This window comes from Amblyomma americanum, chromosome 7, assembly GCF_052857255.1.
Source record: "Amblyomma americanum isolate KBUSLIRL-KWMA chromosome 7, ASM5285725v1, whole genome shotgun sequence".
Taxonomy (NCBI): Eukaryota; Metazoa; Arthropoda; class Arachnida; order Ixodida; family Ixodidae; genus Amblyomma; species Amblyomma americanum.
In genome coordinates this window covers 4,412,229-4,553,428 of record NC_135503.1, presented here as the reverse complement: position 1 = coordinate 4,553,428, position 141,200 = coordinate 4,412,229, and the positions used below count along the sequence as shown (strand labels likewise).

Below are 141,200 nucleotides of genomic sequence, written 5' to 3'. Positions count from 1 at the left end.
TTTTCCGCTTAGCATTTTGTCTTTTCGACGTTCTCGTCTTTTTTCGTGACAATGCCTACCTGTTGCGCCGTCAACTGCATAAGGAGAGCAGCAAAGTCCTCGGGAAACACGTTTCAAAAATAATGGTCCATTGCAATGCCTCCTAAAGAACATTCCTGAAGCGTCAGGGGTTTTTGTGCCCGCCGTTGAGCGCGCGTCCGCCGTGTGGCGGCGCTGTCAAATAACCCTCAAGCAGACGACACGCAGGCAGCACAGAATTTTCTTGTGACTGCCGTTGCAGCAAAAAGTATGCCTTCTGGTTCGCTATTTCTTATATTATTTGTGTGGTGGGTTTAGTGTTACCGTTTGACAAGTGACGCGTCGATGACTGCAGTTTCTGGAGGGAGTAGCGAGTGAAAATGCGTTGCTGTTGCGTTCCGTTCTGCACGTCCAGTCAGCGAAACAAAAATCCCGGCGTTTCGTTCCCTGAAATTCCTGCTGACTTAGAACTCCGGAACACCGGAAGACTTAGAACTCCATAGTCCTGAACCTGGACCATCGGGCGTGACCGCCGTAGAGGCCGTAGAGCTTTACCTGGCGGCTAGCGAATCAAGTGATGCAGCTGGCACAGTGTGTCCTGTTCCCGTCCGTCAGACCGCGTCCGTCTTACTCTCGTCCGGCACCCAAAAAGACAAACAAAAATCATCAGCGGCTATCCTTGACCGAAAAAAGTGCCGCGATAATGAACGTGCTTGGAAGTCACGAAATGAAAAGCTCAAATTCACTGTTGACGCGTACAAAAAAGAACTGGAACGCCTCAAGGAAAAATGCCACGTAAAAACCTTCCTTCGGATTATGACAGACTCCGAACACGACAAGAAAGCCAGGCTATTACTAGATCAGGTTGTTAAATATAAGGGGGAAAAAAACAGTGTAGAGTGAGACCACCGTCCGACACTGCATCATTCTACGCAACATTTCTCCCAGGTGCACTGAGCATCTCAGAGCCGGAAAACTCCTTGCCCTGCCTAGTAAAACCACACTTAACAAATGCATGGGGACCTGCTCAGGAGAAGTTGTGTTCAGTAGCCTGGTCAAGAGAATGTTGAGCACTGAGCTAGATTGCTTAGTCACCTCACAATCAAGGGTGTGTAGCCTAGTCATAGACGAGTGTACATCAAACAGAAGCTGGAATATCACAGGCAGATGGACGCTTTTCTGGGAGACATTGATATCAGCCCAGATCTTGACCATCTCCTGCCAGTGCAGGAAAGGGGTGACCTGGCCAATTCTTTGTTGTGTTTCCTGCTCTGCGGGCTGCACGCCAGGTTCAAAATTCCAGTGGGGTATTTCTTCACCAAGGTATGCACAGGCGAAGTGCTGGCAGAAGCTATCAGGCATGTGGTAAAGAAGACGGAAGAAATTGGATATAAAATTGTCAGACTCGTCTCAGACATCCCCAGAGTCAACGTGACTGCAATGGAGTTCTTATCACAAGGGCAGCCACAAATACGAGTGTCACATCCTGCCGACCCGTCTAGGCACCTCATGTTGGCTTTCGACCAAAATCACATAATCAAAAACATACGTTCGCAGTTCCTGTCGAAGGAAATGGGAGCAAAGAAAGAAATCTCTTCACTCTATGTCAGAGAACTGTACAACATGCAAAAGGGGTCCACCGTGAAACCAGTGCGATTTCTCACTAGGAAACACGTCTACCCATATCCACCATAGAGAAAATGGCAGTAAAACCAGCGATTGAGCTCTTTTCACCTCCTGTGACCGCTGCCTTAAGCTTTATGAAAGAACTGGCTGAACATACATGCGATGCTAAGTTCTTAAACGTAAGCCCGACAGTCGAGTTCATGTGCAAGATAAACAAGTGGTTTGTAACCATGGACGTCAGTAACCGTAGCCAGCACATTCATCAGAACTACCCAGACACAAAAGAATTTTCGGACATTGATAACCGAAGGCTGCACTGGCTGGAGCACGAATTCGTTGAGTACATGTAAGGCCTGAAAAATGCGAGCACCCAAGAGAACTTTTTAACTAAAGAGACCTACCACGCCTTCATGTTCACGACACTGTCAAATGTGCACTGCATCCGATTCTTGCTAAATGAGTGCAACTTCAAGTTCGTCTTGACGCGCAAATTTTCAAGTAACCCCATTGAGTCTCTCCTTGGCTCTCTGCGGCGTTCAGCAGGACGTAATGACATGCTAGATGTGAGAAGTGTTTTGAGCGGGTTGGAGAAAATGCTGCGTAAAGGCATTGTTGCAGCCTCAGAGAACAGCAACGTCAGAAGCTCCAGTTCTTTTGTCTCATCCCGTGCCATTGACAATTTAACTGAAGCTGGGACCGCCACTGCTGCTGAAAACGAAACTATAGAACTGGCTACAAGCGCACTCCAAGACATGTGTATGTCGTCGGAGCCTTTCCTGCCGACTCCGGAAATGGCAGCTATCAGCCTTATCGGGGGCTACATAGCTCGTGTGGTTTCCAAGAAGGTCGAATGTGACAGCTGTATGGCTTTAGTGCAAGAACCCAAAGGAAATGCTGCTGTAGACAGTTTGACTGCCCACCAAGACAGGGGTGGACTCTTATCCGACGTCAGCACTCCTAAGAGTGTTACAGGGCTTCAAGAAGTTCGTCGATATCATGCTCAAAGACCGAATGCATCTTAAAAGGCCACTGGACACATGCTTGCTCTATAGTATGAATAAAATCACGGGTTTGCTTGTCCTGACCTGCGGGAACATGGAAAGCGGCCACAGAGAAGCACTACTGCATATTATAAGCAAGAAGTTCATCAAACCATTGATAACAAACCATGCACTTGACATGACAGACAAAAACGCAGTTGCAAAGATGTACAAGAAACCTCTTTCCCGAAAATTCTTGAAACTGCAGTAAGAAACGATTTCCGCCACCTTCATCGCACCGACGCATGCCATTTTTCCTTGTAAGTGCGCACATGTCTGTGCCTTCAAGCGCAGTTTTTTTTTTTTTAATATTCAGAAGTCGCGCGCCATGTCTGATACTCCCCTTGTTCCAGTCGTCATTTCATCAACGCAATTGCTCGTCATTTGGAGAAATCCGGTCAGTCAGGCCTGCTGTGTGACTTCCAACGTCACTGTGCGCGTGTGCATCACACAGGAACCTAGTGAGCTGTGTTTCTTGCGGAAAGAATAGAGAAGAGGGGCATGGGTTTATTTGAAATTTTTCTACGTTATTCAGGGAGGTACCATTCGGCGAAAGCTCGTCGGAAAAATTACCAGAAACAGCGTAGGCTGGGCCCTCGGCCAAGATCTGCTTCATCCGATCGAAACATCTCTCGCAATGCTCCGCAGCAAGATTATAACAGACGCGTGCTTCGCAAAGTTCTAAGAACATTAGATAAGGGGGATGTGCCCCCTGCGGGCCAGCGACTCCCCATGCAGGTTACCGCGACGTCTCCGGCTTCCACCATTGAGCGCCATGCAGTCCTCCTTTCCCACGGGTCACATGGTTACAGTTGAGAGCTCAGGTAATTCTGGACTTCCTCCTGCCCTTATTCTATCTCTAGAATTATTTTTCCTTTTTGTTTGTCAGAAGTAGTTATTGATTTCTTGCCATTCGCAGCAGTACAATGTACAACCATGCATCATGCAGTGTAAATACTTATTTTGCGGCATTTCTCGCCACTTCAAGCACTTGTTGCAATATAGATTTTTCGAACATGTTCCTTTTGTTGCAAACCGTCCAAAAGTTACTGGTTATGCTGCAGAGAAAAGGTCCTAACGGCATGATAGAACGGGGTGCACAGCACGTTTCTAGATTTTGAAATCGAAACTGATGATCCTCTTTCAGGAAGTCAGCATAGACTTTTTAAACATTTGCTGCACTCTAACACATCCAAAAACATGTTTTTTGTCGTTAACGAACAAAGTTTTTGCTCAAAGCCCGAAAAAAGAATGAAATAGCATGATCGGGAGCCACGCATCACTGTCTCGATCCCTAGCCATTGAAACCGAAATCGATGGATGGATGGATGGATGGATGGATGGATGGATGGATGGATGGATGGATGGATGGATGGATGGATGGATGGATGAATGGATGGATGGATGGATGGATGGATGGATGGATGGATGGATGGATGGATGGATGGATGGACGGACGGACGGACGGACGGACGGACGGACGGACGGACGGACGGACGGACGGACGGACGGACGGACGGACGGATGGATGGATGGATGGATGGATGGATGGATGGATGGATGGATACGGCTGAACCCTTTAAATCGGGCGGTGGCTCAAGCCACCTAGCCATGACTTATGAAATTTTACTTTTCTCTTGATTTTAGCCACCAATCAGACAACCTTCGCTTGGTTATTTCTACCCGCTTAAAATCTAATTTCCCTTCACTGTCCTTAAACCCCAATGCCTTGGATAAATCAGCCCCGCTGCTTTCCACTGTAGGGTGAAGCCCTTTACAGAAAATTATCAAGTGTTCAGCCGTTTCCTCCTCCTCTCCGCACGCAATGCACAAAGTGTCTATCTCCTGGTACCTGACTCTATACTTCTTAGTCCGCAAAACTCCAGTCCTGGCCTCAAACAACAAAGAACTTCCCCTACAATTATCATAGATATTTTCTTTGACAATTTCCTGTTTAAAGGTCCGGTATGTTTCTAGTGCCGATTTCGTCAGCATCCCTGTTTTCCACAGAGCTCTCTCAGTTTCTTTAACCTTTTTCTTAACCGATAATTGCTGATTTGCCCCCCTACTGTTGTCCAGATATTTGCTTGCCAATTTTCTAGTTCGCTTTCTCCATTTCGGACCAATATTCCTTGTATACAGGTATCTGAAAACTTTCCTAGCCCACTACTTTCCCCCATTTTTCTCGATCGCTCCTCAAATGCTATCTTACTGCTAGCTTCTCTGCTCTCGAACGACGCCCATCCCATATCACCCTGTACCCCCTGAATTGGTGTATTACCATGTGCTCCCAAAGCTAGCCTCCCTACGCAACGTTGTTTGCTTTCTAACTTTGCTTGAACATCTGGTCTCATGCACAGGACCGCATTACCGAAAGTCAGGCCAGGAACCGTCACCCCTTTCCAGATCCCTCTTACCACTTCATACCTATTGTAATTCCACAGTGCCCTATTATTCATGACAGCTGCATTCCTACTAGCTTTATTCATTACATATTTTTCATGCTCTGTCAGATACTCAGCACCGTTATTTATCCACACCCCAAGATACTTGTACTCATCCACAACTTCTAGCGTGAGCTCCTGTATTCTATGCTCGCCGACCTCATCGTTGAATATCATGACTGCAGATTTTTCCTTAATAAACTTGAAACCTAATCTATCTCCCTCTGTACCACATATGTCTATCAACTTCTGTAAATCTTCCTTGTTGTCAACCATTAGCACTATATCATCGGCGTATATTAGTCCCGGTAATGGCTGTTTAATCAGTTCTCCTTGCTTGAAAAAAGAAAGGTTGAAGCCTAGTCCGCTCCTCTAGCTTAGTCTCCAGCCCTTGCAGGTACAACATGAACAACAAAGGGGACAGAGGACATCCTTGCCTAAGCCCCCGCTGTATCTCTACAGGCTCTGATACATTTTTTTCCCATTTTATGAGCACTCTGGTAACTTCATATATATCTTTTAAAAGATTAATCACTCCATCTTCCACATCCAATGTGCCCAATATGTCCCACAGGTACTCTTGAATAACTTTGTCGTAGACTCCCTTAATATCCAGAAATGCTAGCCATAGGGGCCTGTGTTCCTTTTCAGCAATCTCTATACACTGCGTTAATGAAAACAGATTGTCCTGCAACCTCCTTTGTTTCCGGAACCCATTTTGTAGCTCCCCTAGCACCCCAAGCCTGCAGTCTGTCCTTTATAATCTGCATCACCACCCTGTACACCACAGATGTCACTGTTATGGGACGGTAGTTACTTACGTCAGTTTTGTCCCCTTCCCCTTATATATCATGTTCATTCTACTTAATCGCCATTCATCGGGGACTTTCCCATCCACTATCATTTTATTCACTACCTGTATTAATGTTTGCTTCCATTTTGGTCATAGCTTCTTTATTAACATAATCGGAATACCATCTGGTCCTGTTGACGTGCCACTTGGAACCTTCTTCTCTGCCCTTTCCCACTCGCTTTGCTCAAGTGAAGCTATTGCAGTAACCGGTATATCCTCCTTCGATAAGTTATGTGCAACATTTCTTTCTTTAAATTTTTCTGTAATCCTTGTTCCTATGTGTTGTATCGCTTTATCCCCTTCTAGTCGAATACCCTGATCTGTAAAAATAAACCTTTGTTCTAGCCTACTCTTATTAATCATTGCATTTAGATGCTTCCAGAATTTTTGAGCTGCTTTTCTATCCTTTTTATTTACTTTTGACATCCATTGGGCGCCCTTTCTTCTAATTTTCTCATTAATCAAATAGGATGCTTCCCTTCTACACTTCATGAAGGTATCCCACTTTCTGTCTACTACATCTTCTGGTTCCTCCCTCTTCTTAGAATATCTGGGTTCCCTGGACGCTTCTCTATCTCCCTCTTGACCTCCTCATCCCACCAACTCTTGGGTTTGCGTCTTTTCCCTTTTAGCTTTACTCGCACCTTAGCTAGCTCTAGCTCCAGTAATCGAGTTAATTTGGTATAAGTCTATTCTGTTTCACTATCCTCAAAAATTACTTTCTCAATTTGTTTGGCTGCTGCTTCCAATTGCTTTTCTGAGTAAAAATTCCCCTCTGATTGTTCATCTCGCTTCCGTCCAACTTTGGTTTCTCTTCTGAAACTCAACGTGATACGCTGGTGGTCACTATCTAGACTTCTGCAACCATGTTCATCTATGTTCATTACCCCTAATCTATTATACATCCTCTGTGACATTAGTGCATAATCTATCGTCGAGTGCAGACTCCCTGCCTCCCATGTTATGAGCCCTTCACACTTCTCGGTACTGTTGCATAAAACTAAATCATGCCTGTCACACATGTCCTGCAGCATGCTTCCTGTCGAATCTGTGTACCCATCCAGGTCTTCTATATGTGCGTTCATGTCGCCTAATATAATTATGTCCTCCTAGCTCATCAATGTCGCTTGCAATAAATTCTAACATTTTTCTGTTTTCCTCTTAGGCATTAGCTCCTGTGCACAGGTATACAAATCCAAGGAGTGTTCGCTCCCCTGCCACTTTTCCTTTTAGCCATAAATGTTCCTTGCATCCCAGTTTAACCCTTTGGAAATTCTTACTTTTATGAATGAATGCCCCAATTCCACCCCCCCCCCTTTCTGCTGCCCTCTGTTCTATTGCAATATTCCCATGCGTAGTCTGGGTAAGAGGGTGGTTGCTCCATGTTTCTAAGATGCGTTTCCACTAAACCATATACCATTAATTCCTCCTGCATTAAATGTTCTTCTATCTCCTCCCATTTCAGCCTATTCCTGCCGCCTTGCATGTTAATGAAACATATATCTTAATTAACTTGGCCCTGGCGCTTGTGTCTATTTCTTCTCCTATGGTTCCATCGTCCCTTTGATCTTGGTTCTTCCTTCTCTACACTGGTTCCTTCAGAGCTCTTGGTCCCCCCAAAAAAGCTGTTGCCTGGCGACCTATCCTACTACCCACCCTCTTGCCAGTGGCACCACCGTAGCGAATGCCATCCTGTACAAAAGGGTGGGGCCTGGCCTCGTACACTTCCCTGTTAACTTCCATTACCCCGTATCTTAGTCTTCGACTCATTAACCTAATTACACGGTTAGCCTCATTGATCCTCCTTTCCGTTTCGCTAGCCTGCCTCTGGACCTCTGGGATTGTGCATATGGTCACATGCGCACTCTCAGTGGCCTTCTAAGCCTACGCATCCCCACTTCTAACTGCTTCTCGAGATTCTGGCTCCTCCTCTTCAGCACATCGTTGAGACCAGCATGGATAACGACAAGGTGTTCGCCATCCATGCTGCCCCCACCACTCCCTGGGCTTGGCCATTGCATCTACCATGCACTTCCCTGACTGGGCCTCCACCTGCACCCGCCTGCCCGCCTTCACTGTCGTCAAAACGCCTCCCTCAACCCTCACTACGTTCGAGTCACCGACTACCGGAACTCTCCTCCGCTCTAACCTTTCGCTTCCTGACTGCGACTGTTGCCCTCCGGATCGCACTACCTGTCTCTCCCGCCGCCGTACGCTACTGTCGCGAGTTTTTGCCTCTCTCTCTTCTCCACTCAAAGCCTGCTGCGCTACAGCACTGTAGGATCGACGAGCCTCGTCCCCCACCTGACACTGCTCCGAACCGGGGTGCCCTGCCGGCCGCGACCTGAGCGCTTCTACCTGCTCTTCTAGCTGGGCCCGCTTTTCCCGCTCCTCCTTCAGCCCGCCCACAATTCGCTCCAACTGGCCGGCATTAGCCTCCTCCATCTTAAGCGACTCGGCGACCTGAGTTTCAAACTCAATCCGTTTCCCTCGTTCCACCTTCAGGTCCCCTTTGAGTTCCTTAATCGTAGCTGCTCATTCCCCTTTCAACATCTGAACGGCCTCCTCAAAACGCTTACATATCTTGCACGCGAATCTAGCCCCATCTGCCTCGGCTAAGCTCCTGAACTTGGTCTCGTCTAAATAGCACCAACGGCCGCACTCCTGGCACTGCAATAACTCCCCGTCCCCGTCCATCTTGACTTTCCTAGCTTGCCGGCCCATCGTCCGGCCGACTACGCAGCGTAAGAGCCCGCTAAAATTCCTACACAAAAACATTCGGCACTACGCAACGTAAAAGCCCGCCAAAGTTCCTACCCAAAAAAACCTTAGGCACTACACAACGTAAAAGCCCGCCAAAATTCCTACAAAAAAAAAACCTACGACACTACGCAACGTAGAAGCCCGCCAAAATTCCTGCAGAGGATCACCTTTTAGCGCTGCCTCGCGGCCAGTCTGCGCAATGTCGTGGCGATATCGGCGCCCATTGAAATCGAGCTGACGCTTCAGGCATGTTCTTCAGGAGTCATTGTCCATTACATCGCTATGGGACGACACTAGCAGACGACAGAACGTCGCTGCACACAGTACGTACGGAGCCTCGTCTGCTCAGCTGTGTCGTCCTGTTGCGCTAGCGTCGCCAACTCTACTCTTTGTTGTGGTAGCACGTTGTCGCGCTCTAAGCCCAAGTTATACGATCAATGGGGGATAAATTTAAGAAGGAATAGGTGGAAACCTTCATTAGGCAGCCGACTTTGCAGCGACCATTTTACCGAATTATGTTTAGACCCAACCGGAGCGAGCGAAGGCGAGGCCACAATCTGGTGGTATGAGGTGCCATCGGTGTTCTGCTGGTTCACATTAGCGCGTCCAAAATGCATATGGTACTGCTTTTTAGACGGAGCGTATCAAGTACTCTTTCGTGCTGTCGCAAATTATGCCTGAATGGGCTTTTATTCGTGATGCTTGGTGCAGGTGACTTCTAACAGCGCTTGTCACATGCGCTGCTGCATTCGTCTTTCTCGTCAGTCGTTCTCTCGTGCTGTGCTATAGAGTTAGATTAAAAGCACGTATGGAAGGTAAATGACACACTAAAGCGATAAACATCACCTGTCATCGATGAGAAGAAACATCGTCCGCCACCAACCCGGAATTTAAACAGCGGCAGCTGCATAACGATCGAGTGGCTCTTCGAGTGTCAGGATTTCCGCGCCATTGCCTTTTCTTTGCTACACGAAAATTTGTTTTTAAGATGATCTAGGCTCATCGTCATTCCACTACTTGTCCTAATTATGCTCGGAAGACAAGAACCAGATCAGAAAATAGTGATTAATGCACGTACCCCTTTGCCGCGGCTTGGTGAGACATGCATGCCTGTTCACTTCTGTTCCTCTGAAATTACAGTATTCCCCGAACAATGCTGACATTTCTCGCGTTGAGCTTGCTTATTCCTTTGGTATTACAGCAGACGTTACACGAAAACAACGCGAGAAACTGAGGACAGAAGGATGAAAGACGCGACTTTCTGCATTGAAATACACAGCAGACACCGAACTTCCGGGACATGCCATCCAACTTGCGGTGGCTTCACTTGCGCCCACTTGAGAAAGCGGGAATGCGGCATCGAGCCACCTAGTGGAGATCAGTGATGCTTATGGATCCACCTTTTGGATCTGGTTTTGGATTAGGTAGCAGGCACAGGTGGTGGCGAAAAACATTTAGTTTTAATAAGGTTGACGAGGGGATTTGTCCTTGTGGGCAGGGCATCCAGCCAGGACTCCGATAGCTTTTGCTATGTTTCGGACCCTCGCGATAAGCAGCCTCATGGAGGCTAGGATTATGGAGATCATGGCTAGTATTAACGGTCTATTACTCAATGGTGTTAGGCACGCGCAGCTAGGCGAACACTTTTTTAATATTGATAAACTTTATGGTACTAGGGGCGGCTTTGGCTTCATGCAGGTTGCGTCATGAAAAAAAAGGGGGAGGGGGAAAGCTCTTCTTGCCACGTGACCTGGCAGGCAGCGCGCGTGATTTGAATGGGGTAATCTAGGATTATTATGATATCAACACTAGGAATGCGTTAGTGGCAGAGGAAGCTGCTATTGCCCTAGCGTACGTCAGTATCAAAGCCAAGGTCATCTTCTCTGACTGTAAGGTAGCTGTTCACAACTTTTGTAAGGGGGTGGTCTCCAGTCAAGCCGCCAAATTACTAAGATACCCCTCAAGCAGAGAGGTCCGTCAGGCGGAGACAGCTTACTACAAGACTCTCTCCGTGGTCTCCGGTGCTGAGAGCCGGCTGGGAGGCACCGCCTCCTAATTGCTAATCCCCGACCGTGAGGCCCCATGATGACGGAAATAAAGTTCATTCATTCGTTTACGTTATAATCAGTCTGCATCTCGAGCGAGGCGATCGGCAGACTCATTGCCTGGTAGACCATCATGAGCTGGAGCCCAGATGACTGAAACCTCCCGGTTTAGCGGGTGCTTCCTCAGTAGACTGGCCCGCTGCTTGCAAATTAGGCCTTTGCCGAAGTTCCTAACAGCCGCCATATTGTCTGAGAGAATAGTTTTAACTCTAGTACCTGTACATGCTATCGCTATCGCAGCCTCTTCAGCTATTAAAGCGTCACGCGTGGGAGTGGTTCCCAATCTACCACTGCTATGACCGCTGCCCCTTCTAGCCCGCAGGTAGCATCGCAAAAGGCTGAATCCTCAGGAGGGTCTTTCATTAGTTTACTTTGAATCAATTTTGATCGATGTCACCTTAGTTCCTTGTCGTGTATCTGGTGCATATTCTTAGGAATCGGTGAAATTTTGAACGGTTTCCGCGTCTCAAGCTCCAGGAGTTCAGCGACATAGGGTGGCTCCCCTGACGGAAGCCGTAGTTCTTGTAGTATTTTTTGGCCCGCTAAAGTGCAGTTAAGCGGCCAGATCTGCGCTCCCCTGACCGCTTTGGCAATCTCTTCCCATGTATTATGCATTCCCTTAGCTAGAAGCTTCTTTGTCGAGGAGTTAGGGGGGGGGGGGTGCCTAATGACGTTCTGATCATTATCTCGAAGTTCTCCGCTTCGCCAGGATTGAGATTGGGAAAGGGGGTGGCATAAGCTATCCTGCTGAGTATTAAGGCACGAACCAGCCTTATTAGGCAGCGTTCTCTGAGGCCTTTGTTCCTGAGAGAGATTCGCCTGAATATTCCCGTTACCTGGTCGATATACGTCCGAATATTTTTAAGGATGGTGGTGTTTTTCCTATTCTGCTGTAAAGCGGCCGTAGAGACCCCGCTACCCGGAGACAAAGACTACAAGAACATCTCTGAGACCACCAGACTAGGCCGAATGATCTATCCACCCCCAGAATACACCCTCAGAATGTAGGGCCAGGCGAAAAATTCAGGACAATCGCTTCTTCCCTTACGTTACTCTGCATAATGAGCTTACAGGCTACCCAGAGGCTTGCAATCTCTGCAACGTACCTCTGCGTCAAAATCATCTAATCTGGCAATGCCCCGAATCTCCGGGAGCTAAACAGACTGATCCCCTTGATCAAGTTGGCTGGGAGTCCTGCATCCGCAGCCCAAATGCGGATGTACAAAAGATCGTCCTACGCTTGGAGGAGGAGGCTTACTCAAGGACCTTCTGTGTGTTCACGGTGCAGGAGGGCCGGCAAGGGGGAGACCCTCCCTCTGGCTGAGCCCCTGCCCCGAGGTCCATGTCGGTGTAAATAAAGACTTCTCTCTCTCTCTCTCTCTCTCTCTCTCTCTCTCTTATAATCTGTCGTACAAATTAGGCGGAATGGTCGTAGAGCAGTGGCTGCTGGGTCTAATGTATGCTGACGATTTTGTACTACGAGCTGATGTCCAGGAAGATTTACAGGCTATGGTTAATGTTTGTGGAGACGAAGGATACGCTCTAGGCTTCACTTTTCAGGTCTGATGGTTTTTAACGATTCCACTGATTAGGTGCTTACAGTACAGGGCCATGAGATACCCAGACTGGCGTAATACATATACCTCGGGGTATGGATACACGAAGGACAGAAATATATTGAAACTCACAAACACACTGTTAGGGCGAAGAGATGCCGCGATAATGAAACATAGGGCATTATGGGGATACAACAAGTATGAAGTACTGAGAGGTATTTGGAAAGACATAATGGTGTCAGGGCTTGCTTTTGGGAATGCGGGAGAAGAAATGAATCACAGAGGTGTTGGAAGGTTAGCGCTAGGCGCCCACGGCAAAACCACAAGCGAGGAAGTAGAGAAGGGAATGGGCTGGGCATCGCTCGAAGCACGGGAAGCTCGGAGTAAAATATCATAGGAAGTACGCCCGACCAAATGAGTGGACGATAACTTGTGGGCGCTAAGGTATCTAAATACTTACACAAAAAGGGCGTTGACTCACAGTGGCGGAAAACGACTAGGAAACTAACCATGAAGTATACAGGACACAAGGACGGGGAAATAAAGAGCTTTAAAAGTCAGGCAAAAAAGCAGAAGGTAAAAACTGGATTGATTCAATGGGAAAGAATCAGAGCGTAGAACTATATCGAAAGTGGAACAGGCAGGTCAGGAGAGAAGCGTTCTATGATAGATAGATAGATAGATAGATAAAGAGGAGGAGGGAAAGGCAGGGATGTTAACCAGAAAGGGGTTCCGGTTGGCTACCCTGCACTGGGTAAGAGGGATTAGGGGGCTAAAAGGAGGAAGAGAGAAGGAAAAAAGGCATAACACACACACGCACAACGCTGTCACAATTTGTCACTCAATCCAGTCGCTCTCAAGTAGGCAAAGAGTGCCTTGTATGCCTTGAGGGCAGTCGACTGCTGTGGCCACGGACCGAGGATCTATGATAATTAAAGAGGCACTGCCCTGCTGTTTGAAGCTAGATCAAGATGTCTTAGAACACGATGCTACAAGAGAAATTTAACCAAGAAGATGGCTTGTGTGCTGTGTGTGGTAAATATGTTTAAACAATTGAACATCATATACTCGAACGTGGTGTTATCTACATGGATGTCGATGCTAGCACAGTCACTACCTGAGGCCATAGTGTTGAAGAAAACAATGGTCATGTGAATGAATCTGCGGTGAAAGTTAACAAAAAGCGATTGAAAGATCGGTGGCTCAAAAGCAGAGAGGTGACATAGGACTACAATGTGTAGGATTAAAAATGTATTCACAAAAAATGGCGGATTTATAGACCGTTAAATAAACCTACAGAAAAAAAAAAGCCGAGCATGGTGGTAACCGCCACCACCCCTCTTCGAAGGGGACGCTCCTATCATCCATTCATCCATCCTGCGCGCTCAGCTGCCGCATCGGGACCAATCAACGCGTGTGCACTGGCGATGCTTCCGGTACTCCGGTAAGGGTAACACGGAACACGGTGCTACTGATGTCTATTCCCTCTGCGAGCGGCCGGAGAATACAAAATAACAAACCGAAAACTCGCGAGACTGTAAGGTTTGTTATAATTTGGCTTGACTGTATTTGGACACATGTAGACAACGTGTAGTAAATTTTTATGGAGTAGAAATAACTATAAAATGAGACTATTGAGCAGACAAGGGTACGTTGTTGTGATTGGGGTCCGACCTTAAAGCCCCAGATGAATTTTCGCACGGGACTTCCTGTGAGCTGCCAACAGACACCCTTCAAAGAGGCGTCCGCGTGGAGCCAACATCCTGAGCGCCGACACGGCGGCGGAGTCAACAGTGGACGGGTTTACCTTTGTTCCTGGGGAAATTTAGAGTTCGCCGACAAGCCGAGGTGGACGCTGCGTTACGTGTCTACTCGGAGCTAATTGTGTCGTTGGGGGAGGAAGCCCCCCCCCCCCCCCCCCCCCCCCCCCCCCTGAATCGCCATTGCACAGGGCCACATACTAGAAAATATGTTCATCTGTTTCCACAGATTTACCGCACGACATTCGTTAGGTTGGGGCAACCTAAAAAGAATGAAAAATAATAAGCCCCTGCCTGCACCATGCACTAACGTACAACAGGCTTAAAACAATCTGAAGATAACTGAAAAGGCCCGAAGGCAATAATATAACTTTTCCACGCGCGCAGGTGACGAAAATGGAAGAAAATGGGGAGGGGGGGGGGGGGTAAAAAGCTACATAGCGGGCCCACAGGCGGGGGAGCGGGTCCGGGAAAAATCCCCTGATCTCCAGGCCTGCCTCCGCTCAGGCATCGGACCGCACTAGCGCGACTGGCCCTCACAGTCGCTTGGGAGTCGTTGCCTCTCCCATGGGGTTTTGCTTCCTCAGAAGACGGGCCCCGGCAACCCATCCCCACCGCTGGCGTTGCACCGGAACAAAGCCTAGTAGCCGAAACCACACCAGCCCGTATCCGCTGGCGGGGGCACGAGCCACACGAGCAGGTCGCACAGTCTGATTTCCACACGACTGCACATGCGGCATCATCCTGGTAAAAATTCTTTTCGGAGCTTCGCGTTCTATAAAACGCACTGATCTCACGTCAAACAGCAGGGCGCTGCCTCTTGAGTTACTGTAACTATAGCATTCTGATTTGCGTTTTCCATTTTCTATGCTGGTCCACAGTCAGCTTTCTTTTCATTTGAATAATCTACTTTCATCCTCTGCCTTTCTCACCTGGCGCTAAGAGCTCTGTATTTCTCCGTCCTTGTTTCCTGCATACTTACTGGTTAGTTTTCTAGCCCTTTTCCGCCACTTTGAGTCATTGCTCTCACTGTACAAGCGATTACATACTTTAACTGTCCACGTCTTTTCGTTCAGTTTCCTCAGACAATCTTGATACAATATTTTACCCGTTGTTTCCCGCATTTTAAACGACTCCCAGCCGACGTCCCTTTGTACTGCCTCGGGGTTTTACCATGAGCTCCTAATGCTAATTTGCCAACCGCTCGCTGATTTATTTCCAGCCCCGACTGAACCTCTGCCCTTAGGCACAACACTGTATTCCCAAATGTGAGCCTTGGTGAGTGAGTGAGTGAGTGAGTGAGTGAGTGAGTGAGTGAGTGAGTGAGTGAGTGAGTGAGTGAGTGAGTGAGTGAGTGAGTGAGTGAGTGAGTGAGTGAGTGAGTGAGTGAGTGAGTGAGTGAGTGAGTGAGTGAGTGAGTGAGTGAGTGAGTGAGTGAGTGAGTGAGTGAGTGAGTGAGTGAGTGAGTGAGTGAGTGAGTGAGTGAGTGAGTGAGTGAGTGAGTGTGCGGCAGGGTTTAGCGCGACCGAGCCTAGGTCCCTCACGTGGGGACGTCGAGATCTTCTCCCGTCGCCATCTCGAGGGCCTGCGGGACGGCCCAGAGTTTGTCGTTGAGGCTGGAGCTGCGCAGAGCGGCGGACCACCTCGACGAGAAGGTTTCGCGATTAACACCGGTTAGGTGTGCCTTACACTCCCAGAGTATGTGTTTAAGGGTGGCTACGTCTGCCTTGCAGACCTTTCACTTTTTGGTGTTAGTAATCCCTGGTACTATTATTCTTTTCAAAATACCTCTCAGTGCTTCATGCTTCAATGATGTCGCCAATAATGTCCTATGCTTCATATTGCGGCATCTCTTCGCCCTTTCACCCTATCTGACTGTGATTTTCCATGCACCCCTCTTCTTCATTTACCTATACTCCAGGATACTTTTATTCGGTCACTCTGGGTATGCGATAGCCTTTAAAGCATCTGATCAGTGGTAGCATTGAATGTCATCAATCCTGAATTACTTGCGGTAAAAACTGGAGCCTATGGCGTCCTCTTCGTCTCCGCAAATATTAACCAGAGTCAGTAAATCTCACCGACTATCAGCTAATAATGCAATGTCGTCCGCATACATTAAACCCGGAAGCCGCTACTCTATGAACATTCATGGAACGCAACCGTGATAAAGGACCACCCTGCCTTCCTCTGTGTACTTCAAGTGTTGCCGCACAACTCATCTACTGCTACGCAATTTGTACTCTATTATCTCTATTACCTTCGTTTGGTAATTCTATTACCTGATGAGCGATACCTTCATCTGCGAATATGCTCCACAGGAGCTCCCTATATTTACATTGTCGTACGCGCGACCGATGTATAGGAAGTCTAAATACAAGTGTGTCGTAATCTGTCTGAAGGATTTGATGTTTGTCCCATCCCCTTTGCCCGTGCATGTCAAATTCATTGCACTCTGTCGCAAGACGCCAAGAATTTTCGTATATATGGTGTGACTGTTTTAACAATGATTTTAACAGCGCTTCCTTACTGTTTGGACAAGGTAAGTAATTAGCTTGAATTGAATTTCTTCTATCCCTTCTGCAATCAGGAAAATTTTTTTCTCCATCCCCAGTCAAGATTGTTCCAATCTAATCTCCTTTCGGTCAGCTAGATATCATGAGATTTCTCTTCTGTTGTTCTTTCTTGGATGATCTTTTTTATATTTTATTGACTTCGTTTGAGTTTTTCTTGATCCTTATTTCTTTCATGGAATGCAATGACGTCACTCTGATGCTGTGCATTTTTCATTGTGTCCATCGACATAATTATGAAGAAGAAAGCGCTTGAGATGGTGGGCCAGTATAAAAATACAAAGGACGAACGCTATATTTTTACTCACAAATAACATTTTTCTTGAAGAACGTGGATTTCTATGCTACACATTAGAATAAAATTGTAAAAGCTGACAAAATCCCAAAATAATACAACGTTGAAGGCAAAGAAAATCGCGCAATCGACTGAATGAGAAACACGCGTGCTAGGAAGTAAGGTTGCACCCTCGAGAACTGCAGCTCTTGTCTGTCAACGTGGCGGCTGGCATGGCGACAATCTGACCTGCCTCTACTGCCTCGCTAACATTCGAGACTCTGTGACGAAACAAAATGTCTGAGAAGCACGGATTACAGCCTCAAGCCCGACAGTGAGCAGATTTCTGCGAATGGCGATCGCGAAAGCTTGTGTTTAAACTCCTTCCAGTTTGCCTTATAAATACAGCTCCGTAAGAAAAATGTATGCTATAGACGTTCGGCAGGGGACGTATACCTTTTCCTGTTACTAGTCCGTCGTCTCAAGCGCTACTTTCTCCATCAAGAATGCAAACCAACTGGACCAACTGATCCCACTCTATCGCTCATCTGTCTGGCCGAGTCCACTGCCTTGGAGTCTTTGCCTGTTGCAGTTCTTTGCGCTGCAGGACAAAGAAACAGAGGTGTCTGTCTCAGTAATACACAGTTACCAATGTTACATATCCTAGCAAAATTCCTGACCTTATTTCCCTAGAACTGAATTTCTTTGTGCTTCTCAAGAGTGGATTGCCAGGGAATATTAGAGGCTGTATAGAAAGCCACTTTTGATGGAAATTGCGGTCTGTGCAGAGCAGAACGAAATGTTTAAGCGTTATCTGAGAAACATCAATATAAAATGTTTGTCATCGAATTTTTTTGTACACATTCGCACACTTTGAATCGTGATGACATTCGATACAGATGTATAGCACGGAAGTCTCATAAAAGATGTTCCGCTGAGTATGGTAGCTCTTTAATGCCCCGAAAGTGCATGAAATATCGGAGAACTTGTCAACACACGGCGGGCTTTTTTCTGGTTTGATGCCGCCGCGGTGGCTGTGTTTATGACGCTCGGCTGCTGAAAGACGCGGGTTCGGTCCCGGCCGCGGCGGTCGAATTTCGATGGAGGCGAAATTCTTGGGGTACGTGTATACTGTGGGATGTCAGTGCACGTTGGGTGGTCGAAATTTACGGCGTCCCTCATAGCCCGAGTCGCTTTGGGACGTTAAACCCCCATAAACCAAGCCTTCTTCTGGTTTGCGAGCCGTGTGAAGAGGTAAATGTATGGTTTCATAAAAAAAAAGCTATTATTAGCCATTTATTTCGAGCGCTCTGGCTCGGTAGAGGGAGAGAGATAAAAAGGAAGCGGGAAGGCAGGGATGTTAACCAGAAGGGGATGCCATCGCCTTTGAGGCAACAACAACCAGAAGGGTATTCTGGTTGGCTACCCTGCATTGGGGAAGTGGAATGAGGGAATTGAAAAGGAAAAGAGAGAGGGGGCGAGGGCATAGTCACAACTGATCCCTCAAGCCGGTCGCTCTCAGTAAGCAAGACAGCGCCTTGTGGGCTTTGAGGGCAGTCACCTGCTGGGGCCACGGTCCCAGGATCTCATCATCTGTTTAAGGTCGTGGACCGAGGAGGTCCAGAGGAAGTTCAGCTTGTTTGATTTTATGATTTCATTCCTATCGCATTATGTTGCTTTCATCTTTGCAAAACGTGCCACCTTTGCAATGTATTCATGTGGGGTGCCACCTGTGCCGTGAAACATGTCGCCGACACCTGGCAATTGATTATTAAACAATTCGGGCTTCAACCAACAAACAAAACGACAAATCTTTATTGAAGTTTCAAGCAACTGTTCTTTTTCTTTCACACATATATCTGCTCTGAAGGTGCATGCCACGCGTATATTTTTCTTCCTTTATATATATGCTTTGGGAGGAATGGGTGGGGTGTCTACACGTGTTCTATCCTCCTTCGGGTGCTTTGCACCGGCCGGAACAGTCACAGAGCCCTTGGAATGACGTTGAAGTGAGATTAATGAAATGTTCGTGAATTATCTAAACAATGCAATTCAGCACGTTAGAACACACCCTAAATACACCATTCAGGCATTAATGATGGGAAATGGTTTCCTTACATTGTCTTCAAGTACAGCGCGCGTCCTTATCCTCGCGCATAATGGACAGATAACCTCGAATACTCTCTTGTGCGTGCGTAAGTAGGCCATGCTTCTGCGGAACCGAGTTGCGCCCGGAGAGAAGCGTTGTATGCCTCTTACATGCATGAAATCTGTTAGGTTTCTTTTTTTTTCACGGGTGACGCATTTTCTACTCAACTTTGCTAGCATTTGGTCGTGCAGCGCGCCTTGCATCCGTTTCCTAGCCTTGGAAAGTCGCCTACGTCCTCAACATGCAGTCCCGACTTGCACGTTTCCTTTTTTCTCTACGTTTTCTTTCCCGGGAATGGAAGTGAATATATAATGACAATGACAAGAGCTACAGCTAGAAAGACCGGGGCCGGCCGGAATCTGATCGGCTGTCGACGTCGCGGCGGTCTGCGTCTATCTGGCTGTCCCGCGTTTTGGGCCTCGGGGTGGTGGTGTACATCTCCGCGTTGAGGTGGAAGTACTTAGATGACGAGTCGCAGTCCACGTTGTACCACCAGTCGCACGTGAACAGCTCCTGCTTGAATATGGTTCCGTTGGGGCAGAGGAAGCTCTTCTGCCGATTGCTGTTGTCACACGAGTGGAACACCTGGAGGTTATAAGGAAAAGGACGAACACGGTCAGCTGGACAACTCGGGGAAAGATGTGGCAGAATAATAGTTTTCACTGATATCTCGCCCGTATACGTGCGCATCATTTGGAACTGCGCCACGTGAAATGTGCAAAGATAGAGAAGAACAGAAGTTTACGGCAGAGCAACATTTTTAATACCCTGCGCCGACGCGACTTCACCCAGAGCACACGGCACGTATTCCTTTGTCCCCTCACACTGAGTTACGCAAGTACAAGCGACGTATGAATTTCTCTCTCTCTCTCTCTCTCTCTTTGTGCAGAGAAAGCTAGACTCCACACTTGGGAACCGCAAACTCGGTGCTTATATAAGAGACAGGCAAAAAACAATGCGCGGGAACTCTGTCCGCATGAGGTTTCCTGTCCTGTATGCTGTTGAGAGCGCCATGGATAATAAAACGTTGCCGCAAAAGTGATTACTGACGGCGTCTTTCGAGAGGGGCGGCTAGACGTGCTCTGTCGCACAATGGACAGCTATATCAGAAAGCTCTGGCCTCACCCACCTGGCAGCCAGCTTCGACGTCAGCGAACATGCCGGAGGTGCTTTGCTCCGAGCACTTGAAGTTGGTGAAAGGAACCTCACTGTAGGTCGGATAGTCGGAGCCCGCCAATCCCGGAAGCTTAGAGCGGTAGGGGTCTGGTCTCCGTGTGGGTGTCACGCCGAAATTCCCTGGAATGAAGACGACCCGGTTGGTCTTCCTCCTGGTCGCCGCGTTGCCGGACTGCGAAAAGCTCTGGCGGGTCGTCGTCCTTCCACCGCCGTCATTACCATCCACGGGAGAAGCCGTCGTTGCTGAAAATGCTCTCTGTCGAAGCGCGATCTGGAAGTCGTTGCGGAATGGTTCGAGAGTGTCTTGCGGGTTTGAGTTGTCGCTGCTTTGCGGGGGGGTCCTCACTGCCGGTGGAGAGGGCACCGGCGACTGCGGACGCGGCAGAGGAACGTTCTGGAAGCTGTTCTGTGGTCTTCCGCGAGGGGGGTCCTGGGGGCGCTGGCTCACCTGGCTCCCATCACGCGAAGACTGGTCCGGCCCCGCGAAGCTGTTCTGGGGCCTAGGCTGATTTGTGGAAAACGTGTTCTGATTGCCTTGGAACAAGCCTGACGGCCTCTGGTTCACTGCAAACCCGTTTTGGGAGCGAGGTGCGGACTGTGTGTTAGGCTGGTTGCCTGGAAAAGGAGCTGGTGGCCTTTCGTTTGACTGGAAGTTGTTCTGGCTCCTCCCGAAGCTTTGGAATCGGTTATCCTGAACCCTCGAGCTGCCCTGGTCATTGTTCTGCCCTCTGGAATTGCTGTCGAAACTGTCTTGCTGTCTCGTGTTGGATGATAAATCACTGTTAGGCCTCTGGTTCGACTGGAAGCTGTTCAATGGTCTAGACGTTTGGAAATTGTTTCTCGGTGGCTGGCTAGTTTGGAAATTTCCTCTCGGCAGGTTGTTCGCTGGCGGGAACGTATTCTGGCTTCTCGGGCTTGGCGAAAAGTTTTCCTGCGACTTTGGACTGGAAGTGAACCCGCTCTGAGGCCTCTGGTTCGAAGCGAAAGAGTTTACCGGCGGGTCGACCGGAAATACATTCTGGCGGAACGGCTGAGTAGTTCTAGTATTTGGTGCAGGGAAATCGCGCGACCTGCTGTTATTATCATCCAGATTATTTCTCAAATTTGATCGCTGTGTTTGAGGTGCCTGCGGTCCTTGAAAAAACGATGTCGTCGTAGGTCGCTGGGGTGGTGGCCGTGGTGGTCTTGTCTGGAAGTTGTTGCGAAAGCTCAGCCTGGGCTCTTCTTGCTGCCTGCTTGTCCCATCTGTCAATGGCGCTGACTTCTGAGCCTGCTTTGTATCCTGATTGGTGAAGTAAGTGACGAAAGAGTTTGTCACGGGAGTCTGAACAGGCCTCGGCGGTGAGTTCGTCCTTGCTTGACTGGAATCCCGGAAGTTGAAGCGCAGTGTTTGACCAGCGGACGAAGGCGCGTTTGCGGAATCTGCGTCAACAGCTGCGGGCGCTTGCCTCTGGTTGGAAAATGTCTGGAACGGCCTGTCGGCTCCAACGGGTTGTCGTGGCACAGGCGGAGTGGCCGGAGCAGGTGGTTGTGAGGCTGACGGAAACTGACGCAGCGCCTGACTTGTTACCGGAGGTGTTGTCCTCTGCACGGCGCTGCTGAAGCCAGACCTGCTGTCACTGTCTCGCTGCGCGGACGAGTCTTGGTCGTGCGACGTTTCGAACTGGAAATCACCCCTGTTGAGGCTGTTGTTGCCGAAAATTGCGGGCACTGGTTGGAAGTTGAAATTGAAGCGCGTGGTTCCGAAAGTCGAGGCAGTTGGCGGAGAAGCGGTGGGTGTTGGCGGCGGCGGCGGCGGGGGTGGCGGCGGAGGCGGCAGTGCTGGCAGAGGAGGCCGCCTATTGTCTTGACCTCCACTGAACGTCGGGCGTTGATGGCTGAAGCGGTCGCCGCCACCAAATGGCGCGGGGTCGTCGTCGCGCGACGCCTCCCCACCGTCGCTCTCCGTCGCCGCGAACAAGTTGCTGCTTCTGGTGCCTCCGCTGGTCGTGGAGCTGCCCGGTCCAAAAGTGAAGTACCGCGAGTTCTGGTTGCGATCTGCCAGTTCCTGCTGTCTGGCCGCGCTCAGCTCCGCAGACCGGCCGCCAGGAGATTCCTGCAAGGCGGCTCTTCGGTTTGCGACCGCTGTGCCGTCGCCGCTTCTGCTCTGGTCGTGCTGAGAGCTGCCGCCGTCTCCGTTGCTCGGCTGCGTCGGATCGTGGACTGTCCTTGAGCGGAACTCGATCTTCGGACCGCTGAACGGCGGCAGAGGCGGCGGCGGGTGCTTGCTGACATCCAGTTCGCCGATAAGGTCTGACCTGTCGTTCTCGGCGTCGGCGCTCGCCTCGTTGCTCGTGGTCTCGGAAGCCAGGAGGGAAGCGCTGCTCAGCTTGTTCGCCTTGTCGCTGAGACCAACGGTCGCGACGCCAGCCTGGCCACTTTCCTGGGACGAAAGTGACGGAGGGTCGCTCCTTCTGCTGGCTATCGCCGTCGTCGGCTTGGCCGCGGCAGGCACGTAATACTCGGTCCTGCTGGCATCCGCCGTGCCGTACATGCTCGAGAACCACGGCCGGTTTCCCATGTACACAATGACGCGCCTGCCGGGCCGCGGAGTCACCAGAGTCCCTTCTTCCGTGGCATCTTGACTAGTTGTGGGGCGACCTTCGACCAGCGCACCCGTCTTCGGCTGGCAAGCAGAAATTGTCCACAAGATTAACAAGGCATCTTTCTCTAGAGAAGTCAGTGGTAGCATAAATTTTACTTTAAATTTCAACACAATTTTATTTTTCAGTTCATACAGGCTGTCTGGAATGAAAGTGAAATTTTGTTCTTAGTGACGACAGGCATTCTTAATTATTTGTCTTTGTAGCACTATGAGCAACATTTAACTCAAGTTGCGCAGAAAATATCGCGCATCGTGTTCTGCTGCGCTTGGTATTTTCTGAAAACAGGCCGCTGGCCAAAGACCACTTCGTTGTAAAGTAAAATAGCGTTACGTACTTCTCCTTGTGCACCGGAACACGTGGTCAGCACCAACAACAGGAGCACGAGCCCTGCACGAATAAAAACAAAGGAGCTGTTCAGCATACCTTCGGCCCAGCATGAATGATGCATGGCATCATTACGAGTCAGTTGCTGTCGCCACGAGCCCGGTTTCTGAGAGGAGAAGGTCTGTGCGTTTTTTCTCGCGTTTCTTCGAGACAACTTCACCATATCGCAATGTCACCAACGGGGTTTATTTTCAGGCGAAAAGTTCACTCATCCAGACTGATTGCTGCCCTTATTCGCAACACCCCAAAGGGAAGGAAGCCTATCCTGAACTTGAAGCGTAAGTGCGAACGCATGATTTTCTTGCGTCATATATTTGCATGCTCTCCAATATTTTACCTCTCAATCGTCTGTCAGTAGCGCGGCATTCTTTAATACAGCGGACTCAGTCAACTTTCCACTATACCGTATTTCTCGTGTAACCGCTCATTCATCACTGATAGCTCTTGTTGATCCTGTAACGTAGGCAGTTATTCTCAAAATGAGCTCATCAATGCCAACGTTCCGTAATCTCACCCTTCAAAGGATAGTCACTATGGCATACTTCCATAAAGCCGAATATAGACCACAAACGCGACTAATGTCCGCGTAAGAGAGCACAGCACAATACATGCCAGTGCAGCTTTCGCGGAGCCTTCAAACAGCGCAAAAGTACGCGTTGGATCCTGGAGCGGTGGCCGCCGTACTTCGCTATGCACTCGTGCTGAATGACAACAGCAGGCGGCCACGGTAGATGACATACATGGGACCTATTCGGTCGTTCCTGTCCCGATTCGCCCCGGCGCCGCTCTGCCATCAAGAGCCTCATCATTGCAACCGGTCTCGCGTGCCACGAAGAACTGCGTCGGTCTATACTGTACTTGCCTCCGCCCGCACACTGCATGGGACACGAGTCTATTTATGTATACGGGCGCTGGGAGAGGTCACGGAATAGCAGACCCGGTGGGTGCATCGGCAGTCGATCGAACTTTGTTTTCATGCGCCATCCGTGGCACAGTTGCTGGCTGTGCTCCCGACGACGTGCAACGCACGACGTATGTCATGGCCATTGCCCCTATGCATGGCGGTCCGTTTTCCTTCTCACTTTCTCCATCGCTCATACATGTTGAAGATGCGACACTGTCGGTCAGAAGTGATGTGCTCTTTGCTTGCTTGTTTTTTGTCACCTCCTCAGAGACTCCCAGATGAAATTCACAAGAATAGTGGTTTGCACAAGGTGATGAAACATTACGAGGGAAATAGACAGCGCGGGTAAAGCAGAAGGCTGCGCATCCCTCATTACCCGTAGATGGGCATTACTTGAAGGATGGGTCATTAACCAAAGCACCAGCTAAAATGGCGTAGTTAACTGGAAGTTTGCTTTGCTGGACAATGAGCCTATCACTTGTGAAAATTTTAGAAAATCTGAAACTTCTCTATTCGAGGACTCGTTGAGAAATATTCGAACGCAGCCTTCGAACACGTACTACGCTGGTTTTGACGTGATCGAAGTTGTTCTTCCGAGAAAATGAAAAGGAATACACGACGTTCGTCTGCCGCCATGGGAAGGACAGAAATGAAAGTAAAAATTGACGGACGATCGTACGAAGTGACCCAGCGACGTTCCAGCAACGGCAGGGAGTTTTAGCACTGGTCGCCTTCCCATTCCGTGTTTGAAATTGATTTCTTTTTTCATTACGCTGCGGCGAGCTTCTCGTGCATGGGTGAAGGCTTCTGGAAATGGGCTCCTCTTATTGGCTTCTGGTCAGGGCGGATGTTTGGGTCACTCTTGTAGGGAGGAAGGGGGGGGGGGTGTTAGCGGTTGCATTTGAACAAGCATCGTTTATTTCTCACTTTGGGGACGTGGCGTATGGAGGGTGGATGTCGCTGGATGCTTTCCGAAGGGAGTGGAGGCGAGTGCATCGGTGTATGGGCATATGGTGGGCACCTCTAATGGGAGGGTGGAGGTTTCACTCCTCAGCTCTCAACACCGACATTTCGCAGAATGGCCTTACTGCTGCTATCGCAGTAAAAAACAAACATACGCTCTTAATGACCGTTTTCTGCAGTTTTCAGTAAAGCCTTCAAAGCCCGCTTAAAGGAGGGTGGTAGACACACAGGCAATTTTTTCGCATGGGTCTGGATTTAGATTTAGAGCGCGCCCGTACTGAATAACGGAACCCACGTCTTCTTGTCTTGTTTGCTTCTTCCAGCTTGCATCTCTCTTTGTTTTTTTTTAATAGTTTTAACAATCCCCAGGCTTCATGCGTCTGTTTTGCGATTAATCCATTACATGGTGACGTTCAGTGCGCACGAAAGACTCTACTTTCTTTCATAAAGTCCATCTTCTCTTTCACTTCCTTTATCCCTTCACTGTTTTTCTTCTCACTGTGTCTGCATTTCTCTCTATGCTACTTGGCGCCGCATTTCCACGTCTTGCGTGCCTGTCATATCTTCCGACTTCTTTGCCCTTCCTTCTGTAACGATGCATGGCCTGGGCACACAACAAATTATTAAATACACATGTTATGTGCCAACAGTGGTTCACTGTCACTGCGCCGTGATTGTTTGTACATTCGAGCCGCGGACACCGAAAATGATTCGGCTTTCGAAACCCGTCTCGGCCGGCATCCTTGCCGCTGACCTTAATTAACGTTGCAACCAAGTTACGAGACAGGAGACCCGCAGCGCGCCTTGGATGAGCGCTCCGTAGATTCGTCAGCTGCGGGCGGAGCTGAGTCGCAATGACAAACGAGGCTGCGCGGCAGAACAGCCCCAAAACAGCAGCGTCCGCGATTGGCGCGCTGCTCTCGGCGGCGGCAGACGAGTCTGGTGAGCTGGTCGGGCTCGTTATAGGCACCCGAAGGCGTGCTATTGTTCTGCATTTTTCTCCCTCTCTCTCTATCCCGTTCTAGGCGCGCATTGTCCCAAGCCGCACGGCACCGCTGCCTCGATGCGGCACCGGTGAGCCCGCTGGCGAGCTTCTTCCCTCGGAGCCTCTGTCAAACCTGCTCGTAACGGGGCCGCCGCTTCTTCGACGGCTGACAACCTGTCATCGTTTTGGAGGCGGCCGACGACGTTTCGCGGTATTCGCGCGGAGCCCCGTGGTTTCGTGGACGCGAGGCGTGCCTTCCTGGTTGCTTCCCCCGCCGAGCACACAGCGCACGTGGCGCAGAGGCAGCAGCCTCGCTCGAAGCGCCATTCAAGATGTGTTACAGCTAGTACGCCAGAAACGCTCATGAGCGTCCTTGCTATAACGGTTTGTGCGGTTCGTGCATCGCGTAGACGGGTAAGCTGAATGACTGCCACCACCATCATCATCATCGTCATCATCACAGCAGCAGCAGCATCCCGACTGCGTCCTCTTCTGTACAGAGGACTATCCCATATCCTCACAGTTAACCCTGTCCTGTGCCCGCTACGGCCAGCTCTTCTCGCCGATATCTTTTACAAGCGCTTCGGCCGATGAAACGCAAATTGGCTCTACTGTACGATGAAATGTAAACGACAGAGCCCTTCCTCACACGCGACTGTCTTGATGACCTCGCACTGTGAAGGAACTGTACAGTGCCGAAGGCTACATCCAGTGGGTTTCCCGTTCTTTTTTTTTTTTTGTCAAACACTGCTTCGCCGGCAGATCACAACCCTTGTTCGTCGCCTGCGAAATACATGTTCTATAGTCGGATACAACTTAAGTCTGCAATGAAGCTCCGCCCACATTTAGGACCGGCGCACAGAATTCCTCCACGATAAAAAGTAGTCCGTTGTTAAACTTCTCTCGTCACCTAAACAAGCTAACCACGAGAAAATAGTTATAAGCTCTGGAATTTCGATACCTCGCTTGTTTAATAAAGTCAAACAGTAAACAGCTGAATTCGTTTACTTTTGTAACTGGCTAGCGGAGTAGTACAGCACGCCGCGGATCGTGGCCCAGTGTTAACAACTGCTGTTTTTTTTTTTAAGTTGTATCCTACTATAGCAGATTTGCTCGCATAAAATGTTGCTGAAAGTGCGCCCACGCACATCTGTTATGTATATGCACTTAACCATTGATTTCATAGCCTCTTAACAAAGAATTCGTTTCATGCACGTTATCACCCCAAAGAATTGTTGATTTCGAAAGATGGTTCCAATTAAATATCGTTGTGAGAGACGCACTGCTGCCAAAACAGCAAGGCTGCCTCGCTGTGCTTCACCGTCGCAGTGTTCAGCAGCCGCTTTGCTGCGGTCTCCCTCGCCGAATGGACAAAAGGACGCCGCCTCAATACAAACACTCGGAAGAAGAGCTAGGCGTCCTTTCACCGTATCAGCGCACGGATGCGCGCGCCTCATTCCCTGCACGCCTTCGCCCTTCCTCCAGAGGAGAGCCTTTCACAGCCGGCCCTGCGTTGGAGATCGTGCGAAAGCGTCTCGCCGCGGGCGGTTTCTCTTTGTTCCCGCCGTCCGAAGAAGCTCTAAGTGGAACGGAGCCACCACTTCCTCTGCTTGGCGGACGATCCAGGAAGCGGCCGCTTCCTTCCTGCGCAAGGTCGGCCTCCGGGAGAGGGCAGGGCCCCAGGGGCCCGTTCGAGGACTTTGCTCACCTGCGACCCCCGTGGCATGGCCCATGGCGTGCGCCTGGACCGACGATCTCCTGGCGGTGTCCAAAGGAGGCTGGCTCCCGCTGGCCCGATTGCAGCACCTGCGTCACGAGGCCAGTGGCGTTGTGTCATCAGGAGAGAGAGGGGGGACGACATGTAACGACCTCCCCTGACCTTTTTGGTCTCGCTTTGGCCGCGAAGCAGGCGGCAACGGACCTACCGCACGCGCCGTCGCAATAGCGCGCAGCATGCGGACCATGATGCGGACTGCGCGTTCCCGCTGCGCTATCTCTCACCGGTTGGGTAACGTCTTGCCTTTGCGACGCGCTTTCGGTACAGAGAGTCGGCTGGGATGACAGAATGCGACAGTGCCTCAGCACCGGTGCGGACCAGAGCATGGCAGCTGTATCTTGTGCGTGCACTGAGAACAGAGGTTGCACATTGTCGAAAAAAACTGCAATGCGTGAACAGGCGCGGAAAACAAGAGACGGAATGGACAGGACTCAGCCTTGTTCTTCGCGCCTGTTAGAGTGCAGCGCAGTTTTTCTGACAATGCATCTGCACCAACTTGCTTAGCTTGCCGCTCTGCTGCAGAGACTATACATTACTCGAAGGAAGGTTTTTCAGTACTGGAAATGAGGGGGCTCATAGTAACTCCACAGCAAACACGGAGATGTGTGTATTCACACACATCTAACGCGCTTCGTGCAAAGAGTGGTGTGTTTTCTTCAGCATAAACGTGACACGAGATTGGATCACCTGCCACGATGTTTCTATCGCAGCACTGAATGCAGCTGTTCGCTCGTGAGACTGAACATAAATTACTCTTATACAGGATAATATAACACTCCATCCATGACGCACCCGCATCTCTGACGTTCAAAAGGACGGGCCGTGTCCGTCCGGTGTGTGATGCGAGCAAGAAGCCGTGGGAAAATTAATCTCGAAGCATGGACCGCGGCCCCTCGCCGACACAGAAACCCGGAAACGTCCGTTCTTTCGGGACGGAATACACTCGGCGGACAACTGGAGCGATAAGACCCGCTGGGAAAGCTCATCCCAAGCGGACAAGTCCCGCCAGCCTCCAGAACGCTCCCACCTGCACACGCTCCGAAACCATCACGACGAGAACGACGTGCTGTCGTGTGTCACGGCTGATCTGCTTTCACTCAGTTCTTCTCTCCTGCAGCAACAACAATGAAAATAGAAAAAAAAACGAGTCTCTGTAGCCTCGGCGGCACTGCCGCTCGACGGCGAAGAGGCGGTGCCACGGACGCGATGAGCGTGTGTGTTACTACAGCGTTGACGTGCAGTTACCGAGCGCTGTTGCGCGACGTCTTGATGGGGTCGCGGCATAGGCGGCGGCACTCAAAAGCCGTGCGTGCGTACCACGTGGGCGTCTGGCGCGCGCTCCGATCCGTGGGTCAAACGAGGACGGAACCGCCAGAGACAGGACGCGTCGTCCGCCTCGCTCACACCGGCCGCCACTCCTTACGGAGCGAGAGGAGGCGACGCAGTGCAGTCAGGAGACTCTCGCTTTACTGTGCTGTGTGTTCTCGTCATTCCCCTTTTGAACTGCGTATTTCCCCTCTTCTCTCCGCTTGTCTGCCACGGCGGGCGCGTGCCAGCACTATACTGCTTCCGAGCGCAGATGAGACGCTCCGTTTTTCCACAAAGCGAGGTCCAAGTGGAGGAATTCGCCGCAGTGATTTCGAAACGGCCCGGTGATGTCGCCTTTGAGTGAAACGCTGCAGCACCGAGCTTCCACTCCGTCCTTCCTTTCTTTCCTTGCGCGTCTTCCTCGCCCACTGGCTTAGTAATTTCTCCGAGTTATTTTTGGTCTACAAAGAATAAAAACGTTCGGTTTTATGCATCCGGGTATGCGTTGCATTCAGGGCGCCACACTACGGGATCGACAGCATGGCGTTTTCTTGCGCTTCTTTCCCTTTCAGTTTCCCCCATGCAGATTGTCACTGGGGCTATATTTCGCTACGCTTACGCGACTTCAACACGACTATGCTCTTCACCGAAGCTCGTTTCGAGGTCTCCACTTATCTACCTTGTTTCGGGACTCATGGATCGTTCACAGAGAAGCCCTCGCTCTCTTGAAGTATGACGTGTCTTATCTGCCGTTCCGTACGTGCACGTCCGTCCCCACAGCCCTTACGGCATACTCTTTCAGCCCTCTCTGTAGCAAATGCCACGCCCACGGGGTTCACAGACAAGACGTTTCGGGCAACCCGGAGTGTTCTCCGTCTGGCACTCCAGCTTCTCTCCGGCGGCGCGCATAAAGGTCGCGCACCGAGGGCTGCCTCCGGCGCACGTCCTTGTTGCATATGGATGCGCGGCCGCGTGTGGGCACGCCAATGCGCGCACGCTGCCTCCTCGCGGTTTTGTTTTTGCCCAGTGCATGGAAAACCGTGGGACGCGCGCGGCGCGACGTTTCTCGCCATGTTGGAGCGATGTGCCGTAAGGTCAGAAGGAAACGCAAACACGGCCCCCGTGTTTTTCGTCTTCAGATTGCTGCTTTTTCGCCTGCAGTAGCTACGCACAGACAGCGACGCTATGCTGTCTCTGCCGCATCGTGGCTGGCCGCGATGCTTAATGCGGCGCGAAAGACAAGGATATACTCGCGCGACGAGATCTTCGAGTTCACGAGCGCTTCTTGCTGGGAGGTGTAAGAGAAAAGAAAACCCCGGGAACGGAGCACCGCAAAACGTTTGGAGAACACTTCGAGCTTTAACTTAACCACGACAAGCTGGAACAGACTGCTGGAATTTAGAGGACCTTCTAGTGCACTAATGACTGTTCTAATTTCCGGGAGACAAAGAAGCTTGTTTTGTCTCTGACTAACACCCCGAAAATATACTGCGCCAGAAACTTCTTTTCTCTCTCACATTATGACTGCGCTTAAACCAGACCAGACCTGTTATAGCAAGAATTCGGTTCAACGCCGTCCCGTTGCGAACATGTAGCAGTTGCCATATGAATAACTCTGTCAGAAGCGTCATTATTTCTGCGGAACGCTGGCTGGCTTCCATTTAAGATAGCAAGCTTTAAGGGGCACTTGCTGCGCTTAGTGTCTCGAAAAATCGCTGCTGACTACTATTTTGGGGTCTTCAACCATATGAACCCGACTGCAACGAAGTCGGACAACAATATATCAAGCCACTATTGCGCTACCACTGGTATAAACATCGCAGAAAAAAATGTTAAGTAGTATGCTTCTGTCAACAACTGTCTATTCCTTACATTTAGCACACCGATGAGTGCACTATACCTATATAGGGCCCTTCGTTTTCGGGTAAGACCCGATTTCTCCTTAAAAGTGAGCCGTTGTTGGTTTTCCATTTCACAAAGCTTAAGACACCGTAAGAAAAATTGTGGATATCTAGTGCTTACACCAGAGGGGTGTCTTCTGTAAATTAGTGGCCCTAAACCTCTTGTAACGCTCGTTTTCACGAGGCGGACGAATTTGAGGATAAATTCGGAAAGGGCGGTTTAGCTAGAAGCCAGAGGCCGTTAACACGTCTTATCGGAGCCACTGTAGAAGCGCTACCGACGCTGACGACACCCTCATCCAAGGACCTGTCACGTTTTAAATCGTCGCTATGATGTTATATGTTTCGCACTGCACGAATAAAGGCAGCTCACGGTACTGCTCAAACGCGGTAGTGCTTCATAAGTCACTGGTTGAATACGCGACGAAATATCTGTAACAGATTAGAAAAAAAATCTTAGTTGCTAAATAATTTTTAATAGCAATCCGCGATTTCCGTGTTGTTTACGAAAAAAAAACGAACTGTTATAGTAAACTGCCTTGTGCTGCAAAAAATTACTCGAAAAAATCCGAACTACGGAAAATTTTCCTGAATAACCCGGTTTTCACCCGAATTAGAGCTCGAAAAATATCGCCCGAATTTTAGCCCACCGAATTCCGAGAAAAAGAAAACCCGAAAACGTAGAGCCCTAACTATACTCCGTGGTGAGAAACGGTAGTTCGAACCGTTCACCGCAGCGTTCGTAGACTTAACCAAGTGGAATAAATGTGTTTTCAAACAATCAGTGGGATTGGGAAAGAAATGTATCCAGAATTGGTGGACTCACAATCGAGGTCGCACCCGAGAACGTTGCCGTGATGGGCTACAAGTTGACAAGTTGGTGACGATTTGATTTCAGTGACGCCAGGACAGTTTGGGCAACGAGGGAGGGATTGTATGCCCACTGGAAAAGTAGCCAGTGTGGCTGCAGTGGAGATCGAGCCTCCAGCATATACGAACGGATGCTCAAGCCACTAGGCCACCGCTGAGGTTGATAAACTACAATTTATATACATATACTGCATGATATTGTTGGCTAGGAAAATTTCTAAGCTACAAGCGCGGGCAGCAATGGCAATGATCAACGGCACATGTCACCGCGGCCACCGCGCCGGGCAGGAGTCCCCGTCTGTCTAAAAGCAGCCACGAGTATGCAAATGAGCGCAGCTTTTAGAGAAGCGTTCGAACGTCGTCGAAAGCCAATGAGTGCCCGTCAGGGGCCATCCCTGGCACCAGACACGCGATTTTGAGGTCGCCGCAGCGCGGTTATAAATGGAACCCTTTGTCTGCGCGAACTTTGGGTTTGCCGCGGAAAGTGCGACGGGCGTATATATAGCGGGGGCACCTTTAGTTGTCTCCAGCCGGGACAGTCTTTGTGAGGGACGCTCGCGCGCTGCTATGTATATGGTCTCTGTGTTGCGCGCAAGCGTCGTTGCTGTCGTAATAAAGTTGGACAATTAAGTGACGAGGCAGACAGGAACAACACTGTTAGGCGGGTGTGCCAACGGCGAATCAGGACTAATAGCAGACTAACGAATGACTGTCGGGCATTTAGGCGCAGACACATGTGATTGCCCCGTTAGGATCGACGTTCGCCTTTTGGAGGTTGATCCTTCTCCGCAGAGAGAGAAAACATTCTGGAACCACCGAATCCGATGCCTGCTGTAGCGTGCTGGATGAGAAGTGGCTGGTTTAACTACCGTATGCTCTATACATTGGGCTCCGCAAAAGTGGCGTCTACAAACTTGTGGACTGTTTTCATGTCTATGCAGTTTCATGTTTACGCTAAGGCCTCGACCACTCACGCCCCGACACTGTTATCCAGTCTTCTGGTTTCCACGATATGTAATACAAAAAGCCGATAAAAAGCTTGTAAAATGAGTAAGTACTGGGCTCACATGTGTCCCGTTCTTTTCTGTGCTGTGTTAGTTCCGCCGCTATTTCTCTAGCGTCATGCACCAACTCGTCCAACATCCGTTACTCTGAACTAGACAGAGTCGTGCAGTATAAAAAAGCAAAACCACGGTCAAAGCTACGCTCATCGATTATCACGTAATTTGAAGAATATGGCAAGAATGTATATGTGGACGTTGTTTTTTCGTCGCCCGCTTTTTAGTTGATTATATGCTGCGATACAGAATCAGGTTGAGGCTATAAAACGTGTTCCTTCTAATGTGCGACTATACACACAGGAATCGCTTTGTATCATGTGCCTGCACCATGATTTATCAGGTACCTTTTTTTCCTGCAAGAAAATGCATGCATACCGGCCAAACCACTGCTGTGTAGTCTGGTCACGTGGCGCGTGCTTCCCTTGCGGCCATCCGTCTTTTTCGACTGCTTCCTCCGTCAAACATGCACTAACTTGCTCAGCTCTCAACGCTTTTGCTGAGAAATGAGATTTCTAAACAACGCTTGGTGTTTCTTTGGTCGTGTTTCAGGTCAAGTAAACGCCGAAGGTTCCGACGTGACGCGCTGTAGTGCAGGCGATGTACTCGTTGCCTCGTGGACAGCGCTGGTACAGGGTTGGTCAAAAGTTCCCAGGCAACAGGGTCTGCTTTTCAGCGGCATATCCTGCCACTTACGATAGCAATAAAGCTATCAAGGTTCTCAGAGTTGAGAATGATACTTCTATTCTCTAGAGAGATTTAGGGCGTCATGGGTTGTCATAACTGCCCGACTACAGCGCTCGAAAGCAGACGCTGTGGCCTGGGAACTTTTGACCAACCCTGTACATACGATACCTTTGCAGTATCACGAGCAAGAGATGATGTGTAGGGTATGTGCGACTCCTAGCTGTGTACACGCACACATATATGCACGTATACGGCCCTCGTTGTGAAGCATAGCGCTGCGAGCCGGCGCTTGTACCGTGTATTTCTGGTTCTGGTATCTCGTCTTCCGCGCACTTTAACCTGAGATGCACCACTGAACGCGACGCAGTGTTCGACTGTGTCGATCGTCTACTGCGTGCCATTGTGTCGTTACATTGCTCTGCAAAGACTCTGAAGAAGACTACGAACCAAAAAGCCCGGCTTGAAGTTTTACTTCATTCTACAACTTTAAGCAGGCGAGCATAGAATTATTTTTGGACACGTTGTGAAAAAAACAAAACAATAAAAAGCATAGTACGTATTAACGATGCTTTCCTGGTTCCCACATTTTAGAGTGTATTAATTTTACCTCAACGCGTAACATCTTCTCGTCAGTTTCACTGATCGCAGATTTCATTAAAGGTATTGTTGTGATTAACGCCTCTGATGAGAAAGAAATGCATGCAGCTCTTTCTTTTTAGTGTGAGTACAGTGGCGCAGAGCTGGCTCCTGCGAAGAGCGCGTAGGATATGTGGCCGAATGTTTGGCATTTCGCTAATGAGAGCGAGAACAGTGCAGCAGAATACATGGAGGTACAAAACGAGAGAGAGAGAGAGCTCCTGTCACTGTGGCCGGCGGTGTCCTCTGTGCCTGGAGGCGCCTCGCAGAAATTTCTCAGACGCTATTTAAGACGTGTTTCGTCACGGCTGGAACGATGCTTGCGATTCTCTGTCAACGTTTCATCAAAACAGCTCTGGCGTCCGGGTCAAATAGACTGGCATCACCCTGTGCTCCCGTAGGGCATTTTTCTCCAGTCGACAATTGATTACATTCAGGGTGTCATTCCGCCGCAAGTAATGCGGATAGCCGCTTCAAAAGGAACACCCGGATGCAACTGAAAGTCCCATCGTTACCGCGCACTCCCAATACAAAAGCTGCTCATTAGTCCGAGCAGGGAAGCTATAATAGCACTCCCATAGACGCGCAGCCTGTCCGACCGCATGACGTCCTTCGAGTCCGCCCGCCGACTGATCGGCCGTCGGGTCCGCGTGCCCGCAGGCAGCGACGTAGCAGAGGCTATCCGGTCGACCCTCGAGGCGTCAAGGATGCGCTCCTGCGGCGGCAGCTGAGGTCGCATCGCCGCCGCTCGTGACGCCAGATCGCGGACTCCGGCCCCCCGGGACGGCGTGCCCTATACCGACCGCGTCTCGTGTCGGCACCGGGCACGCGTGGCTCGCTCTCGTTCGATGTGGGACAAGGTCTTCTCTCGCCTCTAATGGAAGCCGCCTTTGTCCAGTCATTTGTTAACTAGCCGTCCGCTGCCTTCCCCGCGAGCTCGCACAACTCGCGCCTCGTTAAGTGTATAACGACTATACGTGGCGTTGCCCTCCGGCGCCTAATTTCGCGCTAAGGGCCTTCTGTGCACAGCTTGAATAAAGATGCGTGCGATGCGAGTGGCGGCAGAGTTGGACTTCTTGCTCCTCTCGGGCCCGACGAGGACAGCGACAAATATACGACGCACCCGGACTTCTTTCGCGTCGTCTCGAAGCCGAGGCGCCATGAACCAGAAGCACGCAGTGAACCGTGAGGGCAGCTTTGTGCCTCGCTCAGACACAGCTAGGCGACGCGTATATGTGCCGCAGTTTGATGCCTGTATATATACCGGGAGTATATTATTAAAAACCAGGAAAGATACTTCAGTGCAGTCTCATCAGGTTGACTGTATGGTAGGGCGGACATTATTTACTTCGTAGAGTGCAACGAAAAGTAGATAATTAACGAGAATAACCTGATCAACTTTCTTATTTTCGGTTTTAGGGGCCAACATTAAATTGCGAAGTTGAAGGCCGTCAAAACCCAAGTCGAGCCCAGTTTTTAATATCTAAGAATCGGCATCATGGCTCCCGGTGATCATGAAATAAGCGCTTTTGAAAACTCTTCCAAGTGGCTTTTTCGCATTGCAAATTGATAAAACAGCGTCGCTTGAATCCAATACACACGCAGTTTACGCCTTCTATGACGTAAGTGATGTGACGTGATTCCCGTGACGATACCCCACAGAGGGACGCCATTTCAGCAGTCTGCAATGAGGCAAAGCGCGCCAACCTGGCGTGCTAAAAAAGCGGATTTTTCACATTTGATACTTCGAACCATGATATCGATTCTGAAATTTTATAAACGGGGCTAGCCTTCGATGTTGGAGGACTTAAATTTCGCATTACAATTTAGCACCGTAGAACAAAAATTAAAAGGTTAATTACTTAATTATTCGCCATTTGATTGCACTTTATTGCGCAAAAAATGTCAGCCTTCACGCATAACACACCTGCACAGACCGCACCGACGTATCTTTCACGGTTTCTCAAAGAAAATTCTGTATTGAACAATTTGAAACACGTACGCCGTATATAACTGCACGAGATCCCGCGCGCCCTCTATGTAAAGCGTTCGTTTCTCAGATGCGAGCGCGTATGTGTTGTTACAATACGCAGCAACACACGTATACGTATTAGCGTTTCCGCGTTTGTTAAATACACCACACTTCCGCAACTGTCATGATGAGCAGACGGCTGACACGTACGGCACGATAAACTTATAATCATGCATCTGTACACATTTGGTAACTGGGTCCTGAACATGGAACTAGAGCCTGAGAGGGGAAAATTTTTCGATTCTGTTAAACCCTGAGCAATTCAAGTCACCACGTATGCACGTCCACGGCGAACAGGATGTGTGAGCCTGTGATGCGATCAAAATGCGAACAACGCAACGCGTACCCCGCTCGAGGCTTGTGGCCCTCCGGGGAATTCACAGCTGGGTATTGCACAACAGTGACGGCACGCCTTGTGGCATGGACGAGGACAAAAAGTGTTATTCTCCCCACTGCCGGTGCTTGCAAGTCGCGCGCGTCGGCGCAAAGACAGCCCAGCCTCCGCTACACGGGCCTTTAATTAGCAAACACGTCCGAAGCACGCAGTACATCGTCTTGACGGAGGACAAACAAGCCGCTTTCGCTTTTTCCCGAAGCATTAACCCCGCGACACGAGTGTTGCGGCGCGACCGCTCGCGTGCCAGTCGAACTAACGAGCGGCAGTTGCCATAAATTCCTGCGCGTCCCTCCGTGAAATAAATTATGCGCGGCGCACCGCGGCGAGCAAGTCTCGCCGGCCGAGAAGCTTCAGAGTGGATGTGCGCACACAGGGAAAGGGCTAAACGATCACCGTGTTACTGCGGTATTGCTCGTCTGACCCACTTGTGTCGGTGCGAGCGCTTCTCTCGTTCAAAGCCCTGTGTTCCGGTTCTGCAGCATTCGTCTCCCTTCGCGCGGGCTGTCGCATTATCAGTAGGCCTGCTTGGAGTTGAACTCGTGTTTGTTGGATAATTTCACTATACATCGTTCACTTTATTACGGCGTTATTCAGAAATACGCACTGATTTGACAAGGAAGCTTAATGACCGTGATATGTGTCTTCGCTGATTGCAGGCGTTCTGTAGTGTTCTGCACAGTGAATGGGCAGAGTGCTATGAATACTAGAACACATTCACCAAGAAAGTAGTGCTGTACAGAGTTCGCCCTTTTGTATCCTCACAACGTGCCTTGGTCTCTTTTTTTTTTCTTTCCGAGAACGTATCAACAGGGAAGTAGCATTATAGACTGCCTCTGAGTATCGTCAGTTCACAGAGTAACGTCTGTACAGGACCGGCCGTGACTATATCGAAACAACCTCGCACCCAGATTTGGAGCTTCTAAGGGGATTAACTCGATATATGCAGAGCGGGTTTGTTAATTAGGGCGCCGTAGTGCACGCGAGCTGACTTCTCGTTCCAGAACACCACCAGCCTTCGGGCGATGCTTGCAACTATACCTTTGATGACAGAACGGCACTTCTGCAACAGCAAATCGTGATGCGGGCGTATACCTGGCACGAAGAGTGCTCTCAGCAAAAAAAAATTGTTTGCAGCTGTTCACACCGTCGCAGAGTCAGAGAGGATACTTCAGCCCATTCTGACCGGTTGCATTCCTCGCCAAACAAGAAGCCTCAGAGAAAGCCTCAGTACTGCTTGGCCTTCATCCAGCGTTGTTCGAACTGGCCCCTTTTGCTTTCAAGTTTCAAGATAGGACCCACTATTACGCTTTGTTGCCGACGACCTCAGGTAACCCCTGCTTGAGACCTGGTCGCGTGTTGCGCGCCCGATCTGATCTTACGCGGGTAACGTTCAACAGGTTAGACCCGAAAGTCTTGTGCGCTACGTACTGCATATGCGCTGTGTCGAATGCGACGTGTACGGTGCGCAGAAACTGCAAGCGACACGAGACTTGGAGCGAAGCGTGGTTCAAGCAGCAATGCGCAAACCGATCAAATGCCTTTACCATGCGGCAGAATAAACCGAAAAAAAAAAGGAAAACCGTGTGGCACCTGAGGAGACAAAATGTAAAGACATCCAGACAGAGACCTTAGTCGGAGATAAATTACGTCCGAGGCGAAAGGTTACCGCAAAGGAGCTCAGTATGCCGAAGTCCCATAAAGTCTTGCAAAACGTGCTGTCTCCGGTGGCGCTTACTTTAACGCTTTAAAGCACAGGGCGCACGATGCGAAACAATGCAAACTCACGACGCTTTGCTCCCTTACTCCTTACAAGCTGTGCTTGGTTAGCACGGCAAATTATTGCGGTTAGTTTGATGTCATGTAAGTATCAAATAGTCCCAAACCGTTGGTCTACAAACGGCCCATCTAAACTTTGCCTCCTGACGGAGAAATGCAGAGAAAAGCAACTATCGCGAAATCCATTGAGCCTGAAGTAATGCGCCAGTTTTTTTCCTTCATTGGTGACCCCAATATAGACTGTGTATCGTTACCCTCGAGTATACGGCTACTGAAGGCAAGTGTTCGCCTTAGCAGTTTTAACTTGGCAGCAGGGCCGCCATGAAATAAAAGGCGAGAAATTTTTACATCCGGCTGCTAACTAATATAGGGGCCAGCGTGCATGCTGCCAGTGCTTTCCTCGATTGAGCAGCAACAAAAGCGTTCCGGCATGTGCTTGCAGAGAAGAGCAAGTGATAGAAATGCGTCTTCGTCTGCTTCCTCTAGGCACCAGAACCGACGAAGAGTGCGAACCACGCCGCAGGAGTCCACTATTCCACTTTGTCCAGGCGATTCTGCGTTCGGGACAGCTTCCTATCACTCACCTACGGTACATCGTCGCAGAACTGCACCCGGACGGCGCCATAGGCGGCACTTTCAAGCTCCGAACCACCTCGACCTCAGTTTTGAAGGGATGCTGAGAACAGCTCCACCTAATTATTCTTATCAATAAAAATTGATTCTCGAGCTGGCTCTTTCTGGCTGTGCTGACGTTTGTCCGGCAGCAATAGACGCATTTGTCGCCGAGAAAACAGGATTTAGATATCATCCCGTCAGTCTACTTAGACTCTTGCCACGGTAGCTCAAGGGTTACGGTGCTGGGCTCCTGACACGAAATACGCGGGTTCGATCCTCGCCGCGGCGGTCACGTTTCGATGGGGGCAAAATGCTAGAGGCCCATACACTGTGCGATGTCAGAGCACGTTAAAGAGCCCCCTGGTGGTTGAAATTTCCGGAGCCCTCCACTAAGGCGTCCCACATAGCCTCAGTCGCTTTGGGACGGTAAACCCCCATAAACCTAAACCTGACGTCCTTAAGCGAGAAAGATGGGTTTCCGCTGTTCTGAAGTGAATAGCGGTGAAGCGCAGATCAGCAGTGAAAACGGTGTCGACGCTCGCATTTCACTTTCGAAATCGGCCGGCGATGGCGAATCCCGTATTTCGTTCTTTTTTTTTTCTTTGTCTTTTTTCCAGCTAATACAAACTCCGTTTTCGGTTAGAGTGGCCTCATTGAGATTATTACTGTGTTCCACACAGGCCAATTTCCATTTGTCCTCGGCGTCCGTTTAAAGTACGATAGCATCAATAATTATTTCCATGCAGCATAGTTGAGAGATGTCTCCAGGTTGTCCGTTCTGATTCATCTGTGTTAGTCTCCACCAGAGTATGTCGTATGTGTTCTGGTAGCCATTTTAAATGATTATTAAAGTCATTTATGGGCCAATTCCAGCAGAAGAGAGGAAGCTTTCGTTAAGTAAACATAATTAAGAAGTGCACATTCTTTGTAACCAAATGAAGGTATACAAGAAAACGACGAAATAATTGCAATCTCTCCCGCTCTCGCGCGCGCGCTTTCTTTTTATCCCATAGCACTTGAGAAATGTATAATCTAGACTGCAGATGAATGGGCAGAAGCCAGAGCAGAAGACAACACGCCATCGTTCCACCAGCGGAGAACGGATGCGGTGCCTGACCAATTAATCCAGCCACGACGATTGTCCCTCAAGCTTCCGAATGCATCTGTGTAGGAGAATGCATACTCCACAGTTGCATGCCACACCTACCACAAGGGTCCGGACGAAGTGCGTTTTATCAGACCGCAGGTGTCTCGAGGAATAAATTCGTTATAAACAATAGTGAAGTAAATAGATAAATAAAAGGGTCTGGTGAGAAGTCCTCACCAAAGATCGTGACTAAATAGTCTCGCAGAAATAGTCTCCGTACCCACATTTCGTAGCCTTACAATCCGTACTGTGACAAGAAGCCGGGAATTAAGAAAGGAAATTCGTCATGGTCCGCGTTTTACCAAGCAAGAAAAGCTCAAAACGATCAGAACTAGGACAACAGAAAGCCATCAAAGCGATGCTGCACAAGAGCCCTTCTCTCCGCGGCGCCTAAGTTCCAGAAACCGCGCAAATGTCTGCCTCCGAGCTGCGCAAGGCGTTTAATTTTAACACGGGCCCGATCTGTCCCGCGCGTAATCGCGCACGAGCAAGTCCAACGCGCCTACCGTATGCGTACGCGGCGGAAGTCGTTCGGAAATCCGATGCGATAGAAGAAAAAAAAGAAGAAAATATTACTTTAACGCGAACTTAAGTGCCCTTTTGTTTCGAAATCGCACTCCATAGAGAGCTAATAGGTAGGAGGGTACGGGGAGCGATGCTATATAGTGTCACTAACTGCTCACATTGGGGACGTTTTTGCCTTTTTTTCAGTTGTGGCTATAAAATGACGATGTTGAGGGCGAGGTCTCTTTGCATTGCAGAGTGGTCAATTTCCTGGCAGTATGCGGTAAAAGACGAGAACGTGGCGACGGCCGGTTTTCCAGCATCGCTTCTAGTGCTGTATCGCCCCCGGGTGTATCCGTTCGCGTATTCTGAAACAATAAACCTGCCGATGTGACGCCAGCAAACAGTCGTGATCCCATTAAGTTGCGCAGAATGGTCAGTAATTGGCAGTGAAACGGACAGTTTCATTAAGAGTGTGCTTTTTTTTTTTTGCGGCCGCAGTGGCTCAGTGGTTAAGGCGCTCGGCTGAAAGGCGCGGGTTCGATCCCGGCTGCGGCGGTCGAATTTCGATGGAGCCGAAATTCTAGAGGTCCGTGGGGTGTGCAATGTCAGTGCACGTTAAAGAGCCCCTGGTGGCCGAAATTTCCGGAGCCCTCCACTACGGCGTCCCTCATGGCCTCAGTCGTTTTGGGACGTTAAACCCTCATTAACCATACCAAACCTAAGAGTGCATTTGATAAGAAGTGGCCTCAAGGAGACGAGAAATTCCTTTCGGTTATTTTTAAACTTCCTTTTGACTGGAAGATTGCCTCAGGAATGTCCAATTCGTTGTTCCTCTTGTTTTAGACCTCAGCTCAAACGTGCAGTGTACAAGGTGAACATCCCGACTATTCGAGGGGACCTTCGTCTCCTCGACGCACTCGTTATTAGACATAGGCAGCTCCAGAGACGGAACCAAGTCGAGAACAAAGTGGCAAATTCCCCTCAAAGAAGGCCCACCCCCCAACGGCTTCGAAAGATTTTCATGACGCCGCGGTTAATTCCCTGTGAAGCTAGGTTAATCCGTGGCTAATCCACAGCCACGCTCGCGTGGGCGGGGATTAAACACGGATTAACCACGACGTCATGACAATTGGTAGACGCCATTGGCTCCAGCGCCTCATTTGAAAGCAATCTGCGGCTTCCTCCTTGAGCTCTATTAGACTAGATACATCCAGCATTTCGAAGCCCTCGGATGTCGCTCTACTAGGAAAGTTCTACTTTCTCACGCTTTTTCTGCAAACTACACTCTGTTCTTTTCTCTTGTGCACATTTAATGTGTTTTATTTATTTATTTTTTCATGGAAGCCTTCGGCAGATTGCTTTGGTTCAAACTCTAAGTAAGCGTACCATTCGGTAGCTCGCCAAGCTCCGAGATGAATGCCAACTGCATAGTCCGGCAACTATAGATTCAGAGCTTATCTCGTTTCCGTTGGCCCCGGACACAAAGTGGCGACAGGGAGTGTGTTAACGATGCACAGTCACAAGTGCGTTATAAGACGCCGAGGAATGTGGATGTTTCTCCTTTCACTCCAGCTGTATTCTAAAGAAGGCTTAAGGAAGAAAACAATGAGGAAAAACCAGTGTGCATCCCCGGCCAAAACACTACCACCGCCTTGGCACTGCAAGCACTTCCCGCCCGACTTAGTTCCGCATTCAGCGGCTTCCAGACGCACCTTCGGCTGCCTTGCGTAATGTTGACCCCAGAGGTTATCGCGTGCACGGAGCGATTAATCGGTTCCCGCTACGCGTTCTCCGCGTGGGAAACCAGATCGCTCGCGCCGCCTCGTCCCGCTGCGCGCGTATCGGAGGATGACCGTCGCAGCGATGCAAGGACGCCCGGGCGCTTGGCCGAGTCCAGCGGAGGTGTCCCGAGGGGGGTGCGTTGCAACCGGTAGCCGCGGCTGCCTGCTGCATGCCCGCGGGTTCTCTGCCGACAGTTAGAAGACTTTCCATAGTGCAGGGAACGTCGTTTTCACTGGACTGAAGCTGGAGCCGGAGCGCATCTAGACCTGCCTCTCAGAGACGGAGCTGAGAGCATCCCCCGGTGCTCTTCGAAGACTGGCTAGAGTGCCAGTAGCAACATTCGGTTCGTCCTGCACGGAACACGCCAGTGTACGAGAGATACAAAGGCCACCTCGCTGACTGCTTAGGGGGCAAATGCCTCGCATTAACAGCGTCTTCAATTGCCTGCGCGCTTGCATTCAGAGCCGAGGACAGGCTTTGTCAAAAGTAAAGAGGCCAAGGGATTTGCTTCTGAGCCATGCTGTGCCGGCCTCGTTATCCATCGGTATTGTTCCAAATCCCTCGACGGTGAGAGAAGGCTTGGTGCTCACCGGTCCGAATTTGGCACCTCCACGGACGGTACGCATTACACTGTTTGGAAGCAATCCATTGGGTTTTGATTGAAGGCCCTACCTGGGTTGGCACGACTCGGACCGCCCGGTGCTCTAACAGCGGCCTGCTCCGCTAGGGAGTACGCACTATGCGTGGTATCCATCGCTTTGTCGTCGCTCCTGGACCCGAGCACTCACCTGCTTGTCTCGGCTGCCGAAGCGCCTCCTCCGCTCGTCCTCACGAAGCAGCCGCGAGTAGGAAGAGACGATGATGAGAGAAGTGAGCACAGCCCCCGCTCCGCCGAAAGCTGGCTCGAGTCCGCCGACGCAACCGTCAGACTGGTTTCTTATAACGAGCAGGCCGGCGAAAGACGCGCTATGTAGGTCGGTGGGCCGGCCGCCGGGGGAGCCTTCTTCCCGCACTTTTCTCGCTGGTTGGGGGCGAGGAGCACCCTTCTCTTCTTCGCACGCGCGTCCACTTTCCCTCGCGTTGCTGCCTCCCACCACCGACGGTCATCCCGAGCTTCTTCAACCTTCCCACGAGACGCGCCTGCGCTGAACTCGCCGCCAGCACGTGGCTGCGGCCAGAGGGGTGCGTCCAGAGGACAGCGGCGATGCTGGCGAGAAAATTAATTAGGAGAGGGGAACGACTCTCTTGGCTGCCGTAGGGCACCTGGCACAGACAGTGCGCCGGGATGTACTGTCGGACCGTAACGTGTACGTACGAAATTGGTTGAACAATAGAATATTAGTATTAACACGGCTAGAGAAGAGGATGAAGCCTCTGTCCGAAAAGTTCGGCACGGACGGGGTTTAGCCGACCGACGACACTGCCTCGTTTTTCGGCAGTGCCGTCATGTTTTTCTGTTGTCACCAACGATGTGTTTGAGTCAGTCGTGTCTGTTGCGTACTACGTTCTAGGGACAAAGCTGCTATAACGCTGTAGGCATCAACGTTTTAAGGTTAGCCCGATTTTGTTGGTTTCTGCACAACACTTTTTTTATAAGCTTTGATCAGAAAGTGCAACTTACTTCATTACATATAATTGGACGGTAATACTAAGGCAAGTGCAAGACCTGGCGTTGTTTTCTGAGCGCTCGAAAGCTCAAGTCTACATCCAATTACAGCATTACAAACGCGGATCAGTTCATTACAACGCAGCTACATTTAGAAGATATGTATGAGGCACGTTCCAAAGAATCAGGTAGCCACATTAGAGTCCCGACATTGAGATACTGCATTTTGGTCGGCAGTGTCAGCTAAAATAGCGAAACGCTGACTGGACGCTACTCGTCCCATTCTTGGAGCATTACACGGAGTACAGGAGTAATAACGTTGACTGCGGCCCCTCAACCGGCACATCTTGACAGCGGTGAGCGGAAGACGGTTAGTATATTCGCAGTTCGCGACAAAAATTGCAGTCTCTGATTTTCCAGATTAAGCCTTTAGTGCCCAATGTGGTGAATTCCCTACATACCGTTCCCCCTCCCAGCATTCATTGCAACGTGGAGCTTGAATACAAAGTCTGATGTATGCATGTTGTCAGCAGCCAATGCCTTCCGCTTAAAATGTTTAATGTCTCTGTGAGCAAGCTGTGTGAAGAAAAAAGGGGCGCGAATGTGCAACTTCCAGGCAGCGTCCAAAAATTCTTCATATCTCGTTTTCTGACAAATGCTGAAGGGGAAATAGACATTTTCCGGATAAAGAAAACTACTGCTTCTGGTCCTCCGAGTTGATTCGATGCCTTCAATTTGGCATGTTTCAGAACTATAAAACTAGCTGCACAAATACTGAACATTGTTAATAGGCGACATATCGATTTCTGAAAATTTAGTGGCAGTAAAAAAATTTTATATTGGCTTTTGAACGTGCGATACATTGGCTAGCTTAATATGGAGGTAATAAATTATTTTTCTGATACATTTGACAGCAAGAGGACGGGTACTGGGTTGATAGCAAATTTGTTTATTAAGTCTGCAGCATGGTTCTAGGCTTGGTGCTGCTGAATTTACTGCCGCGCCTCGATCCGGCCGCGTTTCTCGGTCGCCCCCGTGGGATGGCGTCGTTCGTCTACGCAGGCGCGTCATCGGCGGCTCAGGTGATCCTCCCGCTGTAAATGCCGCTTCCTCGGAAGGTTGAGATTCCGAGTCCGCCGGGCCGCGGCGTGGCGCATATACGAGGCTGAGTGGTAGGAATAGGCAGCTGACACCTTCATGACTTGGGCTTGCGCACTTGTAACGCTCGGTGACAAACAAGAATACTTCGTGCTTCCCTTATAATCTCACTTTCGTATCGCTTCTTTCCTCACATTTTATCGCACGCATATATAAATCTGCGGCCTAGACCACGCTCTCATCAACGACCGTTTATGAAAGGTCACGAGGCTTGTCTCGCCCTTGTACGATATGCGTACGGGAGGGGGGCTTTCCAGCGGGGAAAACAGCGTGCAGGTAACCGCGCCGTAATATGTCGTAGTCGCGAACCCGCATGCTCACAGCTGGCGAATGAAAATGCGTGGGCGACCGCTGAAGCGAGTTCTCTGTGGTCACGTGATCACAGTCGGGCCTTGCAGGTGACCCTTTCGTGGGAGCACGATGCAGTTACTTCTCCTCCTCTCTGGCGGTGCAGGACAAGTGTCTTGTGACCCCCTCTACGTTAGCCAGCGGCGCAGAAGAAGTTTGCTAGACACTCGGGGAGTTTCATTGTGCCATCTTCGACCAAGCCGTGGTGCCGTTGCCACGGCCACGTATTTTCGTGCAGCGCGCGGTAGGCGCATGCAGAGTCCGTTGTGAAGTGGCGAGGTGTGCTCCAGGAAGGGTTCCGCGGCGGCAGGACGGGCACGCCGTGTCGTGTGCGGGGCAGCTCACTCACTCCACGGTGCACGGCGTGTCGGAGCGGGGCCTGCCTGCACGGTGCGTGTCCGGACGACACTTCCGAGACAGCTCGTCCTCCTCCTGCCTCCGGGGTTACGTTTCGCTGTTCGGGGTTGCTTGCGCTCCTTTGTTTTGCTCTCGCTTTGCAGTCACATCCTGCACTCCGTCGACCCGCTCCATTAGGAAAGGATTCTCTCTTCCTGCTAACACCACGTGTTTGTTTCTCTCAATGCGGTTTCATGCAGGCCATATTTGCAGAGCCTGCTACAGAGTGGAGGGAAATGGAAGCGCTCTCCCGCTTATTCTCTGCGCCGCTCGATGCCCGGAAAGTTCCGCACATTGGCTGCAGCTATAAAGGCATCGAACTCATTTTCGCAACACTGCACCCACCTCAGGTTTCAGCTCGTGCTTCAGGCTCTCAAACCGGGGTTTGGATACCATTCTTTTAGTGCTCGCACGCGTTATATGTTTCAAGAAAGCCTAGTCCTTCGATTTTTCCTAACTGAAAACCATGATGATAGACGGAATGTTCGCTAACTCAAGTTTGTCAAGTAAACTGACTCTCCCAGGAATCTCTTGCAGGGATATCAGAAGTAGGTTTGCGTTCTTTCGTTCCATCTTTTTCACTCCTCTTCCGCATGTGGTTTCAAAAGCAGCCGCTCGAAACCCGAGGGAGCCCTTTAGCGGCGGAGCGAACGCATGCACCGGCGAAATGAAATCCGGAAGCACTCTCAGTCGCTTGTCTGGCGCGTGTGTACGGGGCGAATATACTTCGCGGTCACGATCAACTGCATCCCCTGGATTGCTGTTCTGTGTATACTCTCAGGGCAAGCCCATTCAGTGTTCACCATTGGGTTAGGCTGCTTAGGTGCTGCGGCACATAGCCACCTGTCGTCATAGTGGCTGACACCACAGTCGGGAACGAGGAAACTCGCATAAATTCAACTGGCTAGAAAAGGGGACATTCAGGCCAACATCTCTGGTGTTATTCAGAAGGAGGAAAAGATGGCTGGTTATACTTAGCTATGTTTTGTTAGCGGCGTACGGACATAAAGTTGCCACAGACGACGTAAAGAGTGCGCTACTTCGCCCCCGTCACTTTACCGTCAAGGCTTATATCAAGAGCAGAGAGCTAGGTCTTATCCACTCAGTCGTTACTCAACTAACAGCGCTGCGTATGCGCCAAAGCACAGTAGCTGCATTCTCATTGCATGCACTTGGAATCGTAAAGTTAGACGGCACAGTTTAGCTCTGCGCGGCTGTTTCAAAACTGCGGAGTGGCGTCAATGGCAATGACTTCAAACTCGTTACCCCCTCGGCACTGCGCTTTTTGGTCGCACAACGCGAGCAGTTCGCACTATTTCTGAGAGAAGGGATCGCGCGGCATAGCAGTAGGGCAGCCGATCGAGCTGCGTGTACGAGCGCCCAGCGCTCGGCTTATCGAGCGAATCGCGCCCGCAGTCCGCCATGCGCAGAGCAGTTATACAGTGTTTCACTGCGCTGCCGTGCTGTACATGCAGGGCGTTTCTACTGCCGCCAGCGTCGTCGGAGCGCAGTCGTGAGTCACGGCCGCCCGCCGGACGCCAACGCCCTTCGAAATCGTCCGACGCGGCGAGGAAGCCAAGATCGAACTCACGACCTTCTGTGGGCCACGTCAAAACCACTCGCCCGTTCGCAGGCGCACCGAGCGTGCGTTTATACGAGTGGACGCTCGGTGCGACGGCCGGCACGCATGAGAACGCGGGCGGCGGCGACCGTCGAAATTGACGCTTGCACAAGCGCGTGCGCAGCGGTGGCCTATTGACCGAAGTGCACGCGAGACGAATGGCGTCGATCGGACGCTCTTCATTAGGGGGCCGGCACGCCAGCGCATCGGTGCCGTGGCATTGCGCCGCTGGACAGTGTGTGCGCGAGGCCGCAGTATGTGTTGCCGCGACAGTGTGCGCGGTCCTTGCCGACCCCCGTACCAGGCAGCCATGTCTCCATTACCTTGATTGTGTCCGCACATGCATTCCAATACAGACTAAAGCCTCCGACTTGAAACAAGCCAGTGAGCAGCGAGTATACCCTTTCCCGGCTGCAGAGATCGGGGGGTCTCGATTGCCCGCTATAGACTGGACGTCGTGGTTAGCTACAGCTTGGACTGCCGCTGATGTGCAACGCGGCTCACTCGATCGCACCAAACCGGGACTGGAAGAAGCGGTTACCGCCGACGCCGCGTTGCAGGTTATGTTGGGCGCGACTGTACAGTGGGCAGCAGCGGCGCCGAGCTCTGCAGTGTGCACTGCAGGTTAAGAACTCCTACCTCAACAATTTCTCGTAGCTGCAACGGTATAGCACGTATTTTCGTCAGTAGCGCAGGTAAAAAAAAGAACTGTCGATTCCACGACACACACGAGTATTCCTGCCACGTATTGTATAATACGCGGTGAAAGCTGCTTTTCCCGCCTGAGTCTGAATCAAGCTCGCGGCTTGCCAGACGTCGCGCAATCCCGAAGGGAAACGTGAATGCTCAGGATAGATCAACGCGCTCCGAGTGAATGCACGTATGTGCGTGCACCTTGGCATGCCCACCCACGGCTGCGCCCTTCGGCCAAACAAAGCGACGTAATTGCACTCTCACGGGGCACATCCGAATTCCCCCCGCGGTGTCCTTGACTCGGGTGCTGCCCAGATTAGATCCCGGACGAAGCCCGCGCGGAGCGAACGCGCACTCATTATGCCACCTTGCATCACCGCGTGTATGCAGAAGCCCCAGCGAAACCCGTGGGCCAGGGATAGCGGCATCGGAAAGGAAGGGACGCGGAATGCAGCCGCAAACGACCGAGGCGGCCTCGGCGGCGAAGATGTATCGCGCCCGCAGGTCTCGATCCTTTCTTCGAGTGTGTTTATACGTCGGCGCCCGCTAGCGTAGACGGGTCTGCGCGCCGGGGATTAGCCTCGATGAGTCTTGGATTAGGCTCACGTCAGCGCCGCAAGACTCGCACTTTATTTCTTTAATCTTTGCTTTGACAGAGCCACAGGTGCCAGCTGGACGGAGGGTGCCAGAACGACTGGTTGGGACGTGACTTGAGGAAAATTATATATATATATATATATATATATATATATATATATATATATATATATATATATATATATATATATATATATATATATATATATATATATAGTGCAAAGACTGGACGGGAAAAAAACGACCGCGCTGACTTTTATTATGATAAAGAGCAGCATACGGTCCTACTGGTTAAATCTTTTGGATCCCTCAAAGCTGAGATGTGTAACCACCACAAGAAGCGATGTGTGTCTAAGCACAATGCCCGCTGGTGCGTGCGAACTCCCTTGCTTGTCGTCGCAGAAAATTCTGCGTGCAGTGCTGAAATGTCCATAGGGAACGTGTTTTCATTCTTGTGGCGGACTAGCAATTAATTCCGCTTCTGCAGATGCACTCACGGGCTACGCCTACGGAGGAACGACTTGCGCAAAAGCCGTCGCATCCACCTTCACTAGCAACGCTTGGCACGCGCCAAGCTGCAGGACCCAGCGGCATGGCCTCCTCTAGGTTCGAGTTCGTTCGCATGTGCGTCAGCTATAAGAGGTGACAGCAGACGATCAAAACAAAGCGACGGTCAAACAACTGATGGGTCCTCTGCGGCTGGTTGTTGCCGAAGTGCATCTATGCTGTGCTAATCTTGGATGTCTCGTGCTTGCTACTCTTGAACAGCGGGCAACAATCATGCTCTTATACTGTCACCGTCACTATACAGGAGATCGGCGCCACGAGTGCAGCTTACTACATCACCTCTCATTTTCACTTTTTCCCTATTTCTGTCTCTTCTCCTTCCCCTTTAACCCAGTGTGGAGTAGCAAGCAAGAGGCTGTTATTCCACTCTTCCGCGCAGTAAAGACGCCCCCTCCCATTTTTCCCCTCTCTCTCTCTCTCTCTCTCTCTCTCTCTCTCTCTCTCTCTCTCTCCAGAGCTTTCGGATCCAGGCCAATCCGAAACTTGTTGTAATACTGCAACTTTAAGTTGAAGGAGCACGAAGAATTAGAACTGACCAGTGCTTGAAACTTCCGTGCACCAGAGCGCATTTCTCCTCCCCATCCCCATTATGATTTTCCCGTGGCAAGTGCACGTCGTGCACCTCCACTCAAATGTAACATTGCCTCGCGCCGATTTTCTCTTCTTTTAGTCTCTACACGCCTTGCGTACTCTAGTTCGTTTCAGTGGTTTCAGCACGATCGAAGTGCGCACGCAGTTCAGAGCGCGCCAGTTCTCACTGTAGCTATGCAGCCGTTTTTTTGCAGGAGCGGGCAAGTGTCGTTCATCTGATGATGAAGTAAGCACAACTTGTCTTGCAGATAAGAGAACTTGTGGTCTGGGTTCAAGCGCGGTGAAATGTTTTCGTGATATATGAAGAGAATTAACGCTGAGCACTCGCTGGACCGCGAGTACTTCTTTTTATTTTTCTCGAGCGATTTTTAGTGCCTCACGGCATAAAGTTTATGAAATGAGAGATGGGTAAGATGCTTAAATAAATGAAAAAGGTGGGCTGATTTAATGAAATCAAGTAGTGGACGATGATATGGACCCTGTATCCAGGCAATATGTTTTCTACAAGCGTGCTATGAAATCTATGGAGTATACAACAAAAAGGAGTTTGCAGACTCAGATGTTTCCTTTCTTTCAATAACGACTTCCCGCTTCCATTATCATCTGCGTTCGTAGCGTTCATGTAGCATTGTAGATTCGCCGAGACCCTTATTGCACTCACACTGCAAAGACAATCTTCCAGCGTCAAAGGTGTCAATCTGGCATGTTGTACAAGTAATATCGAAAGCGAACCTAGACGGGCCTTGAGATCAATAATTAGGAGGACGCTTAATCATCGCTTTCAGAGTAGACACGATAGCGCCGCATTCTCCTTTTTTTTCCTTTTTTTATTCCTTTTCTTTCTTATTTCTCACCGATTACCAATCCACACACCCCGATTACCAATCGTCAATCACATAATCGATTACCAATCATCAATCGCTACCTAGGTTACACTGCAAGACATGTTATGTCACTACATATAAACTCATACACATACACACGCCATTTGTTTCAGTACAATGAAGCCCCATAACGCCGCTTTTTCATTCCGCGCAATTTCTGCCGCCTAATTAGAATATTTATATTTGTCTTTTTAATTACTATAAGACGAGCACACGTTACTAAGTCATACACACCACAACGCTTTCACTAGGTGCCCTCTAACACACTTGAACCAACGACCCTTCGTGGCCTATGCTCTGCGTGCCCGCCTGGCATGCACAGGCCGAGGGCTCACACCCAAATGCCGACTGTTTCGTTTTTCAATCTGATTTAAGGCGTTCTGGGATTTTTTTCGCCCGACGACAGGCGTCGCCGCCTTTTCAGCAGAACGAGCTCCTTACGCTATCGCGCAAAATTACCTCACGCGGGGCCACGTGCGGTTAGCAGGCGTACTGTGCGCATGCGTGGAGATCATTTCAGTGCGCACAAGCAGACTGCGCCTCAGTGTTTCCTGTACGCCAGTGAAGCTAGATGGTACCACTGTTTAGCGCTGAATGCAGCCGCACAGCATGTCTCATGCAGTGTAAGCTGTAGCATTTGGTAGGGCAATGCCAAGTTGTGCTTTGAGGTCTACCTTTTACTGACACTGTACGGCATCGCCGGAATGCCAAGTCGCCTGCTTCAAGTGGAAAGAGATAGAATACCGTTAAGAGACGCTGCCGTTAATTACGTGATAATAAGATTACCAGCAATCGATTCTAAAGGAGTTTATGAAATGTGGTTAGGGTAGCTGCTAATACGAGTACCTCAGCTTAGCTGCCTCCAGCGGAAAAATGCGTCTGGAACAGGCAGTTTTCAAGCGAAAATCAGGTCTGACAGAATCTAAGATTGGAGGCATTTGTAAACACGTACACGACGGCAGAAATACAAGGACGACGCAAACGCTGTGTTTTCACGGCTGCATGCGGTCCAGTTTCACACCGCAACCGAAAAACCCAACTTCATTCCCTCAGTGCGTCGACCTGATTGCTTAAAAAAATCTCTCGTGTTGCAGAAATCGGGCAAATCGTGCTTTGCGCCCGAGAATGAATGAAGGGGCCTAGCCTAACAATATGCAGCACAGCACACAAGGTATAACGATGCATGCTGAGGACAGGTATACGAAGCAGCGCCTCATAATGCCCCCCCCTCCCCCCTCCGTTGGTGATAGCCTCGCTGTGATCGATGAATCGCAGTCGCATGAGCCGGCCGTTTCCCGCGCCGGGCGGCGCTGCGTTTTTTGACTCGTGTTTCGTCTTCCCCGCTTTTGGCGGCGTCTGGAGCACATAGCTTGACGACACTCGCTCGCATTCTCCGACTGCTCGAGCGCGCTCCCACGTTTCTAGCTGACGAACTGTCGTCGACTGAATCTCGATGAATATACGATGTACTTAATTATTGTCAGAAATAAAAAAGTAAACCAGCCCACGTAATGCATGTTTTGAGGAACGCGGCTGTGGCGTCCACCTACAAAAAAAGAATGATTTCGCGCAATATTTCGCGATGCTAAACCACCACCATCTTTTTTTCTTTTTTGCTTCAGTGGCGTCGTGGCACGTAAGCGAGCTGCACAGCAAGTTGCTGTTACGTTATGGTTGCCGCCATTTGCTTCTGCTGAGTGCGGGAGTGCAAAGACCTATAGAGCTGCGCTGTCTTGCTCAATCAGGTGAGGCAGTCTACGGCCGTCGTGCTTGCCTTTGAGGAAGATAATTAAGGGGAATTTGTATACCTCGCGCACGGAGCGGAAAAGGAAAGCCCCTCCCTCAGGTCCCTCTGGCATTGCTATCACCCTGCCATTTTGTCTTGGTTAGCTCGGGCTCACTGCAGTCGGCTGTCTGCTGCAGGCACAGTTCCGGCTTGGCATCCTCGAACAGCACAAATTATTCTTCAGTTGCGATGGTTTAAGAAATTCGAGTAACCGTATGAGTGCTCAGGAGGGCGTGTTTCTAGTTGTTTATTTCTTGGAGACCGACTCCACTTTACGACTTTTTCTAGCGCAGATTCCATTGACAAAAAGGAAATTGGGGCATGGCAAAAACTAGAACAGTCTCCCAGTCCGTACCACGGGGTGTAACGGGCTTACACTCCACTGACAACGCGAATTCAGCAGTGCACAGTCCTCAGCTTAGTTTCACACAATTATTGCGCCAGCAGAAACAATTCTGGGGGTTTCCGCTCGCGTTTACACGATTTTCCTCTGCTCCCCGTTGAAATAAAAAGTACCTATAAAGTCTCGGACTTTCTTCTTTTAAATCACGATAGCCCTACTCCAATGCCAACTATACCGAGAGAGAGAGAGTTAATTGACTCCACTGGTACGTGATTATGCCAAAAAAAATTGAGTGCAAAGAACACAGCTGGCACTGACACCAAGAAGGGCGTAGCATGCCACGCTGAACCTTGAATGTAGCGTGCTTTCCACAATGTCTGTAGAGTAACTGTACAGCCAGAGCTGTATCTCGGACGTTCTCCGATGCCGGCGTGGTCCGCTCACGATCACGTGAGCACTCCCTTTACGTGCCTCGCGCTAAATTCGTCGCCTTCGGGTGGTGCGCGCGCTCACCCGGCGGTGATCACACGCAACTCTCTTGTACGCTATCTCGTGACCCCCCCGTGCTTCGCGCCTCGTGTGGCCTTCTTGGGCGTGTTATGAACGGGATGCACACCTGCCGAAGAGGATTAAAGCGAATATTTCACCGCCGCGGTGGCTCAGTGGTTAGGGCGCTCGACTACTGAGCCGGCGTTCCCGGGTTCGAACCCGACCGCGGCGGCTGCGTTTTTATGGAGAAAAAACGCTAAGGCGCCCGTGTGCTGTGCGATGTCAGTGCACGTTAAAGATCCCCAGGTGGTCGAAATTAATCCGGAGCCCTCCACTACGGCCCCTATTTCTTCCTTTCTTCTTTCACTCCCTCCCTTATCCCTTCCCATACGGCGCGGTTCAGGTGTCCAACGATATATGAGACAGATACTGCGCCATTTCCTTTCCCCCAAAAAACCAATTATTATTAAACCAATTATCGACCGGGATGGCCACGCGACAGCGCGGCAGTTTCGACGGGTCGTTTGAGCCCTCGTTGACCCCACGAAAAAAAGGATGTCTCTGGGAACCTACCTGCGGAATCTTTCCCACGTTCTTCACGAGGGGGGGAGATGACCTTCCCTTTGTCTGGTTCGCCGCGAGACGCGACCGACGATGGACAAGGAGACGGAAGGAAGAGGAGAACGGAGCCTTCCTTCAATTAGCCGTGTCTGGCCAGAGCCGTCCCGACCGGAGAGAGCCCGCCGAGGTTGTAGCCACGGCGCCGCACCTGTGTTTGGATGGACACGTGCAGCTTGGGGCGAAGTAGCAGCGGACCTCCGAATCCTCCTCGCCCATTCCCGCGGTGCCCCGCGTGCTATGTGGTGGTGGTTATTCTTTATTAAAATAGTAGTAAAAAGTAAGGAAAAGATTTTTGCTAGCCCCGGCATCTGCCATCGATACTGATTGTAAAGGAAGGAAAGTCCCTTCCCTTACGGCGCGGTTCAGGTGTCCACCGAGATGCGCCATTTTTCGCTCACGGCCAACGCCGCCGACGTCGACACCGGCTTTTCTGCGACACGAGCTCCTTAACACTGTCGCGTTAAAATGGCAGGAGGGACCCTTTTCAGCTCTGAGGATTAAAGCGCGCGTGAATTGGGGATACGTGCCTCGCAGCGTCTCAGCCGACGTCATCAATTTTCTTTCTTTCCTCTTTCTTTCCATCGATGATGAAGGGAAGGGGTAATTTGCTTAGCACGCCTATAGAGGTATCCCAGCGAAGGTTCGAAGATATAAAAATGGGGGGGACACTTAAGGCTTCGCCTCTAAAGAACTCTAATATAGTTACCGGGCCCCGTTCTTACATTCACAGCGCAAAGACGAACACGGACACGAGGGGAGACACCACAAAGCGTGTCCGTGTTCGTCTTTGCGCTGTGGATGCAAACAATGAAATACCAACTCGCCCACCAACTGATTTTAAGCGGGTGCCGTTCGCACGCATACTCAATTACCTAATTCCTAAGTACCGTACTCATATTTACTCATATGCCCATCCCCACGTGTCTCTAAGGCACTTCGTAAGCCAAAGACCACTACGCATTCACTAGGCCCACCTTTATTCAGCACCATCCAATCAACCTTCGTGAAGATGGTCGGTCTGTCCGAGATTACTTCAAAGAAAGCGTATTTAAGCTGCGTGAAGTTTACAAGGAGCTATGTCTTGGAGATGGTTATCAGTTTGACGGGACAGTTGTGTTCCCTGAAACTGTTCTGTAGTTGTCTTGTGTGTGCAACGCATGTCCGCTCCTGATATTTGAGAGTGCAGTGCAGAACATAACGCGTTTGTGACCAATTGTGAACTGTCAAAGCAGGCAATAAAGACAAAAAAAAAAGAACACCGTCAAAGAGATTTACGCTGTACAACCCAACGATTCTTGTGTCGTCACAAGCGGATCCACCGCGGGCACTTGCATGGCGCCCCATGCGTGCAGGAAGAGCGCGGCTTCCGATTCGCAGTGCGGGCGCCCATGGAGCAGCGATTATTAACCTTCCGCCACCGCCGACGGCGGCGTGAGCGTGGAGCACGAAAACAAACGCCCGCTGCGCCGCGTCCAACGCGCAGGAGCGTCGGGCCAACCGCCGGGGTCGCCAGGGAAATGGGCAACTTCAGGAAGATGCTACTTTGGGAAATCGCACGACGCGTCGTCGCCTAGCTCACGCCTCCTCCCTCGTCCTCACGCTCCGTGCTGGAAGAGGCGCCCTGTGGGCGCTGCGTCTCTGCCTTCTTTCGTGATTCACTTTCGGCTCCACTGCCTGCCTCAGAACCTTTTTGTCCGCTTTCTCTCCTTTTCTATTCCGCCCGCCGTGCGCCTGCCGGGAGGAGGAGGAGGTGCGTGAGCGAGGCAGTTACGCGCTGATCCCGGAGGCGGCCAGAGCACGCCTGCTGCTCTGCGGGTTATTTCACGAGGAAGCACCCGGGGTGCGAAGACTGAACGGGTCAGCGGCGGGTGAAGCCTCGAGTGACGAGAAAGGGCGCATCCGTGTAGTGCACGCGGTGTGTCAGCCGTATCGGCTCCCGCTGTCGGCGCTCGCAGACGGCTGCTGTTCGCGCCGGGGTAGCAGAAAATAGAGCCCCCGGCGAAGCCACGACAGGGCTGAGGGACGGACGAGAGACGCTGAAGATCGTAATTTTTGCTGAGCAGCACGTAGTTCTCTCCAGCACCAACTATAGTAAGCAAAAATTGGATGGAACAGGCATAAGTACATAAAAAAAGGAAAAGAACGCTTCGTAACATCCATATCCAGGAGCAGCATCAACTCTTTCAGGCGCCGCTCGTAATTTCAACTGCAAACAAATATATCTCCTCCTCAACTGCATGTCGTCAAGGGATGCAATTCGCTAGTTTTCCAACGCAAAACACAAAAAACGGGATTTTTTGCAGGCCTGTGCAAAATTTCGTACAAAGTCAGAGAAAGGTTAGAAATTTTATCAATGAAATTCCAGGATTTCTCAGACAAACACCCTAGCTACGGATTATGTAATCATTATTTGTTTCGAAGATGCACATGAAGATTGCGCGTTCATCTGGCTGACCTCTCTGATAAGGCATGTTGCCAGCTATTTTAGTTGTTGCTTAATGCTTAATTAGAATGAGGCCCAACATAGACGACACAAGGAATCGAGACGTCGTCTCGTAATTCTTTGTGTCGTCTGTTGGTCCTCATTCTAATCAAACCTGCCAAAATCTTGCATCAGTAAACTTCCCCCCTCTCTCTCAATCAGGAGAGAGGAAAAATACTGTCAATCCGACATCTCTTATTGCGAAACCACAGTGGCAGCGACCACTGCGCCACCAAGCGGCCCGGCGCGCCACTCCGGGTTCGGAAACTCGTGCATCGGCGCTGCAGAACAGCGATCGGGTTTGGCGGCGCGTTTTCCGTCGTCTGTTTTATAGCTTTCACAACTGTAGATGCGAAGCCAGTAAGCTTGGCGCGCACGGAAATGCCTCCAGAGAAGGTACGGCGCCCTTGACACGTGCTCTTGGCATGCAATGGGTACAAAGCGTGCTTAGAGCCTGTATGTATATAATGCCATCCTTCACGTGCAGATTACAACGCTTCACCTGTATGCGGGCCCCGAGGAAGAAAGTCATGGATCCTAAATTCGTCGCCCAACCCTGCCGCTCATACCCCAACTCTCATTCTATATATATACCCTAATGCCCGGTTTGTTTTTGACGATCCGGTCCACGCGGCTATAGGAAGAAGTTACAGGAGAACAGAAACGCGGGTAACCCGCCTCGCCGTGTTTTTCCTGCGTCGAAACACCTCCGGAGACTGCGCCCGCTGAACGCTGTTTTATTTATTTTTTGTTTCCTTGCTCCCCCAGTCTCCGAACTGACGGTGCAGCGCTTTGTCTGTGCGTGACCGCGGCTGGGCCTCCTAACTTGACGCAGCGTCGGCCACAGGGAAAGCCGTCGTCTCTTTTGGGATGAGCATAGCGGGCAGCCGCCACTCGAGATTCCAGCCGCTCGCGTTTACTGCAGGAACTCCGAACGCTGTCCGAAGAGGCAGGGAGCAACTCTTCACACCAGTTGGCAGTGTTTACCCGCTGAAAGATCGGTTCACTTTGAATATGGCCTGCAACGCGCCAGCATGCATGGCCGGTGGCGCCATCGTTTAACTCTGCCGTCAGGAGCGAAGGCTCCCACCAGCCGTCCTCGTAGGCTTTTGTGACCAGAAGACACTAGAGAGGAAGATTCCATCCAATTTTCGCTCTTCGAAGCCTCTCTACAGCTGTGTTGTCCGGCAATATCAGGGATCCGAGCGAAAATACCTGCCTTGGCGCACTGCAGATTGGTTGCAAAAACGGCCGATGGTGGCGGCACCTATACTTCATTTTTCGATCACTCTCTGTATAACCTATCTGTCATTAGAATGCAGTGATGCTGGGCAACTTCAGACTGCCACAAGGGTCCATCCCGATCCGACGGAAGAGAACGAGCTTTGAAAACCACATTTTATTTGTCCAGGCGTATACACAAGCGCTTACTGAATTAGTTTCCTTTTATAGTTTCTTTTGAAGGCGGAATCAGGCGACTTACAAATAAGCACGAGGTGAAATAAACTGCCCACGCGGCTGTTCAAAGAGACGTCACGAGAGGACATATAGATTACGCTCATGTTATTGCAGGTTATATAGCGGCTATTGCAGTCCAGTCCACGTGAGTTGTTTAGTCAGACAGGTTCATGGCCTTCAAGCCTGGATAGATCTGGAAGCGCGTCGTTATATCAGTAAGTTAGATATATATGAAGTTCTGAGAAACTAAGCTTTGCAGTGCGTTCATTTCTTTCTGGGGTGCGCTGCAAGAGCAAAACTGTGCTCAGCTGCAGTTCAGCTCCGCTTCGCTGAAGCTAGGTTACATTAGCTGCAGAGCCTCCGCAAGCTCCTCGCGATTTTCGAGCACCGCACTACAGCAGCAGACCCGTTTCTCTACAGGGAGGGCACGACGCGGCATCGGGCTGCGGTTGGCAGCGCTTGGATTGCCTGCACTCACATTCCAGTTTGCACGAGCCGGAATGACAAGCACGATGGCTGCGAGAAGCGAAGCGCCAGAGAACGAGGACGAGCTCCGTTATTTTTTTCGTCGTCTCTTCTCGCCTCGTGCACTTTGTCGTGAAGGCCGGCGTGTGGGAAGTGCTCTCGTTGGGGCCATTCACGTTACGGGACCACCTGCAATGAAATGCGTGCCCCTCCTCCTCCCCTGAACACCACTTGTCTTGTTTTTAGCCGAACAACAAGCATTTTTGGGGTCGGCTCATTCTCCGAAGACTCTCGCTTTTTTATTTCTTGCGCCTATGTGTCTCTCTGCACGAGCGGTCGCACGCCTTCGCGTCTGCTCATTTGTTTTGTCGCTGAGGTCATCTCCATGCATAAGCGTGTGCCGCTTGAGGACAAAACGTCGCGCCTCGGGGCACTGAGGCCCCTTGCGACAAACCTCGATGCTTTCGCGATTTCCTTCAAACGTCTTCCCTTCCGCTTCCTTTCTTCTCTGCGTTTCGTTCTTTTCGGCTACCCTAATGAATAAAACCACGCGTCACTGGATTCTTGTTTACGCAAGCTATAAACCATTACTCCATCCTCCATTCAGGATGCGACTGCCGCCTGACGTCCGCATTTTTGCAGGTTTCGAGAAAAATGCTTCGGCTTTCTTTGCGCAGGCGTCAGTTTGGCAACAGTGTTCGCTGTATGACGTAAACGTCGCGTGGTGCAGGAACTGGCGCCTTCTGGGGAGCTCGCGTCGTTCGGTGACCACGACGTCGCCGTTTTATTTCCGACCACGCCGGCGGGATCTCTAAATGCGTATAAATGCACTCCAGCGCAATGAAATCTTGTTGCCACATCTGTTAGAAAAAGCCAAGCGCGGCCTTACTGCGGGACACACCGCTACCATCGTTCAGCTCAACAGTGCGTGTAGTCCTTGGGCGTGGTTGTAGTTATTCACGCCCACTTGTGTTTTATCCCCCTTTTCTTATTCTCCTTGTCTTCGTGGCTACAGCTCTAGTTATGGGTGCTTCAGTTGAACGGAAAGCCGGTCGTTGTCGTCCGAAGCTTCGACAGAACACGTAGCCGCGGGTTTCGATGGGGGCGAAACGAAAGAGGCGGCCGCGTGTTGTGCGATGTCAGTGAGCGTTGAAGAACCCCAGGAGGCAGATGTTACGGCCTCCCTCATGGGTCGTTCGATCCGGGACGTTAAACTCCACCTATTACAATTCAGAACACGTTACCTTCTACGCGAGAGGAAATGCTTTGCGAGCAGAGGCAATGACAGCTAGAGGGAGAGGTTACGATCATAAGGAAGGAATGGCAACCCACAGATCATAACTCACTGAGAGTTATCGCTCGCACGCACAGCAAACACACTAGGGCAAAAACTATGTCGAAACACGTAAGACTGGCTGTCGTCAATACACGCGCAGGCAAGTAGGGCTGAGAATACTCCATCTCACTGTTATCTATGTGCGCTCCCCTTCCGTAGATTTTATTTAGTGTGAAAGCAGGTCTAAGCAGATCACCGAGTTTGTGTGAACACTGATCTTGATGGTGACCTTGGCCAAACGATAAATAAATCAACAAATAAAACAAATATTGCCACGACGGGGATTTGAACCCGCGTCGGCGCGAACTGATCAGCTTCGCTGGCCACTGCACGAGAGCGATGCATCGCTTTTTTTCGTCTTTACTGCCTGACTTTCTTCTTTCACTCCCTCCCTTATCCCTTCCCTAACGGCGCGGTTCAGGTGTCCAACGATATATGAGACAGATACTGCGCCATTTCCTTTCCCCAAAAAACCAATTATTAATTATTTGGCGAAGCAATACTATGTGCACAAAACAGTCTATGCCATCGCTGCAGCCGATCACGCTTGGCGCTGGTCTCGCACTGTGCATCGTCGTCTTCATCAACTTCCCTCTGCATGCGGCACTAACCGATCAGACCAGCTTAACCTCGATCAGGGCTTAACGTACCTGAGCCTAATATCGTCGCCAGACGTGACGACAACACAGCAAAGCAATACCGTGAGCCAACCAGGATAAACACATGCTTTCGCACGTCTACTATATATGTTTTCAATTCAACTCAATTTCAGTTCAATTCATTTATTTCACCGCATATATGCATGGTTGGAGCTCTTGGGCAAAAAGCTGCTCGGGGCAGCTTGACGAGGCCCAAGAGACCATAACAAGGTAGAGCAGTGCAGATGCGTGATTGCAATATGACAACAAAACAATATTATATGCAATGTTATATACAAGGAAAACACGGCTAGTGTATGCAATACAAAAACTGACTCTGAACAGAACATATCACATGCTGAACATATTACATGTTCAAAAACGAACTATCGTAGGCGACGTAATCATGCAATGGATGTCAGCATTTGATAAAGAAACACAGTGTAATCAAAAGCTGCACAGACATTTAGGTTTTTACAAAGTACTTGGAAATTGTTCCCGCAAGTCGTTTCTTGTGCACTTAGCATTAAATTTAAACTTGTTTAACAGTGTCGTTAGCAGTTTTAACGACGCTAAAACCTTACCACTATTTTTTCCCTCCCTTGAGTAGTTAGCCTTCTCTCAACAACGCGACCGGCAGCACAGAGAGACGAGGCTGCTTGAAGTGGTGGAAGGTTGCGCAAACCACGAGCGCATTGGGTGACTTGGAGGAGGCTTCGTTGTTGGCTGCACCTTCCTATATATTCGCATTCTTCCGCCCCGTACGTCGTGCACTGCTTCATGGCGTATCTGCACAGCGTACTCGATCTCCTGTATACACGTGCGTGAGGGTGGAGGAGTGCGAGGGCCGTGTGCGCTACCCGACGCATGCAGAGATATTTTTGGTCCATTGGAAACGCTGTCAGTTAGCGGCAAAATAGAGAAAACTAATGAGGGAGGCTCATCATCATCAGCAGCAGCGGCCGCGAATCGCTTTCTCCCGGCACCTCTGGCACCTGCAGCTAAAACAGGCTCTCGGCACTTCTTCCCCACTAGTCGGCTTCTAAACGCGCGGAGCAAAAGGCACCCCCGCCGAAGACACTGCGAAGCTGCTCGCCGCGGGCGGCAAAGGCGACCTCCCCCTGCACTGTTTTTAGCTCGCTCTCTTAATGGATATCGGAGAAGCGAAGCCGTGAACTTGCTCCGCTTTGAGCGGCGCTTTTCGATCACTGCACGACCCAGAACTTTGCTCTGGGCAGAAGTGAAAGCTTGCATGCGCTCCGGTCTCGCACGCCTTCCTAATTAAGACGGAGCCAGAAGGAGCCGTAGGAAGCTGTTACTGCGCTCCGCCTTTGATTTGTGAACTCTTTATGGGTAGTTTTTTTGCTATCGCAACTCAGTTTTGACGCCAGGGAGGCATAACAATTAACTTGCAGGAATGCGCAAAATAAAAACAAATCGCAAGAACCGATCAGGCCGACGGTGTAGCCACGCGAAGAACCAAGAGAGCGTGACTTGAAAAGGCCAGTCGGCAAGAGCCGGCTACCCTGCGGTTCATTGAAAGGGAGAGTGAAACTGCGATCTTTAATTTCTTCCAAACCTGGCGAGCCACGGACATTAAAAAGAACAACTGCAAGCTTGCTCCCGTATGACCAATATCCAGGTTTCTAATATGCGCGTCTCAGCTATAGACGAGGCCAGAGAACGCTTGCGAAGGTCAGGAACGACCAAGAGATCAGTTGGATTAATTACAAGATCCTTAACGGGCGAGGCCAGGAGGGATATAGGGGTGTGCCGTTGTTTATGTGCCATTGGGGAGACATACCAAAATGGCCGAAGGCTTTAGTTTTGTGCAACGAAAAAATTAAATGTTCAAGCAATGTATAGCGACCAATACAGCGGCTCATAAGTTTTTCACATAACCCTGGTGTGCGCATGGGTGTCCAGAGTAAAAGCTCATCACCTGGGGATAGTGGTGGTTCTAAAACTTTATTGGATGCACTGAGGCGGGTTTTAGAGGAGAGTGGAGGGTTTCACCGCTCCCTTGCCTGGGTGGTAGTCCTCATTCCGGGACATCATTGGCGGTAGACGCTGCCCGCGCTCTTTGGACCAGAGCCCTCTGGGACTCCAGGCCCAAGCAGCCGGACAAGGTCGCCTCCCAGCCCTCTCTCGTCGGCTGATTTACTCTCTTTTTTGCGAATTTTTCTGGCAGGTCCATACCATATGATATGCGTCTGCCCACATCTCACAAAATTTACAGTACCCCGAAAAATTGGGTATATGTGTTTTAGAATCGCAGGGCTTAGAAACGACCCCGTTTACAGCCTTCTGAGGTGTCGTTCCTCAGTTCTATCCAGGCCCTTGGCGGGCTCTGGGAACGTCTGCCTGCTCAGGCGCAGATATGTTTTAATGTCCGCATATGTGGTAAGCGGATTCGGTACAGGAATCTCGACAGAGTCTGGGAACTCAGTGGAACTCCGGGGAAGAGACGCTCGGTCCGCTGTGTGGTTAGCCTCGTTCCTTTCTATCCCCTGGTGTCCGGGCACCCATACCAATTGTTTTGTTCCTCGCATTGAGCTATGCTGCGCGTTTGTTAAAACTCTGCTGGCAAGCGGTGCTATTCTTCCTCTTATATAATTTCGACAGGCGTGTTGAGAATCAGAAATTATGTGCGTGGCGTCGGAGTGAGTGGCTGCCAGCGCTATCGCCACTTCCTCGGCTAACGCAACTTTACTAGTTTTCACCGAGAGTCCATCCACCTGCTTTCGCTCGTGTATGACCGCGACGGTGCAGATGCCCTCTTGCGTAGGGCCCGCTGCGTCCACAAATACGTGCCATTTTTGCTGCCGTAATACTTCTCTAGCTCTGGCTTTTCTCCTACCTTGATTGTGCTCGGAATGCATGTTTTTTTTTTGGTATTGGTTTAACTAGTAGTTTATCTCTCCAGTCCTTAGTAATGTCCCCTCTATCTTCTGTTGTTGCTGGCAGCGCTATGTGCAGATCCTCGAGGACTCAGCTACCAACTTTGGTCGTTGATAACCGCATTATTTGCCTTGTTTGGTGAGCGTAGAGTAGTTCTTCCAGCGTGTCATGCATTCCTAGGCGGAGAAGGCGATCAGTGGACGTATTGTAGGGGTGTCCAAGCGCCTTCTTGATGGCCGCTCTGACTATTACGTCTAATTTCTTCTTGCCGCTCTGCCGCAGTTTGAGGTAGGGCACAGCATATGTTATTCGGCCAATGACGAAAGCCTGCACCAGGCGTAACGTCTCCTTTTCTATGAGTACACCGTGCATGCTTGCCTGATACTTTGCCAATCATCCTACTGATTTGCTCACACGTGGATTTTAGTTTGTTAATCGCTATGACATTATCACCTTTGTTGTTGATTTGTAGGCCTAACACGCGGATGTTTTCTACCTCCGAGACCCGAGTTCCATCTACGTATATTTGAATTTTGCTTGCCGATTTTTTATCCCCCTTGATTGAAGGAGCTCTGATTTCGTGGGTGCACACCTAAGGCCACACTCTTCGGCATACTTATGTACCGCTGACGCTGCCTCCTGCAAGGCGTCCTCTATCTGTCCAACACTGCCACCCGACGACCACAGAGTGATGTCGTCCGTGTAGATGGCGTGTCTCACGCCATCTATCGCGTTGAGCCGCCCGGGGAGGCCCATCATGGCTATGTTGAAGAGCAGAGGCGACATTACCGCCCCTTGTGGCGTGCCTCGTGCTCCCATCTCTATGGGTCCGAATTTACTGTAGTCTATCCTGATGTCGGCCTTCCTCGCCATGAGAAAGTCCTTTACGTACTGGCAAGTCCGCTTTCCGCAGTTAGTGGTGTTGAGATTTTCTAGTATCTTACTGTGTTTAACGTTGTCAAAGGCCCCCTTCAAATCCAAAGCTAAGATAGCTCTGTCCCGTTGACTGCCGTAAAGGGGGCCTATGACTTCCCTATTAAGTTGTAAGAGCACGTCTTGTGCTGACAAGCGTGCCCGGAAGCCGAGCATAGTTGTAGAGAAAAGCTCCCGGTCCTCTATGTACCCAGATAATCTTTTCCTCGCCATCGTTTCCGTAAGCTTGCTCGCACACGTCGTAAGGGAAATTGGTCTTAAATTGTCCGTGTTGATTTTCTTACCCGGTTTGGGTATGAAAGGCACTATTGATGTTTTCCACTCTTCCGGTATTTGTTCCTCTTCCCATATCTTATTGATGAATTCTGTGAGGCCCTCGACAGCTTTGTCGTTGAGGTTTTCCAGCAAACTTGCCGTTATGCGGTCATATCCCGGTGCAGTGCCTCTCTTCATACTGGCTAGCGCCGCTTTGACCTCCCATGTAGTGAATTTTGCATCCAGCTCCTCATTTTCTTCCCCGGTGTATATCAGTGCGTCCGCGTGTTGGTCTACCCTGGGGCATATGTACTTGTCTTCTAGTGCTCTAGCGAGTTGCTCATTTGTACCTTGAAATTCGTGTAATGCTTGTCTTAAGTTTCTACTGTTCTCTCCCCTCGTTAGACTCGGTTCAATGAGGCACCTCAGTAAGCTCCATGCGCTCTTCGAGCCGAGAGTGCCGCTCATGGATTTACACTTTGCTATCCAATTGCTTTTTGCGAGAGACGTCGCGTATGCCTCAGCCTGCTTGCTGAGATCCGCTATCCTCAGATTCAATATCCGATTATGTTTTTGTCTACGCCATCTCTTAGCGAGAGCCCTCCTGACCTCCCACAGATGCATGAGGTGGTTGTCCACCGCCGGTGTGTCCTCATTTGTTTGTACCGTGGTTGTATATTGTTCTCTGCTGTCTATGAGTGCCTAAGCCCATAATCGATACCCCCCTTCCTGACTGAGCTCTGGAATTTCCGAGTCCCTGAATTTGGTCCAGGCAGTGAGCCGCGCTTGACTCCTCTTTTTCCTGAGTTTGTTCGCCTCAATCGTTACTTTTAGGAGACAATGATCACTCCCTAGCGTCTCGTCAGTGTTTACCCATTCGTATCTTTTTGCGTTTCGCACAAGGGAGAGGTCCGGGCATGTGTCATGAGTCGCGCTGTTTCCTATTCTGGTCGGATGAAGGGGATCCCTGAGAATGGCGAAACCCGGTGTCACCTGGGGAATAAGAAATTGCACGGTGGGCAAGGTCATAACTGCGTTTCCGGGAGGTCTGGCAAGCGTCGCGGCAGTGGGCGGGAAGTAAATTGTTCGTAGGAGGGTGCTGAAAGGGGACAGGGATAGAAAAGAAAGATGCTTCCGAGACGAAAGTAGGGGATCGGCCACAAACAAGGAAAAATGGAGAGCAAATTACATATAGTACGCTATCACATTCACATTGTGTACTCTTAAGGCGGAGCTTAAGTGTCTCCTTCAATTTTTTATTTTGCCTAGCCATTTTGTAGTTATTCATATGAAGCATGCCAAATAGCAGTGTAAAAAAAAAACTGCCACTCTCGCTACTAGCCAACCGAGTGACCAGAGTTTTGGTCAGGCAGCCATGTTTGTTTATATGCCCAGCCCTTCGTTTACGGGTTTTATTTTTTCCAAAATTCAGGGAGTAAAATCTGGTGATATTTTTTTTGTTCAAATTCACGTACATATTGGGTTATTCAGCAGAAATTACCATAATCAGTGTTTTGGGGGTATTTTTAGGAGCAACAGACAATTTATTATAAGCACTCTTTTTCGCGCGGAACACAAAATAGCCTATTTTTATTTATTTATTATTTCTACATGACGGGTAAATATTTCACAAGCATGGAAATGGCAGTGTGCGCAGGAAAAAAAAAAGTTCACTAAATTAGATTTTTGTTTCACCTTTGCAAATATTTCGTTATGTAAACTGTTAATCTCCTGGACAGAATTTCGCATGCATGCAAGACTTGCTTGCCTTGCACACTTTGAAAACAGTCATTAAAAACCACAGAGGCTATTTTATATGGGCAAGAGCCCTGGAGCAGGATGTGTTAGCGTGGATAGCGCTTGATGCATGATGCCAAATAAATGCTTCATCGGTACAGGCGTTTCGGCGACTCACTTCTAAAAGTAGCTTTTTAAACATATTCTCAAGTTCAGTCAGGTCATGAATAACAAGCACTGAGAGGTTTAGGAACACCAGTTGAATGAACACTCCTCTTGAATAAGCACAGAACGTCCCCCAATTTTCGAGCAGTGATTTCAGCTTTGTTCAAGAAAATGTGTGTTCTCTGCGCCCTTTCATATATAAGCATATCTTAATGAGCCTCCCATTCCTTTGCCTTTGTGTGTTTTCTAGAAGCGGCATATTCGGGGAGAAATCGAGTTTAACCCGGTTGTTCAGAAATGTGTTCAGGGTGCAAGAATCAGGTAAAATTGGGTTTTACCCGAAAATGAAGGGTTCTATTTATACACCATTCTACCTGGGTGCTGCCATCTTGCATACGCAGCGCCGTCTACGATCTCGGCAATATCGTCGCCATGTTGGGATGCGGGCTCACGTAGTTGCGAATTCGCAGTGGGTCAGCGGCAACTGTTTTCTTTACGGTGTATTTTAATTTAGGTGGTGCAGTCCGCATAACGGGAAAAATTATTGCTTCAGGTTGAGTCAAGGCTGCTGAGACATGTTCGGACTTTCGGGTAGCAACAAAGCTGTAAAAACTCGTCGAATCGCAACAATGCACTGCATTTGAGGTTAGTGACGACTTGTTATAAAGGCTTCTTAGATCATTATATTCTGCTTGTACACAGCACAAAGAAAATGTGCGATAGGCCTCCAGCACCTTTAGGGATGGACATTTGCTCTGAACTGGCTCTTCCGTTTCTGATCGAATGTGTGCTCACAGAGGCTTGCATAGACTCATCACAATCCCACCGTCAGTGTATATACGGCCTGGGAATTATACTTGCCCTTCAGAATTCGCCTTTCTATTTCACACCAATCATAACTGCGGCTGGATCGATCGCGACCGATCCATTGCTTGCGGTACCGTTCACACGCCCATTGCGCTGCTTTATCAGTCGTTAGGCAAGACGCGATCGTCGAATCGAATACGTTTGAATAAAAACAGTTAGCGTGAAACGTTGCATGCAAACACACCAGACACATTTATTGTTGGTTCGCCGTGTTGCTTTGGCGAGTTTAGCCCAAAAAATTCGAGTCAAGATTAGGCTATTGTGTTATCAAAGTACAACAATCCAGCGTCCGTCGAACAGCACACGACACTTGCCTTAGATTTTTTTGTCAGCACATAAGCGTTCCTGTGAAAGTGACGTCGCCCAACTTTCACTTGAGTAAAAGTGGATTTCAAGGTACATTTTTTTTTTGTTTAAAAACAGAAATGTTTAAAAACAGAAAGCCAGCATGTCAGCCGCATGTCAGCCACAACGCTGTCAGCGCTAATTCATTCATTCCACATCTCTCTCTCTCTCTCTCACCAGGAATCAAAGCACGAATGAGGCGTCCACATATCCAGGGAGCCAGTTATGCGCACTTCCTTTGCTCAAAGCCGTCGCCGTCTAGAACATTGTCAACGCCAACGCCAGTGAACACAGTGAACGCCGGTATCTTTTGCTTTGTATATCCTGGATTAGCTTGGCTAATCCACATTAATTTTTTTACTTACGCAGCAAAACAAAAATAAACATCTAATAAAAGGTTTTATTTCGACAGCTTTACGGGTTTCGTCCATTCATGGCTTCCACTGATCTCCACTAGAGGGCTGGATGCCGCATCGGGGGCCCGAAAGTGAAGCCACCGAAAGTCGGGCGGCATGTCCCGGAAGTCAGCCTTTGGCAGGGCACGAAATCGGGCCTCAGCACGGTTTTTCAGTTGTAGTTTTCGTTTTCCACTTAGCATCTTGTTATTTCGACGTTCTCGTCTTTTTTAATGACAATGCCTACCTGTTGCACCGTCAACTGCACGAGGAGAGCAGCAAAGTCCTTGGGAAAAACGTTTCAAAAATAAGGGTCCATTGCATCGCTATGGGGCTACACTAGCAGACGACAGAACCTCGCTACACACAGTACGTACGGAGCCTCGTCTGCTCAGCTCTGTGTCGTCCCGTTGCGCTAGCGTCGCCAACACTGCTCTTTGTTGTGGTAGCACGTTGTCGCGCTCTAAGCCCAAGTTATGCCATCAATGGGGGGTAAATTTAAGAAAGGGCAGGTGGAAACCTTCATTAGGCAGCCGACTTTGCAGTGACGATTCTACCGAATTTTGTTTAGACTGAACCGGAGTGAGGGCGAGGCCACAATCTGCTGGGGTGCCGTCGGTGTTCTACTGGTTCACATTAGCGCGTACAAAAGGTATATGGTGCTACTTTCTCGGCGGAGTGTATCAAGTACTGTTTCGTACTGTAGTAAATTATGCCTGCATGGGCTGTTATTCGTGTGATGATTGGTGCAGTTAACTTCAAACAGCGCTTGTCACATGCGCTGCTGCATTCGTCTTTCTCGCCAGTCGTTTCTCTCGTGCTGTGTAAGTGAAACGTGGCTGTGCTATTGAGTTAGATTAAAAGCACGTGTGGAAGGTAAATGACACACTAAAGAGATAAACATCACCTGCCGCCGATGAGAAGATACATCGTCCGCCACCAACCCGAAACTGAAACAGCGGCAGTTTGAGTTTCAGGATTTCCGCGCCATTGCCTTTTCTTTGCAACATGAAAATTTGTTTTTAAGATGACCTAGACTCATCTCCATTCAACTACTTCCCCTAATTACGCTCGAAAGACAAGAACCAGATCAGAAAATAGTGTTTAATGCAGGTACCCCTTTGCCGCGGCATGGTGAGACCTGCATGCCTGTTTTCTTCGGTTTCACTTTATACCATATGACATAGGAATGTAAAACAATTATTCATTCCATAAACTAAAAGAGCCAAATGCGGAATAGTGGGAGAGCCTGCTCACCAGCAGCGTGCTGGCGGTCCAAAAAGGACTGGTCCAGCATGCGTATGAGGTAGCAAGACTCAGTGGGGCCCTGGAATAAGGGCACCACCCCTGGAAGACTCGGAACTTCAACATGAAGACACCCGGGTCCCGCTGAATCGACCAATTTTTTTGCGCCAATAAAGTTTTTCTCTCTCTCTCCCTCTGAAAGACAGGGTTCCCCAAACAATGCACACATTTCTCGCGTTGAGCTTGCTTATTCCTTTGATATTACAGTAGACGCTACACGAAAACAACGCGAACAACTGAGGACGGAAGAGCGAAAGACGCGACTTCCTGCATTGAAATACACAGAAGACATCGAACTTCCGGGACATTCAACCGAACATAGAGCTACTACTACCAACTTCTGGTGGCTTCACTTGCGCCCACTTCGGAAAGCGGGAATGCGGCATCCAGCCACCTAGTGGAGATCAGTGCTTCATCCAAGGCGGATTTAAAGTACATCTACCTTGCTTCATCCATGGAGTCAGAAAAGTTAGAATAAAAGTTTCTGTGAAAACACTAAAAATGCTTAATTGCGATAAATTTATTGAAATAATGACTTGGTGTCTGTCTAAATTGGTTACGATTGTGGTGCGCTCTAGGAACACGTGGCGCCACCTTTTTCGCTTCGTTCACGCTGGCGGTCTGAGGGTCTGCATCGCGAATTGCAGGTATGTTGATTGCGAACGCGGTAAAAAAACATCCTGACCGGCTAAAAGATGTTGCGAATCTTCTTATAATGTGCTTCTCGTGCTCATAATGTCGGTTGTTTTAAATCAGGACGTTGGAAATTTGTAGTTTCTTCTTGTGTCGCGGCCTGTTTGTTAGGGTTAATGTGAGCGGCGTGGTTTTTGCGTATCGTGATCTCGCCTTTCACGAACATTTGATTGTAACATTGATTGTGAAGTCTTGTTGGCCTTGTTGTTCACGTGTCACCGTGGACACTAAAGGTTAGTGCTGTTGCGCCAAACATAGCTGCTTCAAGGCCGCTGTCATGCAGCGGTAACTGCACACCCTAGTTATTGGCGGCGTATTCTGTTTGCGAGGATTGTGATTGTTGGGCCTGTGCAAAGCTTGTTGTTTGAGTGTTACTCCTATCGCAGGCACTTGACCTGTGTTCTCATAGTTGCTCTCCATATTTAGAAAACAGGTGAAGATGAAGATCATCATCCAGTGTCAGGGGAGCCACGCCGTTGATGTGACCGGCGATGAGACAGTGGCCTTCCTCAAGGTAAGCATATGCAGCCAGCGTCAAGAAAAGGATCATGCTCATGGGAAGAAAGTGCTGCTGAGCATTAACGACACACTCTTTGGGGTAGGCTGTAAAAAAAGACAACATATTCGTGCCATGCATCACAATGGGCTAACGTAAAGACAGATGGGAGGGGTGAACGTAACAAGGTTTAACGAGCAACTGATGATGGAAGCTTAGCACAGAAGACAGGTTTTCGCAATCGCATTAAACGGCATGCGGCAATAATTCGCGGCGACGCGCTGCACGATGGCATCGCGCAATAGCTGAGGGCCGCAGAACCACTGTCTCCCGGTTTCTGGGCTTGCGGAAAATTTCGCTCATCGCCCGGAAGCAGCTCGTAAGACGAGCCAGTTGCAGAAGGCTTTGGGGTGCGTAACTCCATATCTAGCCCATTTGAAAGAAGTTCTTCAAGCGCTGTTTCAGCGAAGAAGCTGCCCACGCACGCTATGCTGAGCTTTGCATGGAAATAGTTAATTGAAGGCTCGGTAGGAATAATAAAGCAAGACGGGCTGTTTTGGCATGTATATTTTTAATTATTATGCTTAGGTGTGGGAGAGAAATGCCACTCTGTATACAAAGTCGCAGGACAGAATGTAGTTCAGCACCACTGTGCAGTGTCCTTTAGAAAAGCAATGTATTACCAGTAGAATTTTCATCGGTGCTTTTACCGTACTTTTGTGCTGTTAAGTCTTAAAAACAGGGTACTAGCACAGTCATACTTCCCTGCGGCAAAGACGGTACGAAAGAAGGGGAGGGCACAACAATTGTGAACCGATGTGCACCAAATGTAGTGTCACAGGAAAACACCCAGACGCTCTAACAAGAGAGATAATAGAGGCTTTCATGATTGTAAGATTGGAGGACGACTGCATAAGTGCACGATCAGTGGCATTGTCCAGAAAAGAAATCAAATACCTAGATTTTGAAATTTGACGGCGCTATTGTGTCCTCTTCTTTTGTGCCGTTTTAGCGCTGATAATACGGAAGTACGTAACCAGCTCACCCAAAATATTGTATACCTCCCTGACGATGCGAGGTAACTGAACAGTGAGGCAACGGCAACAGAGCAACGCTGAAACGCAGCGCTCTTTCGCCAAGTCTCTTCGCTTGGTGTTCGTGTACCAGCGGCTGCAGTAGGCAACGGCCGTTGCCATTTTGCATCAAGTCGCCAGGCACATCGCTTTATGAGCTTACTGCTTGAAAGTTCTTGGGAAGTGCTAATTAATCATTCAATCTCGTGCTTGACCTTGTCAAGTCTCTTGCATTTCAGTGCGAGCACAGTGCAAAAAATTTATCGGGAGCCGTCTATTAGGCGTCTTATAGTCCAAATGCAGATTCAGTACATTTTATCTTGTGTACCGCGCCAAATTTCTCACCACAGCTGGTTTGTCAGAGGAGCTGCTTTTCAAGTGCTCCCTAATTTAACATGTAACTAGTATTGAATGACAAGGAAAAGCAGTTCTTATAACAAATCGCTTGAGGGAAGAAACTTGAGAAGCCTAGGCACAAAAGATTAAATGAATGTTTTTGCTGAGAACTTTGAGACTTTTTAGTGTGACTGCTGAAATTATGTTCCACACGCCAAAGTTTTACCTGCAGTTATCAGATCATTCTTGTTAGATCACCTTTCTCTGTGTTGTTCTGTATTTGGCTGCATTGTGTTTGTGTCAGCTGCTTCTGGTGTAAGCATGCGCCGCCACTCACATGCTGGTGGGTTTGGTGTGGCCATTATCGTGGCGTGCTTTGGTTACAGCAGAAATGTGCAAGCTGTGATCCTCCGGGAAGAAACTGGCAGCTAAAAGGGAAAGCGGCTGTATGTTTCAAATTCATTTCCCAGGCTTTGTGTGACTCATGATGCTAAAATTTTGTCATTTCCGTGAACAAAGGATGTAATCTTTCGGGGCCACTGGGCTGCACAACAATGCTTGGGCCATGAATTTGAGACCTGACAGAGATCATCAGTTTGTTGTCCATGCATGTTTATCTAATGTGCCACCTCTGTTCTCGGTTCACTTTGCAGGGCTACCTTCACAGAGCCGAGGGCATTGCGCCCGAGGACCAGCGGCTATACTCCGATGGGGGCAAGCCACTCAACGATGAGGATGTGCTGTCCGCCTGCCTGACCGATGGTGCACTCGTAAACGCTGTTGTGCCTTTGGTCGGAGGTAAGTTCCTCTTGCTGTTCACCTAGGTTCGTGGTGAGGCTTGTACTGTGAATGCGCTTGCTCTTTTGACCACACATAGTCTGCCCTTTGATGACGTGTTTTGGGAGCGTGTCATACTTGTTACTGTGTTGTGAAGCAAAGGCAGCATCAGCTGATGGAGCTGCCCTCTTTCAAGTACACTGTTGTGTCATTGCATTGGGACTGCATGAGCCATGGAGAGACAGGCGGTGTGTGTTGAATCCAGCAGCTGGTTTCGTGTTTTACTTTTGTTTTACATGCACCCACTGGTTGGATGCTCTCTTCGAGCTTGGCGTCTGTTCTGCTCTGTGAGGCATATTTTGTGTCGTTCTTTATTACTTTATCGTGGCACTAGGATCACATTTTTCTCTATGCATGTGTGCATTGATCATAAGAAGTGCTATGCATAAAGACTGTAATGCACCAAAAGTGCATGGTGCAGTGAGAATAGTTAGGAGTCATGACCATTTGCTCTGACTGTGGTTTCTGTTCTGCCGTCTGTGTCTAGTAGTTGGGCAGTGTTACACATCGCATTTTTTTGTATGCCTTCATTGCTGTCTCCTGCATTTAACACCTAACTAACCTGGGTTCTCTTCTGCTGTCGGAAACAGGCATACATATCCAGCATTGTGTATTGGTGCAAGCAGTACGATAGAAGATCATGTCGCTGCACCTTGCGGAATTTGTCATTTGCCGCTTGTGGAAATGGTTACGGGGGGATGATAGTAGGAAAACTTTTAAGGGGGACACTGTGCAAAAAACCGCATTTTTGGGCCAAAAAGTTCATTTTTGGATTATTCTTGTTTTCGATTCCCGGACTGATAAAGAACCTCTCAGCAAAATTTTATTCACGGGCGTGCTCTAGAAACACAGAAATTCTCATTTTTGAAAGGTCGGCGGCGCCCGTGCGTTGTTTCGGATCGAAAGAAATGGCCCGCAATCATCATTTCCAAAGTATGCATGCGGAGCATCTATTAGGCCTGGTGAGCAGTGAGTACCCTTGTCAGAGGTGTCGTTTCTTCCTCTTTCCAGTGAGTGCGCGCACTTCCGTCGAGAGCAGATTGAAACGTGAGCAAAATTAAAGAGCAAACGCGAAAATCTGAGAACGGCAAGCCCTGATTGGCTAGCAAACCGAAACTTGAGCTGTGATTGGCGCAAACGCAGCACGTGACGTTTCAAATGTTGCTTCGCGCTATGCGAGGCCTCGCTTTGTCAGACCATGCTTGACCGCATCCCGCGCTGAATCTAGTCGCTCTGCTCCTCTGGTTTCCTCACACATATATTTTTGTTGGAAGAATGCTGGCTACGAAGTTCGCGTCACGGAACAGCTTCGGTAAACGAAGCCCCTTCACGAAAGCGAGAGGCCGAGCCAGCAAAGGCCCACCAGGAGCGCTGGAACGACCGATATCGCCTATCTCTGTTCCATCGCTGGCGACCGAAGCAGCTAACTCAAGCCCCGATGACGAGGATGTCCTGACTGCATTTCAAAGAAAGGCCGCGCTCCTTCAAGAATGCAACGACCATCGCGACGGCTCAACTGAACGTGCGACGCACGACGTCAGCGGTGGGCCTCAAGTGCCGACTGGCTACTGTTTTGTCGATGTAGCAGCGGTAAGAGCAATGATCGGTGCGCTGTTGTGTCCCGTGTGCAGCGAGCAGTCGCTTGATTTAGCAGAAAGCGGTGCAGGTGTGAACCTCCAGTTTGTTGCTTTGTGCAGTGGGTGCGGAAACATTGTCCGAGTCCCGCATTCTCCCGTCATGGGATCGAGCCATCAGCCGGAGCTGCCCGTGTGTCTCGCACTGACAGCCCGGAACTGCAGAATTGATTTCATAAAGTTCAAGAATTTGTTTGCGAGCGTGAATAGTCCGCTGCCAGTGCATCTGAAGACCTACCAGCTGCTAGGAGAAGAAATGCACGGCGCTGCGATGGACGCTGCGTGCAACGCCATGCACAATGCCGCACAGGCCGTTAGAAAAAAAAAGGGCAGCCCAAGAGGATGAGTTGCTCGATGTTTGTGTCAGCTGCGATGGAACCTGGCACTAACGAGGCCACACTTCCCACTTTTGGCTTGTTGCTGCAATTGAGGTGGCCTTGTGCTCGACTTTTCAGTCCAGAGTAACTACTGCCATGCGTGCAGCTTGGGACCCAAGTCTGGTGATGAGAATCGTGAAGGATGGGCCGATGCACACAAGGAACTCTGTCAAAAAAAACTTATCTGGCTCTTCGAATGCCATGGAGGTGGAGGCTGCTGTCATTGTATTCAGCAGGTCCGAAGTGCTGCACAATATGCAACAGTGCTAAGTGACGGAGACAGTGAGGCTTTTTTTGCATGTGTCCAAGCTTGGTCTTTATGATAAGGAATTAATCAAAGAAGAGTGTGTGAATCATGTCGGCAAACGTGTGTTTGCTGGGATTGAAAAGCTGAAGAAGGAGAACATAGGCCTGGTAGGCAAAGGAAAACTCACAAAGGTAGTCTCCAAGAAACTGACGGCATACTATGCATCTATCTGCATTTAAAGAAAATGCTCTCGACGTGAAGATGCAGAAAGGGGTAATGGCCACCCTTTTTCATTCATACTCTACTGGTGACAAGCCACTAACTACATTTTGCCTGCCCACACGGCGAGGACTCCTGGTGCCATTACAAAAAAAACATGCACCAGGCCTTGCTTGCCGTGGGCAAACCGTTAGTGGCTTGGGCGCACCGCACCGCTCAGCATTCAGCAAGGACATCGCTAAGGAGCTCGTGCCCCTGTATAACAGGCTGGCTAAAGCTGACCTACTTGCGCGCTGCTTGCGCATGCAGACTCAGAATGCCGAGTCGTTCAGTTCGGTGTGGAAGTGATGTCCAAAGACAGAGTTTGCGTCTCTCAGAACTATCGAGACAGCTGCAGCACTAGCTGTTCTACACTTCAGTGAAGGACTGAAGGGACTGAAAAGAGCCTGTTGAAAAGAGACAAGTTGGACATTTCCTGTGGCACACACACTACCAAGGTCATCGAGGAGAACACCAAATTGTGTGTGGTGCGGGCGTGAGCAAGAGCACCTCAGAGCTCTAAGGTGGCCAGAAAAAAAAAACGCAAACCTGAAGCCACTGCTGCTGAGCAGCATAGAGTTGAAGAATAGGGACCTACATATGCTGCTGGGGGTTTTCCTGAACATTGGAGCTTTGGAAGATCAGCGGGGGCATTTTCAATCTTTAATCCATTTTTCTCATTTCCTGTTTTTTTTTAGTAAACTGTCAGCTTAGGAAAACTATCGTTCCAGTATTACTTGATAATATTAATATTGTAGCAGACACAACTGTGCGCTCAATTTGCCTATTTTCTTTTTTTTATGCCAAAAAACCTAGTTTGAAAGAAGTGGCAGAGATGAAAAATGAATGTCATTCTTTATATGGCAGCATTCTTTTGAAATATAGCAGAACTAAGCAAAATAATTCCACAGTTGTGTGCTCTGGTCATTCCTAAAGCCACATAATGGGAAAAATTTAGAAGATTACACTTCCAAACAATAGTTTTCCTAAGCAAGCATAGTCATTCTTGTCGTAGAGGTTGCGTAACTTGCTTCATACTTATTCCAGAGTAATGAAATTTGGCACAGATGGTCCCAGCAGTGATATAAACCAGCCCTGCAAGTTTCAATTAAATCGAGCAAGTGGTTCGAAATTTCACTCTTTAGGGTAGTGTCCCCTTAGATATTGGTGCTGGGTGAATGAAAATTGTGCTACTTATAGAGCTTGATGTTCTCTTTCCAAATCTCTTTTTAGTTCTATGATGAGCTGATGCCTTCATGTACAAAGTGCCGTGCACAAGTGAAAAACTGCTTGCCTGTGAGGCTACTGGATATAGCAGTAAGCATGACAGAGGAGAGCAAAATGGTCTTGTTCTCAGCCCTGTAATGAGTAAACTGAGCAGCATAATGTCCTTCCCTTTGCATGCACAATTTTACATCTCTTGCTTTATTTTCAGTAGCTGGGGGCCTGAATATTATGAAACATTTAATCACTAAATTTATTATTCATCACAGAAATACATACATGAATTCTACACACCTTAAAGATTATGCATGCCAAATTTGGTCTCGTTTGAACGGCAAATAAATACATTAAACTTTGCACAAAATCAGTGTTTAGCCCAAAATAAGAAGTTGAGAAAAAACAGGATTGAAAGTTATAATAGTTGTTCACCACTGTTGTAGCGGCAGTATCTGCATGACAATTGGAAAAATGCAGGCCAAGGTCCCCTAAAGCTGTACACAGCTCTAAAACTGTGAGTCCCTATTTACGAGCGGCATCCTCAAGACGAGCTTTCTTGGCTAAATGGCGACGAGGAGGCCTTCCGTGCTTCGGCTGTCTGCCTTGTTGACGTGCTAGAAATTCATTTCTTGTCACAATCTTTGCACAGTTGCACAATTGAAAGAAATGTACAAAATCGGACGAGTTTGTTGCATGGACTGCGTTCATGGCAAAATGGTCTTCCGATGGCACAAGGAAGCGTCGCCCCTGTAGTCGCCTGCGGGTGTTACACATCGCGACAAATGTGTCTACGAGACAGCGGATGTGTGACATGCGTCAGTGTTGCAGCGGAGCTCCAGAAATGGCGTGGGTCTTCTCAGTTTTCAGTTTCATGGGATACAGAGCCTGTACTGTCCCCGCTCCGGGCATGCCGCACCACGACTGGCAAGAATGTTCACAGCACCGATCTTATTGATTCAAGCACTCAGCAATTAGTCACCCTTTCTGCTTTCATTTTCGGAGATCCTTTTAATTTTTCTGATGTGTTGACGAATGTGTCAGTGCTTTTAATAAAGTTTAGAAAAGTTCGGAGGTCATATAGGTCTTTCTATTGGCTCGATGCTCCACAGGCAGATTGTGCTTTCCACTCCGTTGATGTCCGAATGAACAAGGTTTTACTGTATCTCGTTATTATGGTCCTTGGACATATTGACCATTTTTATATGGTGTACCTCAATAACAGTATAAATAGCATAGCTCCAGATAAGTCTTTGGCTACAGCACCATTTCAATCGTAGCCAAAAAATATTGAAAAGTATCTTAATGACCCGTAAGAAATTAATTAATTTGGTTTAAGTTATTTTTCCATAATATGGGGACTAATAGGGGTAAGAAATACATGTACACACCTCATTTTATTACGATATCTTTAATAGTAAAAATTTTCATTTTAAGACCAGCGTCTACCTTTATGTGAAAATCTGTTTTTCGACTCACTTTAAGCAAATTGGCGCTCATGTTCTGTTATGCTGTCACAGCATAAACTTGCACCAACTGCTGTTAATAAATGCACATATTCTTGCAGGCAAGGTTCACGGCTCCTTGGCACGTGCTGGAAAGGTCAAGGGACAGACTCCCAAGGTTAGACATGTTCATGGCATACTTATGACTGCTTTGGCATCTTGATGTAGGCTTGTTTGTTAAAAGATGAAACATGCACTTCATGCCTGTGGCAGACAAGCTGATTTAGTGCCTCTTGAAAGTGTTACTTCTTGATGTTGTTTGTCATTTGAAGCCATTTGTTTAACATTATTCAATTTTTTTTCAATAACAAATTCAATTTTTCAAATTTTAACAAAAATTTCATTATTCCTGAATGAACTGCAGCAAAAATTGTTTCTAGTTATCCCATTAATTCCTATGCGTTGAAAACATCAGATAAAAGATGAATTTTCAGGTCATCATTAATGGCTTCTTGTTTGCAAAAATGTAAAAAACTAGGTGATTCATTACAAAAAGATTACATAGTAGGTGATGTGAGCTAATTTATATAATATCTGAGTGTCCAAGGACCACAAAACCATGCACACAGGCACATGCAGGAATTCAAAGCAAGATTCGAAACTGCTCCGTCATTGTGAATGCAGCATTACGGCCACATAAATTATAGGCTTTTTTGCGTTAGGGCTAGCTTTTGCACGAATTTTTCGTGGGCCGTTGCATTGATAAATATGTTGGAAAAGACCGTTAGTTGAAGTATGCTAGCAATTCAAGTAGATATGCGGGAAGAAATTTTTTTTTGCGCTCTATCATACAGAGTGTTCCTGTTCCGTATTTATCTGTTTGGGTTGTGAAAAAGTCTCCTGCACCAATTACTGGCCTATTTGTGTTCAAGCACTGTCCGGAGGGTAGCTTATGATAATCTGCATTTTTCGATAAATTATTTAACATCGGAACTTGCTTGGATTACTCGGAATCAGCGAGAAACTGCAGTCGGCTATGCTCAGAATAGAGCTGAATACTAATAAATGCAATGGCATGCGTGTGTCCTGTACTGATTATGGTTCCTTGACTTGTTGCTTAACGCTTTGCGGTCCGAAACTTCTTACCGCTTTGCGGCCATTCCGGTCTGAAACTACTTTGCCTCTTTCCCGCGCCGCGGAAGAAAATGACAACTGTGCAGAAACACCAGTGAATGTTTATTTTTTAGGTCTATGTACCTATTTTGGCAGTGTTTGGAACTGCTCAAAACATTCCTCTGGGTGCAGTCCAGGATTTTGACGGCTTGTTTGGCAGAAATACACAGGTTCCTTTCTACCCCCTTTGGTTTTTCAGTCACTGCAATCTTTGCTGCCTCAGCCGGTGCAGCTTATGCCGTATAAGCGCGTGTAAAGACCGCACCCATGTACAGGCCACCCGCCGTTTTACCAAAGGAATTATTTTTAAAAAAAAACATCCGTGCAAGGGCTGCACCTAACTTTCCACGACCCACGCAGAAATAGCCTTCGAAATGCATGCGCCATGGCCTCCGCGATGAGCTCCGGCTGCAAGCAACGGTGCGCCTGATCATGGAAGCCGTGCACAGGAGCTTCCAGGTGCCGCCCACAAATGGCACCTGAAGCTGCGCGGCTCATCACATCATCATCATCCTTATCCTCTGCCACGAGCTCTCCCTATCCATATTGGCATCAGTATCACCAGTTCAAGCTTTTTGTGGCTGTCAAAGGCACAGGTGTTGTGGTAGCATGTTAGTTCACCGTAGTTGTAGCTTTCGTATGCTGCCGCCGAGCATTGAAATTTTAGCACGATGGGCAAGCATCTTAATTTAATTAGTCCTTAATTCACATTGATCCTTGAATCTGGAAAAAAGTGCTGCCCTTACACGCATTTATACAGTATTTCCATTTAGTGTCACTTTAATATCAATAGCCACGAAATGCTAGTGGATAGCTGAAAGAAACCACCCCAAGACTACAAGCACACTGCAGTACTGCTTTAGTAAAGCTAGTTTCATGATAAATTGGTGCTGCAAGGCCCCACTCTTGTGCTCCATTAGTGTATTTGAGATTCCATGCCAACTCAATATATTCAGCATGTCAGACCACTGCGGAAATCTGATCACTAGAAATCCAAACTTTGGTTAGGCCTACAACTAATCCAGCCGTTTCAGATTCAGTGGCCAAGGGGCAGCATCTATGTAGACATAGCATCTGAAAATGAAAAGATAATTCACGGTAGCTCCTGAATCGTACAAAAGTTGTACGGGTTTCATGCTGTTAGAGGGATGTGGGGGCTCGCTTTGTTGTCTCGGACAGGAATTGTTCGCATGTAGTTTGTGTTGCAAGTGCAAGTTTCATTTCTTGTGTGTGACAATGCAGGTGGAGAAACAAGAAAAGAAGAAGAAGAAGACTGGCCGAGCCAAGAGGCGCATCCAGTACAACAGGCGCTTTGTGAATGCCGTGGCCACCTTTGGACGCAGGAGGGGACCCAACGCCAACCAGGCCTCATAGAGATAGGGAATGCATCGCTGTACAGCCGCCTAATAAAGGCATTCTCACCAAAATTGGCAGAAAAATGGCTTTCTGATTTGCATTGACTATGCAAGTGCACTACTTGCCATTAAGCTCTTAGGTTCTGGTCTGGAAAATGTTTGCAATGAAATACAAGCACATGCCACTTTTCTGATAAATGAACTGCAGCTATGACTGCACTGCATGGAAACTAATTTGCCAGTGCTTCTGCATCTATATTTACACTTGCAAAAAAAAGGCAATAATGAGTGGTGAAATATTCGGTATATGCTGGAAAGAATGAACTAGTTATTGTTTTCTTGCATTTCCCACCATAGCTATGGCGCAGGGGCTGCACACATCTAATTCCGGAGCGACGCGTCGTGAACGTCCAGAATGGGAAGGCAACGCGACATGCGCAGAAGTTAGTAAAACAGCAATCTTTGGTTTGACGTAGAGTTTATGGCACTTATGGATCCTAAAGAGAGCAACGCTAACCAACACCACTTGTTGGAATTTGCTGGGTACCAACTTTTGTCTCTTTCCGGCACGACATTGGGAGCAGGAGCACCGGAAACGGATTCAACTCATTCACTGACAGGAGTAACCTAATGTTATGATCATTCCACGTAATTACTTTCATTACGCATGCATTTCTTGTCTTAAAGGAATTGTAGAAAGCTGCTTTGTTACATGTGCTGTTTGGTGTGCTACAATGAAAGTCTGAATAGTGCCCTCCAGAGGCGTCACGAGGGCGGTGTTTGGGTGCAGTCTGCACCAGGTGCAGAGCTCAAGGCAGTGCAGTGCCTTTCTTAGCTGTGAATGAGTTCAATGTTTCGTTCTGAAACTCTCAGCCATTTTTTGGCTAGCTATCCGAGAGTGCACTTTAAGCTGAAATACCTCGGCTATGGAGACACCTGGATGCGGCCAAGCATTGGTCAGCATTACACTTCTTTATACCTATACTAATACAGACAAATACCTAACCGCATTGCTCAGGCAATACTAGTCGCGCCAATATCTAAGAATATGCATCCTGCTCACCACGAGGGGAGAAGGAAAGCTAGGGCAAAAGCTCTGCACAGAATGTACAGCCAACATGAAGAAGCCGTACATGTGAATGCGGCAGAATACCCACAGAAACAAGCGTTTGCACTAGCGGCAGTGGACGCGCAAGGCAGACTGATAGTCTCCGGCACTGCAAAAACAAGATCCTCAAAAACGGCCTTGCCATCATTAACACCAACGCTGATACTATACAAAGAGACTAACTTCACCATACCCAGTTATGTGAGGGCCAGAATTTCTCAGGCAGCAATGAACATATTGGTGCAAACAAAGAACTTGGAACAATTGAGTTGATATGGGTCCCAGCTAGCTCACTTGGGGAACCCTGGTAACGAAGCAGCACACATCAAAGCTCAGGGACGCGGTAGTTACTGAGAATTTCTTGAAAGGCCTTGCATCATCTCACATTACTAATTTTAAAGTAGAAAGGAGGATCTCTCCCCCCCCTCCAGGCAAAAAGCTTAGATAAGGACAGGCGACTCCAGGCGCGATCCTTAACGAGTGCTTACTTATCAAAATTCTATCCCAGTGACTACGACCCGGAATGTACACTGTGGCGAAATAGTCACGATTGCATATTGTGGAACTGTAAACAGGAGCCACCACCAGAATCTCTAATACAAGTTTCTACTCTCTAGCAATGGGAGGCCATGTTGGTCAGCTCAGACCTGGGCATTCAAACCTGGGCCATTGAATGGGCAACTCAGGTCGCTGTCAGCCGTGGACTGATAGCCACCTTGCACAGATCATCTGCATTTTGCCTTCTGATGAAATAAATGTTTTGCAATCCAGTCCCCACTATCGCAGTGCAATGCGATGGCGGTACATGGAGAATCGCCATGAGCACTCTCGCCTGAGGCAGCTTCGCGTATGTGTGAAGGCTTCAGCCCTTTGGCTGCTGCAGCGCTTGAATGCAGCGGCTGCGTGGCAGCGTTTCGAAGGAGGCGAAACGCAAAAGGTGACCGTAAGCGCCCGTGTAGCAGCAGTCTACTATCGGACCTCTTTCACTCCCACGAGCTTTCACTCTTGCACTCCGTGCTTTCATTTTCTGACAACCAATATTTTTTAGTGTGCTAGCACTCATAGTGGCCATTCTCCGCATTTGGGCGAAACTGGTTTTGCGGTAGGTCGCTGCCCTACCCACCGTGTCAGGCGACAGCTCATTTAATCGCGAGAGGCTGCTCGGGAAGGCCAACCCAGGTCGCAACGCAAACCAAGTGACCCAAGGCCCACCGATGGCAACACCAGCCATAGCACTTGCCTTGTGCCACTGCGCCACTGGTCACCTGCCCACCGGGTGGCTTTACTAGCCAAGGTGTAGCCCGTAGTAACCAGGCACGATTCTGGGGTGCCGATTAGGCGGACCGCCCCTAAGCGCACCGAGCTAAGCAGAACAATGGTTTATGGGAGCTTATCGTACCATAGCGACTCTCGCTGCGAGGAAAGCCGTAGTGATCAGGCTCCGGAAATTTCGACCACCTGGGGTTCTTTAATGTGCACTAACATCGCACAGTACACGGGTATCTAGAATTTCACAATTAGCATTTCGGAATGAGCAACAGCAGTTAGGAGGAGAATGTCATTCAAATGATGCTTGCATAGTAGCTAAACAGAAGTAGTAGTTGGGATGGTAATTCTGTGGTAGCCAGCTGTACCACCTAGAGGTTGTAGCTACAGCCGACAATTGATGTCATGCTAGCGCACATATCCATATTTGGTCTAATTACCCAAATCGACAATTTTTTTTTTTTTCAGCGCATGAACGGCAAACAGCCAGACCACACAGCTTTAACGCCGAGTGGAAAAACCACGTAAACGGAAGAGAAGGACACACGCAGCAGCGCCGAAATAGCTGAAGCAGTGAGAAGAAATGACCACAAAAAGATTGAACCAGCGATGCGCCCATCAGCAGACGAAACAGCAGCACGCATCTAGGATTGGTTGGCTGGCTGATGCGTGCCTGTGCCCGCGAAGCATAGAAAAATGAGACGGAAAGTGGGCGGACGCGTGACCTTTGCGCGTGCTACCTGCATCATGCAGTTCACGTTTAAGCAGGAATGCTTCAACGATCGCTTGCTGTGCCGGTCACACATGAGCCCGTTCGAATGAACCCGTGCAAAACCAAGAGAGGCCTGTAGCATCTGAATTAGCGAGCATTCTACGCCATGCATACATATACGTGGGCATTGGCTGGGACTGCGCCGGTGTTTCGAATTATCCGGAGGAGTTAGTGGACAGATTCAAAGTTGGTTTGACAATAAAAAAAATGCCCAATTTTGCATCAAAGCTGGCTGTGGGCCTCCGCTGTTGACCCTTTGCTATTTTTAAGGCCCAAAAACGTGGGCACCAAAGACAAATTTAAACAAAATGCAATTGCATATCATTGGTGAAAACAAATTTTCATATCAAACTGAAAGCTGGAACTCTGTTTCTGTGAAGTATGTCCACTTGCCATCTCTGTACGACAGTCCCTGCACCTTCAATGCTTTCAGTAGAAAACTCTCTCGGCATGTGTTTCACAATTGTGCAGGCTACGTTATCTTAAAACAAGTGCATTTTTCTTTAATACAGCAGGAGCTGTTGAAAACTGGGTTTCTAGGTTTTAAATGTGCTGTGCTGTGAGCAAACATGGAAACATGGGAGGTTAGCTGCGCTGGATGCCAGGCATGCCAGATGCTCAGTGGGCGGCATAGAACTCAAGGTTGCACTTTTCAACCATACTTTTAATTCCCAAGACTGTTGAACAGAAAACAGGAACCAGAAGTCACAACAAATGCAAAATTACGTACCATGCTGTAAATAGTAAACAGTACTGGAAGCACAAACTTACCAATAAGGCTAAAAATGTAGCTGCCTCTAGATTTCCATGGGCTGTAAAGACTGCATGTTCAGAGCAAAAGTTAATAATTGCGATGAATCCATGTACCCCCTGCTTACGTACAATCTGGCCAGATGTTTAAACTTGACGTGATGCTTAATGAAATTGTCGTGAATACTTCTGACATCTGACAAAAGAGCATTTTCGATACCTCTGTTCCACAGAACATGCAACTTGATGCAAAGGTGAAGCAGAGCGAGTATAACTTCACGCAGCTCAACAAAGGGCTCACTCAGCAAGCACTGACGATACACTTTGGCAACAAAGTCCTCGTGGCACTTGATCACTGTGTCTAGATCTGTGGCATCATGCAGCTCGCTCTCAAAGACTAACTTGCTGCTGTGCAGAACTTCCTGCATAAGACAGGCATGAAAGGAGTTGAGAAAACTGAGGGCTTGGAATCTCAAAAGTTGGAGAAAGTGAGCATTCTGCTTTACAATTGCTGTTTTGCGTTCACAGCAACCGAGTTCCTGGAAATGCAGTTCTTCAAGAGCAAACTTGGCACATTTCACTTTGCAGAGAAAAACAAAAATGCAACTATACAGGTTGAGAGTGGTCTCTGTCAGTACAATTGTGACGGGCCAAGAAACGCTGTAAGCAAACATGACATTGTCAAAGCCATCCAGCCACATCTTGGGCGAGTTCCGTTTTAACCTCATGCTGAGATTTTTCAAGAAGGGGGATGCATTGGAGTGCCAAGACAAAGCTTCTTGCAAGGCAAAATTCAGGAAAGACAGATTCTGCCACATTTTTGGGGTCTTTGATAGGAGCTTGGAGAACATTTCAGTGGCAAATGAATGCATTATATCACCAGCAAACATGAGAAAGTGGTTATGAATGACTTCAATCTGCCCAGAAAGTTTGCACTCGGATTGGAGATAATGCAGAAACTTGGCACTATTTTGTGAACACCTTTCAGCCACAGCATTTCTAATGGCTTGCTGGATTTGAGAAAGTCTGCAGGTAAAAGCGTATGTTTCACTACTTGGGTCCTTGTGCTTTTTTCCAGGTTGCAGGTTGATCAGTCCGTAACAGCGAACTTTTCTCGACCACTCTTCCATTTCAGCAGATACTTTTTCAATGTTTTCCAGCGCTCTGGCCTCATTTACATCTTTTTCCAGTTGGCTTCCCAAGCAACAAATTCTGTGGAGAATTGAAGCATACAGAGTTCCTGGCTTACTCTTCAGCACGTCTTTTTTGCTCTGTGTTGCATGTGCCAAGTGTTCCATAGACTTGCCTGCAGACGTGAGCAACACAAAATGCGAGCCCAAGACGCTGTCTAAGCAACCAGACTCAAAAATGTACAGAGATTCCTTCCAATACCTGGGGTCTTCTAATGAAATGTCAGCAGCTCTCCTAATTGGAAACTCTTGATAGGGATCAATCAATTTCCCACTGCTGCTCAACTCGTCGATGAAGTCAATGTACGGCTTCACTGTGTCCAAGTAAAGGCCCACCGTTTGTGGCAGCACGTTTTCTTGGCTCACAACTGTAGCACTCTCCAAAGCCTGTTCAAGAGCTCTAAGCAACTTCACTGAGCTCTCCACATGGTTGGCGGGGGACGCAGGAGAGACAGCACTGCAATAAATGTCATATATGTGGCTCACGAGCTCAAAGTAGGGCTCCATTTCTTCTAAAAGCATGGCTAGTGTCAACGTGTCTTTCTGTTCCATTACCCTTCCCTCAAGGTACACAAGACGCCGGTTGTATGGAGCAAGTTGTACCAGAACGGAGTTCGCGAAGGCTTGGAAAGTTAACGTCCCTGCGACAGTTTCCGACGATCCTGAACCTACAACTGACGAGACGAAGTCCAGCAAATGCACAACATGAGAAGCGTGGCAGCATATTTCTTCTAAGGCGTTCTTCACAGTGGCTTGAGTCACATGTGACAACATAAACCTGTCATTAACAACGAACCGCGCTCCGTTCCACGAAAACATGAACAGTTCTTTCGTGCCGCGCATCATCCACAGTGCCTCACGAAGTAGAATGCGCTCACTCAGTATGCTGTGCTCGCCCGTGGGAGTCACGACACCGCAGCTGTTCAAGTACGCCTCCCACTCTTTGACAAGGTTCGAAGAAATCGAAGTGCTTGCCGAAGCCACGACGGGTGCGCTGCACCGGCTCCAGTAAGGCGGCATGACGTGGTCTTGAAGCGCCATCGCGGTAAATCTGGATAGAAAACAACGGAGAATACTACAAACATGCTACACTCCGCAGTCAACAGTTCAGACGGCATTTAAGGCGCCTTTCATTATGAGGCCGCCTTTGAAAATAGCGATAAATACCCGCAAACGGCAGCGCGCTTACAGTGCTTACTTGTCTTGGCTTGTCGGTGGTTAGGTTTGGATGCGTTTGCTTACGTGGCTTCGGCTTTTATGCCTCTCGTCGAATCCGACATTAGAAAAGTCGAGAAAAGCTCCTTTCCGTGTCGTAGTTTTGTGTAGTCTCGTAGTTTTGTCGTGTGCTGCGCGTGTTTGCACGTGTGGTTTGGTGCGTACTATCTAACGGTCACTCGATTGTGAAACGCAATGGCTATTCACGATCAGGTAATAATGCGGAAGATCAAGAAGCGCCAGAAGAACAGAAAAAAACTTCGGGCCCTGAAAGAGCTGGAGGACGAATGTCGACAAGGTGATCCGTCAATGCTCATGTGGAAGCATGTCGGCGAGAACTAGGAGCTATGCGCTTGTTCTTGGCATGCCTTTAGACCTTGGCTTTACTGTGACAGTTTCTATCCCACCTTTCCGCATGTTGTGTTAAAATGGACCTGCCTCAGAATTATTGTTCTTTGAGGCACATTCCTTCTGCTTGCACAGGAATGGTTACAGTTAACATTCGCCATGATATGTAATTTAGTGATTCCATAAAAAAAACAACACAAAGAATGTGCTGCACACTTTTTCCTCCTTGCTTAACCTCCGAGGTTTGCACTCATTCTGCTGCGTGTCAAAAATAGTGACTTCAAATAATGGACAATAAAGGCTAACTATAATTTTATTACCTCACCAGAAAATTGCGCACCAGCAGGAGATTCTCCTAATCACATTGGTCTGATGCAAGCCCTAATTAGAGTTTCTGATCCCTGTGGCCTTTCAATCCAACCTGCTAGCAATCTTAAGCTGTAGCCCAGTTGGTAGAGCAAGTATCATAGCCTGGAGGCAAATCGTGATCCCGGCTTTGATCTGCAGAGGAGGATCAATTTCTTTTTATCTTCAGAGATTAAAAAAAAAAAAGCTTTGGAGCTGTTGCATAGCTGTCCAGTAGCACTCAGGCAGACAGTGGGGATAATTATTGTTGTTAGAAATGGGCTTAACCAGACAGGACTCCCCAAAATACTTTGGGCTGAAGTTCCTCCTCCTTACTGTATTTTTCATTCTTGTTTGTTTAATGCTGTTGTATGAGAAATTGGTGAGCTGCTTCAATTATAGTTAGAGCTCTTCATTTGCAGGTAATACACGATTTTATCCTATTCTTGCACCTTGAATACATTTCTGCCCGAAAATGCCCCTTCTAAAGGTCTCACATGGGCAAGAGAATGAGGGGCTTGTTAAGATATTCGTATATATGAAAGGGTATAGAGTACATACGTTTTCCTGAACAATGCTGAAGACACCACACGAAAATTAGTGGGTATTCTGTGCTGATTCTAGTGGAGTGTTTGTTCAACTGGTGATCTTAAACATCTCTTAATGCTTGTTAATCATGATTTGACTTAATTTGAGGATGTGTTTAAAGAATAACTTTTAGAAGCCAGACACGAAAGTGCGGGTGCTGACTAAGTATTTATTCGGCATAATGTATCAAGTGCTATCCACACTAACGACTTCCTGCTCCAGGGCTCTTTCCCATTTAAAATAGCCTCCTTGATGTGTAGTGATTGTTCTCACAGTGTACAAGGCAGGTAGGCCTTGCATGCGCGCAGAGTGCTGCATAGAAGATTGACAATTTATTTATTTATTTATTGGTACATACTGTCAATCCCATATGGGATTATAACAGGAAGGGCATAAGTTTAACAGTCTAATAAATAAGCACACTAAGGCAAGCAAGCATAACACAAAAGGTAAACACTCAGCGTTGTGAGGGTAAGATGTTTAACAAGAACTCAAGAATAGAAGTAAAAGTGTATAAACTTTCAGATGGACGGAACAGACAACAGTAATCAAGGAACAGAGAACAGACACTGGAAGCCAATGAATCAATATTTTAAAAATGAAAGGCAAAAATGTAAGGTAATGCAACGGAAGAACATGTAGAAATGCGCACACAATGAACACGATCTGTGCCTGACTGGAAGGCGGGTGTGGTGAAATAATTTTAATAGATGAGAAAAAATCTAATTTGGAGATCAGTTTTATTTCTGTGCAGTCTGTGAAAAATTGGTTGTGAACTATCAAACAAAAAAAAATAAGACATTTTGTGTCCCGCACAAAAATGAGCATTGTAGTAAACTCTCATTTGCTGCAAAAAAAAAAAAAAGTTTACCCTCCGATTGCAGGAAAAACTTAAAGCCTGAAAACGAAGGGCCCTATTTATAGTTTCATCTGTTGACTAAGGTACCTTTCACCTTTGTTGCACAGACAAAAAGTTCAAGCAGGAAGAGGAAGATGAGATGGTTGACAAGCGACAACAGGATGAGCGTGCTGCACTTGAAGATGAAGATAAAGCCGGTAACGATTAGGGCACTGCTTCTGGCGGGTTTTTTCATCCTTTGATGTTCTCTTTGCTTTGAGCCATTGTTAACGAGCTCCGTTATTGCCATTGATGCATTCTCATGGTCTCCTTGGTGTCATCATTGCATCATGAATGCACGTAATTGTGAAATGGTTACATTTACATGACTCAAAAAGAATATTCTAGTTGAGCGATGGTGTTGCTCACTGCATGAAAAAGGGAAAAGGACGAATTACTATACACACTGCAAATTCTTCATGTGCAGTAAAGATAGTCGGGATTGGATTTGTAGCACTTGTCTCTGTCCTCCTTATTTCTGCTTCATAGGGCCCTTCTGTACTGTTTAGAAATTATACCATATTGCCTGACTGCACGTTCTTTGAACAGAATCTGGTCAAGTAAGATATCGGGAGAAAAATGGGAGTTAAGGGCTAGTAACGGAGCTGTGCCGTAGCAGGCTGCGTGGTCTAGCCATAGTTGTGAGGTCTACACCGTGGAGACGGAATGCTCGCCTTTGGAATTTGAGCTCTTCAGTTTGTTTTTTGTTGTGTGAAAATAAGAAGACGGAGGACTAAATAGGATCACTGGAGGCACTGACAAGCCAATAGAGATGGAACAATAAATAAGCGAGCTTTAGATGAGAATTTGCGCTTGTAGTCTGCCTTCTTTTCCTTGATCCTCGCATCTCTCGCCCTGTGCTCTCGAAGATGACTGACAAAACAACTTTCAGGTTTATCTTATTTCTGTGTTCATCCCCTTGGTGCATCATTGTACAGACTCCTGTTTCCCAAGAGAGCTGAGAAGGAGGAATTGCCTTGCTCACTGAATGAGCCAGGTACAGGAAAAACATGGTTGAAGTTCTCTGGCCTTGTGCACTGAGGCCGTAGAACCATAGCTGACGCCTACGTCAACCATAATTATGTGCCCGCATTTCCACAAGAAATTATCTTTCGTGTGGGGAGTGGCAAAATACATTAGTGGAAACTGGCTTGATACAAGTTTGATAAACTGGTTTATAAATTGAAGCTGAAAACAACACCGCTAGAATAACCTTTCTTTTTTTTCCTTTTTTCAGACAAAGGCGAGGAGGTCATTGATGATGAAACCAAAGCGGCAGAGACAGAACCTGAACCCCGTAAGTTTTTGCCCTCCTTAATCCTAATATTGGGAAATTATTATTTATGCATACATGCAAAAGGACCGAATGGCACCTTGATGCATAAAAAAAGGAGGTTGGGGGGATAAGGTAACACTAAGTAAAAATTGGGGCAGAAATAACTGCAGTGTGAACTCAGCAGAAGTGAAATGAAATTTTGTGAAGGCCATCTAAGTGGATCTTGTTTTCAGTAGTTAACACTGTGGGCTTTGAGGTAGTGCAGTGCTCGAAGTTGTTGCCTTGCGTTCTTTGGTGTGCACCGACTCAGCATTCGGATGTTTCAATTACATCGAAATGCAGCCGCTGCACTCGGAATCAAACTCATGACATTGGGCTCAGCAGACTTGTACCGTAGACGCTGAGCCACTGCAACAAGTAGATATCTAGTGTTCAAGCAGAAATTACTGTGATGTGAAATTGAGTGATTTTAATTTCATACAGTTTATTCACTCACTTCTGTGGAAGAATATGTTGCATAAATCTAACTTTTACATTGCTGGTTAAAAAAATTCATGTTGAATCTTGAAAGCAACTGAATTGTCATATCTAATTTCTGATACCTCTTTGCCTACTCTTTTGCTACAGTACCGGGAACAAGTTTCGGAGTACTGTCAGACACCAAATTTAGCTCCCTGCAAGGGAAGGTTTCGGAGGCCACACTGAAGGCTATTGAGACTATGGGATTTAAACAGATGACAGAAATACAAGCCAAGACCATTCCACACTTGTTGGAAGGAAAGTAAGTTTGCAAATGACAGCAGCATGACTCCGATGATTATCTGTGCTGTTGAGAGAAATGGTCATGTTATAGTTCTTTATTTGTTATACTTATTTCCTTCTATGCATCATCTCACAAGTTGTTTTTCAGCAGCGCAAGGGACAAAGGACAAGAGAAGTGCACATACCTTTGTCCTTTGTCCCTTGCACTGCTGAAAAACAAATGTCACACCAACTTGCCCAAGCTTCTACAGTATCTCACAAGTTGTTTGCAGCACTGTGAAAGGTGGAGCTCCCTTCACCTTTCAAGGCCAAAAAAGCCAGCATATAGCCCTTCGAATATTTGAGCAGTATTGTGAATTTCTGTAAATGAAAAGATAGTTCGGGATGGCATTTTAAAAGCATAGAAGGTCTGCAGGAACAAAGCACTGCAGAGGCTTGCCGCGAAGTGGTGAGCCGCCATTTGTAAACATGGCATCTACAGAGTTAGCAGTCTCCTGCATGCAGCAGCTGGACACTGGTGTCCTTTCCTTCCCAGGGATGGAGCCACCAGTCACGGGGTGAGAGGCACAGAGGGACACGTTTTGCACCGCACAAAATTCTGATTGGCTAATATCGCTGCAGCTTTCACAATGCTGCAAACAACGAGTGCCCACGATGTACTGTTGGTACTACGTACAAACTGAACATGAATATGTGGACTCTTTTGAAGTGAATCTTTTTATTTTTCTCTGCCAATCAGTGAAGCAGTTTGAACTACCTTGCAGCTAGATATATGCAGGGTGTTTCACCTAATGCTTTACACGAGGTTTAAAAATAGGCTTTTTGAGTCGGATTTCTCCTGTTAAAGCCGTTATCTAAAAATAGATTCTGATCTCTACTTAGTTCCTTCACCAAAGCGCAACACCAGAACGAAACACTCACAGCACTTAACAGAGTATAAATTTAATACTGACACCTTTCGTTATTCATTTTTTCCGCAAGTGATTAGAGAATGGAATATGTTACCTGGAAATGTTGTTAACTCTGAATCTCTAAGCAGTTTTCTTTGTAACCTGTCATAATTGTTAATTTGAACTTTCTAGTCAGGCATTGCGCGTACTTTTTTTCTGAAGCAATCTTTTTCCACACTGCGCTTTATATCGTGTTGCTTAATATTGCGTCATGTATTTTGAAGCTGTCTCCCATGATTATCCCTTTTACAATGTTATTTCAGTTGTGTGAACCTTCTTTGTGATTTTTTTTTTCCTTTGTGACATACCTAAAAAAGAAAACCAACCTGTCCCCATTCCTGCAACAGCCTCGAAAGAGGCTAGCAGTATGTTCCAAATAAATAAAATAAAAAATAGTGTTTTTTTTTTTGGCATAGAATTGTCAGCGGTGTGGTACGTCAGAAAACAGCTGAGACATGCTAACTAGCAAGCTGGTTAACTGACATTGAATACTTAACTTTTGTAACTATTACTATTAGGCTCCTTAATATTTGAGAGGCGTTTAGCCCACCATAAGTAATGTGCATATCAGTTTTTAGAATTTTAAAACCGCAGTTATGCTTGGCGCTGTGCCCTATCAAATTTTGGCTATTTCGACGAGTTACATGCACTGGAGAGGTTGCTTTGCCTGCAAGCTTCTCAAAAGCGCATGTATTTTGACGCGATGTAGCCAAAATTTGTTGGGCCAGAGTGCTGAGGGTAAACTGACATAGATGTTACTTACGGTGGACTACATGCCTCTCAATAATGAAGGAGCCTAACAGTAATAGTTAAAAAGTTAACTATTCAGTACTAGTTAACCAGCCTGCTTGTTAGCATGTCTTAGCTATATTCTGATGTACTACACCGCTTAAAAATCATGTAAAGTCTTAGGTGAAACACCCTGTACTATACTGTAGTTTTGTTTAGCTCACACTAGCACTTGTGTGCTTCTGGAAAGTCTACCTTTTAAATTTTTGCTTTGAGTGCATCTGAGGCACATGAGAGCTCACTTCTTGTTGTTATGATACCTGTGCTTGGTGCGCTGGACCAAGGACCAAAGTTAGATGAATGGTCTGAGGATGGTAGAACTATAGCTTCATCTCATTATGGACTGTAAGGTCAACATATGTGTGCCTAATGACCTATGTATTAGGCATTGACCTCTGAGTGAGACAGTCCTCTTAGATAGTCCTGTCATCACTGATGCATGTCTGACCTCTGAAAAGGAACAAAGCATCAGTTGACACTACAGCCAGTCTAAAAGTGTCCTTGTCTATAGCATGTCTAGGATGTGGGGCTCTACAGCTAAATTTTCACTTAGTTTGAACACATAGCTTATCGCATGTTGCTTTGTGGCAGGAAACTTTTTGGTTTTCAGAGTGGCCACATTTTAAGAATGGCTCTCCAACTGATAGATAGCAGCAAGACGGGTTTCTTGACAGCACAAGGTAAACATCGGATGGGAGGAAAGCTTCAGTTCGCCAGCCAATGTTTTGGCAAGAGGACTTTCTTTCGCCTGTGTTCACATGAAGACGTCTTCTTGCCGAAACATTGGCTGGCGGGCTGAAGCTCATTCATTTTGTGGTGCCCAGCTGATAGTGTTATGAAGCTGCCTTGGGAATCGGCCTGCCATTGTTGTGGATGGAGACCCCCACCCCTCGGTTTCCAGGGATGTGGTGGCAGCCGCCAAGACGGGCAGTGGCAAGACTCTTGCATTCCTCATCCCTGCGGTGGAGCTTTTGTCCAAGCTGAAGTTCATGCCACGCAATGGCACGGGAGCCCTGGTGATTGCACCCACGCGGGAGCTGGCCATGCAGACTTTTGGTGTGCTCCAGGAGCTGCTGTCTGGCCAGAACCAGACGCTGGGCCTCATCATGGGAGGCACCAACCGCCAGTCTGAGGCCGCCAAGCTGGCCAAGGGCGTCAATTTCCTGGTCGCTACGCCAGGGAGGTTGCTCGACCACCTGCAGGTTTGTTGACTGCGCTCTGCCAGGCACATTTGTGGATTTAAGAACCTACTGTGATGGTTCAGTGGCTTTGATGTTCAGTTACTGGTCACAGGATTGAATCCTGGCCTTTGCGGCCACATTTTGATGGAGGTGAAATGCAAAAATGCCCGTGTTCTATATGGCGTGAGCGCACAGGTGACCTAAATTAATCCGGAGCCCCTCATTGCAGCATCCCCCAAAGCCCACAAGTTGCTTAAACCCCACAGTTTACCATTTACTTACAGGCATAAGGTGCTATGTGTGCACAAACTCAACCGGTAACGTGAAGCCACAAAAGAAATAGATTGTATTTGTGAATTTCAAGGTAACAAGTGCAGATACTGCCTGAACCAAAGGTTCGTTGACTGAACTGCTTGCTCTGGACTCGAACAGCATGCACGAGGACAGGTTGCTGCTTCGTCTTCTCTTTATCACAGCCATTGATTATGGTGATGGTACAGTCGCGAACACACCTGGCACTTTTGTTATTGGCATGTTCGTAACCGCAGTGCAGAATGTTGTTACCTGCAGCTGCTGTGGCATGTCACTAGTGCTAACTTTTTTTACTCGCGACCGTACTGTTACAGACTGTTACCACAGTCAGGTTGCTAACTATTGCTGTATTGCTGCGAAGCATTGTAATGTTGTTGTTTCTTTCATGCCCTTTGTTCAAAGCCACCAGCACTTACCCTTAATTCTTTGTTGTGCAAGAGGCAACCAGATTTTCTTGGAATGATTGTGGCATGTTCAACTGTTTTGTGATATTTGAGATTATCATAGGTATTAGAGGCACCTTATCTTGAAAATTTATTTGCAGGATATCTTGGAGCACCAAAGCATTTGAGCAGAAGAGTGGGTTGTGTTACAAAAAAATTAGTAATATCAAACAGTACCATCTAGAAACTAAAGACAAGCAAGCAAAAATTGAGTTCATGATAAATACAAAAAGAGGCATTTACAAGTTAGAGTAGATTCTCGGTGATACAAATCTCTTGGGGACGCGAAAAAATTTGTATCATCCGCAATTTTGTATCCAAACGAACAAAATTCATATGCAGAGGCATGGAAAATGCATTCACACAGGTCTGTTTACGGCTGATGGGATTTATTCACTGCTGTGCAGCCACAGCTCGCTACTCGTGGTGCGTACCGTGTGATTAGCAATCACAACTGGCGATGCACGTGGTGCGGGCCGGGCACCGCAGCTTACTGCACGCACGTTCATATCCGTAGAGGTAATGGAGAAATTCGGAACATCCGAAATTCCGCGTATCGTACACAATGCACTCTGGTCGGGGAATTTCACGAATGCGTAACATCGTGAAATTTGTATCAACTGGGCTCGTATCACCGAGATTCTGCTGTATATAGTAGAACCTGGTTGATACATATCTGGTTCATACCCGGTTCATGCAGTTCGTAGAAACATTTCATGCCTCAGTCTTTTCCTCGGAATTTTCTTTCATAATGAGACCCTAGAACAGTAATTTTTTTCTTCAGTCCCATCGTACATATCATTTATTTATTTATTTATTTATTTATTTATTTATACATACTGCAGCGCAATTATATGCGCTATGGCAGGAGTGGGAAAACACAAAAATGCAAGGAAACAAAACACCCTGTGGGCCCTGAAAGTATTGTAATAAATAAATAAATACGCTTAAAGTTGTGGGCAATGAAAATGTTCTGTAGAGCTACACTATTTTTCTTACATTTAATACATTCCCGGATAACACGATTTCCTGGCTACTGCGCTAAAAATTTCGACAAAGTCTAGTTGTATAGTACGTTTGCAGGTGAACCACACATGTGCAAAAATACGAGCGGGCCAAATGTGGGGGCACGCTACGTGGAAAGCTGAAATGCAGCAGTACTCACCAGCTGGCTTCGCTTCAATGCTTATATGCAAAGGGGAGAAACATCAAAGGAAAAAAAAAACAGAAAAAGACCATTTGTTTGCATACGAGGGGGTCGTTCTTGCGAGAACACGACATAAAGAGGAGAAATGCAGCCACTTCACGGTGCCTAGGGGCAAGGGGGCGAAGCATCTGAGAACTACAACAATGCGCTCACATACGAGTGGGCAGGGTGTGAGGAACTCAGCACGAAGAGCAAGTATGATGCGACGGTAAGCTGCTACGGCAACTTCTTCACCATGCAGTGCCGTTGCTGGTGATGGACCAGATGCATTGCAAAGTTTCTTCTGTGCTAAGGATAACGCAGATGTGGACTGAATTGTGCAAGTACTAGAAAAGGACCTGTTCAGACCTTGCGTCAAGAAATGCTAATTGACATTTTTATAGTGATATCGTCAATAAATGCCTTTGCACCTGATTTAGCAGTTACATTTGCAAAATCGGGCAGCTTAGATTGCACATTTGCCAGAATAATATTTTTTATTTCACTTTTTTTCTTAAATGTGTCAACGAGGTTTTACTGTGCAAGCAATAACAACAGCACAGCGCAAGAATAACTGTATCAATCAAATTATTGACAAGTTGAGCGAAGCAGACAGTGTCAGCTGAAAGCTGGTCTAAGTGCACTTATTGACAATTTGAGCGAAGCAGACAGTGTCAGCTGAAAGCTGGTCTAAGCAGTGCGCTCCATTGCATTACTTTTTCCGCCAGTTTGTTGTGCTTGCAAAGACATCTGCTCGGTGAGGGTATTGGTGGTGCGAGGAATCACATGGGTCTTGTTCTGATTCTGCAAAGACAAAAATTATATTAGAAACTGGTTATCAAAACAGCTTCTAATTGCTGGCATCAGTGGTACACTAAAGTACATGTTGATTGGCTTGCACTTTCTGCACTTTTCAAGTTATGTCATTTCGATTTGTGTGCGTACATTATGCAGATTGAAACAGTTGATGCATGAGCATGGATGCTTGGTACTAAAGATGGTTCAAGCTTTGTGTAAATAATATTAGTCGTTGTGATTGAATCTGCTGAGGGAAAATATAGAATCTAAACTTGAGCAAGTTGCTGGTGAAGTTCATCATCATCGTCACCCTGACTACGCCCACTGCAGGGCAAAAGCCTTTCCCATGTGTTTCCAATTAACCCTGTCCTTTACTAGCTGCGGCCACCGTATCCTCACAAACTTCTGAATCTCATCTGCCCATCTAACTTTCTGCTGCCCCCTGCTATGCTTGCCTTCTCTTGAAATTCACTCTGTTACCCTTAAGGACCAGTGGTTATCTTGCCTTCACATTACATGCGAGGTGCTGGAAGTGGTAAGGGAAAATGTCTACTTAGGGCAGGTAGTGGCCGCTGTTTCAGATCATGAGAGAGAAATAACTTGAAGGATAAGGATGGGGTGGAGCGCATATGGCAGGTTCTCTTAGGTCATGAATGGCAGTTTACCAATATCACTCAAGAGAAAACTATACAACAGCTGTATCTTACCGGTACTCACCTATGGGACAGAAACGTGGAGGCTAACGAAAAGGGTTCAGCTTAAGTTAGGGACAACGCACTGAGCTATGGAAAGAAAAATGATAGTGTTACATTAAGAGACCGAAAGCGAGCAGAGTGGGTGAGGGAACAAGCACAGGTTAATGACATCCTGGTCGAAATCAAGAGGAAGAAATGGGCTTGGGCAGTTAGATTATGACAATTCAAATTGTGCAGGATCCTGAAAAATATACACATCACTATGAATTTGGAGTATCAAAAAAATAAATAAAAATAAGCGTGTTGTTGAAGCTTGAGATATGTATTCATATGAATTTATTTGTGGCTGTATATCCTCTTGAGCTCCTTTTTTTTTTTTTTCAAGGTCAGTTAGCAGAAAATTCCGGGCTGACGAGTTTTTTAAAACATTCTCAATGTGTGTCAAGTTGAATTCGTGCATGTACGGATGTGTTTGTGTCTGGTGCAGCAGTTGAGGACATTTTCACTGCTAGTGCTCATGGTTGTGTACTGTTTTTGACTGATGACTGCGACATTCGATCATGTATTCAACCCCTCCCCTCAAAACTAGGCTCTTCTCCCCTGTTGGACATGTAGTGCCGAGAAGCCCCCACTTCCCCCTGCCAATTTATTAAATTACCAAAAAAAAATCCTGCCATGCACCTGGTGAGGTGACATTGGCAATGTGTGTGGTACATAGTCATGGTTGTTCTGTGAGCACGTGACATCCTGCCAATGTCTTACACAGTGTTCTGAGAATCTTCATGATTGAAGAAAAATTCATCCTGGTCCATCACTTGAACCTGAGACCACTGCCTCTCCAGTTCACTTGCTTTACCAGTTAAGCCAGCCAAAACAGTTAGTAGACTGTGGGGTGAGACCAAATTGATCAGCAACTCTTGTAGGGACTAGTCTAATATGTTCTAAGTAGTCCCTCCAAGATGAGTGGATTGGAATTTAAGGGACTTAGTACTCATTGCGATCTGCCCATACGCAGCCATACAGCTAATATTTTGGACTAACTTCATTCTCTGTTCAAGTTATTTTCAAATCTGGCCTCCCCTGTTTTTTGTTTGCCATCTTGATTAGCTGAGTGATTGTCCCAGACAGGTGGTGGTCCTGAATATGATTCCTGGACCAGGGTAAACTTTCGCTCCACTGCAAAGATTCTGAGAAAGTTGTATAGCTTCCTTTTGTAGTCATACGGCCGCCTTGGGTGGATGTCGATGAGTAACTACTACTGCCTTACATTAAATCTTCTCCACCTTGGTGGATGCCACTGAACCATTGTACTACTAGCAGATTAGTATGGTGGTATGACAGTGGGTGGAAGGTATAAGATGATGATTTCCTTGTGGGCAGTCATTTGAGCTTCAGTGAGTTCTCTGTGTGTTCATGCGATAGCAAGAAATGCGAACAGCGCGGCGCCCACACGCTGTGCAGTTGGAATTTATCTTCAATGCACTTGTACCTGGGTGGTAACAAAAAGATGATAGAATGGTACATTATTGTATCATGGATGTCTCTTGGTGTTGGAAGCCAATTATAAGCGTGACAGAAATAAATTACAACAGCGGAGGGCATAGGCGCCGCGCTGTTTGCGTTTCTATCGCGACAGTACATGCATGTACCTTTCACTTTGCCACCTTTGTGCTGTAGTCATTTGTGGTACAATTGTGGCTGGCCCAAGCTCTCCAGCCTCTTCTAGGCTGGAAATGACAATACAGTAAAACCCCTCTGCAGTAAAGTAATTCAGACTAGCCAAAATCTTTACTATATTCTTTACTATCAGTTGTTGGTAATAGCATTGCTCTGAGGGTGCCCTCTGGATGCTTACTAAACACAGTTTCAGTTTATGAAAGAAACACTCAGAAATTCCTTACATCCCGCTCTTATCGTCTCTTTGTGTGATAATTATTTATTTTCAGTTATCACGTTATGACATTTCCGATTTCATTTACGCCTTGTGGAAATACCACATTTAGACATATACAGATATACAACATGGCTTCGAATATAAGGAAAATTTAATTCCATGTGAAAACCAAAGCTCTACGTGATCAAAGCATCGTCTTCTGTGGCCTCAGCGTCATTTAAGAGGCAATAATTAAGAAATGCGCGTGACGCAGTCAAGCATGGCAAAACCACCCATACAGTGCCGCCGTGCTTCCGCTTCTTGTTGCCGCTTCCCCGTGCTTCGCACTGCTGTGCCATGAACGTGCGCCTTTTTCTTCCCTTTTATACTCTTCACTGCAATTTTACTGGCCACTGCCGTGCCACGAACGTGCACCTTTTTCTTCCCTTTTCTACTCCTCACTGCAATTTTACTGGCCACTGCCGTGTGGCACCTGCGTCTTTTTCTTCCCTTTCCTACTCCTCACTGCAGTTTTAATGCCCACTGCCGTGGCACGAACGTGCGTCTTTTTCTTCCCTTTCCTACTCCTGACTGCAATTTTACTGGTCACTGCCGTGCCACAATTGCGCCTTTTTTTTCCCCCCTTTTCTACTCCTGACTGCAATTTTACTGGTCACTGCCGTGCCATGAACGTGTGCCTTTTTCTTCCCTTTTCTACTCCTCACTGCAATTTTACTGGCCACTGCCATGCCACGAACCTGTGCCTTTTTCTTCCCTTTTCTACTCCTCACTGCAATTTTAATGGCCACTACCGTGGCACAAACATGTGCCTTTTTCTACTCCTCACTGCAATTTTACTGGCCACTGCCGTGCCACGAACGTGCGTCTTTTTCTTCCCTTTCCTACTTCTCACTGCAATTTTACTGGCCACTGCCGTGCCACAAACGTGCACCTTTTTTTCCCCTTTTCTACTCCTCACTGCAATTTTACTGGCCACTGCCGTGCCACAAACGTGCACCTTTTTTTTTTTCCTTCTACTCCTGACTGCAATTTTACTGGTCACTGCCATGCCACGAACGTGCACCTTTTTCTTCCCTTTTCTACTCCTCACTGCAATTTTAATGGCCACTGCCGTGGCACAAACATGTGCCCTTTTCTACTCCTCACTGCAATTTTACCGGCTTTTCTTTCTCAGCAACCCGCGCCGCCCTCTTCCTAAATTCACTGACGTCTTTACTTTTTCACATGCGCCACACGCGCTTTGCCTCAGGGCCTCAAGGTCTGCAAAAAGTTGGCTTGTCCTCTCAGCTGTTGAGCTTGGTGGTGAAGCCATCTTTAAGAGCATTGTTGTTTCATATTTGGTATCCATTTTCCTCCGAGTGTTAGACTCGCGATCGTAAACTTCATGCATGCTGCCATGTCATCACTCCACGGGAAGTAATATCGCCATGGCCAGACACTCTTTACTATAGCCGTTTCTTTGAAGAAATCTTTACTATAACTGAAAAAAAAAAAAATGTACAGTCATCTATGTAAGACGAAATGGGACCGCAGATTCACTTTACTGTATCAGAGTTTACTGTATTGGGGTTCTGCTGTATTTTGGATCTTGGGCTAGGCAGTCAGTTTGCTCTTTGTGGTGATGTAGTAGCATGCAGTCACGCCTACAGTTATGTAATTGGGAACAGGCCCACCAGACTGCATAATGATGGGCTTTCAATATCTTGTTTTCAGAACTCTTCTGAGTTTGTGTACAAGAACCTGCAGTGCCTCATAATTGATGAGGCTGACCGCATACTTGACATCGGCTTTGAAGAGGAGATGAAGCAGATCCTCAGAATTCTGCCTAGTAAGTCCACTTGTTGAAGGCTCTGCCATGGCAGACCACTTACTCAGGCTTAGTAACACTCTATAAATGTTGTAGCAATGCATCCAAATCCTTTTTGGCTCAAGAGTTCCATACTTTGGACAGGGTAGGCAGAGGATGCTTTCAGGAATGTGAAATGATTATCGTTAGGACTTACCAACACTATAGTATTTATATGGTCTTGGAGCACGCCAATGCTACACAAGATCTCAAATTTTTTTTTCTCCCCTTCAATGACAGAGCGGAGACAGACAATGCTATTCAGTGCCACACTGACAAAGAAAACGGAGGACCTGGTGAAGGTTGCTCTCAAGAGTGAGCCTCTCTACATTGGCCTCGATGAGAACAAGGAGCAGGCCACCGTGGAAGGCCTCGAACAGGTTCGCTCTTCCACAGTCACAACAAGCTTGGGTTAGCCACAGTGCTGATAACTGCACCTGTACACAATCATTTCTTTTGTTGTTTCCTTGTCACTGCATTGCCAAGAGTTGCTGGATTTGTCATTTTGTAGTTTTCTTTGCCATCATCTTTTCACAATAGTAAATAAGGATGTTTTTGTTTTTTCGTGCCAATAGAGCAACATGCTGTGCAAGCACATAGCCAGAAATTTTTTTCGGGAGGGGCCGAAGGCAGTTGTATAGGGCAAAACCCCGTGGGGGGGTGGCAGGGCCTATGCATAACAAGAACACTACTTGGGGGGGCCTTGGATATGTGCCTGATGCTGTGCTTTTTGCTGTCTTTCCTGCATTGTACAAGCCTCGTTTCACTTCTTTGTACAGGGCTATGTGGTGTGCCCGTCTGACAAGCGATTCCTGCTGCTGTTCACATTCCTCAAAAAAAATAGAAAGAAGAAGGTGATGGTGTTCTTCAGCTCCTGCCTGTCAGTCAAGTACCACCACGAGCTACTAAATTACATTGACTTGCCCGTCATGAGCATTCATGTGAGTTGACTGTCTATGTCATGCAATTTGCACACACTGGGAAAAGTGGCAGTGTAAGCTGCAATTTCATGTGAGGGCACAGTTGTCTCTTTGACTGTCAGGTGAGCTCATGTCAATGGCATGCGGCATGCACGCCACTGTTGGCAGCAGCATCTGCCATGGGGAAACACCAATTGCAAAACAGTTATGACATCAACATGGACCTTCTTAATGCAACAGTGCAGGCTCCATTTACCTGGTTACACTTATGTGTGCAAGACATGTGACAAAGCAACTTCAATAAAAGAGCTCAGAGATGTATAGGCAGTAATGCAATTTTAAGCTGCACTTTGCCATTTCTGTTTCTAAATACTGTAAAATGCCACTATGAGCCCTTAACGCAGTTTAACTTGACAGCAGTGTGTGGTTGGTACAGATTCAGGAACATGATGAGATAACAGCATGTTGACACAAGAAGAGGCAACGCCAGACAGGACACTAACAAGTGAAAGTTTTCCGTTTCTGTATGCGTCAAAACCTGAGGAGAGAAAGTGGCAGGAATGAGGAATTACAAGAATAAAAAGAAACTAGTAAGAAATGCCGCCCTCCAAGTCCCTTTCTGTTGGATTGGGTAAATTTTTTTCATTGATTGTTCAATTTCACATGATCACGTATAGAAGAATTTTGTTGTGGGACCATTGGTATTGTTCCATCTTCAGCCCAGTGATCTAGAAAGTGCAATTGCTGCATATTTTTAACTTCCAAGTCGAGAATTCTAACCAATTCTCATTAGTGAAATGGTGATGCGGTTCCATTTCATTCCTTTCATTCTGTTACATTTGTGCGTACTGTAAGGTATCTATTCCCAAAATAAAGCAAAACAATTTTATAATCGTAGCATAAGAAACATGATCAGGGCCAATGTTTATCACAGAGAATGAGAGTACAAATAAGCAAAGTAGGACTCATAGTGGTTTTCTAGACTTCTAAACTGCTTTTGTAGAAAAATTTCATCTCTTCATAAGACTATAATGATTCTGAAATCAACTAGACTCTGGAATGGTAACTGCACAACTCTGCAGTTTGCTTGTATTCTGATTTGTTTGCTGAAATGGTAGTGTTAGTGAGCTTAGACATCAAATTGAAATGAGTCTTTTTTCTTGTTGTTTTCACAGAACTTAGTAAACTTGAAAAGAAGTTTGTATAGGCTTGCAGCTATGTGGTCACGAGGTGGATTGTTCTGCTCTTTCTGAGGGACACACTCGACATGCATGGATTTCCTTTAGCACAAGAGTAGGAAGCAGCCTTTGCAATTCTTTTTTGGAACATTGACAAAAAATGAAGCCAGCATACCGGTTGAACTGAACTCAGTAGCATACTTGAAATGTGCAGGTAGGTGTGTGTGTTCATTTTCCGTGCCTTGTGCAGGCATGGGAGAGAGTGCTACAAGAGTGCTTGTCTCTTCTGTAGTGGTTTTCTTCCAAGAAGCCATAGTTGAGAGAAGCTTTGAAGCGAGGTTGTGCAACTGTTGAGTAAGGATTAACCACCGCTGTTTTGTGTGCATCTTTCAGGGAAAGCAGAAACAGGCAAAACGAACGACAACATTCTTCCAGTTCTGCAATGCCGAATCCGGAATCCTGCTCTGCACAGATGTAGCTGCCAGAGGCCTTGACATTCCAGAGGTTGACTGGATCGTGCAGTATGACCCACCTGATGACCCCAAGGTTTGAAGGCTTTTATTTATTTACCTTTCCATTGCTAGTAGCATTTGTCATTCTCTTCTACAAGATATAAGGTACAGTCGACTACCGAAAATTCAGATGCCTAATTTTTCTAACATGCTCGATTATTCGGACTTTTTTGCGGCTCCGTGACATGGCCCATAGAGCCAATGTATAAGAGCGTCTGAAATTTCGGACGCACCGCAACTGACTGCTCGATTTTTCGGACCTCGTTCGCACTCGCCGCCAATGCCCAAGCCGCCATATAATGTGTACAGTGGAACCTCGTTAATTCAAACTGCAAGAGAGATCGAAAACTTATCAAACAAAACGAAATTCAATCTTAAAGGAGGCCTCCTAACTTTTGATGCTGAAATTCTACGAGAGTCGGCACATTGCGCCGACATGGTTTCGAATTCGTACTGTTCTTGAATGTCTTCCGCCGCAAGAACTTGAAAAGCAGTTAGAGTTCGCGGAATTCATCTATGCCAAGTCTTTCGTCTCGAATATGAAAAGAGCTAGCAGCGAGGCACGTGGGAGGCATACGGTTTCATGGAGATGGCGAGCGCGGGAGGAAATGGTGGTGCATTTCAAAGTGAGGTCAGCGTACCCGCGGCAAAATGCACCGCAACCCTGACTTTCCTATCGTAAAACCGTAAACAACTGGCATTTCAATGACAGGCAACGCACCTCTCATTTTATGCAAACCACCACAGAGTGCTTATTGCCGGATAAGATGCCGATTTTGGCTCTAGTCGCTAGGCCTAATGGCAAAGGCCAACGCCGACGGAGTGCTTGCTTCGGCTGTTTCTCGGTTCTTATCGTTTCGACATCTCTTTCCGGACCCATCGTACTGTGGGCGCAATGCAGCAGCAACGCAGCGCCATGTTACTTTTCCGGTTTAGACTTTGTCCCAACCCGTGCGTTCATCGGCGACATGCGGAGGGCAGCACAGCAAGGCCGAGCTCGTGAAAGCAGTTGCCCGGCGTTATCCGTGCACTTGTCGCGCGGCGAAATTTAGTCATTAGGAGCTTTAGAATGTGTGCAATACAACTCACCTCTTCCTCCAGCATATTGGTAACAAGTTCGTGATTTTTTTCGGTGAAATTTGATTTTGCAGACTGTCTGATTTTTCGGTCGTTTTCGCGGTCTCTAGAGGGTCCGAAAAATCGGTCGTTGACTGTATACGGAAATGCAGGAAATTTGTAAAACCAAGTGGATTTACTTGCGATGATTACTTTGATGCTTCTACTCAAAAGAATGCTTTTACTGTAAACTGACGCTTCGCACACACGACAGAATTTCTCGGGGAAGGGGGGGTGAATGGGCAGGTGGTGAATGGCATTTCTACAGGGTGGCGGTGGGTAGGTGGGCAGCCCCTCAGCTAGGTGGATGAGGTGGCTGGTGCTTCTGGATAGTAGCGGTTTCACTCTCCAAGACTACAGACAAGCGCTGTAATTTTCGCACTGTGACATTGGTACTGCTTTCACAGTAAAATAAAAAATATTACCCAAACTGTGGATTTCGGCGTGGTGTGGCTTGCAGTGTGCAGCTTAGTGCCACAGGGCCCTATATAGCAAGGTTGGCCATGTGGATCTGGTGTCGTTGCTGCACATGTGTGTAGCAGAACCCCACAGCTGTATTTGGTTCAATTGTTTAACAGGTTAATTCCTGCTGTGCAACGCACTGTTCTGTCTCCACTGCTCCGGTTGTCCTTCAGCATGACTTTATTGCTCTGGGGTTTCGAGTTTTGGTCCTGTACAAAAATTGCCTCTGAGCATTTCACGTGTAGAGGTGAAAATTGGTTTCATGCGGTTGCTTCCTGGCACAATTGCGATTGTTCCTCGTGCAAATTGCTGCGGCTGAATGTGCGTGCAGGAGTACATCCACCGAGTAGGCCGCACAGCCCGAGGCGAGGGCGGCAGTGGCCACGCGCTCCTGATTCTGCGGCCGGAGGAGGTGGGCTTTCTGCGCTACCTCAAGGTGGCCAAGGTACCCCTGCAGGAGTTTGAATTTTCCTGGGCAAAGATCGCCAACATACAACCGCAGGTGAGCGGCTGCTCAGTGCTTTCTGGGTTCCTCATGTGTGCCTCAATTCCCACCTTTCCTTCAGACACTTTATTTTGGCATTCACCACGTATTAGTATCGCTTATAGCATGCTGTTTCAGTCAATTTTAACAATTTTGGGCATTTCTTGAAGGGCCATGCATCTGCAGCTCTTTATCTGCATGCATGTTCAGCTAGAAACAACGGAAGCCGAGGGAAACAGAGCTTCTCAACACCTTTTGAAGGCTGTTGGGGACTGCTGAGGCTTAAAAGATTGAGATCCCCTTCTATAATGTGCAAAATGTAAAGGGCCATGTTAACATTTTTTAATCTTTTTTATGATTGTCATTATTCTTTTGTGCTATGTATATGGGAACATAAACGGTCCCTGAATCATTTAGCTTAACAGGGTACCATGAAACCTGATCTTGCTTGTCTTTCACATCAATAATGGAAGCATGAGTGAGCTGATACAAAGAGTGCGGCATTAATGAAAAGCCGTATGCTCTTCGAGAATATAACCACACATATCTAAATATGTGGTGTTGCTGCTGGTTTCTTTTCTTTTTTTCTATTTTGTTTCACGCACAGTTGGAGAAACTCATCTCGAAGAACTACTACTTGCACATGTCAGCTAAGGAGGCCTACAAAGCATATGTTCGAGCTTATGACTCGCACCACCTCAAGTCCATCTTTGACGTCAACACACTGGACCTTATTCAGGTTGCCAAGTCCTTTGGCTTTTTGGTGCCTCCGAATGTCGACCTACGTATCCTTTTGCAATGTGATGCTCACACGAGTTGCTTGAAGAGAAAAAGCAAAATAATCCTTGAAGGATTGCTCTCCAGCTGGTGGGTACTGGGACTTATGCAGTAGTAGTCCATTTGCAAAAACACCACTTTAGTGGCTGGAAGGAATCGCTGAAGTAATTATTTGATTTCTCTGCTTTGCATTTTGTCCCGTAACTGGCACTTGCACATCTGTCAAGGTAATAGGCACACATGGGTTGTGCCATTTAAAGAGACCGACCACTGGATGTTAAGCACCAGATTTTTTTCAGCGCAACGGAAAGCTTAGCATCTAAGGTGCTTTATTCTACAACGCTTTTGTTAGAAATGCTGTAGATGTTTACTGAGAATTTTTGTACCAGTGGATGCCCTCGTTTTTTGCAACTCAATGCTGGAAACCATGATCAGCGAGCGCAGTGGCAACTGCACACTGGCAAAAGTAACGAAAACTAATATAAATCTCACCCAGCAGACAGTAATTACAGTGGACAGTTTTAGTATAGAGCAGTGTCCATTTGAGCTTCCATACCAAAAGCAGTTGTGGCACGGTGACAAATGCCTCGTCAGTGAAAGTTTTAGTGGACCGTGGTTACTAGAGCCACTGTATAAGTTTTCAGAGTACAGTTAAACCTCGATTTAGCAAAGTCGGTAAAATCGGCAGTTTAGTTCGTAATATTGAAATTTTGCAACATTGAAATTCGCCTCCTAGCATGCTAAGAATCTACCAAAAACTTGCTGCAGATAACTCGCAGGAAAAACCTTTATTTGCAGTTAAAATGCTTCTGCCCTTTCTTTGCCAGCAGCAACGGCGTTACGCGCGTCGTATGTCGCGAGCCGCCCCCAACACGTCCATCGCGCCGACCACCTGTGGGTGACGGAACGACACACTCGTCTCGGGTTTTCATTTTTCTGTCATCATCTTCTTGTAAGTGCCCCAAGCACACCGCAGATACGACATCATGTTCCGCCACTGTCACTGCTGCGACCTCGTGGCTGTTGACAGCGGCCTTGCAACAGGCCATGCCATCGGCCCCCTCCCTCCCTCACACATTTCCCTTACACTTCTGTCTATCTTCATGTCCGCGAGAATGAGGAGTGCCCTCCAGTCACCAACCAATGAAATGAAATCAGGCCAACCCCGTTCCTCATTTTCTGCCATAAGTGCGAGTGTGTGTCTTTTTGCACATATGCACAAATCTGAGTCGAAAGCGAGGTTGTCAGGTGTGAAGCGCGCGATGGTCTTCTTCACAGCTGATGGGTGTGTCAACAGCACTGACTTTCCAGCCCTTTAACTAAGCTTTGGGCATCTAGGGAAGGGAAAAGAGCAAGCATTCACAGTGCGAAGCACAAGGAAACCGCGATAAGAAACAGGCGTGACGGCACTGCTTGAGCGGTACCGCTGCACCTCGACCTGCATTGCGGGCGATTTTTAGACATTGCCTATTTAACGACACTGAGGCTGTGGAAAATGACAGTGTTCACGCAAAACTTTCGTTTTCACATGAAATCAAACTCTTGTTATATGCATACCGCATTGCATTTGTGCAAATGCGGTGCTTCCACAAGACAAACAAAATCGAAGACGTATTAACATGAGATGTGATAACTGAAAGTAAATAATTATCACATAAAGGGACAATAATAGCAGGATGGAAGGTATTTGTGAATGTTTCTTTTATAAACCAACAATGTGTTTAATAGGTAGGCAAATAATTACCAGAGAGCATTCTCGAAGCCATGCCACCACCAACTGATATACAGTAAAGAGCTTGATATAGTAAAGATTTTTACTGGTCCGAGTCGCTTCACTCTAGAGGGGTTCTTCTGTAGTACAGGACTATAGGTGTAAGATATAACTTTGCCAGTGTGCAAGCTCAGTAATCTTGTCTCCAAGCTAGTTGATTTCTGGTGCCATCTCAGCTTGATCTTGTTGCAGCTAAAGGATGCTTTACACACTGCAGTTGCTGTTGTGCCATTTCACTGTCCTACTGAGTGAGGTGACTGGGAGCAAGCGGATGCTTTCTTAACCAGATGTCCCAGATGTTGGCAGCGCCAAGGCAAGGCCCAGGAAAAAAGGCAGGGCTGCAAACTACGGCTACGATGGGGCACCACCCAAGAAGCGCGAAAAGTCTGTCATCTACAGGCCGGTCCCGGTTGGCACTACAGACAAGAGGAACAGGCAGTTCTCGCATTAGAGGGACTGCAGAAAGCACCACGTACTGATTTAATCATTAAAATTGTAACATTTCAAACTGCTTTTCTTCACCATCATCACACCAAAGTTTTGTGGCCACAGCAGAATGTAATATGTACAACAGTGTCTTCCTCTTCCAGCACAAGTAAAAACTACATAATCATGCTTGCCAGCAAGTGCAGTCTTCCCCTGTTTTTCTTGTCTAGGACAGAGGCTAGGGACTGTTCAGATAATTGCCACTGATTAATCATCACTTGTACATACTTTGCTGGTGTAATGACCCTCCCCCTCCCCCCCCCTCCCCCGCTTTGTCAGAATTAACCATTTTTTTCGCCTTCAGCTTTTTGTTCCTGGTTCCCCAGTTGTCGCGCGCGCCGTCCCAGCGCAGACCTTGAAGATGCTGACAGCCACCGATAACATCACTTGCTTTTGTTTATCTGTTGAGGATAGCTCCTGCCAGCAAAAGGCAGGAGGGGGGGGGGGGGGAGAGATCCTGCCAGAGGGGTGGGGGGGGAGAGCGCGGCGGTGGGCAAACTTGGCAGAGCGCCAAAGCGTTGTGTGCTGTAAACTAAGCCATTCACATTACGCACTCGTCACAGTCCTGTGTGTCTTTAACCTCGTGTAGAAAACGCACGCCTGACCTTCAGGGCCGGTGTTCCGCCAGCCGCCCACTACCGCAAAATTGCCAGATCGCGTCAAAGTGAACAATATTAAACACCAGAGGGCAGGAACGTGTCTGACCACGCACGTTTGTTGATGACGGAAGGTGGGACGGAGGTATGATATGAAATATCGACCCTTCCAAATAAATCTGTTGAATCTTTTTTTTTTTCCGCGTAATGAACCCTTCCCCCCAAACTAATATCAACTTTTCTGGAAAAAAAGTGGGTTCATTACGAGAGTAAATACGGTACTTCTCGTTGCTTCAAGGTTCAAGTGAAAAGGTTTTGCACCACTCCTTGCAGTCTTTCAGTTGCCACACTCGGAGCTGTTCCAACTCATTCAACTGGTTGCCGCAGGGTAATACAGCTTTATTTTGCACCGAGACAGGCTCTACAAAGATGTGTGAGCCTATGCATAGCATGGCATACACAGCAGGCATTTCCTATCTGTAAACATTTCATACTGGGAAATGGAGCATATTTGACACATCATGACACATCAATGGAGCATATTTGAGGCCTCAGGCATGCTTTATACAATGAGCAGCTGCTCTAAACTTGCAGTGACTAAAATTAAAATCAACTTTGGCATTAGTGCTGCAGCTCACAGCAGTTTGCTTATTGGGGTAAACTGCTTCAAGTGCTGGAGTGGAACAGCAGTCACTGGGGAAGGTCCCACAGCGACATGCTGAGCAGTTCTTTTTGCCAAGGGCCTTGTGGTGCTTCTTTTTCATTTAAACAGGCTTGCAGTTGCTTGTGCCTCTCTCTCTCACACCACACACGGTACTTTCAGAAATGAACACTTTTATATATACAGGAAATAAAAGGGTAGCACTCTGGCATGGGGCATGCTTTCTGCCATGCACAGCAGTTTTTAATTGACACCTCTGATTAAAATCAATTTTTGGATCGCAGTCCGAGTGTTGCTTTCTTGCAAAAAATGAAAGATAAAGCAACTGTTATTCTGTGACGTGCACTGAAACAGCACTTTGCTCAGATGAGCTTGAAATGGCACAAAAGACCCCAGTGGTCACTTGGGAAGCATCTGTGTGGTTTCAGCCTCTCCAGTCCAACCAGGCCGAAGAAAGCTGGCACCATGGTGGTGGGCTTAGCAGCTCTCACGTAAACACGGTCGAAACGGCAGCGCGGCTTGAAGCGCCCGTTCCAGGTCACATTGTCGTTGCGTATCATGTCCCAGGTGTAGCGGACTTCCTTGCGCTGGCCACAGGATTCCCAGACGTCTCTCAAGCCCTCTGGCAAGCCACCCAAGTCATTGACCTGAACCAAATCGGCACAGTTTTTTTCACAACATACGCATAAAGCAACTTAATGCAAGTGCAATAAAAATTGGAGGGGACACTCAAGCTCCGCCTTAGGGATATAACGCGATAGCGTAGTGGGTCAATTCCCATATATGCAGGTCATTCCCTACTTTACATTCATACATCCCTGGGAGTCCTCATACCAGTACTCCAGGCGCAGCAGTTAAGCGATGCGCCACTGCCCTGCGATGGCAGGTGCGCCCAGTCGTGGGCCTTGTGAGGCCCAGGTTGGTCTTCCCGAACAACCAATCATTAATTTAAAGGGAGATGCGGGTGTTGAAATGATAAAAAAAATGCGAAAATTTCAATTTTGCAAAAATGGCATATTTACAGTTAATACACTCTAAAGTTTGTCTAAATTCGACCTCAAGCTAATAAAATATCTATATATTTCGCGCCTGTCGTTTTCCACGACCTCATCCCCGATGGCCGCCATCTTGGTTTTGGTTTGAAAGCTGGGCCCCTTTGCCACTACCTAGTGTTACTAGTGGAACGTCCAATTCTTATTGTCATACACGAAGAAAAAGTGCTGCGGTGGACGTTCACACATCCACGCATTCCATTCCTTTTTCAGGCCTCTACAACGACCTCCGAATGGCTGGCGCATGCACTTCAAATGAGATTTTCTCAGCTTCATGTTTTTTGCCAAGATGACTAACCTCACGGAAGTTTTTATTATGTTTTATGGTGCAATTTCAATTACTCTTATACCGTCGAATTTAGAAAGAACTGTGGAGCTATGCTGTTTTTGTTTGGCTCAGTCAAACATTTCAAATTTTGTGAACCACAATGTCTCCTAATTGTACTTCATAATCATGCTTCTTGGACAAAATTTAACATTTTTTTACATGATGATGAACTTCAACAACAATATAATTAGCATAGCTCCAGATGGCAAATCTTTGGCTACAGCCTCATTTCAATCGAAACCAAAAATATATATAGTATTAACAACCTGTAAGAATTTAACTATAAAGGCTTCAGTTATTTTCTTATTATATGAGAACTAATAGAGATATACTAATTCTAATTATATTTTTAACACCATGGAGAAGAAGCACATACCCGCACCTAATTTCATTACGATATCTTTGATAATAGAAATGTTCATTTCAAAACCCGCACGCACCTCCCCTTTAGTGCCACCTGACACGGTGGGCAGCTTGTGATGACGCCGCAAAGTCACGAACCTTGGTGGCCCACCTGCCTCCTAGGTAGCTCTCTGCGTGCTACCTGCCAGAGCCATGCTCGTGATTTTTCGCTCACAACGCCGACGCCTGATTTTCTGGACAACAAGGCCGCTATCGCATTAAAAACAAGATGAACAATTTCTGTGTGGGTGCACAGTCAACAGATAAATGCAAGAATGCAGGTGCAAAGGAAAGCTGTGTATACTTAGGGGCCTGATTCATTTTTTGCAGTTACATACGTGGCAAATGCATGAGGTGGTCGGGCCAGATCAGAGAGCTCGGCCACAGGCTTCCTTGATGCAGGCTCTGGCCATATTTCAGCTGAGCTCTTAGAAAATGCGTATTATCTGCTTTTACTGGCCGCATTTGCACAACCATTGTGAATACCACGAAATGAGTGTACATAAGTTGAAGAGAGTATCCATCCTTGCTGCTTTGCATTATGTCACCGAGTCAATAAGTATCTGCAAGACCATCACAGCCACACCACCACCGAGGGCCAGTAGCAGACAGATTAACTCTCTGGCTTTCACAACAATTCACCATCAGTTCCATCGCTACCCCATCACGTGATGTACAGCCTTTTTGCTTTCTCCTGAACTTCCGCTGTGGTTGACATTCCTTCTTTTTTCAATTCCTAAACACTGTTCTTGTGAAACGTTTGCTGCTCTCAATAGTTCCTTCCTTGATTCATCGCAAGCAAAAAATACACATGCATCTATTACAATCACATAAGTGATTTTGACATGAAAGCGACCAGTAAAGAAACAAGATTCTATCTGCCAAAGCATTTCATGTGTACTGGCGATCTTCATGACCAAGAGGAAGCGTGCCTCAAGTGGTCCAACATGGCAGCGCTGCAGAGAACTCGCATCTGGGGTCAGCCCAGGTAGAATCTCGCTTATTTTGAAATTTCAAGATAACTCATGCTTGCTCATGGATGGTGGCAGCTTCGTGTGAGTCACACAGTCTCGTTTCTTGAGGGTGGAAAGAAAAAAACCAGACACAAGGAACAAACCCTCATCTAGAATATAAAAATGGCAGATGGTCTACGTGCTCTTTGGAGAAAAATTAAATCAATGACATCGGCGATGGTGACTTGAACAACAGGCAAACAACAAAACTTGGAGCTCAATATTTCACATTTAGCACTACAGTGAAAGCTTGTTAATTCAAACCTCATTAATTCAAATTTTTGGATAATTAAAGCTATACAGACATCCGCACACCTGTCTACAGCGCTCAAACGGCACACTGGGGTGTAAACTAGTTTTGTTTACCAGTGGTTTATGGCTCGAAACAACAAGACCTTATCGTGCATGCACATTCCCATGGGTCGTTTGAAGTCCACATGGCTTAAAAGGTGTTAAACAGGGACGAAATGATAGAAGAAGTGTTGCCTTCTATCCTTTCGTCCCTGTTTTTAGCGCTACTACTATGCCCTCTCAACATAAATGCATAACAGAACGTTCCATTCAAGCTCCATAGGAATGAATGTAAAATATAGCCCATTAATTCGTACATGAATGGCTGGTGCCATCAATAATCGAACTACGCACTGACTGGCCTGGGCACGCGGTGAACCAAGCAACACTCGCACAAGGCTGCACCGCCTCTTTGGAGGCGATGTGGAGAGGGTAAAATTGGCAGGCGAGGTGCGAGGCCAGAAAAATGAAAAGGGATTCTCTCTGTCGCAGCATGGTGATGGCAACTAGCTGCATGACCCCCGATATTTGTATAAACGGCTGTTGCTTGTAATCGCTGATATCAAAGGCTTCAGTAGCTTACAGCATAAGCTTTTGCTGTTGAGCGGTGGATGACGTGACCAGCGGCAAGATGCACAAAATCAGGCGCATCATCGCAATGTCTGTCGCATTCCGAATCCGAAAACACGTGGTCGTGCACGAAATCACAGCACGCGCGAAAAGAGTGAATTGGAATTTGCTGATGTATGCTGCACATCTTTGTCTCAGTTTTCCAGAACCCTCTGCATCATGTTCCATGTGATTGGTTGTAGCCATAGCGGTCAACCTACGCGGTGTGCCATGGTGCAGTGATTTCGAAATGTCACCTGTTCGCGGTAAATGTTGTGCCAAAATGCTTCAAGGGAAGATTGAAACCACTCGTGAAGTCGACGCCAGTGCATTATCAAAATAGGATGTTGCCAAAAAGCACGCTCACTGGTTTGGCAGCTTGCAACTCTGGGGTCAGAAGGCTAGAAAATCGGGCAGTGTACATGCGGCGATCCTGGCGACTTTCATTTTTCGACTTAAACGATCACACAACGTCTAACAATCGCAAGCGTGAGTCTGCGAGTCTCGGAGGTTGCCCGACAATCACACGCAGCTCGTTTTCGCAGACTTGAGACCATGCTTGCAGGCGGTCATACGCCCTATGTGACTCTAACGCAGACCTCCACTGCGCAAGTTTTAACGCGCTGAATGCTGCTAGCCTCTTTAGTTTTGAAGGCAATGAAGAGGCCTTCCGATAAGTTCAAGCTTTAGAATAGAAAGTGCTGGGTGTTGTCTTCGTGGAAATAAAGTAAAAGGTGATAAATGAATATATTAGAACAATCAAATAGGGTTATCTCACCACGCGATTGCTTCCCAATCGCAATATACCACATATTCTGTTCACTTTCAATAGTTCGAACTTCAGTTAATTCAAAATGCGTTGGCGTCCCCGTGGAATTTGAATTAACAAGCTTCTACTGCACAGGCAAGCAAGACCCAGCGATTCTGATGCTACTTGTGCAGATTAAGCTAGAAAAGTTTCCAGTGTTGCTTGAGGTTTAACCGGTGTACAACAATACTTTAAGAAATAATCTCCCACACACTAAACCTCCAAATTTTTGTATCACAGACTGATAACTAGACTCCCATAATGTTACTTTTTCTGAGCCCTAAATATGACCATATCTGCATTAATTGCATGATCATCAACTGCTCATGCTAAGAAGCAAGCCATGATCTGTACATTCCTGTGGCTCCATGAGCGGTGCCACACTGTCATTAGAAAAAGAAAATAAAAGTGCACTCTGAACTAAACAAAAAGCATGCCAAATTTCCATAAAAAGATAAAACCAACAACTCTGACCCCCTGTACCGGGGTTCGAACCCGACCGCGGCGGCTGCGTTTTTATGGAGGAAAGACGTTAAAGATCCCCAGGTGGTCGAAATTATTCTGGAGCCCTCTACTACGGCACCTCCTTCTCCCTTCTTCTTTCACTCCCTCCCTTGTCCCTTCCTTTATGGCATGGTTCAGGTGTCCAACGATATATGAGACAGATACTGCGTCATTTCCTTTCCCCAAAAACCAATTATTATTAACCCCGTGTATATACTGCTTTATCTAACACTATGTTCAATGAAGTTTTTGACTGCAACTTGCAGTTGCAAACTAGTTCGATGGTTTCCCAGTACTGTGGCATCTGCATTTCCTTTTAAAGATCTCTACAATGGATTATACCATGATGCTCAGTCGTTATTCAGCAGCAAGATTAATCTTACAAAACACAATATGCACAGCCAGCATCAAAATATACATGCCTTCTTGAGGCTCTTGCAACACCACAGAATGCCCAAGCTCTGAAGAAGGGGTTCTCAAAGTGGGTTCCAAAGAGCCCTGAAGAGCATTTTTTTTTGGAGGGGGGAAGGGGGTTACCCCAGCACCCAAATCCATGCATGCCTCAACTGCCCCTTTCCTTTACACTCTTAATTTTGGGTCCAATCACACTGTAATTCTTCACTGTATAGCCAGTAATTATTGACAGAATCTGGGCATTTCTTGAGATGCCATGTGTCTGCATGCTCCTTTTACATGTGTGTCAGCCAAGTAAGAATGGAAACCAAAACATGTGGAGTTCCTCAGCACCTTTTGAAAGACATTGGGCTTCCCCAAGGCTAAAAATATTGAGAACCCGTGCTCTGGAGGAGTGAGGGTGATGGTGCCCTTCAATGGCAACAAAAAGCAGGCCATGCTACATAATCAAGAGGCCTGTGGTGTCCTCTACAATTTGGATAGCTATACAGAACAATGAGCATAATGAGGGAATGTTCTTCCATACAGCTACAACGAGCAAGGAAAATCCCTTTGTACCTCGCTGTCTCGCAAATTCAGGTCACCACCAAAGATGACAGTCCTCTCGGCAGGCTCCTTGAGGCACTTCCTGAAGCACTTGTACAGCTGCACTTTCCGCGGTTCTGAAAAGTCGGCGGTGCTCTCCAAGTGGGTGTTCATCAGTGTGATTGGGTAGCCCCTGAATGATGCCTGCAAAAGAGAAGCTGGGTAAATCCAAAGTCAACGGCTGGACAACGCACATCATGGAAAAACACTTGCAACCAAAATCAGTCGGGGTTACTTAACACAAACTAGGGAAATTGTAAGTATGGACATTTCAGCAATGACTTTTCTAAAATACTGCCACAGCAACATATTGTTATAGATGTTTATCGTTTATGGTTTATGGGGGTTTAATGTCCCAAAGCGACTTAGGCTATGACAGACGCCGTAGTGAAGGGCTGTGGAAATTTCGACCTCCTGGGGTTCTTTAACGTGCACTGACATTGCACAGTACACGGGCCTTTAGAATTTCGCCTCCATTGAAATTCGACAGCCACGGCCGGAATCGAACCCGCGTCTTTCGGAACAGCAGCTGAGCGCCATAACCACTCGGCCACCGCGGCGGCTGTTATAGATGTGACGACAACGATTCTGAGAGCTGGGACCAAGACCCAGCTCCCCCCGGAAATTGCGATGCTGGGTCAAAAACATCCCCAAGCTTGTGAAAAACAGCACAGGATGCTGGTATGGAAGATTTAGATCAGGCTTGTTGGAACAAATACACTGCTTGAGGTAGCAAAAATTGACAATCATTATAACAAAGTGAAATATTATTTCACTACAGAAACTACTTTAATTCGTATTTGTTCTACTTTAAACAATGTCATAGACAAAGAACTAATACTGTCACCCAACAGAACATGTAATTAAGGAAGATCATCTAATATTAGAATGGCCAGAGCATGAAGGTGGTGACCATTATTAGGGTCCAGCAAAAACAAAGTACAACTGAAAAAAAAAATGGGAAGAAAGTGCAGAACACAAAGAACTAAAGGTAGTCACAGCATGAAAAGGTCAGACGAACTTTACAACTGGACACACACAGTGCTATGTGTCTCCCGAATTTGTACCCTTGTAAACAAAGAAAGAAGTCCTTTCATGGCCGCGGTTCAAGTTCCACCGTATGCTAGTTCACAAAAAGAAAAGCATAAGGAACTGCCCATCTATTGTGGCAACAATTTGATTCAGGCCGAAAAAAAAAATGCTTCATATATGCTTCCGTAAAGTACTTGGTTGTTGCACTTAGATTCTGCATTGCAGAAGAGCAGGCAGGCAGACACACAGCGCCTGCACCACTTAAAGCACTGTTGCACAGGCAGTTTAAGATGGTGACTAAAAGATAATCAGATCTCAATACATACTATATGCATGCGGCCACCATCACAATCTAAGAGTTTACACATACAGTAAAACCTCATTAATGTGAAGTCATCAGGACCTCGAAAAATATTCAAATTAACCAGGCTTTCGAATTAACCACGTTTTCAAGTTATAACCAAGCACAGCAAAAGAATGGGATCCACCGAAAAGTAGCGGCAACGTGCTACCTTTATTGGGCAAACCTTGTGATCACCACACGCTGCCGCATAAAGGTCACTACACGTAGCCCTTGGAGGGACACTGAGGAGAAACTGAAGTTGGCTTGTATCGATAGAATACCAGCTCTTAAACACAAAGACACCACTCTTTCTGAAAACAAAGCTCTTCTAAGGTAGAAAAGAGCAAGAAATAAAATACATGCATTGCCACCACAGGCCAATCTCGCAAGCACAAGCGTGATGAGGAAATAGGAGAAAAGAAACCAGCGATCTCTGAGGCTGACAAATGTGCATGAGGAAGACAGGAAACTGACAATATGAATGTTGGAAGTCACAGAAAACCTGCAATTGATGGCGCAACAGGCGGCCAGCTGAGTTTCGGTATGTTTTGGGGTGCTTCGCAGCTATGTGATCTGCATGCCCGCATGGTTTCGTTATGCGCCTCGATTTACAAGGGCAGAGCAGCAGAGGACCTCCAAGTGCCTAAGTTCCCCTTGGATGAAGTTCATGCAACAACCCGCAACTGCAACAAGGAAAAAGAGCTGTGTATAGCCAATGTTCAATGTGCCTCCACGTTAGCAAACGCACCGCTTGGAGTGTTCACTTCGTCAACTTACCAAGACGCTGGGTTGCATAAGCAGCCCTTCGAGGAGTATTATTACAGAATTTAAATATGCCCGCACGTACCAGTCGCTATACATCAGTTGTGACCGTGGCTCAACGGTGACAGCGATGCTGCTGACTCCTCAGCACTAGGACTTTCTTGCCAGACCCACCACTTCAGCCCTCAAAAGCATCGCAAGCTGTGTGGGGTTGAGGTCGCTGAATGCAGGCCGCAGTTCTTTGCAACAACTTCATTGTCGGAATCGGGAACGGGATCCATCATAACGTTGGTGCAAACATAAACGAAGCAACGACGGCTGATAACAGCTTTCAAAGTCTGGCCTGCAGCCGTTTTCATTTCGGTTGCTGCTAGGCGGGAGCGCAGCGCTCACCATCAGCATACACGGAGTCCTCGTTTCCCTTTCCGCCGCTTTACGTCACTCTTGTCCTATGTCGTCATCAGAGAGTCCCGAGTTTGAGTCGTAGCAGTGGGAAAAAGTTTTTCAACTTCAAATCCAAATCTCTTGGCAATAAATTCACCTTTCACTGCCGGACAAGCAGCAACAAAGCCACAAAAATGCCGAACTATCGAATTTTACCAATAAAAAAAATTGATAGCGTTGTCCTCTGTGTCCCTTTAACAAAGCGGCTTGTTGGGCTAGTTGGTTCTGCATTAACAAAAACAGTGCTGCGTATACCCTATATATACAAATGCTTCATGAATAATGTTAAGCTGTCCTGTCCATGTCCTTCTGTCCGTGTCTTCCTTCCTTCTGTTTTGGATAATCGTACCCCTTGCTGGCAAAAAAAAAAAGTTGGGTTGACAGCAAATACAAGCCGCCGCATACACCTGCCCCACCTCTCCACTTGCCTCATGTCCCTCGCTTCGCCCCATCCCTGCACTTTGTTTTGTAGTTTCCCACGGGATGGCATTGCGGCGCACGTGCAGCTTGAAGCAATAAATGCGTAGCAATGCGATCACAAGGACAGCAGTCTGAGGCCAATGGGGATCAAAAGCGAACAAACGAATCACCCTGCCTTCTACACTCGTGTGTGGCCCGACTGACTAACGGCAAACCGAACTGCAAATAGTCCTGTGTTTTCAAATTCCTGCGTGATGCACGCCTCTGAGTTTACTGGAGTTTGCTCTTGCGCTACCTACCACTTGTCTGAGAAAGCAACCGCCAGCGTGCATGCACCAGGTAAAAGACGCACAATTTTAACTTCCTTTAACAGAACTGATTTGCATAAGTTTCCTTTTTACGCCGGAAGCCCCAGGCTGCTGGGAACAGGCACCAGAATGGGCACCAGCAATTCCTGCCACTTGTCCAAAACTATCTTAGACGTCGCAAATACATCTGCTCCATGTAAAGGTCTACCCCCAATTTAGGATGGTCGTTTTACTGATGAAAGGTCGACTAATACGCGACGGTATTTACGGTGCGATTAACGTAGCCCTCTAACCACAGCTCATGTGAAAAATAAAGAAGCGCCGACCAAAAAAGGTGTAGTCAAGATGACAGAGACGTTTCGACTTCCACACGGAAGCCTTGTTCACTCAACCATGGCTCACTGCTGAAAGGAACGGCGCAAGCCGATGCTCTGCGCAGTCAACCCATCGCAGGAAAGGTGCAGGCGAGTGCTTGTGCTGGGAGTACTGGGGCTAGGGCGCTTCGCATATAAAGCATCAGCATTTAATCAGCATCGCTCTGCAGCACTGCCTCACAGCTCCAAGGGGCCGTCGCTTCACCGTTTTGCGCCGACGTCAGGATTGGCCGTATTCGCATAGTACAAAGATCTTCGAATTAATTGGGCTGGATCATGGTTTATGGTTTATGGGGGTTTAACATCCCAAAGCGACTCAGGCTATGAGAGATGCCGTAGTGAAGGTCTCCGGAGATTTTGACCACCTGGGGTTTCTTAACGTGCACTCACATCGCACAGCACATGGGCCTCTAGAATTTCGCCTCCATCGAAATTCGACCGCCGCAGCCGGGATCGAACCCACGTCTTTCGGGCCAGCAGCCGAGCGCCATAACCAATCAGCCACCGAGGCGGCCCTGGGCTGGATCAGGCCGTTGCTTCAAATTAGTGAGAAAATTCTGCATTCGAAATTACGGGACTGCAGAAATTCTTCGAATTTACCTAGTTCAAATTATCAAGGTCTTACTGTAGTTGCAACATCCTAAACTCTGTGATGTGCCAAAGCACAAAGTAAAAATGCCTTAAAAATCAGTGCAGCCCTCCAGGAGCAAAGGCTGGCTGTTTTCGCAAAATGAGAAAAAAGCCAGTCACAACAAAGCAGCAATGCCAAAATAATGCCACAAATGAAGCAGTAACCACCTTTACAGCATCAAATAAAATAATGTGCAGTACAAAAATGTGTACGCCTAAAAAAAACTGTTAGAGAGATGGTAGGCAAGCAATTTCAAATCAGTGGTCAGGCAGCTTGGGTTTAGGTGTTCACATCAGTTAGACATGCATGTTGTATACTAACGTCCCCAGGCAATACTGTATTTTCATGATTGTAAGTCGACCTAATTTTTTCATTTGAGAATCTGAAGTGGGGTCAACTTGTAATCGAAACCAATGCATGGCACCATAAAAACTTGCTCGAGGATGCTTAAGGTTCCCCTTTAAGACTAGAACACCATTGCATTACCAAGCCGCCACCGCTTATTGGCAGACCCGCGCGGGGAGAGGGGTGCCGTTCCACTGCTTATCAGCAGCCGCTATTAGCAGCAGCCTTTGAGGAAGAGGGGGGGGGGGGGGGGTGCTGGTTCCTTAGTTATCAGCAGCCACCTGCAGGAAAGGGGGGGGGGGGGGAGTAACTGCGCAAGGCCTCCGCTGCTGGTGTTCCAGGGATTTTTCAGGCACGAATGACGCGACGGAGCCACGGCAGCCTCAGAATGTGTGCTTGGGAATGACATAGAAGCCCCCTTCTTTGTCAGCTGTTAACAAAATTAAATCCTTTTCTCTTAGAAAGTCTACAGTCTTCCACAAAGGAAGCATAGTGCGTTTACCTTTACACCTTGACAACATGTCGACACCTTCGGATATGCACCGATCGGCTTCAGCCTGAGGTGCAAGCCCTGAAACCTTTCTGACTGCAGCCAGTAGTTCCAATGCGGCCAGTGCATGTCGCGGAAGGTGTCTCTTTACCTGAGGATGTGCAGCGTCTACTCAGCCGAGGACCAAAGTTCGCCACGGAACCAAGACTTTCCGCACCGGAACTACTGGCTGCAGTCAGAAAGGTTTCAGGGCTTGCACCTCAGGCTGAAGCCGATCGGAGCATATCGGAAGGTGTCGACATGTTGTCAAGGTGTAAAGGTAAACGCACTATGCTTCCTTTCTTAGACTGTGGCAATGCTGACACGATGCCGGCATTTCCGCCTCATAAGCTCCTTAACACGGGAGACAAATTAGATATCAGGAATGCTACAGCATGGTTGAAGTTTTATGTCTGCTCTACAGCTCTACCCAATAGCATTTTGCTATAATGTGCTCTTGTTCGGAAGGATTTTTCATTTTTACTTTTAACTGCGCACTCGGCACTCATGGGTATGTCGAAAGTTGATGGAAGGGCCGCTGTTCCAATCGCGGCGGCACTGCCAATTGGAACGGCAGCACTTATGAGGGAGCGTCGGTAGCTGATGGAAGAGCCAACACAGCTTCCGCATAATTTCTCTTTGGCTCTGTTCGACGCATTTGACTTGACTGCTGGCCACGTTTTACCAGTTTTTAATGCAGTGCTTTGTCAGTCATCATTTGTGCCCTGGGGCCAGTAAGTGCTCTGTGGCTGATTCGGCACAGTGGCTGATCATGTGGTTCGTCACGTGGTTGGTCACGTGACCAGCTACGTAGAGAGGAGCAGCTGCTGCTGCCGGCGGCGCAGCGCACCGGCGAAACCGAGCTGCCACAGCTGTGCGCATGCGCTGTGTCTAGTGGGACGAAGATGATGAAGGAACGCCCAGTGAAACGGAGTGGTGAAAGACTGACTTTGCAATTCAACTGAGCAAGTTCCACTCGGCCAACTGTAGCTATCGCGTCACTCCACCTTTAACCAGAGCTAAACCACCGCCAATTTCTTTAATGGCACTAGGGAAGCCTGACCAAAGAGCACCATGGCTAACGTGTTTTCAGTCTGCACGAGGCACTGTTAAAGATCCATTTCCTCAAGCGTTTCACCCCAGAGAAACCCAAGCACCACGCTGGGGAAAAGCTTGTATCCATTGTGAAACTGGTGAGTGTACCAGGCAGCAGTGGGGATCGAACCTTACACCTCCTGCATACGAGGTGGATTCTCAAACCAATAGGATGCCGCTGTGGGGCAAGTCCACCAAACAGCCATCACTATAACAGCCACTTTTCAACAGGCAGTGACTGCAAAGTGGCACATATGTTTCTGGCATCTGTCTTTTGCCAATAGCCTGTCGAGGAAATTTACCTTTGTGACTCTTTCCTAATGTTGCATCGTAATAAAGTCGCTTCTGTTTCTCTTTTACCTGGGCCAAGCTTTGCAGCATGCCTCAACCAAAAACTCCTAGACTGCCCAAAGACAGCATTGGCCAAGTGGTCCTCACAGTGGTGGTGTAGTGCAGTCGTCTTCACTTCTGTACGCTTAGGCAAGGCAAGAAGTCTGGCAACTTTTTAGAGAACATACTTTAAGCTGGAAAAGGCACAGTTCAAAAGGCCTTAAAAGCCCCAAGAAAGCAGCCCTCACCTTAACATAAGTGACATTCCTTCCCATTGCAGTGTTTGAGAATGGATATATCACATGGCACTCGTAGTCGACAGTTGCCTTCCTAAGCAGCGTAACTGTGAAGTACTCAATGGTGTTTCCCAGGATGCACTTGTAGCCAGGCAGGAGTGTCTGGAAGAGGTCAGCTGAAGCAGGCACCACTTCCTGGAGGAACACCACGTCGATGTTGTTGCTAAAAGGAGCATGCAGAGTTCGAGTATAGTAGGTTACAGAAGCAAAGCATACCCACAAGCAATCTGCGTGCGCGCACAGGGCATGTATCATGTATCCTGCCCATATGTCTTCACAACAAAGTTAGCAGTGCAAAGAGGTACCCTGCTAAACTGAAGAAGGAGGTTAAGTACTGCACCAAGAGTTAAGAATAATCAAGGGTGAAAGAAACAGTGCCTCGACACCTGTATAAAACTGGCCTCTGCACATGTGCAAAGAAACCACTGATGGCTAGCTCTGATCTGAAATGCAATAGATTACAAACAGAAAGGGCCTTTTTCTGAATTAAGTGATAGCTTTGAGATAATCCAATGCTGACCACTCAATGGGTGAAAAGCAAGTCAAAAGCAAGTTAAAACAAGCAAGGGTATTCATGCATACAAGAAAAAGAAAGATGGTGGATGAATGAATGCACGGAAGAAAAAATAGCGAGGCAACTCTATAATCAACCAGCTAGCTTCGCCCGATTGCAAGGAACTTCTGTAGACTTCGCTTCCTTTCACAGTTCAGTAAACACTGGCACAGTTTACATTATAAAAAAAAAAAGGTTAGCTTCTAAAAGTTCCCTTCCTTTCTTTAAGGAATTTGTCAACAGAACAGTTCCGGCTGACTGTGATTCCGGGACATGACTGGCATTATCATAAGAGCACCAGATGGTGCCAGTGGCTGCTACACTCTAAAAAAAAAAAACCGGCTGAGGGGGGAGCTAGTCCTTAAATTTGCACACGACACTCTTCTTGCCACAAATGCGCGCCGTGCGCAAACTCAACAGACTACCTGCCGAGAAAGAGAAAAACAGGTTGCGAATCGCAGCATAGAAGCACGCGAAAATTGCCCAAGAAGACCTTGACTGTAATAGTACTCGATTTTTGAAGTGCAGGACGTCGTTTAAGGGGGGACACTGGTCCTAAAGCTATTTTCATTTTTTCTATGCCAATAATAATGAAATTTATCTACATTGCCCAGTTTTTTGTGCTGATTTCAAATATGCCTTTCTTTTTTTTCTAAGCTAGTTATTACCCAAGTTACATCACATTAATTAGTCATTAATTAGAACCTCACTACAATGAAAATGGCTCGGCAAAAATTAATTTTTTAAACATGGCTACATAGCCTAATGAATAGAGAATGCAATGTTCAAGGCAGTTTTTCCATTTTATCCATGTGTGTAATTTAATGAAACTTTGAACATCAACGTTCAAAATGTGCTTGTCAAGCATTCGAAAGTTTGCAAAATCATTAATTTTTGAAGCCTGATAGGGGAATTCTGTCTTGAACATTGCAACCCCTGCACCTTAAGCTTCCTTTAGCAAAAAAAATTACATCTCTATCTGCTCTAGATGCAGAGATATCATTGTCCCAAAACAGCCGGGTGGCAAAAATTTGCAAATTGAGAAAAATGAGAAAAACCCAAATGGGCCACAATTTATTGAATATTCATGATGATATCTGCATATTTATATTTCCTGGGGGCTAATAAGCACCAGGCATGTAGTCTGACTGCTGCTTGTGGGTAGAGTGCCGCTTTTGCAGTGCCCGTTGCACACTTGCAGAAGAGGCCCGTTTGCGCATAGACTCGGTTGTTCGTCGCCTATCCTTCTCAGCCATCCTCTTCCTGTTACTTAGGCCAAGGTTAATGTCCAGCTCGCTGAGTATTTGGGAAGACGCTTGAAGACTGCCTGCATTGAAACGGACAACAGCCTCTGCAACAGCGGCTTGAACCGCAAATAATGATGCATGGCGCTCCTTTGGTGCCAGTGACCATATTAGCGAGTGCAAACTCTCGTTGCTGTTTTGAGTTTTTCCTCGCTGGCAACGCTCCAGCAGCTTTCGGTCTGCCAAGCGCTTATATATTGGCAATAGTGCCTTGCACACATGCAATGGCAAGCTATATCTGTGCTTCGGAGTGGGCTCTCCCTTTGCTGCGGCAGCATTTTGGCGGCACCATGAGCTTGGGCCCGTTGGGCACAGGCTGTGATTTGACACATTATCATTTGATGTAACGTGGTGATACGTGGCCATCACTGCCTGCTGCATTGCTTCGACATCTCCGGTGTGAGACTTCAGAGCCCAGCTGTAGTATGCAGTCAACTTGTTCACAAGGTCGCCCGTGAGCTTGCCTTTGCCACTGAGGCTCTCTGTTCCCTCGCCTTTGTGCTTAGCAATCACATTGCGCAGGGCCGTGCCCATGCGCTTTTGCACATGGTTTGTGCAGTCCTCTTTCTGCACTTTTATAAAACCATACACATCAGCCTCCTGCAGTGCCAGAAATGTGCGGCTATCTCCATCACACAAAACTGTCGTGTATCGAAGGCCATGTTTCTCTAATGACCTTTGAAACATGACAAGTGCAGCCTGCACTTCCATCTCGCCAGATTTTTTTTCCGTGTTTTTCTGACACCTGTGGCTGCTCTTCCATGCCTCATACGATGGGTCACTTTCCGTAGGCCCGCGCTTGCACCCCGCACAGAAGTTGCTGAACACAACATAGTCTAGTACAAGTCCAGTGAACAGCTCAATCACTGCGGCCACACCGATGTGCGATGAATGACCCCGGGTCATCCACGAACCGTCGAACGAGACAGCGATATTTCCAGGGTTGTCCAAGTGCAACTCTGTGTAGAGCTCGCGAACGGAACGGGCGCTGTCCATCATCACTTTTTCGGCTGCGCGTGTTGTCGCGGGCGTCAGCTTGTTTTTCATGTAACCTTGCCAGGTTTTACTGTGAAGCCCTCTATGGGAGATATTCATTACTGCAAAGACATCGTTCAGTGCGGTTTGCCGATTTCCCGTACTTTGCATTGCCCGTGCAGCAAGAATATTAACAGTAAATGGACTTATTTTTTGGCTCCCTTGAGCGCGCGGCGAACTCCACGCAGATGAAATCTCGCCGCAGTTCACGCACAAGAGAGCGAGCCTCACGGCTAAACCGTATTCACGATCACCTTTAGAAACGTCCACGTTTCCGCCACACACCTTGCACTTGACGGCACTCAGCAGTTCGGTGAAAGATTCCAGATTCACAATAGTGAACGCAGTATCGTGTACACTGCCGTTGGCGTCTCGAAGCGGGCGATCGTCGCAGTTGCCGATGAAATCCTGTTTCCTCTGCGTTGCTGAAGTCGAATCGAGAGCTTGTAGCTTTTCTTTAGCTTTCCCTTCGATTTCGAGCAATTCCGAACGCTGTAGCATCCTGGTGTCGCAGCGTATGCGGCCGCTGTGCGTAGCTGTCGCCGAGCTCGTTAGGCTTACGTCGACGTCCGCTGACGCCGCTTCACCGGCCGCTGGCTCTTGTGCATTATCGGTGCTTTCCGATGATGCAGGACGTGAAGGAAGGTTGTTGACTCGCTTATTTCTTTTCCTCTGACCGAACTTGTGCCGCGAGTGGAATTTAATCGGCGACATCGTTGTGCGTCGGTCTCGCTTCTTTCAACAAAATGGCGCCGGGGACGCGTCTGCCAGCGACCAGCAGCAAGCCTAGCAGACGAAGCATGCGAGAATCCGCCAATGGGAGGGCTCATTTCAGTCACGTGCTCATATCAGCGAATCGGACCTCGCGCTTTCTTTGTTGTTTGTGCTTCTTTTTCTCCGCGGCCATTCAGGGCATGCAAGCACAAGCGGCGGGAAATTGAAGCGTAGAGAGTCTTCTTTCAAACGAGACCAAGATGGCTGCGATCGGCGCGCTGAGACGAGCGTTCCGGGGAGTAGAAAATGCACCGTTTTTATCGTCTGCTCATGCACAAAATCAGGTGACGCGGTGATTTACATTTCGTAATACGGCAAAAATATTGATTTCTGGGAGACAAAAATTTGTGAAACTGGAGATTAATAGTTGTAGATTCCGAAAATGCCATTTTCGAAAATTCGACTTTTTGGTCATTTTTTGGTGCCAAAGACCCGTGTCCCCCCTTAACGCCAGTGAAAGCACCGCCGCTGCCTGTGCCGAAGTGAATAGACTTTTTAGCGTGAGGAAATGGCTTCGCACAACCGAAACAGCCAGCAGCTGTGCAACTGCATAAACAAGTACTACGAACTTCAATATGTGTTGAATGTGAGTTGTAAAGGTTAGGGTTAACCAAGTACACGTAAATGCATATCGTTATGTCATTGTCATTTGTTTACGAGCCTATGTGATGCTGTGTAAGTATCGGCGACACTTTGCGAAAGGGTGAATGTCAAGCAGTCAATTCCCTGTCACTGCTGCCCGCCAGTAACAAAAAACGAAGTGAACCATGGCTTTCCATATTTGTTTTCAACAGGCTGTAATGTACAGCTGCCAATCGCCAAAATAAGAGGACCTTTTCTGCAAACAAAAACAAACGGAAAACCGCTCTTGTGGTTGTGAAGTACCGGTCGTAATATGTACAGTTCAGCACTTATTTTTTGGCCAATAACGTGATTTAGACTGCTGTGTGTGCATATTACGGCTTACCGCAGCTTGTTGCAAAAGCATATAACATCAAAATCACCATACTTTTCTCTAAACAGCAATACGTTTGATGACAATCCGAGTGGAAAACACAGGCAATGTATGTGCTTCACATATAAAGCTGTGATTTTCTCCCTTAGACTGTGTGCTGTGGTGGTCTAGTCATATCCCTGCTCGGTTCCTAATCCAAAGGTTGTCAGATCGAACCTGGTGTTTTCATGTGTCTTTATTTCTGTTTCCTTTCTCGTTATTAGATGTGCCAAGTGCTGTCGGAAAATATCCCGCTCTGAACTATGCTGGAGATCACGCCTTGTTTCCATTTTTTTTATTAAAAGTGTCACCCACCGCAGCGGCTCAGTGGTTAGGGCGCTTGGCTACTGATCCGGAGTACCCGGGTTTGAACCTGACCGCGGCAGCTGCGTTTCATGGAGGCGGAACTCAAAGGCGCAGGTGTGCTGTGCAATGCCAGTGCACATTAAAGATCTCCAAGTGGTCGAAATTATTCCAGAGACCTCCACTACTCCCCAGGAGGCCGAAATTATCCCGAAGCCCTCCACTACAGCACCTCTTTCTTCCTTTCTTCTTTCACTCCCTTCTTCATCCCTTCCCTTACTGCAGTGGTTCAGGTGTCTCTGGAGATATGACAGATACTGCACCATTTCCTTTCCCCAAAAAACAACTTTCAATTAAACGTCTCTCCCAGGGACTAACTGTTGCACCCTTTTCAAGGGGACCAAAAGTTAAACCCTCTGCAGCTAATCCGAAAAAGGACGAATGCCAGTGGCAGGTCAGTTAGTCCCAAAAAAGGCTAACCTCTCGCCCCCTGTTAATCTTTCATTTCTAAGAGTGTACACCTGAACAGTGCAACCTTATCAGACCAGAATACCATGATGTCACAGGACTGCTATTTTAGGAGCTGTTTCCATGAGGGACCCTTCAGTTGGCGCGGCAGCATTGCCAAGATGCATCGCTCAAACCAGTTCTTGTTCGTCATGCAGGTGAGGAAACACTTCGGAAAATCTTGTCGTAGCAGTAATGTCTGCGCACTTCTGCTGCTGTTCTGTCTGCGCACTTTGCTTGAATGGTTCTATGATCTGTCGGTTTCCTTGCGGTCCCTGTTGCTGCTAGCAGGGGATGTTGAGACTAATCCTGGGCCCGGTGACATAACGCTTCAGGAACAACTCAAACTTATTGCAAAAAACATCCAGGAGATAAAGAATGAAAAAGCAACCGAAAGCTAGGAGTAATAATCAAAATCTGGAAGAAATTGGCAAGATGGGAAAACAGGTCTTGAAATGTATTGAAAACTGGTACTGCCTGACTAAAAAATGGGGGTTTAACGTCTCAAAGCGACTCAGGCTATGAGAGATGCTGCAGTGAAGGGCTCCGGGAATTTCGACCACCTGGGGTTCTTTAACGTGCACTGACATCGCACAGTACACGGGCCTCTAGAATTTCGCTTCCATCAAAATTCGACCGTCGCGGCCGGGATCGAACCCGTGTCTTTCGGGCCAGCAACCGACCGCCATAACCACTCAGCCACCGCGGCGGCTGTTATAGATGTGACGACAACGATTCTGAGAGCTGGACCAAGACCCAGCTCCCCCCGAAAGTTGCGATGCTGGGTCAAAAACATCCCCAAGCTTGTGGAAAACAGCACAGGATGCTGGTATGGAAGATTTAGATCAGGCTTGTTGGAACAAATACACCGCTTGAGATAGCAAAAATTGACAATCATTATAACTAAGTGAAATATTATTTCACAACAGAAACTACTTTAATTCGTATTTGTGCTACTTTAAACAATGTCATAGGCAAAGAACTAATATTGTACCCAATTGTCACCCTGTTATTCTGAAGTTATTTGACTACTGGGATAAAGCCAATATACTCCGTAATTGCAAAATGCTAAAGGAAATGGAGTACTCAGTTAGCAAGAATTTTTCGTGCGCGGTAAAGGAAGTTAGAAAGAAGTTACAGGAAAGAACGAAAGTGATGACCAGAAAGACAGTTTTTCTGTCTTACAGTAAAGTCAACATAAATAACGATGTAAACATCTGGGATGATCAAATCACACACAATGACACAATGACAAATCAAATCAATGACACAGCGGAAATTTAAAAAGAAAGACGAAAGCATTGTCGATGGGCCAGCCATGCAAACTCGAAACTGCCATTGACCCTAACTGTTTTCCATGTTAAAGGTGCACTAAAGAGGAATCTGAACGTCTTTTTACCACGGGAACTCTATCTGCACGTTCAAGGCATTCTTAGAAACTTGGAATTATTGTCTTGTGCGGCCGATTTCCCTAAGTAAATTAGATTAAACGCCCCGGCTTCCACTCTCTTTTTTTAACTCAACGCGGTAGGTAGGAGGAGTCAACCAACCTGTCAACCAATCCCGTGACGGCTTGCCGCTCTGCCATCGGCGGAGTAATACGTAAATGAAAGAGTCGAAGCGTATTTTTATTTTTGTGGGCCTAATTTGCGGCTATATTGTCTGTGACTGAAAATGTTTATTCACAGAAACCTAAAAGAACAAAATGAAAGCTAAAGCGAAGTCGCCACAGGACTTGCTGATGAGTTGGTTGACTCCGCCTACCCAGCATGCTGAGTTCAAAAAAAGGCGGGAGCCGGGACTTTTAATCCATTTTAATTAGGGCAATCGGCCGCACAGGATAATAATTCGAAGTTTCTAAGAATGCCCGGAATGTGGACATAGAATTCCCGCTGTAAAAAGACGAGCTCAGATTCCTCCTTAGTGTACCTTTAAGGCGCGCAGCGTACTAAACAAAGTAGAACGGCTGGATGCAAAATTTGATCGCTCTTGATTCTGACACTACCTGCGTGACCGAGACATGGCTGCATGCTGACACTGGAAACCAAGAACTGGCTCCTCCCAGCTACACCACCGTGCAAAAAGTTAAGGCAACTAGAAGCAGTGGTGATGCTTTGCTCCTAAGGCAAACCGTAAACTACTCAGTAATGCCAGATGTCACAGGTATAGAGGCAGTCTGGTGTAACATTCAGTTAGGCCAGAGCCACTTCTGTGTTGGCACAGTGTACAGACCTCCCCAAGCCGAAGTGCCTTACCTAGAACAGCTTCTAGAACGCATACACGAACACATGATGAGGAGCGACATAATAATGGGAGGGGACTTTAATCTCTTAGATGTTAACTGGAGCTTTCTCAGCCTTTCCAATGTAAGAAACTATCTTGCTGAGTTTTCTGTTTACCTTCAACCTGTCCCAAATTGTTTCCAAATCTACCCGTGTGCAGGACACCACTTCAAGCTCTAGCTTAGACCTTACTTTTGTGGGCAATTACTTTTTAAAGAAAAAATAACATGCATATTCTCAAAGACTCATCTGATCATGACATGGTTCTTTAAACGTTGTTGATTGCAAATCGAATTTGCCAATGCAGTACTAGAAAGCGCGCAAATGCATTTAACAAAGCAGACGATGACACTATTACGACCTACCTTGCCCACGAGTACTTGTTCAACTGGCTGGCCAAGATGTGCTCTTAGCAGCGAGCAAGCGAAGCTATCATTAATGTGTCTATGTTTCTTTTACTTATTAATCATTATGGGAATCTTTGACGATGTGAAACTGTGGATGATGTTATCATTTTTATATTTCCCATGCTTGTCTTTCTTTTTGTTTTTGCTGTACATCATATGAAACACAGATAAGTTGATTATGCATTACCATTCTGCCCTATCCAATGATGTTAACATAGGTCCATTATCTAAAAACACTTTTTTAGTTAGCCTTTTGTATACTTTGTGAATGCCTGTATCATAATGTATACAGTCCCTTCTAACTGACCCCTGTAAAAATCCAGTAAGATTGACAGTATCATGAAATAAATAAATGACGACCCTGCTGACAAAACCAAAAATAGTGTCATAAGGTTTTCTGCTAATATGTTTAGGGGCAGAAAGAATAAATCTGTGAACCTGATAACATGGGGCTAGCTTTTAATCTAACTGCATTAACAGCAGTTTAAATAATTGCTTATATATTTTATTTATTTTGGGAATATACAAATATGGAAACATGCTAAGCTCAATATAACTACAGTAAGACAGAAAAACTGAAAAAGTACAATTTGGAAATGACAGATGCAACAGTGAACCATAATGTATGGTATGGTGCTATGGTGGGGCTATATAAAGAAACAAAAATAAATTCCTTCTGCCTGCACCACCAATTATAGCAGGCTACACTTACACTGAATATCCGGCATTTAGGAAATATTTAATTAGATAGTCCTGCGCTGGACCTCATCAAAGTTGAAAAACACTCTGTGCAGGAAAAGACACCACCTAGTGAATTTATTCCTCCAGCAAGAATTTTCGCACTGCATTTTTTGTTTCAGCAAAGGATGCAAAGCGCCCGAAGATTGTAATTGTCACCACTTTCGAAACCTGCCCTCTCTTTTCATTGTTCCAGGCACACCCTAAGTGCAGACAATCTTCTGCCCAAGGACACATCACTGTGCTGCATCATATTTTTTTTCTTTTCTCCATGCACCCCGAAACTACAGTTTCGGTTTGTGTTTACCGACTTGTTTTCATAGTTGTCTATGAGTAGGCATACTTGTGTTGTCACTCTGCTCAATGCAACTCCTGCTATTCATTGGCTAGCACTGGCTGTTTGTTGGAGGCCAGCCAAAAGCTCTTTTTGCTACACCTGAGCACACGCTGCCCAAAAGATGGCAGGGATTTAAAATGGCTTCAGGGAAGGACGATTCGTCTTTCAAGCGAGGTTGAGCATTCTTCACTCTGTCTGGAAGTGACACAGGTGGCGTGGGCACATGCTCAAATGATGAGGCAGATTCAATTGCCATTTTCAAGAGGTGCTGCAAAGCCACAATAAAATCAAGTTTATTTGCCTTGAATGATTTGTAGCAATGACATAGCAGTTTATCTAAAAAAAATTTTTAATACTACAGGCTATCTACAAAAAAAGCACAACTACATACAAGGCACTTAGATGTATCACAACGTTCCTCAGATCATGCGTATCCTCGCAAACTTCTTAATCTCATCTGCCCACCTAACTTTCTGCCGCCCCCTGCTACACTCGCCTTCTCTTGGAATCTACTCCATCTAGATAGATGCAACATGCTTAAAAAGCATGAAACCAAAACTCTTGTACAGTGATATAAAGCCCCCAACAGCCAGAAAATGAACCAAGTTTCACTCTTACCTTTCAATTGTTGAACAGACGGCTTTCGCGCGAAGCACCAGGTTCTTTTCATCAATACCATCTGTATTCCACGTGATCAACTTCAATGCATTTGGATGACCTTGTGTGGCAGCCGCAGACCTTGATCCATTACTGGAGCTGGTGGCTGCTTCGGCAAATATGGCGGTCGCAGCTGCCGCAAGACTTGGGCGGCTGCCACTGAACAAGCGAAAGCACACCAGTGTTAATGAAGCCATAAAAAATAAAGCAGCATTAAACACTGTGACCCTGTCGATGTTTCATTGCACAGCAGACAGCACATCCAAGCACATTCAAGAAGTAATACAGAGCCATTTCTTGAATGGTGCTGATCGTATTTCTTTCTTTTTAACAAAATTTGGCAGTGCCATGTGAGTAAAATTATTTACAGAATATCTTTTTCTTTCACCAATGGTACCAGTGCTCAAAAGTGGGTGCAGCAGGCCGAGCAAGCTGCCTATGGCCTGTATTTTATTTACAGTTTAACCAAAAATAAACCAATTTTATTTTATCTGAGTGCAAACAAGAAAATCAAAACAGCCCAATCAGTGTATTGAGGCTATGCACAGAGAAATTTATGTACTGGTTGGGAATCCCTGAGAACTCAATAAAAAACAAGAATGGAACATGGCCTGATGATGTTCATGCCAACACTAATGAATCCACACTAACAAATCCAACCACATAGAAAAAAAAAAAACTTAGGGGACTTATTAACCACATTTGTAAAGAAGAAAATGTGATAGCATTTAGGTCGCCTGCTATGGCGTCCACAATGAGTGCCTAATGTTCATGTGGTTTTACCACCAAAAATCCAGTTGCAACTGATAGCATTGCCATTATAGGTATAGCAAGCATGAGTCATGACCTTCTAGAATGTTCCTGTAACTTCCATTGGATTATCATATAGAATTATACCAATTCACCCACTGATCCCCATTAATCCACCTTAATATATTTCCGATGGTGGGCCCACTTACAAAGTTTTGGGTCCATTGGAATTTTCGGGGTCATAAGATTTTCAAATTTGGCAATGCTTTATGTCTAGTCCACTGGTGGTCATGTGGTGTTGACATCACGACCCACTCAATCGCATTGATAGATTGCAGGCAGTCATCATGCCGTGAGTGGCACAGTGGTGCAGCGGTTAAGTGATGTACCACTGCCCCGGCAGGGGGCTGTTTCAAAAACACTGTTTTAAACACAGCCACCGGTGGGGCTTGTGAGACCAACATTTATCTTCCCGAGCTCACGTAAGGCTTACGGGTAGTGCCACGCAGGTTGCAACTGCATTCAATTTGGAAAAGGTGGACAGTTTGCTCACAATCAAGAAGGCAGGTAGTTGCCTACGCGGTGGACAAGTTGTGATCACATCACAAGGTCATGTGACCTCTCTCGACCAATCAATGGATTTTGTGACATAGAAACCAAGAATTTATTATGAGACAACACAAATGCTATCGCATTAAAAAAAGCACATCTTTTAAAAACCTGCCATTTACACCAGCACCCTCTTTTCTTTATAGTTCTCTTCTTCCACGTACTTATGCAGAAAAGGAGCATTTAATATTCACACCTGTTGCACTGCTGGAATGCAAATGTCAGGTCTTGTGACTTTTATAAGCTGCAAATGCAATGACTGCCACTGTCAGCATTGACTGCCGCTGTCAATGCTGAAAATGACTTCTGAATGCCACTGGCAGGAAATAGTGCCCACAAAAAGCTCTGTTTTAACAAGACACACTGCACAAAATTGTCAAAAATATGAAATCAGCAATCGGTGCAGTTTCATAATAGCTTACGATGTTTCATTAGCAGTGCAAAGAAATCGCCTGACTGTCATCAGCAATGTGGCAAAGAGATACTGCTTTGTGAGGACGGTAAACTAAATCTCAGTTATAGGACCACACCAGCTTCTGTCATGGCCACCTTGCAGAAATTTAGTCGAAATTTCGCCTGCACATGGCGTTGACACTGCCCCACCAGCTAAAAAATTAGAGCAGCATTTGCTCTGCTGCATGACATGCCTTCATTTCCTGCTTTCTTTCTGTTCTCATTATTCTGATTCTCATGTAGCCGACGTGTGGATGTGCTAACATTGCATTCATTCCTTAAAAAAACTCTATAGTTTCAGATTGCCAGTGAACTATATGCTAGTTGGCACTGTTGGAGAAACCTTGAGCTAGCACTTAGAAAACTATGGTAATAAGCGAATCAGACACCATGGTGGCTCAGTGGTTATGGTGCTCGGTTGCTGACCCGAAATACATGGGTGAGCACGTGGGTGCTGGCCACGGTGGTCAATTTCGATGGAGGCGAAATGCTACAAGCCCCATGTACTGTGCGATGTCAGTGCACGTTAAAGAACCCCAGGTGGTTGAAATTTCCGGAGCCCTTCACTACGGCATCCTTTATAGCCCGAGTCACTTTAGGGTGTTAAACCACCATAAACTAAACCAAACCATAAACTAAATGAGCGAATCACAATCTGCATCCCCCCCCCTCCCAATTTTAACTGTACTTCTAGTTTTTTCTACCTTTGCAACGAAAAGTAGCCACATGTAGTAAAACAAAGCTCACTCCACAACGAGGACCACATCAGCACGGTTGTCATCTCCAGATACCCTGACAGCACCTTTGTTCTTCCTGTCTTCAAAAAAGTCATTGATGGACCTCTGGAAAAAGAAAGCCAGCACAAGTCTCAGCGCGAGACAAAATTTACATGATGAAATTTAGTAATATGATATGCGCTGCATGCAAGCTGCAATCAAAGCAAGCAAATGCTATAGCTTTGCTTGTTAGCTCTGTGACAAGTAGTAGTAGTAGTAAGTGGTTTATTAAAATAATAGTAAAAAGGAAGGAAAAGATGTTTGCTAGACCCGGCATCTGCCATCGATACTGGAGAAATTAAATGAAAGAGGTGACAACCTCAGCAGACCACACCTCCTCTCGTAATTTTATTTTGCACTTCAGCAAATTGATTTTCATTTTTTTTTTATTCCATTAAAATTTAGCAGCGAGCGTTAGCATTGGTGTGTTACTCTTCCTTGTCCTTTGTCTGGAGTGCACTGACTTGTTTCTGTCAATGGCTACTGGGCAAAAATATGAGGGTTCGATCACGGTCGCGTTTCTAAAATATTCTAAATGAAAATGTACTTGTGGCGAGACTTCAGTGCACATTAAGGAACTGTATTGGAGCTGAAATTAGTCCACAGCAAACCACTACTAGTACTACCACTACTTGTCGTATGTGTTGTGTCCTGTGTTCTTTGCGCAAATACATTCTTTGTTAAAAACCACTATGGTGTGCCACATAGCCTACAGTTTTGCTTTGGCAAGTAAAAAAAGACTAATCAATCAGAATAACACCTGCAACCCTCACGAAAAGTTGTTCGGACTGTGGCACTAACTATTCCGTGCAACAGCGGTGGTTCATCGGACCCGTTTTCACATCATAAACAGACATCACTTACACACTTTAATAATAATAACGATAAAAAAATCAATAAGCAGCATGGAGCCCATCAGACATCATAGTACGAATGACAAATAATTTCATATAGCGAAATCCTGGAGTAAGGAAAGGCCGGCGTGTCACCAAACCCGTACATCAGGGAAACGATCAAGCGTAAAACTAACCTGGCCGCTGCCTCAGCTCAAGAAAGGTGCTGTGAAAGCATTAATTAAATTTTAAATCTCAGAACACAATACCTTAAAGTAACAATAACGGTACGACATAAGATCCTGTGACGTCGCTCGCTTACCAGCGTACAATTTTGATGAAACTTTAACACAATACAGACGGTTGCCAGAGAAAAGCTACCAGTGAAAGTAATTTTTTTTTTCCGCTGTTGCCCCCGTTGAATATCGTTAATTAAAACTTGCAGCTTAATAACCAGACAGACCCTTTGGTCGAAAACAGCACGGTCTGGACCTCCTTAATTTCAACTCCGCCTAATTCGAACAAAGTTACTGTCCCGTCGAAGATCGAATTATTGAAATTAGTTTGAAGCATTGCAGTTGCAACAATTGCAACCACAACTCTGTCCCCTAATGACGGTGCTAACTTGCCTCAACATTGCCGGGAATGTGACTGCTACCTGCTGTTTTCTAATGTCAGTATTGCTGACAGAGGCAAGGAAAAAGTCGAGCGCGAAATTCTCGAAGCGTTCCTCATTAGTACGAAAGGGGATGATTGCATCAGCAATCCTTCTATCTCCCTTATGCAGAAGGAACTTTCGCAACGTCCCTAGAGCACGGCTTGTCTTTAGAATGTAAATTGTTGATTACTGAGCTGCGCATGCTCTGCCACCTTTTCCTGTGAGAGTGTTTCCTTCAATAAAGCACAGTTGTTAGTCCAGTCGTCGTGTGTGCCTCGTGTCTTCGCAGTGTTCCGTCTTTTGACTGGTTTTTTTCGAGAACATGTACCAACTGACCCAGATTTCCACTCTACCGCAATTCCAAACACGGAGGATGGTAAACGCAGGGCTAAGTAATTCCAGCACGGCTTACCTCAAGGTTCCAGGACCTGTCTTGAAGGTAAAATTGAGCACAAGCGGTGTCCGTTTGCGTTATTGCAGCAAATTCTTCGCACAGCTGCTGGCATACCTTGCCGTCTGGTATGTCATCATCAGTGTCGGAGCTGCTCATAGTCAAAGTGCTAAGGAGGCTCTTACTTGCAAACAGGCGACGCTACACAAAAACCATGCCGCGCTTTTTGAGACAAATAGTACAAATCTAAATTGACAGCTTCGCGGATTGACTCGGATAGGCTTTGAACTCCCCAATCTTGGCGCTTAAGCCAAGGGCTAGTTTCGGTTTCAGTTTCAACTACTGTAGAGCACTGGTGACTGGAAGTGAACTGATATTCAAAATTGGATGATCCCTGCCTGCGCGCGTGCCTGCGACCGTCGCCGAATTGTCTGAGCGACCGGGGAGCGAAGTTTCTCTTTCAGACATCATCCACATGGTTTAGAACTGCCCCAAGCAACGTAAAGCGCAGTTTACCGGAACTCAACCATGAGCAATGGGAGACGAAGCAGGCCCACACAGAGCTCGCCCTTCAGCGCCAGATGATCGGTCAGGCCTGGAAGGCCGTATTCGCCAATGGTTTTCCGGACCTGGGCGAACCACCCGCGTAATTACATTATATTAATCATTCTCTCTCTCTTTTAAAGCGAAAGCTGCTTTACTACTCCCCTCTGTAGCATCTTCGCCGTGTGCGCGAGTTTGGCCTTGAACAAGAAACCGCCTGACAGCTACGACGTCACTCAGCCGCTGAAACGAGCGCTCGCCTCTGTTTCTACCGCGCTCTGTTTCAGTGGCGCAGTGGTTAGAGCGCTCGGCTACTGCTCCGGGGTACCCGGGTTCGAACCCGACCGCGGAGGCCGCGTTTCGATGGAGGCGAAACGCAAAGGCGCCCGTGGGCTGTGCGATGTACGTGCACGTTATAAAGATCCCAGGGGGTCGAAATAATACCGGAGACCTCTACTGAGGCACCTCTCTCTTCTGTCAGACCCTCCTTTATCCATTCCCTTAGGGCGCGGTTGAGGTGTCCGCCGATGTGTGAGGCAGATACTGTGCCATTTCCTTTCTCCAAAAACCAATCTTCAATTTCTTTTTTACCAAAGCGTCGGAATTAATGCTCCGCTTCCCAATCTGGACTCAGTGAATCCCGTGCGGCAGACTTCAGTGCAGAATCAGCAACCGCAGGTTTTGAATTCTCAGACATACAATTTCTGCGTTAAAGAAGCCTGCTCGGCAAAACTGTAATAATAATTGGTTTTTTGGGGGGAAATGAAATGGCGCAGTATCTGTCTCATATATCGTTGGACACCTGAACCGCGCCGTAAGGAAAGCGATAAAGGAGGGAGTGAAAGAAGAAAGGAAGAGGTGCCGTAGTGGAGGGCTTCGGAATAATTTCGACCACCTGGGGATCTTTAACGTGCACTGACATCGCACAGCACACGGGCGCGTTAGCGTTTTTCCTCCATAAAAACGCATCCGCCGTGGTCGGGTTCGAACCCGGGAACTCTGAATCAGTAGTCGAGCGCCCTAACAACTGAGCCACCGCGGCAAAACTGTAAATTGGTTGTTGCGGGAAGGAAACGGCGCCGTATATATCTGTTTCACATCTCGGCGGACACCTGAACCGCGTTAAGGGAAGGGATAAAGGAGGGACTGCGATCTTCAAGAAAGAAAGAGGTGCCGTTGGTGGAGGGCTCCGGAAATTAATTTCGACCATCTGGGATCTTTAACGCGCACTGACGTCGCACAGCATACAGGCGCCTTTGCGTTTCGCCCCCTTCGAAACGCGGTCGGGTTCGAACCCGGGAACTCCGGATCAGTAGTCGAGCGCCCTATCCACTGAGCCACCGCGGCGGGTTACCGGCAGAATTCTAGCACTCGGGCTACATCTGCGTCGCACGCGCCGGCATTGAAGAGGCTTCTTCGACAACGAGAAGGTGGTCTAGCGTGAGATCCGTGTCCGACGCGTGCCGGCGTTCTAGGTAGGCAGAGTGCGACGCGTGCTCGCGTTCTCTGTCTGCAGCGCGCATGCTCGGAAATTGTGTGCTCTTTACCCTTGCGGGTATCAAACGAGCACGAATAAGCGCCACGTCGGCGTTCTTGTGCGGAACTGGTCTCGACTGTCACTCTGCCGACACTACCAATTGCGATACATGCATGTGTCAGAAGTGCTCTGAAGTCACTGCCGCAGTGTTCGTGGTAAACAAGCAGCATGGAACTTGTGATGCCACCGGAGTCGCTCCACTTCACCGGCGAAATCAGTAGGGGCAACTTTTCAAGCAAATGTTTGAACTCTTGTTTGCTTCCGAGCCCGACGGAAAGCTTCGTCAGGACGCCGCGAATGTAGCTTTACTGCTAACCGGGGCAGGCGACGGCGCATTGGAAATTTACAGCAACTTCGCCCTTTCTGACGACGAGAGCCGGGAATGTTATGCAACTTTGGTACTACGGCAGAGTCGTTCTCCGTGACCGAATAGTTTTTGGAACAAATAATAAAGTACTGAGGCAAAAGGTGCTGCAGGATAACAAGTTTCCCTTGGCTAAAGCGGGAGAAGTCTGCAGGGCCGCGGAAATGACAACCGCGCAAAACTAAATCTGGTGTCGAGAGCACAGACAGATCGACGCCGTCAAAAAGCAGCAGCAGTGCAACGAGCAACCTGCAACGCTCAGGTGCCGCAGGATGTGACGTACGCACGGCCTGCGAAGTTGTCCTGCATTTGGCAAAATTTGGAGGAAATGCCAAGGGCAGAATCATTTTGCTGCATGTTGCAACGTGAGTGAGCAAGTAAAAGAAGTCAGGAGCAGCGAAAGACTGCGAAGCGGAACTCGATATCCTTGATGTATGTGTCAACAGCATTGGAAGAGCGTGTGACCGTGGCTGGGTGGCCCGAGCGAAAGTTGCGGACACGACGCTAGCCTTCAAAGTGGACACAGGATCGCAAGCCAACCTACTTCTATTTTTCCGTCTACAAGAAGCTACAGCCGCGGATGCCCTTGACTACGAGCAACTGTATCCTACGGGCTTACAACGGAGGCGTCATCAAATACCCCATGACTACCAAGGTTCCTGTCGGAGGCAAGGAGGCAGATAATTTATTCGTTGTGAAGAAGGACCGTCAGGCCATACTTGGACTGCAAGTGAGCGAAATGCTTGAACTGTTCTCACGCACCGTAAATAACGTGGAATGAGCAGCAGCGAGGAAGTGGCTCAACGATTTCGACAGCTTTTTCGGCGGCTGGATGTATTCAGCTACCATGCAGTATGCATGGTTCTTTGCGATGACGTTGTGCCAGTCGTCCAGACCGCCCGCCGTATGCCCCCTTTTTTGAGGGAGCCTCTGCGCGAAAAACTAGATCGCGTGGTCAAAGCCGGCATTATTAGCCAAGCAAAACCTGCCGACGCACTGGGTGAGTCCTCTTGTGATGATTGTTAGAAAAAAGGACGGCAAGCTGCGGTTGTACTCATGAACCCGAGGAA

General features: G+C 47.5%; 5 protein-coding genes across 6 annotated transcripts; 2 read left to right on the top strand and 3 right to left on the bottom strand.

Moving 5' to 3' along the window:
* Nucleotides 1-18,798: 18,798 nt before the first annotated feature.
* LOC144098309 (uncharacterized) lies at nt 18,799-43,659 on the bottom strand. Its single transcript, XM_077630853.1, has 5 exons — nt 43,500-43,659; nt 27,927-28,024; nt 23,317-23,369; nt 20,291-23,002; nt 18,799-19,746 (listed from the first exon to the last, which is right to left on the bottom strand). The coding sequence occupies exons 2-5, from the start codon at nt 27,949-27,951 to the stop codon at nt 19,495-19,497; spliced, it is 3,042 nt and encodes a 1,013-aa protein (XP_077486979.1). The 5' UTR covers nt 27,952-28,024; nt 43,500-43,659; the 3' UTR covers nt 18,799-19,494.
* A 26,526-nt stretch (nt 43,660-70,185) lies between these two features.
* Nucleotides 70,186-80,907, top strand: RpS30 (ribosomal protein S30). The gene is made up of 5 exons (XM_077630852.1): nt 70,186-70,340; nt 70,813-70,900; nt 72,945-73,089; nt 78,430-78,485; nt 80,723-80,907. The coding sequence occupies exons 1-5, from the start codon at nt 70,195-70,197 to the stop codon at nt 80,852-80,854; spliced, it is 567 nt and encodes a 188-aa protein (XP_077486978.1). The 5' UTR covers nt 70,186-70,194; the 3' UTR covers nt 80,855-80,907.
* A 3,719-nt stretch (nt 80,908-84,626) lies between these two features.
* LOC144098306 (gamma-tubulin complex component 5-like) lies at nt 84,627-87,166 on the bottom strand. 2 transcript variants are annotated; one of them, XM_077630850.1, is made up of 2 exons: nt 87,111-87,166; nt 84,627-86,972 (listed from the first exon to the last, which is right to left on the bottom strand). In XM_077630850.1, exon 2 carries the CDS (start codon nt 86,960-86,962, stop codon nt 84,779-84,781), a length of 2,184 nt encoding a protein of 727 aa, XP_077486976.1. In that variant the 5' UTR covers nt 86,963-86,972; nt 87,111-87,166; the 3' UTR covers nt 84,627-84,778. The 2 variants fall into 2 exon arrangements, with proteins under 2 accessions (XP_077486976.1, XP_077486975.1); XM_077630849.1 differs by having other exon boundaries at nt 87,089-87,135.
* A 43-nt stretch (nt 87,167-87,209) lies between these two features.
* Nucleotides 87,210-109,175, top strand: pit (probable ATP-dependent RNA helicase pitchoune). The gene is made up of 12 exons (XM_077630851.1): nt 87,210-87,434; nt 89,384-89,473; nt 90,553-90,612; nt 91,219-91,372; nt 93,994-94,294; nt 101,315-101,429; nt 101,688-101,827; nt 102,227-102,388; nt 103,939-104,091; nt 105,967-106,137; nt 106,727-106,904; nt 108,964-109,175. The coding sequence occupies exons 1-12, from the start codon at nt 87,332-87,334 to the stop codon at nt 109,116-109,118; spliced, it is 1,782 nt and encodes a 593-aa protein (XP_077486977.1). The 5' UTR covers nt 87,210-87,331; the 3' UTR covers nt 109,119-109,175.
* A 952-nt stretch (nt 109,176-110,127) lies between these two features.
* On the bottom strand, nt 110,128-137,953 carry LOC144098305 (tyrosyl-DNA phosphodiesterase 2-like). The gene is made up of 6 exons (XM_077630847.1): nt 137,708-137,953; nt 135,776-135,870; nt 133,178-133,375; nt 123,278-123,488; nt 116,390-116,560; nt 110,128-111,057 (listed from the first exon to the last, which is right to left on the bottom strand). Exons 1-6 carry the CDS (start codon nt 137,843-137,845, stop codon nt 110,773-110,775), a joined length of 1,098 nt encoding a protein of 365 aa, XP_077486973.1. The 5' UTR covers nt 137,846-137,953; the 3' UTR covers nt 110,128-110,772.
* Between the last annotated feature and the right edge of the window lie 3,247 nt (nt 137,954-141,200).

Excerpts from the sequence above, each read along its gene's own strand:
- LOC144098305 (XM_077630847.1), bottom strand. The coding sequence starts at position 137,845 with ATGAGCAGCTCCGACACTGATGATGACATACCAGACGGCAAGGTATGC. Across the intron at positions 135,871-137,707 it reads ACAGGTCCTGGAACCTTGAG|AGGTCCATCAATGACTTTTT; the intron begins GTAAGCCGTGCT and ends TTCTTTTTCCAG. Across the intron at positions 111,058-116,389 it reads TGAATTTGCGAGACAGCGAG|GTCAATGACTTGGGTGGCTT; the intron begins GTACAAAGGGAT and ends GATTTGGTTCAG.
- RpS30 (XM_077630852.1), top strand. The coding sequence starts at position 70,195 with ATGCTTAATTGCGATAAATTTATTGAAATAATGACTTGGTGTCTGTCT. Across the intron at positions 70,341-70,812 it reads GTCTGCATCGCGAATTGCAG|AAAACAGGTGAAGATGAAGA; the intron begins GTATGTTGATTG and ends CTCCATATTTAG. Across the intron at positions 70,901-72,944 it reads AGACAGTGGCCTTCCTCAAG|GGCTACCTTCACAGAGCCGA; the intron begins GTAAGCATATGC and ends TTCACTTTGCAG.
- LOC144098309 (XM_077630853.1), bottom strand. The coding sequence starts at position 27,951 with ATGGGCCATGCCACGGGGGTCGCAG. Across the intron at positions 23,370-27,926 it reads CCATGCCACGGGGGTCGCAG|GGCTCGTGCTCCTGTTGTTG; the intron begins GTGAGCAAAGTC and ends TTATTCGTGCAG. Across the intron at positions 19,747-20,290 it reads ACGTCGAAGCTGGCTGCCAG|GTGTTCCACTCGTGTGACAA; the intron begins GTGGGTGAGGCC and ends TATAACCTCCAG.
- LOC144098306 (XM_077630850.1), bottom strand. The coding sequence starts at position 86,962 with ATGGCGCTTCAAGACCACGTCATGCCGCCTTACTGGAGCCGGTGCAGC.
- pit (XM_077630851.1), top strand. The coding sequence starts at position 87,332 with ATGGCTATTCACGATCAGGTAATAATGCGGAAGATCAAGAAGCGCCAG. Across the intron at positions 102,389-103,938 it reads TGCCCGTCATGAGCATTCAT|GGAAAGCAGAAACAGGCAAA; the intron begins GTGAGTTGACTG and ends TGCATCTTTCAG. Across the intron at positions 106,138-106,726 it reads TCGCCAACATACAACCGCAG|TTGGAGAAACTCATCTCGAA; the intron begins GTGAGCGGCTGC and ends TTTCACGCACAG.